The 144,179-nt window shown below is 37.7% G+C and overlaps 4 protein-coding genes across 6 annotated transcripts in view; 1 reads left to right on the top strand and 3 right to left on the bottom strand.

Annotated features, from left to right (window-relative positions):
- The window catches only part of hells (helicase, lymphoid specific), a 10,222-nt gene extending 526 nt beyond the window's left edge, over positions 1-9,696 (bottom strand). The window contains exons 1-23 of one of the 2 annotated variants that reach the window (XM_053621197.1): positions 9,256-9,695; positions 9,011-9,108; positions 8,760-8,863; positions 8,451-8,573; positions 8,022-8,069; positions 7,835-7,859; positions 7,594-7,655; positions 7,457-7,495; positions 6,966-7,190; positions 5,441-5,623; positions 4,485-4,628; positions 4,081-4,277; positions 3,886-3,982; positions 3,589-3,750; positions 3,279-3,427; positions 3,003-3,147; positions 2,807-2,890; positions 2,596-2,715; positions 2,390-2,506; positions 2,144-2,303; positions 1,489-1,585; positions 1,052-1,128; positions 1-926 (exon numbers count right to left, since the gene is read on the bottom strand). The exon at positions 1-926 is cut by the window's left edge and continues 526 nt beyond it. In XM_053621197.1, coding sequence (XP_053477172.1) covers positions 838-926; positions 1,052-1,128; positions 1,489-1,585; positions 2,144-2,303; positions 2,390-2,506; positions 2,596-2,715; positions 2,807-2,890; positions 3,003-3,147; positions 3,279-3,427; positions 3,589-3,750; positions 3,886-3,982; positions 4,081-4,277; positions 4,485-4,628; positions 5,441-5,623; positions 6,966-7,190; positions 7,457-7,495; positions 7,594-7,655; positions 7,835-7,859; positions 8,022-8,069; positions 8,451-8,573; positions 8,760-8,863; positions 9,011-9,108; positions 9,256-9,263 — 2,553 coding nt within the window. In that variant the 5' untranslated portion in view covers positions 9,264-9,695 and the 3' untranslated portion in view covers positions 1-837. Of the gene's footprint in view, positions 927-1,051; positions 1,129-1,488; positions 1,586-2,143; positions 2,304-2,389; positions 2,507-2,595; positions 2,716-2,806; positions 2,891-3,002; positions 3,148-3,278; positions 3,428-3,588; positions 3,751-3,885; positions 3,983-4,080; positions 4,278-4,484; positions 4,629-5,440; positions 5,624-6,965; positions 7,191-7,456; positions 7,496-7,593; positions 7,656-7,834; positions 7,860-8,021; positions 8,070-8,450; positions 8,574-8,759; positions 8,864-9,010; positions 9,109-9,255 lie in introns of those variants that run through there. The other variant, XM_053621198.1, reaches the window with a different exon arrangement.
- Positions 9,697-17,970: 8,274 nt separating this feature from the next.
- On the top strand, positions 17,971-40,347 carry si:ch211-250c4.3 (uncharacterized protein LOC100535981 homolog). The gene is made up of 8 exons (XM_053621196.1): positions 17,971-18,696; positions 24,141-24,934; positions 32,342-32,503; positions 35,331-35,499; positions 36,279-36,406; positions 37,111-37,229; positions 38,784-38,887; positions 39,100-40,347. Exons 1-7 carry the CDS (start codon positions 18,615-18,617, stop codon positions 38,875-38,877), a joined length of 1,548 nt encoding a protein of 515 aa, XP_053477171.1. The 5' UTR covers positions 17,971-18,614; the 3' UTR covers positions 38,878-38,887; positions 39,100-40,347.
- A 9,841-nt stretch (positions 40,348-50,188) lies between these two features.
- LOC128605587 (cGMP-dependent protein kinase 2) lies at positions 50,189-67,156 on the bottom strand. Of its 2 annotated transcripts, XM_053621195.1 has the most exons (19): positions 67,110-67,156; positions 65,792-66,321; positions 64,570-64,736; positions 64,334-64,447; positions 62,886-62,991; positions 62,625-62,688; positions 62,454-62,531; positions 62,217-62,311; positions 61,778-61,846; positions 61,582-61,680; positions 60,800-60,950; positions 59,997-60,133; positions 54,184-54,273; positions 53,869-54,010; positions 53,544-53,707; positions 52,245-52,367; positions 51,430-51,492; positions 50,430-50,496; positions 50,189-50,295 (listed from the first exon to the last, which is right to left on the bottom strand). In XM_053621195.1, the coding sequence occupies exons 2-19, from the start codon at positions 66,271-66,273 to the stop codon at positions 50,200-50,202; spliced, it is 2,307 nt and encodes a 768-aa protein (XP_053477170.1). In that variant the 5' UTR covers positions 66,274-66,321; positions 67,110-67,156; the 3' UTR covers positions 50,189-50,199. The 2 variants fall into 2 exon arrangements, with proteins under 2 accessions (XP_053477170.1, XP_053477169.1); XM_053621194.1 differs by lacking the exon at positions 67,110-67,156 and having other exon boundaries at positions 65,792-66,359.
- Positions 67,157-69,344: 2,188 nt separating this feature from the next.
- On the bottom strand, positions 69,345-119,174 carry col13a1 (collagen, type XIII, alpha 1). The gene is made up of 35 exons (XM_053621193.1): positions 119,149-119,174; positions 115,568-115,618; positions 113,556-113,591; positions 112,350-112,376; positions 111,752-111,778; positions 110,128-110,154; positions 109,977-110,003; positions 109,862-109,888; positions 108,451-108,492; positions 105,884-105,976; positions 105,693-105,734; positions 105,539-105,556; positions 104,690-104,716; positions 104,287-104,331; positions 102,504-102,530; positions 95,991-96,068; positions 95,877-95,903; positions 95,764-95,799; positions 95,617-95,673; positions 95,496-95,519; positions 95,351-95,395; positions 95,161-95,205; positions 94,915-95,049; positions 94,426-94,497; positions 94,243-94,287; positions 93,979-94,029; positions 92,285-92,311; positions 92,090-92,176; positions 88,078-88,113; positions 86,695-86,748; positions 86,494-86,547; positions 86,271-86,306; positions 81,123-81,209; positions 75,070-75,108; positions 69,345-74,235 (listed from the first exon to the last, which is right to left on the bottom strand). The coding sequence occupies exons 1-35, from the start codon at positions 119,167-119,169 to the stop codon at positions 74,233-74,235; spliced, it is 1,575 nt and encodes a 524-aa protein (XP_053477168.1). The 5' UTR covers positions 119,170-119,174; the 3' UTR covers positions 69,345-74,232.
- Positions 119,175-144,179: the final 25,005 nt, after the last annotated feature.

The following is a 144,179-nucleotide window of genomic DNA, read 5'->3' as shown; positions in this document are numbered from 1 at the left end:
TTCCACCCAAGCAGCATAAACCCTTCTCTCTGTGTGCGTGTATGTCTGTAGACTCATCCAGTACAAGAGAATTTTTTTTTGCCAAAAGTTATGTACATGCTGTTTCCCCTGAGATACATGGATCTCAGGAACCATCATATAATGCACTGTTTGCACTGACAGGGGCATGTCTTCTTTTCTGAATGATTTTCTTCTTGTTCTGGAATCTGCAGACAGTTCAGTTGCCATACTCAAACATGCATGACTTTACATATCCTCAATCAGTAAAAGGTTTGTCTTACAATCTCCAATGAACCAGCAAATCTTTAACCAAAAGACTTTGCTGTACAAAACTATTTATTATATTTTGTAGACATGAAAAAAATAAATCAAAGCAGAACATCACGGTCCATGTTAAGGTGTACTTGAAACACGTTCAAAGTGCTTCTGAGTTAACAACACTATGGAAATATTGAAATGGATACACAGACCGGTAGATGACAATGGTTCACAATAACTGGCTTTCACATAAACAACGGCAACATCCCAGAAGAATTTAAGGTGCATTAATACAAATTTCCATTGAAATTTTCCAAAATTTTAGCAAATTACACTGCATTCTATAAAGATGAGCATCATACTAGCAGTGCTTAATCTAAATCTGGGTAAAACCACCAGTCTTCTGAGGTTGCAGACAGTCGTTCAAAATGACAATTATATGACAGCTTGTTAGAGCAGCAATATAACATCAGAAAAAATTTAGAAGGAGTAATAACTGTAGAAAAAGACTATACAGTTTGTATAAACAGCAGATTGAGACCACAGTTTGCTTGAATAGTGCAATCCACTTTGTCACATTTATGACAGACAAATCTCTGCATCCTCTTCTTTAGTCTCAACCACCCTGAACACTCCATCCTCTTGTTGAACACTCTTTTTGGCTCGATCTGAAACGTTCACATAAAATAGTTGATTAATACAAGAATACCTAATCCCATACATGTCTAAATCACACAAAAATATGTAAACAGGAACACAATAAACAAGACACTTTAAGTGTCATAAAACTTACCCAACAGGTCACTGCGGTCAAGCAAAATCTCCAGGTCTTTGTCACTGATGACCTTGCCTTTAGTGCTCTTCACTGCCCTGCAACATGAGATATTGCTCATTAGACACACAATCACTTCAAATATCCATATTTGTTTTGGCAACACTGCCACTTTGTGCTAGATTTAATGACATTAAGAATTAATTATGAATTGTTCAAACATCAACAAAATCACTGGTGACTTTTGTATTCCAGTGAAAAGACAATTTTATTTTTATAGCCAATATTCTGTGAAGATAATGGGTAGGTTTTATTAGTCCATATTCATTATTTTGGGTTTAAAAACATATTGGCCCTCTGCTCCCATGTAACAGATAATATTCAAAAATAAAGAAACTGAACACAAACAGCAAACTTTCAGATGTTTAAAGTATCCTACGTGAGCCCGAATGCAGTACCTGTCATAATCGCTGGACTTCAGCAGGTCAATCAGTTCATTCATATCCAGACAGCTTTTGGACTGCTTTAGATCAGCTTTTCCCCCTTTAAACTTCTCTGGGGGGGGAAAAAATTGACAAACTCAAATAGGGCCATCCTAAAATAAGACTAATACTGGAATCTTCAAAATCAACCACAGCAACCTTTTTATCTTATTCAACTGATCTAATTTTACTGCGTAGATGGGAAGATGCCCATCAGTAGGAGAAAACTGCATTGAGGTAAAAGGGGGCCTTAAAATAACCAATTAAAGATTTTTTTGGCAAGTACCTAGGGCATTTTGCTGGTATCTGCTTGGATGAATATTATCATGGCTATATTACCAAGGCAGTACACTGTGCAGTGAATGAAAGCTATGAATCTCAAATGAAACAAACTATTTATTCCAGTGGACAAATACTAACAATCTGAGACACGATATTACATGAATCACAAATGTTGCTAATAAACATGGTCATGTATTTTTTTAAATTAAAAGAACGGCTGAAATGCTAAATTACAATTCCTTGCCCAGCCAACTTCAACAAATCTTTTTAATTGTATATGGACATAAATGTCCTATTAACAAGGTCCGTCAAAGAAACAATTTGTGCCATCCTCTGTTAAATAACATACTTTTATGAATCACCATCTTCTCTAGTTTCCTCTTAGCAGATGCCCTTTCCAGGATCTTCTCATCAATAGTGTTTACTGTGATGAGACGGTACACCACCACAGGCTTGGTTTGTCCAATACGGTGACACCGATCCTGAGCCTGCAAGTCTGCCTGAGGGTTCTTCAGTTAAAATGAAAATATTTAAACATTTCAACTGTCTTCTGCTGATATCTCACGGTCATTTTACATATGTACAAAACACATACCCAGTCACTGTCAAATATGATGACTGTATCTGCAGCTGTAAGGTTGATCCCAAGTCCACCAGCTCGTGTGCTCAAAAGGAAGAGGAATACCTCTGGATCTGAGGAGAACTTCTTCATCTGCAGAGTAGAGAACACCTGGCTAATACACTTGTAGCAAGAGAATTGTATATAGTGGCAAATAACTGAATGAAATACATGTTGCATACATTCTCTTCTCGGTCGGCATATCTCATGCTCCCATCTAGTCGGCTGTACTCATATCCCCGGAGGTAACAGTAGTCCATCAGGATGTCCAAAATGGAGGTCATCTGGCTGAAAATTAGGACCTATGCAAACCATCAGAAGCACACAAGTAAGTACATCTCAAATTGTAAGATGGTACTTAAAAAAAAAAATACAAATGACAGACTACTTTACCTTATGTCCTCTTTTTTTCAATTCGGGGAGCATTCGGTCAAGAATTAAGAACTTCCCTGATGTCTCCACCAGCTGCTCATCAATCTGTAGGAAAAAAAAAACGGTTACATAAATTAAGAGTACTTATGTTCTCCAAGCTAATCAGATATGATAGTTTTATTAATACAGGAGTTATCCATTTTAAAATATTAATTACTTTAAACTCCTCGGTTCCAGGGACAAGAGGATATTCGATGAGATATGGATGATTGCAGCATCGCTTCAAAAGCATTAGTATGTTCTGTAGCTTCAGGTTGATCTGGGCATCAACAGGCATTTGAATGTCTACCAGAGGAGCAAAACTGTGGAAAGAATTTTTTTTTTATTATTATTTAACTTGAATGTTAAATTAATGTTTGATCTGAAAATTTTATTTTTACTTAAAAAAACACCAAACATTTTTATTAAAAAATAAATAAAACAAGACACTGACTCCTTCTGACTTTCCATCTCCTTCTGAACTTTTTCGATGTATTTTTCTAGGTCATTTGGAGATTCATTGCTTTCAGAATAATCCACCACCTTCCGAGACTTGCGTTTAGGGCGCCCAGTGGATGGCCGCTGTACTGCTGTAGTCTCCCCCTTGGTTTAAAAATGATCAAATTATTAAAAATGAATTAATGCAAGAATTGAGTGCAAAGCATAAAAGAACTGATTTATGTACATACACTGAAAAAGTATCTGTATTTGTCACACTATCCGAAGTGTCCCAAATACAACACAAATAATAAACCACTCCTTACCTTATCCTGACCCAGCACCTTTGCAATGGTTTTGTCAACAATAGCCCTGTAAAAGGTATCCTGCTTGGCTGTCATTGGAGCATATACCACAATCTCTTTCTTTGGCGGAACCTCCAAAGTCACATCTGACTTCAGTCGTCTCAGGAGAAAGGGTGTGAGAATCTGTGCAACATATCAAGATCAACCAATGCACAAAGAACACAAATTGCACAGGGTTTATAGTGCAATGTCTATGGGTATCACAGCAAATGAGTAACTTTTGAAAAGATTGTACAACAGTTTCTGCTTTGTTCTCACCTGGTGAAGCATATTAAGGATGTTTTGTTCTCGTTCATTAGTTACAAGAGTCTCAACATCTGAGGTGATGGTGCTGATGTCAAACCATGACTCAAAACTAAAGAGTTACACAAAACAAACAAAAAAACTATTACTACAAAGCTGATCCAAACAGACTACAGGAAATTCATAATATTAATTCACATTTATGAATACCTCTTTAAGTCATCAAAGACGTCAGGGAGAAGGAAGTTAAGCAGAGACCATAGCTCAGAAAGATTATTCTGCAAAGGAGTTCCTGTCAGCAACAGTTTGTTGTCAGTTGGAAGCATTTTCAGCTCTTGCACTAAACGACAGTTCAAGTTCTTTATCCTGTGACCCTCATCCACAATCAGGTATTTCCAGTGGAAACGCTAGAGAGAGAATTGGAAGAGGCCAGATTTAATTGCTTAAAATAAATAAATAAAAACAAAACAAAACATTTGCTCAAGCTTTTAAAGTCATTAACAGTCTAAACTGCACTACAACTATTTTCAGAAAAACAGTATTTGTATTTCAATTGCCCAGTCCTATTTACTGTACATCATAGCATTCACTGGTGTGCAAGAATCAGTTCTAACCTGAAGATACTTCCTGTCAATCATGGCAATTTCAAATGAAGTCACAACAACAGGGCACATATGCAGGGAACCCTGAGGCTTGCGGATTTTCTTGACGAGGTCCATTCTTTCTTTCTGTGAGCCATGGTAAAGCATTATAGACATCTAAGGAAAAGAGACAAGGGATCAAGGTAATATATAAAGAGTGCGCTATATTTACAGGAAACCTGGATTTAACCTGTAGAACATAACCAAAATTTTAAACGTAAGCATTGCTTGAATGTTCTTCTCCACAGAGTTCTTGTGCTTACCAAAGCTGGGTGGGATTAATCCAAATAATTAGTTTGTCACAATAATTATTAAACACCATATTAAATTATACTACCATCAGTACTGTAACAAACTTATTGTTGTAAAGCATGTGTTGAGCTTGGGATTCGGAGTATAACCATAAACTCTACAGCTGTCTTGATTTCAGGCATTACAATGTAGTTGTGCTGTGTATTTGTCCTTATTGCATCTTGTATACAACTAGCCAATTTTAGCCAGCCAGTTCAACAGCAAGAATCTAGATTATGAGTTGATGACAGTGCCTAGTCAGTTTTGGGGTATGCTTTTTTCTCCACTGTTTTTTTTTTTGCCAGCCAATACTGGACAGCAATTTCTCTATTCGTGCTTAGTTAGATGGCTTTATGCACACTGACTCAATAGATCATGCTGAAGCTGTGCTAGCAGGTTTTACTGCATTAACAATTAATATCATTTAGTCAGTGTTGTGTAATGTAAAGTCATGACTACATTTTTCTGGTGGCAATTTTGTACTGATGACCACTCCCACGAGTTAAAATCCAGAATTCCCGATAGCTTTGGCAATTTGTTAAATTTTCTCATCAAAGTTGCAAACCCTTATCATTGTGAATCAGATTTTTAAAACGCAAATACGGTCCCCAGGTTAAACCCCATTTCAGTAGCCTCACCTCTGGAGTGAAGCGCCTAAACTCACTAATCCAGTTAGGCAGAGTGGACAGAGGAGCTACAACCAAGAATGGTCCCAGGACTTTCTTCTCGATCATCATTGCAATATGAGCAATGCACTGTATGGTCTTTCCCAGTCCCATCTCATCAGCCAGGATACCATTTATTCCATTCTCCCACAGCATCTACACAACAAATGAAACAAGAGCATGTGAGAACGTATTAGAGGAAATTTCTCCACACATCATCTCAATTTCTCATGGCCTGTGCAGAATGTTGCATTTTAACTAGGAATTTGCCTTCTGCCTAATTTTAATATTTGAATACATACAAGAATTAATGAATGGATATTTGGTTAACTATTATGAGAGGAAAAAGGGAAAAATGTCTTATATAGGTAAATGGTCTTACATAAGAATATTTTTTCCATTGCAATTAAACCTTCTACCTGCTGATGGCAGTGTACCTCCTTGGGTTTGACAGATGTAATAAACAGAAATATTAAATGCATAGCTAATGTTAACTGAATGCAAATGCAATATTTCAGCCTGTCGTTCCACTATAGCAGCATGCACCCTGACATAGGTTAAAATTCATGAAAGTGAATTTGTAGTAGCAGTAACAAATTTATTCTTTAGGATTAAGCCCTTGAGATGCTTCATCTCGTTTTCAAGGGGGTCCTAATACACAAAAGTTAAATAACGTAAGAAAAAAAAACAATCATATTCAAAACAACACACCCCACTACAAAATTAACAAAATATGAATGTTTGCCTAGCATTAATAAATATAAACAGATATCGTCTAACGGAAGTACAACAGGTTTCAAAACAAAAACAAACCATTTTTAAACATTAAAAAAAAAAAAAAAGTCAAAGATCGTACATTTAAAAGGTAGATTATTCCAATTTGCAGGAGTCTTATACCTAAATGCATTCTTCCCAAAAATTGGTGGCAGTTTTTAGCAGCTTTAATCTCATTGGATTAGTGAATCATCATTGTCGGTGCATGTTGTATAATAATCTGACGGGCGGTACAGGTATCTGCAGGTTATATTTACTAAAACATGCAAGAGCAGCACCTGGTGCAAAATGAACAGTGGAGCAGTAGATACTTGCCACACATGCAGTGTCCCTTGTGCCACAAAATCTGCAAACCCATGGTAGGTAATTTGTGTCCACTGTAGTTTAATCTTTTAAATTATGTTGTACAGAATGTTGTTGGAAATGTATTCTCGGTTATGTCCTGCAAGCTTCATATGAGACACTGTCCTCATGACTGTTAAGGCTGGCTGCTCTCAAGTCCGGACCTCTTACACACCACAACAATACTGCTATCTGCTAAAAATTATTACCAGACAAAGCTTTTTCATATTTTCTAACTGACTTCATGTGAATTTTATGCACAACAGTATTTAAATATCTGTGCACAGCCCTAATTTGACAAATCCCTACAAGTAACTGTATTACTTGCATTACAGTTGGCATTTTGTTTTGATAATTTCTCTGTATGCTGTTGCTAGCTTACCCTTAGCCATTCAATGCCCTCCACCTGGTACCACCTCATCACACCACCAGTGAAGAGTTTGGGTTGCTGCGCAGGCACAGGCTGCCCGTTCACTTTCCTTTCTGGGTCCAGCAGCTCCTTGGCATTTTCCCGCACAACTTCAGACAGTCGCCCTTTTATATCCGAGTTAGAGTCACTTAGTTTTTCTATATCCTCTGCCTCGAGTTTCTTTTGGCTTTGAGCCTCCTTCAGAATACAGAGAAGGAACACTCAAAATAAAAATCCTGAGGTAAACAGATTTCAAATGTGTATATTATATATATATATATATATATATATATATATATATATATATATATATATATATATATATATATATTTATTTTATATAAAGTATATTAAGAAGAAATTCTTAAAAATACTCTAGGTTTGAGAAATCTTGTCTAAGACGTTACATGGTTTTGTATTAGAGTCCCCCCCGCCCCCCTCCATAAAAAGCTATTACAAATTACCTCATCCACTTTTCGTTTTTTGGCTTTTGACAAAATTTCCTGTAAAATATAAATTTTTCAAAGAAACATTTCAGCTAATGGTCACACCAAGTTCTTTATAAGAGAACATACAGAATAAATCACAAAAACGTGCTTACCTCTTTGGATATAACATCAGCAATTTTATAATCTTCCTCCCTTTCTCTCTTCTTCCTCCCAACTTAAGACAAGAAGAGATTAAACATTACAAGTATGCCTTGTTAGATTTCCATTTCATCTACTTAAAGTGTTCAGGTTAGTGCACATGTCCTAAAATGCAAATATATGAAATTTCATAGTTGAAATAAAGTAAGCCATAGATTTACACGAGTCATATGTTCCATTAATATACAACAATACCTTTTTCTGTCTTCTTGCCATTGGCCTGTGGAATTGTGGGACAATTTTGTATAAGTTGGGAATCCGTACTACGTGCATTTACAAATACTAGTGAACAATTATATTTAAAAGCCTGGAACAGGACAATATAATATTATCACATCTATACTTTACATTTCCAAAACAATGGATTTTAGCACCCACTGACCTTCTGCATCACTGCTTTCTTTTCCAGTCTCTCCTTCCTTATTTTTTCCTGTATTGATAAATATTTGTATAAATTTTTTACTATAAATGTTTCCAAATCGAAAAAAGATGGCTTGACATTCTGAACATTTACCACTTGCCAGAAAATCCCCCGAAAACAACAATAAATTAAAAAATAATAATTAGATGTTTTAAGTGTGTGGAGCTGGATTGAACTTCAAATTTGAAAAAACTTCTTTGGACAATTTGAATAATTAAAGCCATCCTTTAGCTTTACACACTGCATGCCTGCATTCTTATAAACCTATGTGCATGTTTCTTAGTATTAACTTTAATCCATAAGAATGTCTTGCAGTTTTGCAGACAAACCAGGAAGCAGAAAGTATTTTATTTCTTGCAACTTTCCCCAAAGGGCGATATGAAACCCCACCTCTTGCTGCTGCTGCTCCATTTTCGTAAGCAGAAATTTGGAGTATATGTTGCTTTTCTCCAAAAGGTGCTGTAGCCTCTTAAAACGCATTTCTTGAGTGTCTTTTTCCCATGACTGTCTCGCCTGCAAACCACACACATACACAGAGACTGAATAAAGAGATACAAAGCAATACTGAATATATTCAAACAATTACACGTTTAAACTTAACGTTTAATAAAGCCCCTGACAGTACAGTTAAGTATATTACATATTAATACAACACAATTAATAATTATATGTATAATTAAGTACACCTTCAGTAGGTACCTTTTCAATCATCTCTCTCTCCTTTCTTTCCCCTTCTTCCTTTAAATTCCTTTCCATCTCTGCCATTTCCTTTGTTATAACAACCTCCTCAAGTGGACCTTGAACTGCAAGTAGAGACGTGCATTAACCCCAATCTACAGTCGTGACCTCGTTTAAACAGAACCGGGCTCTACACACTGTATGATCGGAGATCAATGCAGTAGTAATATGTATCCCTCAAGACCTGAGCAAGCTAAGGTTCAGACTCATACCTGCAGAAGAAACCTCCATTGCAGCGCCTTCTGGCTCCTCACATTCATTGTGCTTGGGACAAAGGGGAGACACACTACGTGCCTCATCTTTAACGCTCCTAACAGCAAATAAACAACAGTTAAAGACTTTTTAGCTTTCCCACAACCTTCAGAAAATGTTAAATGTCGAACTTTATCCGAGAGAAAGTACGGTGTTGTGATGAATGAGGTGTGTATTACATATAAAAGCTAGCAGTGATACTTACACACTCATTTCAGCTGCTGTGTCCGGACTCAAGGAAATCAGCTCTGGTCGTGTCAGCTGTGTCGATACGCAAAACACACGGCTCTTTAGTTTTTGTTTGTTTGTTTACTTTTTCTCTATATTGCACAAAGTTGTATAACCTCCTGAAAAAAATAAACTTTTGTTCCTAGGTTATTGCTAACCTTAAGTTAACATCAAGAAACAAGCAACAAAAAAGTGGAATACACTCCCCAAACTAAAATAAATCCTAAGTTGAATAAAACCAAATGTTTTCTCTTTTTTTGCTCGTTAAAGAAACAGATCAATTTAGATAACTATCAGCAGCAGCACGTGAACACAAGCTCAGACCGAGACAGCGTGCGCTTGTGTAACCCAAGACATTGGCGACCGAGAGGTTTCGCGCCAATGTGGACGCAACCAATGTGGCCTTCAAATGGGGGTGGTTGTGGAGTACGGATTATGATGAGAGTTGTCCTTTCCATATACACTTATTCCAGATAACACTCTTTGAAATATAAATTACCACTTTTATCATTATTTTTATGAAGAACACACGCATGGTTTGAAAAAGGATTGTATTAAAGGTCCTGCGTTTTACAGAATTACCTCTGTGTTTGATATGTGTGCGACATTCTTACGTGACATTTCCCGCGAAAGATTTTGGCTTGAGTACAGAGAGTAAAGGATGGGCGGTACCAAGTGATTTTTTTTTTTTTTTTTTTTACCGCTCTAACAGCAAGTCATACCAAGACTAATGTCGCGATACCGATACTTCTTGTACATATAAAACGGTTTAAAAAAAAAAAAAAAAGGTGCCAAAGTTTCAAAGTGAAAATATTCAAACCTGGATATTAAAGCATTTGAGACTATGCTTGCACTTGCATTCACACTCTGACTTCTGCATGCATGCCTGACTCATTAATAATCTTACATCCTGTAATAGTTTAATGGTAGGGTCACACTTGATTTAAAATTAAATAAGCAAACAAACAAAAAACAAACAAAAGAATAAATAAACACAACTTTTGCCTAGCACCTCAGGGATTGTGGGTTCGAATCCTGCCTCCACCCTGTGTGCAGGGTGTTTGCATGTTCTCTCTGTGCTTTGGGGGTTTCCTCTGAGTACACCGGCTTCCTCCCCAATCCAAGAATAGTAGGCTGATTGGCATTTCCAAAATTGTCCATAGTTTTTGAATATGTGTGTGATTGTGGCCTGCCATGGGTTGGCACTTGGTCCAGGGTGTCCCTTGTGCACAAGTTCCCTGGGTTAGGCTCCAGGCTCCCACGTGATCCTATGTAGGATAAGCCGGATGGATAGCTGGATGGATGGATGGATGGATAAACACAATGATATTCTAATACCAGTATCAATTTGAAAAGGAAAACCTTCAGGACTGAAAGCATGTATATTTCAGCATTGATCTGCTAATTCCTAAACAGACGGATGGTAAAGCTGTTTTGCCCCAGCCAGGTTCAAGGGTAACAAACAAACATAACAAACAAACAAACAAACAAACAAACAAAAGGTTGAAGTTAAGATGGGGGGAATTCAGTTATTTTGGGGCCAGGGACGATACGGAAAACAATCGATTTTGTAACTAATAGCATTTGAAAACGCAATCGCATAAATTGATGGGGCCCTTGGACTTTAGTACCTAGTGCAAAGAGTTAACAAATACTCATGATTATAGTTTATAATCATTTTTGTTTCTCTTTGTTTTGACAACTGGGCTAAGGGGGGTTACGGTCTGCGTAGTCCAAACTCTCAGCCGATGAATTACAAGCATTCTCGATAAATCTCAATGCAATTCTGAAGATAACGTGACAATCAGCTGCGATAACTCTCGTTGACCACTAAGTGTCGACATTTTCTCTTTTAAAATATATATTACACATGCAGGCCCCAGATCAGCTTGAGTATGAACAATAAAATAAACAATAATTACTTTTTTTTGCTTCTAATGTCCACCCTGATTCTAGAAAAGTTTGGCATTTCTGAAACCACAAAGGAAAGCTAAAACCAGTACAATTTTAAACAATTCTAGCATTTACATTTAACATTTAAATACATTTTGATATGAACCTGGCTCACAGTTTTAACTTCTTCCCCTTGAGAGAGGTAATGCTATGAAAGACTCACTTGCAACAACTAACATGAAGAAATTGAATGACATTCACCTACATTAAATATTGACACTGTGATTGCTATCCACAAGAGGTCAGCAGAAAGCTAGATATCTTGACAAAAATTAAGCTTAGGTTTAATTGAGGAATTCTCAAGTGTAGTCCTGAGTACATATACAGTACACTACATGGCATGGCCAAAAGTATGTGGGACTTCCCCAAACAGTTGCTTGGGGAAAAGTTGAAAGCACACAATTGTATAGAATGTCTTTGTGTGTGTAGCATTGCAATTTCACTTCACTGAAACTAAGGGGCTCAAACCTGTTCCAGCATGACAATGCCTTGTACAGAAAGCGAGTTCCATGAAGACCATGAAGAACTCAAGTGTCCTGCACAGACCACTGAATATCTTTGGGATGAACTGGAATGCCGACTACATGCCAAGCCTCCTTGCCCGACATCACTGCCTGACCTCACTAATGCTCTTGTGGCTGAATGGGTACAAATCCCGACAGCCATGTTCCAAAATCTAGTGGAAAGCCTTCCAGAAGAATGGTGGTTATTATAACAGCAAAGTGGGGGCTAAATTTGGAATGGGATGTTCAAAAAGCACATATGGGTGTGATGGTCTGGTGTCAGCAAACTTTTGCCCATATAATGTATGTCCTCTGACACAAATCATCCCCTGAATATAAAGACATTTTTTTTTGCTGGTTTCAGACGTGTGCCTGTCTGAGAGCCAATGATTAAAAAGATTGATCAACTAACTTCTAAGGATGCAAATATTAATTGTGCACTATATTCTTATTATATACACAGTATATCCTTGACTATGAAGCAATTGGACATTTGAGGGTAGTATAATCTCAAACCGTATTCTAAAGTTTTGGTTTTAAAGCAAATGTCAAATAACTTACATCACTGAATGTGCAAAATGTTTACCCTAAATGTATTTTATTAATTAATTAATTTTTGTTCCATCACATACCCATAGTTCTAGTGCATTATCTTGTTGATCTTTCCTGGTTAACACATTACCTGCACTAAAATTGTGATCTGTGCCAGCAAACTCATTCATATAGGCAATCAACTGCCTCTGTAATAATGTACATAATTCTCCCACTCTCAAGCATTGTATTCAACTATGTGATGAATGAATACTGCAGCCCTCAAAACACAAGATTCTAAACTATCATCCTGGCATTTATTTTGGTATGAAGACTGTAGGGCTGGCATGGCAGAGTCTGACCCAAGGCCAACAGTAGTGAGAAAAAGTTGCCTCTGAAATCTTTCACACCTGATAAGACTCCTTACACACTGCCCTGAAGCAATGTATCCTCTGCCTGTACATGTATGTGAGCTGTGTGATATTTCTATTCAGCAGGTCTCCATACTTTTCTACTCCTACAGGCCCACTCACCTCAAGGCACCGTCTCAAATTGCCCTGATTCAATAATAAAAAACTCCACAAAAAACCCGCAATAATCAAACATCTTAACAGTTAGTGTAGTGGGTGGGCAGTGTATGGTTACTTAAATTATAATATCTTAAGTTAATTAAATATGGTGTTTGTTGAGCCATTCTATCTTCAGTGTATGTGCAGGTTATCTGGGAGGTTATCAATTAGGGCTGCCTGGCTGTAAACATATGGAAATAACCCATTAGCCCATTTCCTCCATTGCAGCTCTCTGTCTGTTATTTCAGTATAAAGGAGAACGCAAGCTGTGAACACAAGCCTCCTCTCATTGGTTTTCTTCTTTAATTTATGTACATTTTGGAATGTGGCAGAGGTAGTATTGAACTCCTCTCAAACTTTTAGTTGTCTTTTTAAAATGACATGTTTATTCACAATTAATGTTTCAGTCATATCTTTCCTTATCATATATTGTTGCTCCTGAAATAGACTGGGGATAAAGCTGACTCACAATGTTCTTTGTCCTTATTTTGTTGCAAGAACTTTGTCCTTATTGTTATACATGCAGTGGCTATAATTAAGGCAAGAGGTCTCAGGAAAAGTCTTAAACTTTTCTTGAGATCGTTTAAAAATCCCTGAATAATCCTCACAGTTAGAATAAATGTAGTTTCACACATTGCAGCAATCCATGAATTAATTCTATTACTTTTGCAATTACAACTGTTTAGGTAATTGGTAGGTTTTAAATAAAAATTGTATGTAACATAAACGACATTCAACAAATGAGCACAGAGTTTTTTTTAATTTAGATGAATTTGTTTAGTATCTGTCGGGCTTAGCAGCTGCATGACAAGTCAAAAGTTTAGGAATACCCAGTGATTTTGTGACATAATATGACACACTGTCAGATTTATTAAAAGATCTCAGCTGGCTTAATGATAACACCAGACATAATCTAATAACTGGTGCTGCTGTGTATTTTGCCAGCAGTGAGGGTGATATGTCATGAAAGCCCCTCCACCCCACCAAAGCCTGACCGAGTTCCTGTAAGATTCGTGCAAACACAAAGCACAACAGCTATAATCATGTGAGATTTGCAAGGAGATATTGATAGCTCACAGTTTCTTACAGGAAAAAGTTCTAACTGCCCTTAATTTGATTGTTCCTAGTTTAGTCAACATCCTCTTCCCTTTCATGTTCAAATCATAATTGAGTGAAAATGCCTCTAAGGAAATTAGACTCCTTTAAACAAGAGAGACACATGCTCATACACCCACAAACAAACAAACAAACAAACAAACAAAAAACATTTTAAATAGGGAAGAAAACCCAAAAACAAATTCCCAAAGGAAAAATTTAACCTTTTTTTAGTGTATGTGGAGGAACATGCTATATCATTGGTACTGGCATGAGTCAGTTCTTATTTGATGTTTGTTATTCCATTGAATCTCTGTTATATTTTCCAGAGTGTGAGGAAATGAGATGTGGATGCGTTTTTATGGAAATATTGTTTGGAGGGTTACAGGAAACCAGTCTCTGCAGCTGTGATGTATGTGAGTTCACATGTGTGAGTTATCCATTATTACCAGAGCTCTGACCTATTCAAGGAACATGTGAATTAGTGAGATAATTGCAGTAATAAATGAACTTTCAGTATAATCATAATTATTATTTGATCACACAGTCATGCAAACACACACACAGGCATGCACACACGCACGCACACACACGCACACACACACACAAAGATATTAAATTATAATACAATAAAATTGCACGTCTCTGAGTCAGACATAATCCAGGTCTGACCTACATGATTTTAATAGTTTGTCAGCAGAAGCATGTGTGTGTGTGTGTGTGTGTGTGTGTGTGTGTGTGTGTGTGTGTGTGTGTGTGTGTGTCCTGGCAATGCACTTCTCATTTTTTTTTTTTTTTTTACATTTCTGGGTTTTTTAAAACAACAACAACATAAAGCCACACCTCCTGTTCAACATATAATCACAGGCTGTTTGCTTGTACATTATACATGTGGAAGCAAGTCGAATAGCTGACAATGCATCTTTCTCTGTAATTGCTATTCTATCTCACCCCTCCTAGCCAGCAGGGAATAACCCCTTGTGTGTGCGCATGCATACTCCAAGAAGATCACATACCGATGTATGACGCAGTATCTGCTAAGCAGCTTGTGACTGATGTTAGAACTACAGGTGTCCTGTGAATAGCCCGTGTTTTTCCATTCTTTGTTGCTGCTGTTTGTATTTTTTTACATTGGACATTGTACTTCAGGAAGTTGAATGCTTTTATCATAAAGCCCCTGTGGCCATACAGACCATCCACATGGTGTTTTTAAAACAACACATCTTGGTCCTGCCTTCATGCCTGCCTGCCTGCATTGCATTGCCCTGAGCGGTGGTGGTGGTGGGGTGTCACACAATATCTACCTAATAGGAGGGGCCCTAGAAAATGGCTCCAAGCACATACCTAAAGTGCATGGGTTGGACCATCACTGAAATAGTAGTGCTGTAGAAAATTGTGTAGGCCCCACAGTTAAAAGTGTATTTGTATTCATTCTTATTTTCTTGTTCTAAAGAAGGATGGTGGTTTCCTGTCCAATTTTCAATTTCACTTGGAGGGAACTTTGTACCCCAAAGATCCTCCCATTTCAGTTGTTATGAAAGGGAGATTATGACTATTGTGACTATGCAGTCACAGAACATGTTCATAGACATGTGATGCTTATTTGATCACAGCACTTTATATAAATAAAAAATTATATTAGTAAAAAAAATTATTGTGTTGTCTGTGTGTTTTATTATACTATATTACCTCCCCAAAAGAGTTTGTTAGACTAATAGTACTCTTAGTTTGTGACCTACTGAACAGTATCAGGATGTATTTATTGATAGAGACTTTAAAGCTTTTCTGTAAGTTTCTCTGGTTAAGGGTGTTTGCCAAATGCCAAAATTGTAAATGTAAATGTAAATGCTATTGCCATTGCACAGAACTTTCCTAAAGTTTGCCTTCCAAGGTCAGTAATTCCATATATACAGCTGGCCTTGTCTCTTTAGATGGCCACTGGCATCAGGATACTGCCATATCTGGACAAGTAGCTCCTGTGTGCTGTCACTAAAAAGCAAGCCATCCAAAACTCATCAATTGTCCTCTCTCACACTGTGGCACCTGAGCTCATGGTGTACTACAAAACACCAAAGCAAAGCACAGAATTCAGTGGCATAAAGCTGGACCTACTAAGACTGCTAGCAGCCCCAGCATGTGGCAAATATAATCATGCTTGCCAGGCTGTCTACAGTATCAGCTTCTGTTGAGAATGCTTGGACTGATGAGAGCAGCCACATTCCCTTAGGCTTGCTAGAACTGCAGTCATTCCAGAGATGGGTTGTCAGCCTGCAATTGAACCCCAAACACTGCAGACTGAATGGTGTCCTTGCCTCAATAGATGGAGGTCAGTCATTAACCCTCTGGCAATGCTGGTGTTTCTACACTCTCAGAAAGGATGTGTTAATATCTTACACACTTTATGTGTTAGTACGATTTCAACACATGTTGTGTTAAATGGCCTTTCTTCATTAATATGACTACACCTGCTTTTAAGGGATCTTTTGCTTATTTGACCGGGGAGAGGAATAGAATCATACGCCTATAATTCTTCTGATTAACTTTTGTGAACATTGACTCTGTTTGTCATCTTCATTATCATGTTCTTATGCAAGGCATCCTTTTGTAAAAACACACACAAAAAACCCCAAAAACAAACAAACAAAAAAACACTCAAAGGGCCAAATGTTTTCAGTTATATAAGTAACTGAAATGCTCAGTGTCAAACATGTGGAAATAGAGGTACTTAGAGTCTAAGACCAACAAGACTCTGCAAAAAATCATTCTGGAGGATTACTTGTAAAAAGAGATTTGGACAATAACGTGTTTGCACATTATGTCTTTGTGGGGTTCTCAAAAACAAACAGGTCAAATTGGTCAAACTGCAGGTGTCTGTAGCTGCTAATAACCTTAAAAAAATATGGTTGTGATTTCCCAAAATATTAACATCAGTAAAGTGGAAAATTGGAACATTTTTTTTTTTTTAATCTAAAATTACGTTGAGCAGTGAACTGCTCTTATAGAAAACTTCACATGAACGTCACGTGAATAATCACGTGTTTTTTCTTTGACATGTCACATGTTATTCCTCACATTTTTCACATGTGGAATTTTCTGCATGTTATTTTCTTTACACATGATTCATAATTTTTCATATGTATAGCATGTAATTTTATTTTCACTTAATTCATGTATTTTCCCATTTTATTTTAGTTGTACTTTTGTTATGCATTTATTTTTAAATGTTACATGTGTTCAGGGCATAACATGGTGAATAATAATCACATGCGAAATGTATGTGATTTTTCCATAAAGGTTAGCAGTTTTTCTACTTTGGTTTTAAGGGATACATTACGGGAGGCTTTGGCTTTTTCAGATCTGTTTATGATAAGCAGGGCTTTCTCACAGATGCCTCGGGGTATTCAGGGCTGCTTCTCCCTGTCTGTCGCCCCCACTGATGTCCTCACCTGTTGCTTACAAAAACAACAGAGAGTGCCAATAACGCTTCAGATGTCCATGTCAGTGCCAGAATAAACAACAAAAACTCATCTGCCCTAAGAGAAATTTGACAAATGTAGACTGTATGTATACAGATGATTTTAAAAACATTACTACTAACATCACTACTAACCACATGTATTTCCTGTAGAACAGTGCCTCACTGAAAACTAAAAGAATGTCCCAACAGATAACTTACTATTCCTCCCACTTATAAGTGAGGGGGAGATTCAGAAAGTGTGGTGTTACAGCTCAGTTGACCCTTGTAGGTGTGGCTATTTATTTTATTTTACAAAGAATCTATTATAGGGACTGCAGTTGTATCAGTTATGTAATTGCCTGGAAGGACAAAACAAAGAACCATTAATGTTCCTCATAAGGTTGTATGACCACAACGATGTTGCACATTTGACTGAGAATAACTTAAAAAAATTCTTAATGTTGAAAGGTTTGCATTTGTAAAAAGCACACTCGACCTTATGAACAGACAGGAATAGACAGGAATAGGCTTGCCTAAAGACTGCCGGTCTAATGATGCTGTCTATAGACAGGGAGGGAATCCAGTCAAACGTAACTATAAAGGACACTAAGGTAACAGAAAATATGTTGTTCTTTCATATCAGTGAATCTTATCAGAGTTATACCTTCGTAGTATATCCTGGTCAGTATATCTGACAGTGGGCTGGTGAAACAAACCTTCCTTTTCTAATTTTCACTGAAAATAAACTAAAGATGTCCTATCCACTGGCACATTTCAAAGTACCCCTCCCTATCTCCCTTCTGGGTTCTCCTACACGTTCCTTCTCCCTCCCCTTGGTGCTCAGGCTCCCCTCCTCCCAGCTGCTGAGTGGTCGTGCTGCTGGAGGCCGGCGTTCACATTCTGCTCACTGAAGTGCAGAAGAGACTCTTCTCACAATATCACACACTCTCATAAAGGCAAAGACACAGAGGCTTTTACACACTCGCATCCAGATAGGCATTTTGGCAACATTGTCCAAAAAAAGGCTTTCACGGTGCAATGGATATTGGTGGGCTATTTAACCCTTAATGTTATTGAACACTTAAATCAAGGAAATGGAACATCAGCACCGACAAATTCAAAATATGATCTAAATACAAGATATGATCTAAACATCTAAATACATCAGAAAGGAGGGTTTCCTTACTCCCCTCAGTGAAGACTGTTGGAACAACTGTATTGGACCTCCATGATGAGCTTGAAAAGAAGAAAATCGAGCATGGCGTTTAGCTGGCATAAGTCATTTACCATCCTCACACCTTGGAGGAAAGGTAAGACTCTAACTACCTGCTTTGCCATCCTGTTTATGTGAGATCATGTTACCTCTAATTGTCAGATATGAACAACCAATGGATTAAGGGCTACAGGCAGTAATTTTTATGGCTAAGGTGTCAGATTTTATTTTGATAATTTTTTTTCCCAACTGTGTGTACAATTTCAGTTATATCTAACAAATGAGGGTTTTATTTTAATTTCCATGATATTAGGAATTTATATTTATTAATTAATACATGAATATATAATTGGTTATTAATATATTAAGAATTGCAAGACATTCTTCAGGCATCTATGTGATACTAATTATTCACATTTTGTGTCTACACAATGAAATTTTAAACTTACAGTAAATAAAAATCAAAAAGAAGTCAACATTCATACCTTATTCCTTATAGTCTGTTTTGTTATGGCTTTACAGTAACCAATAAAACATGGCATACTGGAATGCGATTTTTCACATAAAGTAATCACTTGGCTTTAATTAGCAAGATCTAATTTAGCAGGCTTTTTCTTTTTTGCCATCTGTTACAAGTGTAGATCTAATGAACATGTTTATGTGTGGCATAAAATGGAGTGCTTGCCACTATAATTTGTTAAAGACTAATAAATGTAGAATGCTTGTGGGTTAATTTAGAGTTCATGAAATGCTTTAATTATTCTTGCAATTGGAAAATGCAGAATAGCTGGATGCCATTTTTATGGCATTTTAAAACATGTGACAAATATAAAGCTGAAAGCTTTACCTCAGTTTAATCCACGAAAGTTTAAACTTAAGGGTCTGCTGTGTTGTTATTCTTTATTCTAAGATGTTTGCATATTTCTCATCATCAAGAGAAATCTTGTGCATTGTATTTGTGCTATAAATTCCCTATGCACTAGCAGGTCATTAGTAATTGATGTACATCGTTATCACAAGTACATTAATAGTTGGGTGAACATTATTATAATTGTGGTTCTAAAATAATTATATGTAAAATAATTCTTTTGCACAAGAATTTTAATCCTAGGAAAAACAAGATTACAAACGTGACATCACATGGGAATGTTTGTGAGATGACCGACACTGCCATGACCTTTTTTGTTTCACTAAATATCTGACTCATATCAAACCAAGGTTATATATGTAAGTGACTCACTAAACCAGGTGTTGACAGCAGACTAAATTATCGCCCACAATTTTAAGGCATTTTAAAGTATTTGCTAATGGTTTCTAACAGTTTTGAATCTTGTTAGTACTGATCCATTAAGCCAGTATTTCTGGGCAGTGAGAGATTTAAGTTGTGCTTAAGACACATCTGTGGATGTATGTGCATCTGAAGAAATCTATACTGGAGTTATGGCTTCTGCACATTCTTTTCTTATCGTAACAAGGTCAGATAATGAAAGACTGGGCCTTTCCAGCTCACAATGATAATGTGTCTGGAAGAGCTTCTCAGGATTCCCATCCCAGCCAGAGAATGGAGGGGAAATACTCCATTATCGCACTGAGAGACAGACAGGCAAGAAGTGCTGAGCTTATAGAAAGAGAGTGGGGGAGGTGGGAAGGTGTGCAGTTGCATTTCGCACCTCATGAAACGTGACATCTGGTCTTTGTCGTCCAAAGCAAAGTTACACAAGGCCAAGGAAAAGCAGCAATTCCGTCAGCCTGTTTATCAATGACCTAGAAAGTCTGAGCTGAGAATGACTTTTAGCCTGAGGCAACAAGTTTAATTGAAATTGGCTGAATAAACTGATCATTTTTAAAGGAAATTAAAATTATTTGATTCTGTGGCTGATCAAGGAATATAATTTTGTGAGGGATTATAGTGGTAGATTTCATCTTGTTCTTATTTTATCTAATCATGATTTCTCACTTACTTACAGAGAAAATATTTTATTGTTCAATAATTCAACCATACCCATTAATCAGTAGTAAACAGAAAGTAAAATTAAAATCATATATAAAAATAAAAACGTTAATGCTTTCAGAAAATAACTCAGAAGTACAAGATTGGACATGTTGGCTTAAAGCAATTGCACCTTGTGGTCATTGTGTCTGACCACCCATAGTGCTAGCCAGCTTCTGACATTCTCTTAAGCTCTTTTAACCATAAAAATAGCAGACCTGTCTTGGCCTGCCTCTGACCTCTCCAAACAGGGGCTCAGCATGTAAGCCATGGGACAGCCTAGCCCAAGGCTTAGAGAAATTTTTACTCACATGAAAATATCAGGCTTAGACAATAAGCTTACTATAACACACCTAGATGTATTCAAGATGTAACTTATAATTGCAGTTGGTGTATATTAACCAAGATCAATATGATGTTTTTTTCTTAGACGAAAACAGTTTAAGTATGTTGGGTCTCTGTTCAGAACTGTCTCTTATCAGTGGTCACCCCAGAGACAGGTAAATCTGTCTTGGGCACAGACTTTTACTTAAGACTACATATCTAGGCTTTTATCACACTCATCACTGAAGCACTCAACACTAAAGAGTCCTAAGTCATCAGACCATGTGACTTTTTGCTGGTTGAGAAAACAAACTCTTTCCAACTATCTTTTTTTTTCTGAGATGTCCTGCCTGACATTAAACAACCCAAGGCACTGAGTCTCTGACATGACATCATTAAAATATATTAGAGACTTTGTACAAATAATGAGTGATGAAACACATGCTTGGGGTTACAACTCAGTAATAAAGAGCTTTACATTGTTTGATTCAGGATGTGACATCTGTTTCAATACAACAAGAAAACAGAAGGCAATGCTGAAGAGTCAGACAGAAAGTTTTGTACTTTGTTGCAAGAAGATTAGTCAGAGTGTAAGACTCTTCAGGTACTCATCATCCCTCTGTAATTTCATGCCTCTACAACTAAAAAGCTGTAATTTCAGAAGTGCAAAAACACTAAATATAAGTGAGTCAGATTAGCCAGGGTAAGTATGTCCATAACATTACCTCGACTAAAGGATTCCTCCAGTTCTTAAATGGCTAAGCAATAATTCTTGAATTTTTGGACAAGAGAATGAGCATGACCATTTTTAATAATTGGCAACATATGTTTTGAATTGTGAAGTCTCACAAAATGTCCACAAGGAAAAGCTATTAAACATTGTTTAAAGATATCTAGTGTCCTTCTGTTTCTTATCAGTAGCTCCGCATTCCTAATCATCGCTGAAGTTGAAAAATCAAAGCAAAAGTCTTCATAACTCCATATCTCTTGAGTGAGCCCTGACTTTTTTTTTATCAGCTTAAAAATGTGAGGTATTTTCCAGTAGTACGGAGGGGAAAAATTGAGTACCCTAAAGCCAAACAACCACTCCAGGTGGGACATGACTAAAATAATGCTTTACAATTGGAAAATAGCTGGGCAAGAAAACAAGGTCAAAGCTGTATATCAAAAGCAAAATGTTTAGGTGTGTAGAGGATGGACGCACAGTTTCCATGGAGTTCATGGATTCAGGTGCTTTTGAAATAATTTACTTGAAAAAAAAAATAGCTCCTGGGCGATAAGAGACCAGAAAAATGTGCATCACATTCTCTTCCAACAATGGTATTAACCTGCTTTTTATTATTTATTTTTACTTGTTTGTATTTTTAATGCATTCATACTCTGGTGCACGTAGGACCTCGGCATTAGTCACATTCCAGCCTGCCAGGGTCTGGATGAGGGCCTGTTTGATCTCTCTATACCAGCAGCCAGTTCTTGGGGATGTTAATTGAAAACCAAGGGGGATTGAGATGCAGATTGCTTTCTCCTACAGAGTGGCACAAAAAATGCCCCGCCATCAGCAGTTCTTTTTTCTTGCTGGCATTCACTGCTGCATGAGGACCTGGATAAGCAAACTTTTCTGATTGACCATTTAAATCAAATTAGCCAATTTTGTTCTGGGCCTTTGCCACCAAGAATCCAATTAATGCATGTTTGAATATTTGTTCTGCTTGTATAGTGAGATTATCAACTTAACACATTGCACTGGGAGAGATAGCAACTTCAATGTATTCCCTGCTATACCAGGCATTGGAATATGTAGTACAGTATATACTATATTTAGTGTTTTTCATTGAGAGCCAGTTTATACATCCTGTGGCTAAAGCCACCATGCCAAAAACATTTTTTGAGAACACCACTTAAGAGACAACTATGGTATAAAGTGCACTTTATTGTTCTTCCAGGGTTATCTAATACTAATTAATGTATGCTGTGTAAAAAACAAAACAAAAAAACAACTAATGTTGAATTACAGCTTCAAATTAATGGAACATTGCTAAAAAAAAACAAACAAGTCAGATACACATACCATCCAGATTTATGCTATGGTGCATGTATTGATAGCCTGAGGGGTCCTGTCAGGAGAGTTCATGAGAAAAAGCTGGCAAAACACAGCCATTGTTTTGGATTGGGGAAAAAACCTGGACCATGGACCAAGTTTTTATGACCTCGAATAACTGAAATGGTATCATTGTTTGTGCAGAGCCGCTATCCAATCTGAAAACATCTACCCATCTGAATTGAAAAACACATTTTCTCAGGGATGTTATATGACTGATTATTTTCTAACTGAAAAACTGAAAACTAAATATATTTGACTAAGAGTTCAATAAATAATTTAAATGTAACGACAAATAAAAACACATTATACTTTTTGTCTTTTGAGAGGTTAAACCTACAGCCATTGCTTAAAGGATCAGAGGCAGCGGTCTAATTACAGTTTCCAGATAGATAATTTCTGAGTCTGCTGTTAAAATGCTTAGTTGTTTGGGGAAGGGAGCTTATTATTTAGCAGGCCCTAGAACCCAGGTGACATGTCTTTAAAATTCTGAAAAGGAATACTTGACAGACACCTGAAAGTATCAGATTGCTGAAGGTTAGAAATAGGAGAAGTCACATATGACTGAACCCTGTAATGTCAAGATCCAACCCACAAGATCAAACAGCTCAGTTCAGTGCAGGAGACAGACATAACTATTGGCTCACTGCATCCTGAGGCTTTTTTTTTTTTTTGGATCTCTGATGCTAAAGAATGCTTTATAGTATAAAAGATAAGCTTTCAGCACTGTGCACATATTTTTGAATACATGCCCTCATACATTATATAATTTGAATGTTGAGCGTAAGTCTGTAGTGACATATCAAGAGTCTTCCTAAAGGAGAAAAAAGAATTTTTCAAATACCTATTCTGCTCTTGCCACTAAGTGCCTACTTATCTTGAAAAAACAAACCCTTTGTATTTGCACAAATGACAAATACAACCCCATTCCAATGTTCTGGATATGTGATTTAGAAGTTTCTACCGTTTGTTTAATAATTTACTCAAAAGCTGGGGGGTCACAAATTCCTCTTTTTACTTCCTTCCTTAACTATGCAAAACTGGAACATGGCCCTCTGTTTTTATTGTATTAGTACCTAACATGATATATTGAGTGAAATGAGTAAAAACATTTTCCCCCTTTTTGCAGGCAAAGGGGACATGGCTTTAGAAAGTGAGGTTGTGCTGACGAAGATGAAGCTCTTCAAAAACTTCCATGAGAAACTGTTAAATACGGAGGACTCTGTGTCAAACATGTCCATGTTTGAGCAGGATATCCCTACACCACTCCAGGCTGAAGAAGCAATCTCTGTCAACAGTGCAGCACCTGAACTAAACATGGTGGAGTCAAAGAAAGACTATTTATCTGCAATTTTTTCCAGTTCCCAGTTGCCAGGTTTGTACAAATTTGAATCGGAAGACTCTGGGGTAGAGATGCCTAGTGGTGCGAACTCACCATCTACTCCAACGGGCTCAGAGCAGAGCTTTGTTGTTCACAGTAGAGAGTCTTCATGTGACTCTAGCAATCCGAACTCTCACATACAAGCCAGCAGTCGTCTCCTCTCACTGGAACAGAGTACAGAATCCTTACAGACTGAACCAGCATCATGTACATATGCCCAAGAAACCAATCTCACAGTACTGCAAGACAGACCAGAGGATGAGATGGATAATGTTCAACTGGAGGTTGTAAGAGATTCAGAAAGCTTAGAGAATGGAACCTTGGTGAAAGCCTCAGAAAGCTATGAGGATGGCTCTTTATGTGCAGAGACAATCGATACAATAATGGAGGGCGATGCTGCTGAGGACACAGGATCAATTATCCATGCCAGTGACACATATGATGGGAACATGGAAGTGGATTTGCAACAGCAGCCATTAAGGAAAAGTACAACGAGTGACAGTCTGGATGAATACATGGAGGAGTGCTGCAGGCTTAGTGAGGTAACTATAACAGTTTACCAAATTTGGTTGGTATTTCCTCAAAGACTTGGGATTGTGTCCAGTTTTATGTAAACATGTCACCACTGTCTATGCAGCGTCACAGTGACAAGATGTTAAAATGAACATTGCTTTCAGAAGCAAAATACAACAACTAGGCAGTAAAAGTAATTCTTTTTCACAAACATTCAGAGCTGTTGCATTTTTTCACACCTTTAGAGGTACTGTAATATGCTAGCGTCATTATACTGATACATGGCTCATTATTCTTATTCTAATTTAATAGTCAGTAATAAGCACCTTTCAGCAATTTCATCTGTTGATTACATATTTGGTCTGGGGTTTCAGGGTGGGAATCAAGTCACATATAAATATGTAAATAGCAAATTCATACTTGGCTTGTGAAAGTGTGTATAAGTGAAGAAATGTATAAAGCAATATGTAAGAACAAATATAAAGCAAATATGTAAGAATCAGGTACTTGTAATCACTGTCAAGCCTTTCAAGATATAAAGCTTGATTTTAAGAGTTCTATAACACATTTATAAAGGCTATAGAAGCACAGTGTTCTCATTCACGTAGATGTCTGGTATCAAACTCCACCTATTCTGCACCTGGCAGCTGTGGTACAACCTGTTTGATGTGTTGAACATGTCTTCCTTTCATGTTTAAGTAAACTATTTTCAAGTAGCCACTGCCTCAGACACAAGAGGTTTAACCAATGGACTTCACTAACAACTATAAAAGTAGTAGTTAAGTAGGTTGCTCTTTCTTTGTTCTGATTGGTTGACTTAAATAGACTACACCCACCTGAAGTAAATGCAATGTACACAGCTCTCAAATACCCCTGATATATGACCCCCAGAACTAAGCAACTATTAAACATGTGAGAGTCTTATTGATCTTTAGTACTGTCAACTAGTTCGAAATCACTAAAATGTAGACATAATTAAGTGGACAGAATTAGTACCATTATGTTAATGTGGTAACAGAATTATCAAATACCTTAGCAAAGTCCTAGCTAGCTAGCATATTACCAAAAATGCAATATTTGCACAGATAAAAGTGCCTTCTTTCCAGCTGGCAAAACACAGGCTGAGTTGATTAGACCATCTTTGCCAGCTGGAAAGGTGCTGGTAGAAAGGGAACTGTTTTTGAATTACCTCTATTAACACTAACACTATAACACTATTGTTAAGAAAATAACACAAGAAAATCCCAAACATTTATTGATCCCTTTATTCAAGTAATGAGAACACTAGAAAATAACTTACAAGCTGCCAAAGATGGCCCACCAGCTTGATCAGCAATATATATGTGTTTTAGCAGCTGGTAGCTGGTCAGAAAGTATTTTTCAGTAGTGTTATCATTATGAATACATAAAACATTAGAATGAAATAGGGGATTGGAATTTGCTCTCTTGTCAAAAGTAGGAATTGAGCAAATAATTTTGGCAAAACCTGCACTGCATGGTTGACTGAAATGTGTTGTTCCAAACGTCAAGCGTCACAGACTGAAATCTTCAGGGACGTCAGAACAAATAAACAATGAATGTCTGCCACTCCTTACTAAAAAACCGAATGTTTGGTTGTTTTCTCCCCAATGTCTGCTGCTCCAAATTACTCTGTGACAGACGGCAGTAATAGTATTTCAGTTCGACTGAGCAAGACAAGCTGCTATAAACTGAGTAGGTGGCCATATGTAGATCTTGGATAAGATCACAAAAAATAGTGTAATGAAAACTCACCAAAGCTCATTTAATTCCCAAATAGCCATTTTTCTTTCTTTCTTTTTCTTTCTTTTTATTTTTATTTTTATTTTTTTTAAAGATAAAGGCCACTCTATCTCTCCCAATAAATAGGCTCGCTGGAAATAAATAGCTGGAAACAAGGGTTATGGGTCATTTGGGTCAATGAGCCACATGTAGCCTCTTTAATACCATAAAGTGATTAATGAAAGATATGTAATTAAAAATTTGATCCGATCACATTTTCACCTTTCTGATGATATTACAGCAGTTTTCACTATGGTTTAGTAATTCTTTGGAATAGGTCTTGGGAATCTAAGCACATAGTGTTCTCCAGCATAGCCATGGCATGGGGTATGTTGTGTTCTGCTTCTGTACAGTACAGTACTGCTGTCATGGATTGTGTGTGTGGTGTAGTTTTCTCTTCTTTTTATGGAGCCGCACATCACCCAGCACCTTTTCATCTATGCTGAGTGACTGTGCAGATGTCTGAGATGAATGAAACCAGCATGGTCAAACGTTCCTGCTGTCTGGGCCCTGTTCTTCCCTAGTCTACCTGGATGCATCAAGCAGGTGTCAAAAAGCTCAAATTACTCAAATATGTACCCAGCTGAAGCCCTTTTTGGTAGTTTGTTAATCTTTTAGGGGTTGGTGAGTTGTACTTTTTAAACAGTGTTTCTAGAGTTTAGGAGCACAGTGACGACAGGTAGACTGGGCAGTCAACTCTAGCTTCATCTTTACCTGTCAGCACACCTAATAAACTAATTCCTCTGCCCACTAAACGGAGCTCTTGGCCTGAGGAAAGGGATATTGGAACAGGGCTTTAAGATTTTTTCCCATCCGCTTCAAACACAGCAACTTCAAAGGGTTGCTCTCTACCTTTCTGTTAATCTGATTTGTTTCCTCCTTATGAGAGTAGAACATGGCTGTAGCTTTTAATAAGGAAAAGGAGATATGTTGCATGTATTTCTATCCAACCTGGCAACATCAAAGCACTGGATCCTTTAAGGCAACAGGATTTATAAAAGGGATTTGTTTTCCAAGCCAACCTTATGTATGTGGCTCTGTCTATGTGAGGATCCATGTGACATTCAAAGCATTTCTAATCTTGTCATAGCACACACAAAAATTGTATATAGTACGTATTGTACGAGGGGAGAGATTTTTATTATTACCATGCTGTTCCCACCCATATTTTGGAGAACATGGAATAAGCACATTTCTCATCCTCTAGCATATAAATGCATTAACAGAAGCACACCTCCATAACAACTTGAGAAAGGTTTTCATCTAATGTTGGATGAGGTATGGAGAGCTAAACTGTGTATATAACATCCTATGTTTTACTGTTAGATGTCATCAGCAATGGTTTGTGACCATAGATTTTGATGTGACAGGACAACTAATAATAACATAGCCTCAAATAAAATGATGTCTAGAGACTATCACAATTCATTTATGCTATAGGCTACTATCTAGTGAAAACTTACCGTAAACCTGTTCAAGGTCATTCAAAATTGACAACATATCCAGCATACACTCTAGCAGTTCATTTTGAGTGGTTTTAGACATACCTTTGTTCATTAACCAGGATTCTCAGATTTCAGCAAAATTTTCAACATAACTCATCTTATAAACAAAAAAAAAAAGAGGTGAAAGAAACTTTGGTTTTGTATATCATAGACACACTGTCCAAACTTATACTTGCCTTTGTTTATGGTAATGTATTAGATTTAATTCTCATTATTTGCTATAAAACATGATCTTTTGGCTGAGGATTATTTTTAAACTAGCCCATTGTGGTAGTAAAAACCACAAACTTTGCAACCCTGTCATTAACAGCCGTGTAGCTGAAAATGTTCATAGAGCGAGGATGGAGCAGGATGATTCTTGAACCAATCGACATCTTTTAGCTCTTGTGGCAGTTCCCATTTTTGACCATTATGTCCCAATTTTGACCATAACAGCCAGGAAATCAATGGAGCATTGGCTTATACTATATCTGTCAAATAGAAAATAAATAAATAAACAAATAAATAAATAATCATTGGTGAGTAGTAATGTCAGTGGAAGGTAAATTTTAGTATGGAGTTGTGAATGAGGACTTTATGAAGATTAATATTTGGTGAACAGCTGCTTGTCTCTATGGATGAGCTGCCACTGCATGCCACAATATTATCCGCTTATTCATGTTGCACAAAACTGAAATACTACAGAATCTACAGGAGTTGAAAAAGTTGATTTATAACCGTCAGTGGACCAATGTACACAATTGTATAAACACTAGGTTTTGTAGATCCTCCCTCAGTCATTTATTTGTCTAAAGCCTGTATCCAGAGGGGAAACATACTCTTAGTGGATGTTATCAGTTCCAATATTGGAAGGCCACAATCCAGCAGAGTTTGTGATTTCCTTGTTCAAAGACCATAATTCAACTCTGCAGTTGATTACCAGGCTTAGTAAATACTGGACTCCAGCACTCCAGGACTGGAACTGATGACCCCTGATATAAAGGATTGTAACTTGCCATAAATAAAGCTAGAATGAGATGACAGATTGTTGAATGACTGAATATCATTTTGAAGGTGGATTCTGGATGTATCAGCATGATTTTCTATTTATTTAGAGAAGCAGTTTTGGAAAAGGTTCATACTGATGTGTACATACACTGAATGATACACATTGTGCTGCTTGTGCAGCTCTCCAGATCAGTCTAAATGTTTGTCTCACATCATAAATACTTGAACACAGTTATGTAATCAGTAAAAACTAGTCAGCATGTACAAAAATAATTGTTTACATAAGAAAAAACATTGCTTGTTTATCTCAATACATAACTTTCAAAGCTTGTTAAATCTGACAGTTGTTTTGACTTTTGTTTGTTCTGGTTTCTACTTAAAAAGACACACCTTTTTCCATATCTCTCACCCCACCCCACATCTGGCTGGTCATTCCACTCTGATAGAGTCATGATTAGGAAAGTGTGCACGAGTGGTGTGCTGTAAAATCTCTGAGGAAAATACGTTTTTGGGTTTTTTGATTTTTTTTTTTTACCAGGGTTCTTGAATAGTTTTCATATTTATTCAGACTTTTTAACACTAATTATAAAAAATTATGCTGCATTAGTATAAACCAAGCACTAAAACACTACTGTTATTACTTAGATAGATTGGAACTCAGAAAATTACAACCTCCTGACTTTGAGAAGTTATTGGTACTAAGCACAATATAATAACAAAACCCCTGAGTTTGTTCAGGTTCCATTTGTGTAATACATTGCTTTATTATTTGAAGGGGGAGGAAGTAAAGGGTGTGGGGCTTTCCAGAGCACTTCCTCTTTCCCATTACCCAGGACACTTTGGACCCTGAGAAGGATAAGACCTGGGAAACCTCATCCTTAAAGGTCACTGAATAAAGTAAAAACTTAATGACTGGCTTTTCATTGTTCTCGTTACTCAGCGTGTGAGAATGTTCATATCACCTGTAGGTTTTTTGGATTGAATAATATCAGTGCAGCATAGCTAATGTCTCACCTTTTCGACAGAGAGGTGGTCTGATACACAGACAAGTATTCTTAAACCCAGTATCTATGAATAAATGAATGAATCAATCAGACAATAAATAAATAATTTGACAGTCACACTTTTCTACTTGTTCTGATACTTAATTTTGAATTGCAAACACTCACTTACTCACTTTTAGCAACTGCATTTACCCTGGTCAGTGTTACGGTGGATCTGGAGCCTGTCCTGGGAAAACTGGGTGTCAGTCTATCACAGGGCACCAAGCACACACACACACACACACACAGACACACACACACACACACACACACACACACACACAAACACACACACAAAAAAACACACACACACACACACACACACACACACACACATATATTCTCACACTCATTCACACCTAAGGGAAATGTCACCTAGCTGGGCATATTTTGGGACGTGGGAGGAAACCGCAGAACCCAGAGGACGTCCACATGAACACAGGGAGAACATGAACAGAAATTCTGCACAGACAGTAACCTGAGCTCAGGATTGTATGAGGAACCCTTGAGTTGCAATGTGTGCAAACATTGAATATTATTTAAATTTACAGTTATGTATGCGTTAAAATTTATAACAAGAATGTTGACATACTGTATATAATAATAATGTGATATATAAAGGCAATGCTCATAAATGACTATAGCTCATGGTCATAAATGTGTAACCGTGACCTCTTAAGAATCTTACACATCGTCAAAGGAAATGAGTGATGTCAGCTCCTTGCATTTTTGCTCCCTGTTATGATTTTGTCTTCTATTGTTTAGCTGCTTTGCTTCCACTGATGGTGGGCTTGGGGATGTTAGTGGCACGGAAAAGCTTTTTAGAGAGAGAAAAAAGCCCTGGACCTGAGCTCATATCCTGCTTTTGTTGGGACACTTTGTGGAATGTGGATGATTGTATAAATATTTGTTCAAAATTTCCTTTTCATATTTCGTAAAACATGAACGTTTGCAGCTTTTATGCAAACTGTGAATCAACAAACAAACAATGGCAATCATTGCTTTGTACCTCAAACAAATGTGGTCTTCTTGCCCACAATCAACCCAATGACTAAGACCTGAGAAGGAGAAGCATAATATCTGCAGAATCGTGACATTTTCTTGAAAATCGTGGTTGTGGTGCAGTTCGTCACTCCCCAATTGTGGTCCAAAGTTTCTGTTCAATTAGACCCTTAAGCCTAGTTCTGAAGTGCAATTACTAGTGCTGTTGAGTATTGAAGAAAAATGAATACAGGAATTAGATTTTACACTTTATGGAACCCTGAAGCTAGCTATGCAGTACAATATGCAAATGCGACTAATCTTTAATGTTTTTGTGAAGAATGTAATCCAAATTAAAAAGGTGATTTGCATAGGCCTCCCTGCTGAGGACATTTAAAGATGCTTTTCATGATCTTAAATGGGATTTAAAGTTTAAAGTGGCTTGAAGTGGCTTAAAGTTTAAATGAGGCAGTGGTAGCTCAGTGGTTAAGACATTGCACTACTGATCGGAAGGTCACAAGTTCAAATTAAAGTTCTGCCAAGCTGCCAATGCTGGGCCCTTGAGCAAGGCTCTTAACGCTCAACTGCTCATTTGTATAAAAGTGACAAATACAAGTGAATCTGGATAAACATGTCTGCCAAATTTCATAAAATGCAGCTTTGATATCTATACAAATTGACTACTATGTCCAGGGTTAATATGTAACACTGGGTTAATATGTAAGTTAGAGAGAAAACAATGGTGTAACCCCCTTATACATTGATGTGAAGAAGTGAATGTGCACATGGCATTAATAGTGCTAGTGCTAATTCCAAACACCTGCTTCAAATGTGCTTCTAAAGCTGTTAAGCCCAAATAAAATTCCATTGTGAACATAAAAATACCTTTGTAAAATGCTGGATGGGAATTATCTCATGCACTGGTATTTACATTCTCACCAACATGTCACTTCCTACTTGGTTCTTCATGCTTTTTTAAACTGCAACTTAAATTTCTTATGGGTTATGCCATCCAGTCAACACAGTTCTAGTGTTCATGCATTATGTTGCAGGTCTTTTCTCATCAATGCTAATGTGATCAATTCTAAACATAGAAATTGTTTTTCATTCTGTGTGTCAGGTGAATCAGGCTCAGTCCAACCCACTAGGTTCAGGACTGGGCTACCTGGAACACATCTGCCAGCTCATTGAGAAAATCGGACAGCTTCAGGAGCACAACCTCAAATTGCAGAAACAGATCTGTATACTGCAGAAGGACGGCAAGATGAAGAAAACTAAAGTGGTAGGTCCAATATTCTCATTATACCTCCAATGTCTTTTTTAGCCATGTTTGACACATTTGGCCATAGTGGACAAAAATCCTTCATGCTTTTGATCATTAAAAAGTTGCAAAAAACAGTCCTAAACAGGTGTCACTGAAATTACAATAGTGATTAGGTTTTGTCTTAGTAAACCTAGAAAACAAATGAAATAGTAAATCTGAACTAAAACTAATACTCTGATATTGTTCGGTCTATTCTTAACTAGGGATTTAAAAATATTGCTTTAGGTTAACTAAAATATTCTGTTTTTATTTTAATTTTCTAATTTTTAATCTGTTTAGGTGTAAACTCCAGGTGACTTAAGGTTTTATGTACAGTATCTACATCCTTAAGTGAGAGATTGTTTGAACATGCTGCCTCGGTATAAATCCAGCAGGTCTAAACAGGCCTTAGAAGCGGATTGTTGGTCAGATAAAAGTACGTTTAATAAAAAAGAACATTTGGGTTTAAGCCTTATACACATATGGTGCACATATTTCAGGACATCCCCGTCTCATGTCTCATGCTGATGCTATCTAATAATTTAATACAGCATGTTTGCTATAATAGTTCAGTTAGTCCTTCCACTAGTCCTTCAAAAATTACTAATTAAATAAATTATTAATTGTACATATTGATACTGCATATAAGATATAGTGTATCTTTAAAGTTTTGAGCTAAGCCTTCGATTTTTCACTTCTTACCAGGAGACGTTGGATTGTTATCTTCTCATAGTCACATCTTTAAAGGAATATTTGATTTAATATGTCCAATTTTTATGTTACTTTACAAATTTCTGGGATAATAATAAAGACCATGCTGTATTACATTCTTCTATGTGAACTACAATCTTCTCTATTGTATTTTTATTCTGCACATCTGAAATGACCACAATAGAATAGTGACTGAGCATGTGAAATGTGCTTCACCAGTCCAGTGTTACAAACTACCTTGTGGACATTAAAATGGCCACTACTTCCTTAGTAGAAGTGTATTTATGGAATGTATTCTGCTTCCTTGAGCATCCTTCACCCACCTTTGTCCTACTTTAGACATCTGCCCTATGACTAAAAACCCATGCCAGCACATTGTGTAGATGTCTGCCTGGCCTTTAAAGACTTTGGCCACTGTGAGAGCTGTTTTGTTCATGGTTTTTCTAGAAAGCCTGTCCCAAACTGACTGTGTCAGGTTGGGTGCTGGGTCCGGAAAAGCTTTTTGCAACACAGTGAGTGAGCTCAGCAGGGAGCCGCACTTCAAAGTCATCAAAGAAAGAGAGCGAGGCGAAACGGAGGGATTGGCATAGGCAGCCATTCTGAATTCAGACCAAGAATCTTCTCATTTTCAAGTTCCAGAGTTTCATTAGCACATTCTGGCAATGGTCTTATTGAAATGTTTATGTATTTTTAAAATGTTTTTACTCCCCTGCTATGTACATTTCTTCCATCATGGAAGGCTATGTTGCAACAGTACTGTCTTTTCATGGAAATCTGATATCTTGTACATGTTCTGTAGCTCAAATAAATGCTTCATTTTGGCCCCTTTTGTGACAGTTGTATGAAACTTTAGTAAACATGGGTAGAAGGTAATCACCAATGGTATCATATTCTTAAACACAACAATGCTTTCAATGGTGGGCAAAAGATGTGGACCACACTGCTTGTTCATTCTCTCTGAAACAACAATTCCCCCCTGTTATGAGTGTGTGATGGATGAAAAGGAAAAGGGGCCACAACACGCCATCACACATATCAAAAGACAGGGGAACTCTGCTGAAACGTGCCCCAGTCTCTGTAATAATGGACCCAGCTGACATGCCAGTCTCCTCCCTGCTGTTTCCAGCCACCCTCCTCTGCACCCTCAAGACAGCCTTTCATTTGTAGTCATTATAATCCTTCACAACCCAGACAATAAGCAGTTACCACCTACGTGGTCTCGTCTCTCTTACTATTTCACTATATATTACCTATGACCAATCTCGAAAACAGAGAGAGTCTGTGAAAGCAGGACTTGACACTGATTTAACTTTACTATATACTGTATGTTGATAATATACCGCAGTGGACATGTCACTTTCCTACTCTGCATTTCATGAGAATGCAGGAAAGTGTGTTTAAATGCCTTTGATCCCTGAGACATGAAGTTCTCATTTATACAAATACAGATGGCGGGCCTCCATTTCTTGATTCAAATATGAAGGCAATGACCTTTTCATGGGTATTACAGACATGAAATTCTACAAATCATGAATGCAGCTGCCTATCTGCCTTATTTTGTGTGTGTGTGTGTGTGTGTGTGTGTGTGTGTGTGTGTGTGTGATTCTTATTGCACCATTGATGAGATGTTGTAATATAATGCTCAACCCCAAATAATTATATTTTGAGCTATTGAGCATTTATACTAAACTAAAGTAGAAATATGACCAACTCATGTTTGAGTACCTATGACAAAGTTTTCCTACGTTGTTACTACACACTACAGCAGACAACACAAGTGCGTGATGGCTTACATCATTCTTCACTCACATAAATATGAAACAGATGGTGAACATACTTGGCTCAGCAGCCAAGTATGTTCTGTTGAGGGGCTTTTCTTGACCCATGGGTGTGAACAATAACAAGCTGAATTATCCTTATGTGGACTCTGACCCTTGTAGTTCAGTATCATATAATAATTGTTTAAGAATCTTATCATTACATTAGAAACTGAGAACTCAGTCTTAAGACTGCTAAAACGGTTCATAAATAAATTGAATCTCCTAATTTCCACAAAATTTGGTCATCTACAGCAACCGATTCCTGTTTGTTTCAGGATTTCTTCCTACAGCATTGTCACTGTGGCGCGTCCAGCTTGGCTTTTCCGGAGCTGAAGAGACATTCACGCAGTGACTACACCAGCCTAACAGCATCCAGTGGCACACTGTCTGACCTCACCACCATTCCTGAGGGCACACATATCCCCCTCAGGCCAGCCTTCAGCGGTCAGTACAGCACCAAAGTCCGATAGTTGGATTGTTAACAAAAATCGAAAATTAATTTAGGATACTGTTGGGAAATACAGACCAGCAATTCCAATAATGCCAGGATTCTTTGGAGTACGTGTTTTCATTCTCATGAGCATCCATATTTGTTAAACATTTCCTGGAACCAGGCTGATTAGCACTTGTGAGACAATAACATGTGTAAAGTGTTAAGAAAGTACTGAACACATAATTTATATGTAAATGAATGTTTCTATATCTTCACTTTAAGGTGATAACTGAGTAAGATGTTTCTTACTTCACACAAACCACAGGGGACTCCAGGTGCATATTCCTCTCAAGTTCACCTTGGGTGTGTCAAAGTTTGAAAGTAATACTGCCCAGAACAACACTAGAGTCATTCCCAAATGTTTTTTCTTGCTTATTTTCTAAGCATCAGACATTCCCTGAGGTGTGGGGGTGGGGGAATGTTAGATTATTACTTATTTCTTCACTGAAAGGGTCATTTCTGGCATTTGGGTTATAAAAAGAATCTCTATAACTGTATTTTAACTCTATAACAGGGATTTTGGAATTCTGTACTCCATCCCTGAGTAGGAAATCAGAGTGTGTGCATGTATGGTTGTGTGCATGTGCCAAACCAAATCCAGAGATCCCAATGGAGCGCCGATTCTCTTGACCATCTGTCATAACAGTTCTTTCCTCTTTGCGATAACTGTATCTGACTGTGTAACTGTACCCTGTAATAAGGATCCATATCTGGTTTGATATCTGGACAGATTGTGAAGGAGGCTGCCAGCAGATCTTGCCTGTGTGGAGAAAAGGGTTTACCAGGAGGAGCTATACAGAGGGGGAGGCCAGATACCTGAGTGACAGCTCAGAGGTTCTCTCTGCTCCCCATAGACGGGTGAGTCATGATTACAGATAAACTTTAATAGACTCCTCTCTGACTCACACTAATGATTTGTCACCATGTGCACTCATGCATAGTACACATAAGGGAGGGTGTTACCAGTGTGACTCATGCTGTCATATTATACTATTAACTAACACAAAGCAGAAGCATATACTCCCAATGTACATGTAAAGCTTACAGTGACTCCATGTCTAAATATGTAGATTTTGGAGAAGTTAAATCAATGTTAGCAGTACATAAAGATTTGGGCCAAGACACGTCATGTGACATCATCACGATGTGCAGTCAGACAAAGCCCTCTTCGGTTCATGTGTGTTGAACATGTGTACAGCTAAAAGGTCTCATTTACCAACAAACATCACTGCGAAAGACAGTGCAAAACAATTTTGTGCAATTGAAATTTAGCCAATTCAAGTAGTTTTCTGTAAAAAAAACACACACACAAAAAAACACAAAACACTCAGTAATTTGAATTGCATTTTTTTTTAAAAAAGCCGCAGCAAAATCAAGCATTTTTGGCTGCAACAATCACAAAATATCTCCGTGAAATCCTGTACAGACTCTTTAATACACATTACAGGAAGAGGCAAAGTTCTGTAAATGGGAGTCTTCAGCAAATTTTAAAATAATTTTACATTGCCATGAGCCATGTTTGTAAGCTAATATCTAATTTTTTTTTCATTTGCTGTGTGCAGCCAGAGAACTATGCATGGGGCAGGGTGAAGGAGTTGGTGAAGAAGAGCAAGCTGAGGAACCAAAGCAAACTAGGTCTGTCGTCCAGCTCCTTCAAGAGGTCATGTCCACAGTTATACCGGTATGTGGCGCCCAAAACATCTGCAGGCATATTCACTTCATATTTAGTATAACCAGATGTTATTAATGTAACAAAACAAATTGATCATGATCATTTTATCTTAACCACTCAATCTAGGTTTAATTTGTCCATAGAAACTCAGAAAGATTCCATCTAATAGGACAAAGTGAGTTTCAGGGGCTTGTTGATAATATGGAATATGTACATCTTTGAAAGGAAATTAGGATATAGATTAGGTGAAAATCATACACAGCTTTCACTACACCTTTATTATGGTGCAGAATGACCATCAGCCGTCAACTCCTGTTATAATATAGTATAATTTTACTTTTACTTCCCCACGTTGAGCTTCTACGACAAACACTTCAATAGTGTGACCTGAAGTTAATGTGAGGGTCAGGGTTATTTCATATTAACACAAATAATATTATTAAAGAAAAAACTCACAGTGGAAATTCCTTGACGATCTGTTTACTTAAAAAAATATAGAAAGACAATTAAAAATAATAATTAAAAATAAAGACATCAAATAAAATAAAACTAAATAAATTAGTACAATTAAACAGTGAAAAAAAACTTTATACTTTTTATTGTGAGCAGCAATGTGTATGCTTTATACCACAGGATACAAGTCTGGCTTCTATAGTGTTTAAAACAAAACTTGAAAATGAAACTAACTGATTTCCAGAGAAATGGAAAATGATACGGCAATTAAGACATGAAAAACAAAAGTTGCTGAGAGTCTTGCATAATAATAATGAATTCTCTGTAAACCTTCTCTGCTTCCTAATCTATACACTATACACTAATTCCTTTCTCATACCTTGGCACTGTGCTCGTCTAGTAATTGGTGACTAGTACTGGCTTCTGTACTTGAATACGGAGTTATTCACCAGGTCATGTCATGTCCCTCAGTCATTTCATACTTTGGGTGCTAATTATACCTAGTGATACATTCTTGCTTAGCAGATTTTCTCATAAAGTTTTCTCCTTTTTCATCTTTAGTGAAGGATTATGTTTTTAAATTTGAAGTTAATTGTCTAGGTGTTAGACCCTATGTAGGAACAGTGGCCTGACTTTGTTTAAGGGTCTGTTAGCAAAAGGAATCTGGTGGGAGTCATACAGCTCATTGAAAGAACAACTATTTCTCTGCCCCCTCAACCTCATGCGCAAGTGAGCTGCAGTCCTCCTCACACGTGCTTTGGCACTGGTTCAGATGAATAGTTAGGGGCTGCAGTGTCAGGTTCAAGGTATGCTTGGAGGAGTACAAGCATTGCACTCCATAGATGAGATATAGATGTGCCAGTTGCACATTCATCCCAAGAAAGAGTTTAATTTCCTGTGGGAAATAGTTAAGGGGATAGCTTAACTATGTACATGTTTAGTCATAAATATACAGATGAGAAATGTAGAAAGTATTAAAATACCTGTGCTTGAGCAAATAGTGTGTAACTATGTAGAATTTAAATTACCAGTCATAATTCCTGTGCATACAGACTTAAAACTTAAAACATATTTAATAATGTTAATAATCTTAATCTGTTTTGTTTACAGGCCTGAATTGGGGCAAATTGAACTATACAGAAGAGACAGGAACTCTATGATTGTCCTCGGGCATCAAAAATTGGACTATCATTGGCCCCACTAGCATTGATCAGGTCAGTCAAACAAACTCGCAATAGTATAAAGTATTGGTTTATAATCTTTACTACCACTTTAAGTTGTTAAACATAAAGGTTCAGTGAACTGTTGTGCAAGCATTGGGCATTAGCCATGCCACATTGCAGTGCTATCTTTTAATAATATTGCTTAACTAGAGCTGATAGGCCCTCATGTATTCAGAGATTTGCCCTCTGTTACTGTTTTCCAGCTGGACACTGAACAGATGCCGTATGATGAGAAAACATTTCCCTGAAGAGGAGGACACGCTGAAGTTGTACAGAACCACAGAACCTAGGCAAAGGAAGACAAGGAAAGGGAGGACAAGATGATGTTGATGAGAAAGTGATATGTGATTGATGATGGAAGGGTACAGATAGAAAATTGAGGTGACCCTCGTAGCTCATACCCACAACATTTAACAGAAAATTCTTTATGTTGATATGAGTGCACAGTGGACCTACAAATACGACGGGTTCCTTTTCACTTTGTATATTAGATGCTATATATCAATGTTTAAAAAAAAAGTGTTGGCCATTTGTATAGTGTATAGAATGCCATGCACAAGAGGTGTTACCAGAAAGTAGCATAACAAATAAGACATTTTTCTCAGAACAGCGTAATGGTCAATATATTCACATAAATAATAATAATAAAAAAAAACAGGAATATTTGAATGTTTACTTCAACAATATACTATGTTAAAAAAAAAAAACTTTACTATTGGCTGCTTTTACTTGGGCCATTTCAATCAGTCTAAGTCTGTTCTGAACATTTCTGTAATATATCTAAAAGATTCCCCAAGAGTAACAAGAAGCAAAACATATGAGATACTGTTAAGCAGTCTATATTTAGAAGAAAATTGCCTTAAAAATTGCCTGTGGTCCACCTGACTGCCAGGTGTTACACACTGTTCATGATAATATAGCTACAGATAATACATATAAGTATTACATCATAACCAGTCTGGCAGTAACTGTGTCCAAAAACGTAACTGCTATGTTATGTAAATATATTACATTTACAGGACAGCATGCAGTGAGCAAGACAAACTGGCTAAAGTGTTTCTATTCCCAGTGCAAAGCCAAGTCAGTACACAACAGTAGCATCATAGCCTACAATGTCAAACACAGAGTTAACAAAGGAAGAAATGTAAGTATTATTTGAATATGTCTTGCAGTGTGTATTTTGGTTGGGTGAAAAAGCATTAAACACTAGATGGTTTACTGTATATTGTATACTTACAATATCGTATTTACAAGTTTACATACTGAATTTGTCAGATGGCTTCTATGGAAAAAAAAAGTATGACTCTTGATGTATTGAAAAGAATTTTGTTGAGAGCTCTCCTTATACTGTATATTGTACTATACCAAAATGGATGGAATATTTCAGTATGCATATTGCATTCCTATTACAAATTATTTTTAATAAATAAAATTGTGATATTTCTAAACAAGTAGTAGTCCTATTTATGTTTCACAAATATCATTCATTCCTTTGTCTAAGATTCAGTTTGAATTTAAAATGAATTCGATGGGATTCTGCAGGACACATGTCATCCATTCCATTTCTACCTCCTCGTTACTGTTACTTTTCCTTACAAAACAAGGGGAAATTTAAACAACCACTGAGTTATACCAAAATATATCAGTTGTCCTTTTTGTCAAGGATGCTTAAATTATATCAATTAAATGCATTGATATTTGATCCTATAATAATGTGATATTTATGCTTGTTTGAATTGTATCAAATTGTATGATATATGTTCAGCAAAAAAAAACATCCCTTTTTCTCAGGAGACTGTATTTTAAAGATAATTTTGTAAAATCCAAATAAGCTTTATAGATCTTTATTGGAAAGGGTTTAAACAAAGTTTTTCATGCTTGTTCAATGAACCATAAACAGTTATTGCACATGCACATGTGGAACAGTCCTTAAGACACTAACAGATTACATGCAGTAGGCAATTAAGGTCACAGTTACAATAACTTAGGACACTAAAGAGACCTTTCTACTGACTCCAGAAAAACATCAGAAGGAAGATGCCTAGGGTTCCTGCTCACCTGCGTGAACATGCCATAGGCCTGCTGCAGGGAGGCACGAGGACTGCAATAAACTGCAATGTCTGTAATGTAAGACGCCTAAGACAGTGCTACAGGGGGACAGGAAGGACAGCTGATTGTCCTTGTAGTGGAAAATGACATGTAATCATGTGTCCCCCAAGATGTGATCGAGAACTTGCAAATGCCTTGGTGGAAGAGTGGAGTAACATCTCAAAGCAAGAACTGACAAATCTGGTGCAGTCAATGAGGATGAGCTGTACTTAAAGCAGCTGGTGAACACACCAGATACTGACTGTTACATTTGATAAAGACCCCGACTTTGATCAGGGACTCATTATTCCATTTCTGTACATCAAAGGTCTGCTAATCTTGTATAGTTTATGTCTCATTTGTTCAATATATTTATGTTAATACAAATATTTATACATGTTAAGAAATTTGCTGGAAATAAAAGCAGGTGAATGTGAGACGATGTTTCTTTTTTTTTTGCTGAGTATACTGTATATTCAATTGTATATTCCTTTTTTTATTATAGTTTTAAAAGTTTAGGCTAGGTGGTCTCTTGAATGTACAACACATCTTAATTCATACACTTGTCTGTCATGCAACAATGTTTTATTAAACTTAAACATAAACTAAAACAAGTACTATTTATGTTTCACAAATATCGTTCATTTACTCAGCTTCAGGAACTGCTTCAGCTTGCTCAGGGCTGAAGTGGATCTGGAGCTTTTTCTTGGCAGCACAACAGCATATTTATGTGAGGTGAGAAGAAACATGCGCTTCACAGAAACGCCACACAGGCAATAACCCAAGTTCATTACTCCCAAAGAATATGAATATTTCATCCAATGGACAAAGTCCTCATAAATATTTTTTACCAATGCATTGATCAACATTTACATGCATTCACATGTGCACAACCTGAGCAAACAGAAGCAATGTGGTCTTGTATCAGTATTGCATTATATTTCACAGATGTTTTCCTCCAAACAACACTGTAACATACTACATATTTTGTACATCCCTTTCTTGCACATTCTTGCTTGAATATTACTTACTTCTTATTTCTTATTATTTCTTATTCTTATTCTTATTCTTATTCTTATTTTTTTTATTAAGTTATTTTAATGCACAGTCTAAAGAGGAGTAGGCCAGGTTTTCATTTCACTGCAAGTTATATACTGTATATAACTGTATATAACAAGTTATATAATGTATGTGACAAATAAAAATCTTGAATCTGTAATTGCCATGCTAATCTCTGCCAGTCAAAGTACATGGGCTCTGCAGCTTAGCAAGAGAGTCATACCAGTTTCTTTGCAGACTGAAGATGTGTCTAATAAAGGCTAATACCCGACTCTGGTGATAAAGAGCAGTATTAGCTTTCAAATGCCTGATCTGAATGGCTGATGAAGCAGCAAGAGCCTGGAGTTTGATTAAACCCAGTATTGGATTACTCAGCACAGGGTAACCAGGATTCATTCTTTATTTAAAATAATCTTAACATACAGTATGCTAGCCACTAGGTCTGACCTATGTGTGTGCATGAACCTTGATTACAGCATTCAAATATTTGGCAGTGGTGTATTTCAAAATCCTAATACAATACACCCATTTCTCATTGTTATTTGTGTTTTACTGTGATGGGTTGGCACTCCGTCCAGGGTGTCCCCTGCATTGTGCCCCGAGTCCCCTGGGATAGGCTCCAGGGTCGCCACTACCCTGTGTAGGATAAGCGGTAAAGAAAATGGATGGACGGATTTGTGCTTTATACAGATAGTTTTGTTTGTTTATTCTTCAAATTTTATAAATAATCTTTACATGTCTCTGAAGTGGTAATCACTTAGTTTCAGAGATTAATGTGATTTAATAGATTGATATGAAGTGCACCTTAACATGCACTAAAATGGTTTGTATTGGGAAGCAGTATGCATAGTTCAGGGTGAGGAGTGGATCCTCATGGGTTTTCTCACGGTGTTGTATTCTCTAGCAAGTTTGTTAAGTGGAAATATTTCCAAGTGGCTTCAATCATTTACTTTTGAAAATAATGTGGAAAAAAAGTTTTTAAAAAAGAAGGCAGATAATAATTTCATGCTTGGCTAAAGTAGAAATCTACACAGTGGAACAGGTGTCCATCTCAAGACTCTCCATCTTTTGGATGAGGTTAAGATCCTAGCTTATATAACTAATAGTATGTTATTTAGCTGGAATAAATGGGAATAATTTAGGCTTAATATGTCACATGTTTAATATATTCTGTAATTTGTAAATGACCTAATTGGATGCAGGAAAGTCTTTAAAAGCAAACGCTTACGGCATCCTCTAAGTGAAAATAGGCTATTATGCATGCCAAAGTGATGGATATCATGTTGGAAAACAAAGAGAGGAAATGGTTGTGGGTCTGCACAATTTTGAGAAGCAAAATAATCTGTCTACGTTAGGAGAAAAGCAATGAGAGATTTAGCCAACATCCACGTTTGTTAATGTATTTGTCTCGATGTGATATGATATTTAAACAATAAAACAATGAAATATTATTGAAGATAGTTGCTTCAAAATGGAAAGGGCATATTTTAGGTCGAATCACTTCCACAGTAATCATATAGGTGTGTGTGAAAAAGGCCTGGTCTGACAAGCATTGTTCTCAATGAATGGCAATAGCTTCAACACACATTTGTGCTTAATACTATATAGCAAATACAGGCCTTGGAATAACTGGTTAAAAATAATTAAGCAATATCACATGAGCAAGACTGCTGCTGTAGTGAATATCAACACTATAATCTATGATTTGGCTGCAGGTAATCACAGCTTTTACACAAAAGTTCTTTTAATAAGAAATTAATATCATATCTTATCAATATGACAGTAAGTGTAACAGTTTCAGTGTAACAAACTATTGCTGGAATTGGAATTTTGTGTAGAGAACACAGACAAGAGGCATGATACAAACTGAAATGTACCAAAGCTGTTATAATAAATAGCAGCACTCTTGGAATGGTGCTTGACCAGTCAAATTAGTGAACTGTAACTGACTGTTGTATAATATATATTAACTCATGTATTGAATATACCAAAAATGAAAAGTCAATAACATGAGGTCTATGAGGTTCAGAAAAATTATGAGTACATTACCATAAGTATAAATTAAGTACAGGGTGTCCCAAGAGTCTCCATACATAGGGGAAATTAGTTTATATTCTAATTTATAACAGTTTTCTATTTTATTTTAAATTATACATATTTTATATTTTATATATATATATATATATATATATTTATATATATATATATATATATATATATATATATATATATATATATATATAAAATTATTATTATTATTATTAAAAAAGATAGCCTTTAATAATGCCTTTGACAAAAGAAGAACATATTGAAATCATTCTCATGGCTGGATGGGGAAGCTGTCGCAAGATTGCGACGGACTTTAACAGGAAACATGGCAAGCATATCACACACACCATGAGCTAAAAAGCCAAGAACTTTTTAGTCAAAAGAGAATATTGAAAGTTCCAAATTAATTGTTATAAATTGCAACAGTTTCATTAAATGGATAAACACACTAACTAATCTACCAATAAACAAAAACATTTCTGAAGCAGAATGCCACTTCATTTTCACTCAGTGAAATTTCAGGATGATGTCATCTGCAAGATATCTATTCCAAGTTTTAAACTTGGAACAGATATCTTGCAGATGACATCATCCTGAAATTCTGTGCCATTGTTACTTTTGCTTCGTGACTAAAGTCACCCCTTGACATTACTGACATCACTTGGCAAGGAGTGGTAATGTGTATGCTACATAATACCTGGTAGTATAGTTTTATTCCTTACAGCCATATAATAAAGCAAAAACAAATGGCTGACCATCATACATGCTCGTTTTTTGTCTTAATAATTATATTTTTCACTATCTTTAAGAGGAAAATCAATAACTAGTATAATCTTGTGATCAGTACCATAGGTACCAAGATATTTCCTCCACACAGTCAAAGGAGAGGTTTATTGAGCATGGATGAATAATCTATCTGTTTTTTTCATGCCCAATGAAATACAGGAAGTGCCCAGTGTTGGGTTTAGGTTTGCTTTCCACATTCCACCAGCTTCAACACAATGGACTCATAAAATATGTCATAAAAGCATGGCTTCTGTGTCTATAGATACCACATGTACAGAAGAAACAGTTCAGTGGAATGTTCTACAGATTGATGATTTACACCAAGGGCTACTTATGCTTTAGGAAAATATAAGCTTATCCTTTTCCTCAGGCTCTTCTGACCCTGGCAAGAAACCTAGACTATTGTAGAATCACACACAGTACATTTATATGATTATAACCAGGCTAAAACTGTCATTTGAATGATGTCAGTACATAATCTCTGAGCCATAAATAAACATGTGTGCATAAAACAGTGTTTCTGTGCATAAACTATAAAAACAGTAAGATTACTACAGCAAGAGCTGTCTTGATTGGATGACTAAACAGAAATAGGCAATGTTTTGATTAATACTTTACTGATAGGCATAGCTGTGGGGAGGTAACCCAATTAATATGTAGCTTCAGCACTGGCTTACCCCTGCCTCTTGGCACTCTTCAGATATTGCTGGCCCGTTGGATGGGTTTTCCAGCGATGTCATAAGACCATCAGACCAAAGCCCACACTTTTCTAAAACACACACACAGATACAAACACACACAAATGCAGATCCTGGCTGAGCTCCAGTTATAGACTGCTTTGGCATTTCAGAGAGGGAGAACACAAGGCCTTCTCTCCTCCTCCACAAGAATTCAGAGAAAAACTATGCCTGCTGACTGATAGCTAACCATGAGCACAACTCTCCAAATGCCGCATTCATTCTGTTTATTAAAGACTTCAAGGAAATGAATAGAACTCAAAAGGAGAAAACCCCAGGAATGTGAATAATTCCTCTTGATAACTACAGTATGGGTGTTTAATGAGGTAATGCACTGTTGTCACCTTTCTGGCTAAAGTCAGTATAGAGAACAGAGAGAACCCAGAATCTGGGGTGTATGAAGAGCAACCACGTAGTGTTTGAGTTTGAAAAATCACAAAAAGAATGTATTATAATGAGTCTTTATTGGTCACATATATATTATAGCACAGTGAAATTCTTTTCTTCGCATACTCCATTGAAAATGATACAAATGAAATGATACATTGAATTGATAACTAAGTCCTGTCTTGGACAGAGTCATATAAGCCTCATGTGAAATGTCTGACGCACAGCTTTGAGTTTCATGCTGACAAGCTCATTGTTTTCATTTTCAGAGAGAAATGGTCTGAGGAAAAGGTACGCCACTGACAGGCCCGGTCAATCCATTAGGCGTCATAAGCAGCCTAGGGCGTCACCATATTTGGGGTGCCACCAAATCCGATTAACAGTACCGAACCACATTTAACGTTCCTCATGTCTTTTATTACCTCAAATTGGTTTGTTGGCGCCCCCTAGTGCCGATGTATATAAGAGGCAGTGTGTGCAAGGCTGTATAGAGTGGTGCAGGGATGATGTCATTTTGTACCGGAACCGGAAGTTAGCATCACAGTGGTTCCCTGAACAAAAACCAAGTCGGTTTTTCCCATAGACTTTTGGATTATTACAAAAAATAAGCTCTGTGATCAACAAATGTTTACAATACTAAGATGTTTTGTCCATCAAGATAATTTTCACAAATTAACACAACTTTTATGAAGTTTGAAGCCTAAATGGGGGACCATTTTCTAACTACAATAGAAACTGGACAAAAACTATTAAAATATTAAAATATTTATTTTTATATTTATTATATTATAAATATTTATTTTAACCAAAATCCTCTTTAAAAAAAACCCTTGACTTGGGGATGATGGAACCGGAAGGGCTAAAATGCTAACCCATTTCCGGGTTTTGGCATTACAAAATGACATCATCCCTACGCCACTCCTTTACGTGCAACACGACACTCATCACCGGTGTTTTTTATTTTTTTTTATTTTTTATTTTCAAAAATAAAATGAAAAAGTAGGCTATCATACTTATCAGTCATCATGTCATTGAGGATGAATCTTGCCTAGGGCAACCAATGGGCTAGGACGGGCACTGCCCACTGATCAGTGTTACAATACCTTCCCTTTTACTTAATGAGAATAAGTTAAATCACAAGATTCCTAATATAGTCCTCCAGGGCCCTAGACTGTCCAGATTTTTTTTTGTTGCAGTATTTCTATATCCGCCACACAGATAATTAAATTACAACAGTCTGAAAATTAGCTTTTGAAAGCCCTTAATAATCGTGTGTTCACTGTAATATCAATAATAATAATAATATAAATAATAATAATAATATCAATAATAATGATAATAATAATAATAATAATAATAATAATAATAATAATAATAATACACATGGACTAGTTTTGGATCTACGTTAGCAAACTTTGGTCTAGAAAAGAAGAGTATTTCTGCTTACATGCAAATCTCTTACTTTCAGTAAAAAGTCTTTTAAGAGACAAAAAAAATTAATATTTTGATCTTATCTAAAACAGGCATAATTACATTGATGACTAACAAATTGCTGAAAATGAGGTGCAACTGTGTAGAAAAAGCAAGATTACAGGATTTCTGGTAATAAAGCTTGCACTATAAATATACACCATCCTGACGACTTGAAGAAAAAAATAAGCAGTTAGTTCTGTGTCTCCCTCTAGTGGCTGCTTCTTCAAGCCAAATGACTGAAACAAAGTAATCATTTCAAATACATGGTGCAACGTTCTGTTCTCAGGACCCTTCGTAAAGGATATTCTTGCATCATTTGACCTGTACATAATTCATCATACAAGCTAGAGCTGAAAGAGGTTTTGCACAGAGTTGTGTGTGGGACTGTTTATATATATATATATATATATATATATATATATATATATATATATATATATATATATATATATATAATTATTATTATTATTATTATTATTTTTTAAAAATATCACTAAATCCAATCCCACCCACTCCTGCAGTCATTTTTGAGGACAGAGAGTACGACATCCTTCCCACCCAGAGAGCACAGCCAATTTGTGATCTCCCGACAATAGGGTGAATGTTTTTCTGTTGTGCCCCTCGTACCGCAAACTATTTATCAATAGGCCTATATCAAAAGTGCACTAAAGAGGAATCTTAAATAAAGCAACCCTGATAAGGATAATGCATTTATGAATATGATCAATCTTTATTCATTAATGTGATCTTTCTTTGTACCAAACTGCCTGCTTTGTTGAGTTCTGCAAAATTACAGCTCCGAAGAACACCTGTAGTTGTGTCAGGCTTTGCTTACCTCTGACCATATGAAATATGCCTCCTTCCCTGCCCTGGAGACTTCCAGATTTCCAACATTTTCCTGTTCATGCCTTCCCTCATCAAAGACTGCTTAACAGTAGAGTCCAGCATGAATATAATATTACAAAAATGCAATGTAATATGCTCTAGAGCAGGGGTGTCCAGTATTATCTGCAAAGGGTCAGTGTAGGTGCAGGTTTGCCACACCTGATTCCACCTGTTTAATCAGGTGAGCTTGGCTTTCAAAAGATGCAAATGTGGCTTCTGCTTGGTTGGAATGAAAACCTGCACCCACACCAGCCCTTTCCGGATAACATTGGATAGCATATAGCTGCTCTACAGCTATATGATAAAAAAAAAAAAAAGTAGGTACGCTTTATCAGTGCCAAACACTTTTTTTTTTTTTTTCAGTCTGTCAGCAGGTATGACTGGACAGCACAGCGTGTGTAATGGCACAGTAGAGCTCTGCAGATAGTAGTCAATTCCACTTAGTACCAGTTATCAGAGTGCCTGCGAAACTGCTCTGTATATGGACACCTCCAAGCCAAAAATACACACAAAAGTTGAGATACAATTCACAGAACAATTTAGCAATACGAAATTAGCCATGTAGACTTCAGCTAATTTTTCTCCAAGTGTACTGAAGTCCTCGCTGCTGGTTTCAGGCTCTGCACTGATTGTTATTTCATCAACAGAGGGCATCATTGCTGCATTACACAGATTTCATGAATGGTTATACTTTGTTTCAAAAAATGTTACAGAAATAGATAATAATAATAAATAGACAATAAAACAATAATTAAGTCTCTGGAAAATGAATGATATATTATTGTAGAGGCACATATTGTACTTCACCTTGTGGAAGACATCTTTAGAGTTATTCTCTTGGTATATGTACAAAATAATTGACAACCATTACAGTGTAAAAAGAAGGCAATAGAATTTTTATTGTCTTTTAAACAATCAAAGTTTCCATGGCTGTGCATTTATAGGTAAGTCATACAAGGAAAGACATTATATTCATAAAGAATATTATTATAACAATAATCATTTTTAATATTAATTTTCTCCTGGGTATTATATTGTCCATACAAAACTTTTATTAACTATCCTTTTCTTTAGACTCTTTAGACTAGAGCTCAATATTCAAATAATCACTTCTCCAGTACAACACATAATATAAAATAAATTCCAGGAAAGAAATTAATGAAGCTGATTTTACCATAAATATAATACTATAAATCCAAGACTAACAAGAGACACTGATATGAGGATTACTGAAAGGAAGATAATACAATTACGAGTAAACTACTGCCTCACACTGATAAGAAGCACTTCTCAGGAAGATTTGGTTTCCAAGTAAAAAAGTCATTAATAAAATGCTATATGGGGGAAAAAAAGAAAGAAAAAATGTTTCAGTTAGTATTTTAAATAAGCAGAAAACCTTGGTTAAAATGCTTTTGGCACAAAATTTTTTGTTAGTGATTAAAGTAATTAGATCACTTTTTTTTTTTTTTTACTTTCATTGCCATTAAGGACTGTTAAAGCAGTGGTTTGGTTCCATCATTTGTGCGCTTGGTGTTAGTAGTCATCATGCATCTGGTCTTGAACTTGTTGCTGATACTGTCTGGTATTGTTGCCTGGTTGTATTTCATAGCAGGAGCAGCTCCTACTCATCTGTCACAGTATTTATCAGTTTGTTTTGTGTTTTAGAGTCTATACAGGGACATAATGAACAGTGTTTAGTTGTTAAAATGTGTATTAATACACACATTTTGTTCATTTTGTAATTTTGATAAATTCATACAGAATATTCTTCAGCGTGGCTCCTCTTGTGTGGTTTCACTAAGCCAGGCTTAGTCATGTTAAAAATAAAACAGCAAACTTTCAGAAGTCCTTATCCCATCCAGAAAGTTCATCAGGAGGTTCCTCCAGCTCGGGCGGAAACATGTCGAAATGACTGTGATCCAGTGGCCCCTTTAGCTAGGATCAATACAACAGTATTACAATACATAGACTTAACATAAAAATTAGTAAACAACATAAACATAGACAGCTTTGGCAAAATGTAATTTTAAACAAAAAGCATTTAAGCACTGAAGAACAGTATGCGTCACCTCTCTCTTAAGTGGAGATGTCAGCTTCCGTCGTCGCAGTCCCTCCCAGTTGAAGCCCTGAAACCACCTGAGAAACAAGGGGCCATGACATGCACACTGTGTTTTAGTGAACACACCACACAGTTAACAGTAACAGCTAATTTGTGATTTTTAGTAAAGCATGAGTATCACATGATCTTCTTTTGAGATCACTCAAAAGAAGTTTTGGTGAATTGTTCCATAGTTCCAAGCCCATGGAAGTACATGATCTATTCAATAAGGCTCTCAAATAGTATTCAATAGCAACTGCTATATACAGTACACACAACTGACTTCACATATCTAAGTATACATTCCCTGCTAGACTTGCATGGATTATTGACCATTTCTAAAGAATGTATTAACATATACATTTAAAATTTTATTTTATTATACATTTATCTTTTTACTCAATATCACCTTACTTCATGCGACATGCTGAAATAAAAGATGCTACAAGAAATTTACATTTAGAAGCAGTTGTCTATGCCTGTACACACTAAACCATGTCCACCTATGGTTTACCCGCAGGGCTTAAGCTGAGCACCTATATTTCCGGCACTAACACCATGATGGTTGCTAACGCATCAGCAACGTACGTCAGCATCACCGTTCTCTCTGTAGCTCCACCGTTCTGCTGAAGATGGCAACAGCTGTGTGTCTCTTTCTGGCCTCTAATTGTTCCCTCTGTGAATGTGCTCTTGGTCTGCTTTTGACAATTCTGCCAGAGAGGGGCTAATTGGAAAAGGCTTCCATTTGCGATTCATTGTGCTAGGACAATATATATTGATAAAGAGACTGCCTAGGATCTAAGAGAGATGTTAACATGTTTTATGATATTTTGGCCAGATTAAAGTGAGAACAGTGGGATAAATGTTGGCCGGTTTGGTGGCAGAGGGTGGAATACACCAAAGAGTGTGATAATATTTGCTATAATCTCAATTCAATGAGCCAGTTTTTTTCTAGTCAAAACATAACCTACTTGTGTTTCTTGATGTCATTGATGCCATTTTTCTTATTGCCAAGTCGTTCTGCAGGATTGAGCCTAAACATAACAGAGACAGAAAGGAAGATCGCAGTGGTTCAGCGAAAACACATAAATACTTAATATACTGTATGTGGGTTTAGCTCTAGTAAGATTATGTGAGATATTTCTGTCAGATTATATTTAGTTACAAAACTGAGTAGAGTTTGTACTGTCATGTTGAGTTTGGTCATTAATAATTAAATAAAATATATATTATATTTTAATTTGCAACATGCATTATATGTAGCTTATATTATAGAGTATGTACGTGGTGATCTGAACAAATATATATGAAAGGATGTACAGTTAGCACAGTTTTTAATTTTCAGTGCAATCTCTGAAACAGATAGTATTTTCTGTTTACAAAAAAATTATCAAGCCACGTTTATCCGGTAATTATTTAAATTTATCATGCACTGTATCTAATGCTCAGTGTGATTATATCCAGCCTGATGTTTCCGTCGGTCATCCATGATTATGGACTATGGAGACAATTTCTTTATTTTTTTCTCTCACTAACTGCCCTGATTGGCTACTGATGCACTAATCAACAGCCAGAGAAAAATGGCACATCCTTCTCACACAGAGAACAGGGCCAATTATTCTCTCTTGAAAGCACAGCCACAGACTATGGCATTATTTGGATTTCAGCTCATAGTCTATAATCTCCCTGTATAACTCAGCAGCCTTTCTCATTGAAATGATTTGTGATTCAAACATTTGTCTACTGGAGATAATGACATATGACAAGTAGATATATAAGGATTTACCTGCAGAGCCTCCTGACCAAGTCCTCTGGGCGCTTGCTTATCCTCTTGGGAAAGTCCACCTTCTCTATTCCATGCAGAACCATTGTGTAAATCTTAATAGGATCAGATCCTACGAAAGGAGGGCTGGAGGGACAGGTGGAGAAGTCACATGTCATTAAGTCGTGTGTAAACAAGACTCCTGCAGGCTTAAGCACAATTTGCTGATTTGCTAATTGGGATAGGTGTAAAAAAGTATTTTGCTCAGTTTCAACTTTCATGCTTATAAATGAAGGCATATGGGCTAATTTGGGTGGAACAGTACAAAAGGGGGTGTGACATGTGAAATCCCTCACCACTGTGTTTAGACTAATTGTGGGCTAAAATTGTGCTTGAATTATGAATCACAAATGCAATTTTAAAATGGTATTTGCCTGTCTTCAAGCAAATCCAGGGGCCATTTCAGCATACATTTGCTATTTTTACTCAATAAATACTACTGACTGATATTTTTTTCTATACCATAACTAAGAGCATTTTTTTTCTGAATAAGAGCAAACAACTAACTGGTGGTTTCAAAATTTGAATCAGACAGTTTCATGAACATTACAGAATTAACAGCATCAATAAAATGGCTAACAAATTGAACTGAATACCAGACTCACCAAATGTATTGCCATCATAAAAATTAATGAGAAATTAGAAATAAACGCTCATGCCTGAAAACCCCCAAAAGTGCATTTGTTAAGTTAGCCAGTTGGGTAATTTTAGTACACTTTATTAAAGCTTATTCTGTCATTCTGCCTACACTTGTCATTGACCTTGCAATTATTAGCTCTTTATCTTCTTAGCAGAAGCTAACATAATGTAAATAAAAGTTGGTATATTCTATGCATTGAAGAAACAAAAGATAAGAGCCTATTAATATGTGTATATCACCACATACATATACAACCTGCAAATATAAGTAAGTATTATGCAGTATTGCTACATTTCACATTCTCACTACACAGTGTTCACTTTTATGTGGATACAGGCATAATGAGGCATTGTCACGTGAAGCTTTGATAATCAGCTACACTGTTACAGCTCCTTCAATTATACAGCCCTATTTGCTCATGTTCATGGTAAATCTCTTTTAGGCATCATGGCTGTGAAGCATGTTCTGAAAGGCACTGAATGACCATGAAACCTTAATTTGCTCATCAATTACAGCCCATTAACAGAAAACATAAAATATGAATCCACAGTGCATGACTAGAAATCTAGATTATGAATGTGAGAATGAGTAAGAATGACATTATTTTGCCCTGCAATGCTTACCTGCCAGTGAGGAGTTCAAAAATGAGGATCCCTAAGGACCAGCAGTCGGCTCCAAAGTCATGGCCTTTATTCATGATGACCTCAGGGGCCACATACTCTGGAGTTCCACAGAATGTCCAGGTTTTCTTTCCCAAACCAATTCTCTTCGCAAAGCCAAAATCAGTCTGGAAACATACAAGCAGATAAAGAGAAACACTGAACATGCTATATGACAATACCCTTTATAAGATATTAGCAGTGGTAAGTTTGTAATATTTTGCACCTGAAGGCAATAATTGAACAAAATGAATATTCTAGATAAAGTAAGAATGTATGGTAATATGACCATTTTGATATATCCCTCTGTATCCAGAAGTAGATTCTCTGGCTTCAGGTCTCGGTAAACAACACCCATTCCATGCAGGTATTCAAAGGCCTCCAGTACACAACCAATACAGAATCGTGCAGTGGCCTCCTCAAAGAAACCCCTAAATCACATTAAAGATGGAAAAATCCTAATTAATGAACCCAAATTTCATTACTGTTGCAGAAAAGCAATGTTTATCTGAATCATTACCGTCAGTAATGAAGTTACTATATTTCTGATAAAGAATATTAGACATAATGAGTTTAGTGGAGTGTAAAAATAACCTACACTCACATGTCCCTGAGAATGCTCCATAACTCTCCACCAAGACAGACCTCGAGCAGCATGTACACATATTTATTATCCCGAAATGTCTGAAACAATCTGAAAAACAAAACATTTTCCAGTCAACAGATATACAGTGCCCTCCACTAATATTGGCACCCTTGGTAAATATGAGCAAAGAAGGTTGTGAAAAATTGTCTTTATTGTTCACCTTTTTGATATTTTGTTCAGAAATTTCACAAAAATACTCTGCTCTCATGGATATCAAACAATTGCAAACAAAACACATGTTTAACAAAAAAAATATCTTTGTTAAATATAGGTGTGCAATGATTATTGGCACCCCTATGAATTCATATGAGAAAAATATATTTGAAGTATATTCCCATTTATATTTGACATTTTTTAAGTACACCTGGGTGACCAGGAACAGGAAATTGTTCAACCATGACTTTCCGTTTCACAGGGGTATAAATATGAAGTAACACATAGGCCAAATTCCCTTAGTCATTCATAACAATGGGTAAGACCAAGTAATATAGCTATGGTGTGCAGCAAAAAGTTGTTGGCTTCACAAAATGGGAAGTGGCTATAAGAATATAGCAAAAGCAGTGAAAATGCTCATTTCCACCATCAGCACAATAATTAAGAAGTTCCAGTCAACTGGAAATGTTATGAATCAACCTGGAATTGGACGTGTGTCTATACTGTCTCAACGCACTGTGAAGAGGACGGTTCAAGTGGCCAAAACATCTCCAAGTATCACAGCTGGAGAATTGCAGAAGTTAGTTGTGTCTTGGGGTCAGAACGTCTCCAAAACTACAATCCGAAGTCACCTACATCACCATAAGTTGTTTGGAAGGGTTTAAAAAAAAAAGCCTCTACTTGCATCCAAAAGCAAACTGAAGCATCTTCAGTTTGCCAGACACCACTGGAACTTCAAATGGTATCGGGTTCTAATTGTCAGATGAAACCAAAATAGAGCTTTTTGGCACAGAGAGGTAGCCAATGTTTTAATGTTCAAGTAACTCATGTTTCAATGTTTTGATCTGTTTTTCTGCCAGATGACCTGGACATTTGGAGCATTTGACCTGGAGATTACTTCGCCTTCCTATGGAAGCAGCAGGTAATCCGCTGTGGCATCAAGCCATTGAAGGCCACGGTAGAATGATTAGTGACCAGAACCAGCAGCTAGCCAACCTGACTGCGCAGGTGACTTGGTTAGTTCAAACCACGCCAGTCGCTGCACCGACGCCTGCGCAGTTTCCTCCAATACTGGCGCCGGAGAAATAATGCTGGGGATCCGGCACGCTGTCGGGGTTTTCTCCTCCAGTGCTCCCTGTTTTTCTTGAGCTACCCAGGGATGCCGGAGAGTTGGAGAATTACCCACTTCATGGAGCTGTTGACCGGGAGAGCTTTACTCTGGGCCACGGCTGAATGGGAGCAGTGAAGCAGCACCATCACCTCCCTGGAACAGCTGAAGGATCGCTTTCGGATGGTCTTTGATCACTCTCCGGATAACAAGGAGACAGGGGAGGAACTGCTAACCCTAAAGCAAGGTGCATGCTGCGTTGTGGATTATGCCTTAGAGTCTTGCGCTGTCGTGGCCAGGAGTGGATGGAACAAGCCAGCTCTTAAGACTATGTTTCGCCAGGGATTGAACCCGGATATTATGACAGAGCTGGCCTGTCGCGACGACCAACTCACCCTCGATTCACTCATTAACCTGGCTATCTGCCTAGATCGCCTGCTACAGAGCCGCCGCCTAGTACACAGCGAGGCTGCTGTTGCCGTGCAAAGTCTCCCCACTGAACCCATGTAGCTGGGGCGTGCACGGCTCAACACGGAGGAGAGAGAGAGAGAGACGGCGTTGCGAGTTTCGTTGCTTCTACTGCGGTGAGGAGAGGCACCTCATCAGACAATGTCCTGTCAAGCAGCGTCGCGACCTAGGAGATAACGGAATGGCTAAACCACATCAGCCAGGGGTGAGTTCGGGTCCTTCAACCCAGATTGCATTTCAACCTGCATTTGTCTTACCTGTTGTAGTAGAATACTCAGGGTTGTCTTGTACCTTAGAAGCGCTGATTGAATCAGGAGTGGCGGGGAATTTCATTGACCGTACAGCAGTACAACATCCCCATTCGCCCACTCATTCAACCCTGTAAGATCCAGGCCATCGATGGAGCCCCTATTGGGAAAGGGTTCATCTCTCATTATACAGTACCACTCATCCTCCATACCGGCGCGCTCCATTAGGAGAGCATAGCTTTACGTCACAGTGTCCGCCAGACATCCAGTGATTCTAGGCCTCCCCTGGCTGGAACAACATAACCCAGGTATTTCATGGACTAACAAAGAGATAACGCACTGGTCCACCCACTGCATAACACGTTGCCTATAGACACCAGTGATCGCCCTAGCGGCCACCTCCATCGAAAGCCCGGATAAAACCGCTACAGTCCACATTCCACCCGAATACCAGGACCTCAGTGAGGCATTTAGCAAGGAAGGGGCTAGTGGATTACCACCTCATCGGCCCTACGACTGTGCCATAGATCTGCTTCCAGGAACTACGCCACCCCGAGGAAGGGTGTATCCATTGTCACAGACTGAGCAGAGAGCTATGAAGGAATACATTCAGGAGGCACTGCAGCAGGGTTACCATGGACCAAGGTAAAGTGCAAGTAGTGGTAGAATGGCCCACTCCAGTAACCGTGAAGAAGCTACAGAGATTCCTGGGTTTTGAAAACTTCTACAGGCGGTTCATCAGAGACTTCAGCTCCATCACACACCCGCTGATGTCTCTGCTGAGAGGAAAGCCCAAACGCCTGCCCTGGAATCCAGCTGCCCAAGCAGCACTAGAGCAACTCAAAAAGGCCTTCACAACCGCCCCTGTCATCAAACACCCAGACCCGTCCAAGCCGTTCGTGGTGGAGGTCAACGCATCCGAGACTGGCGTAGGAGCTGTCCTCTCACAACCGGCCACTACCGGCCAGCAAGCTCAAGCCCCTACCCATACTGGAACGCCCCTGGTCCCATATCACCATTGATTTTGTCACAGACCTACCAGAATCCCAGGGTAACACGACCATTCTGGTGATGGTGGACCGATTTTCGAAATCTGTAAGGCTCATTCCACTACACGCCCTTCCCACCACCTTCACGACAGCCGAGGTACTCTTTCAGCACGTGTTCAGGTACTTCGGCATCCCGGAGGAAGTAGTCAGTGATCGGGGACCTCAATTCACGTCCAGGGTATGGTCCAGTTTCATGGGGAAGATGGGGATCACAGTCAACCTCATATCTGGCTACCATCCACAAGCCAATGGCCAAGTGGAACGAGTGAACCAGGAGATAGGTCGGTTCCTTAGAACATTCTGTGCCTCAAGCCCCGAGGACTGGAGCAGATTCCTCCCCTGGGCCGAATACGCACAGAATTCACTGCGTCACTCAGCCACAGGATTCATACCATTCCAATCTATGCTAGGATACTAGCCTCCACTGTTCCCCTGGAATGCAAACCCCACAGAATCACCAGCAGTTGACCAGTGGTCCCAGCGGAATGAACAGGTTTGGGCCAGCACACACCAGCACCTGGTTCAGACGGCACACACCTTCAAGCGCAAGGCTGACCGTCAGCACAGTGAGCACCCACAGTACCAGCCCGGCGATAGGGTCTGGTTGTCCACCAAGGACTTAAGACAGCCACATGGCTGCAAGAAACTTACCCCAAGGTACACAGGGCCATTTAAGGTCGTCAAACAGATCAATGAGGTCACTTACCATCGGGAACTACCTCGACACAGCCGCATAGCTCCCTCCTTCCACGTGTCATGACTCAAGCCCTTCATAACAGGACCTCTAGCCATGGATGTGCCCTTCGAAACCCTTCCTGTCCCACTGGAGATCGATGGGCAACCCACATACCTCATCAAGAGTATCCGAAACTCGCGGCGCAGGAGGGGTAAGCTGGAGTATTTAATCGAGTGGGAGGACTACGGGCCAGAAGAACAGTGCTGGGTGCCGGCACAAGACATCCTGGACCCGCAGCTATGTAAAGACTTCCACGCATCACACCCTGAACTTCCAGGACCACGACACCAGGGGAGACCCAGAAAGGACTCTGCTCCTGGAGTGAGCCCTTCGGGGGGGACTCTGTCATATCTCAGCCCAGCCACGACTCAGTTTCCCAGGACGCACCGCTAACTACAAACATAGCCGCTGAGGACTACACTTCCCACACACGCATGCGCTCGCCTTCCCCGGAGTTCTAATCACACACACCCTCATCCCATTACAAACACACTCACACCACAGCATAAGAGAGACTTTGGAAGCGAAGAGACTTTGCGAAGTAATGTTCAGTTGAATTGTTTCTCTGCCATTCTCTAAGCCTTTTTCTCGTGTGTTTACAAAGTTACTTTTGACCAGTGTTTCCGTCCCCGATCTCAATTTCTGCCTAGCCTCGTTTTGTTTGTTTGCCTGATCGCCTGACCTTCGCCTGTTTATCGACCACAAACTTTGTCTTTCCCCTTTGGATTATTCTGCCTGGATTCTGTAACCCGCGACAGCTTCCGTCTCCACCCACGGTACGTGACAACATTTTGTTAGGACACATGACATCATGGACTCTATCAAATATCAACAGATATTAAATGAAAACCTGACTGCCTGTGCCAGAAAGCTTAAAATGGTCTGTGGTTGGATCTTCCATCAGGACAATGATCCAAAACATACATCAAAATCAACAAAAAAATGGTCTACTGACAACAAAATCAAGGCCCTGCCATGGCTATCCAAGTCCCCTGACTTGAAACCCATAGAAAACCTGTGAGGTGAACTAAAGAGGAGAGTCCACCAGCATGGACTTTGACATTTGAAGGATCTGGAGAAATTCTATATGGAGGAATGGTCTCAGATCCCTTGCCATGTATTCTCCATCCTCATCAGGCATTATAGAAGAAGACTCCGAGCTGTTCTCTTGGCAAAGGGAGGTAACACAAAGTATTGACTAAAAGGGTGCCAATAATTGTTACACACCTATATTTAATGAAGATATATTTTTGGGATAAATCTGTGTTTTGTTTGCAACTGTTTAATATCCATGACAGCAGAGTATTTTTGTGATTTTGTTTTTAACAAAAGATCAAAAGGTTAAAAAATAAAGACATTTTTTATATAGCCTTCTTTGCTCATATTTACCAAGGGTGCCAATATTAGTGGAGGGAACTGTATTTGTATCTTCACATTCACAGGCTGAAAGGATCTAAACACATAGTATCATCTAATGTTGTTGCACACAGTAAACTGACCACTTTTGTCTAGAAAGGCCAGAAAGATGGTCGCAAATATCAAGCTAGAGCACACTCTTTTACAAGAGTAAATGACATTCTTCAAGTTGTTCCTTAGTAACTTCCCAAAGCCTCTGCCACCCATATTTGCCCCCCTAACACTTGAATGTACACTGGGGCCACTTTATCCTGAGATAACAATACATAGCGTGTTGTATGAGGCCAGTGATATTTTGTAACCTTCTAGAGGTGTTCCCTATGCAAATCAATGTCATCGCCTAACTGTGAGGAATCAACATTCAGAGTATTTATTCTGTTATGCAACACTATTACTGACTTAATTAATCTAGTCCTGACAGTTATTCAAGCTACAGATAACATAGAATCTATTATTACAGCCATTTAAGAAACAGTTGGGTGTTTGTTTGTTTTTTTTTTGCTTAAGATGATTATAATAAAATGTAACTGATGTAAATGTAAACAACTGATCGGTTTTCACAAGCTTTAATTCTGTATGGTTATAAAACTGACCTGACTATAAAGTTGCAGTTGGTCATTTGCAAAATGTTCTTCTCAGAGTAGATATGGTCCTGCTGTTTAGTGTCAACAATGTGCTTCTTCTTAATGCACTTCAAAGCAAAAGCAGTATCTTCATCTTTGAGCTTGACCTGTGCAATCAAAACATAAATTTAACTTTAACCCTTTACTGCATGAATTACATTTACATTTAAAAAAATGCTTTTATGGATTTTTATTACTTGAATTAGTTCAGTGTGCAATGGTGGAAAGAATCATATAGTAAAAAATAACACAAAATGTATGAGGTTCCAATTCCAATTACTATATTTGCCACATGGTAACAATTACATTTTACCATTTAACAGAATACTCAAAATATATATACTTGTTTAAATGACAAAAAATACATGTTAACTTAGCTCAGATAGTGTTAAAAATTTTGCCTAAATTTTGAAAAATTAACCAAATTTTGAAAGCCCTCTGACTATGACCTTCATCCTGCCATGTGAACGCATAAAAGGAAGTGCAAACAGCACTTCATGGTCATGTGATGGCATTTTGTTATATCAATGCTAAAAGACCCCTTTTCAGTTACGTTGGAAAATAGTAGTTTTGTATTATTGCCTATCAAAAAATTGGAGAAAAATGAATTGTTGCCATATGGTAACACCATGCAGTAAAGGATTGAGGGAGTTTTTACTCTTTCAAAGATAGCATGCACGTTGAAAATCTGACTGGTGAATCAGTGTGGTTTAGGGACATAATCAAGTTTTGGTGTTTTTCTCTTTGATGTTAAGTGGTAGTCATGCTCTCACCAGCTCTACTCTGCCAAAGCCTCCCATGCCTAGTGTGGCCACAATTTGCAGCTCGTGTAAGAAAGAGCTATTGGACAGTCGTGTGGCTTTCTCCCGCAGATTGCGCAGCTCAGCTGCCTCTGTGCCTCGCTCACGCAGAGAAGATTGGCTTCTGCAGTGCCACAACACACACACACACACACAAGTAATAATAGCCACACACAAGCTAAGAGTATAGGTTCATGCTAAGCATGAGTGACATAAAATAATTAAAGCTGATTAGCAACAATAATTTGACACCTGATGGTCAACTCTTCAAGCAAAATGTGTTACTGGCATCCAAAGTTTTTCAAGATCAGTCAATCCAATCAAATGCTGCTGGCATGCTAGCACCATTCACCCCCCCGGACCCCCCCCTTGGAATAGTTTTCCAAAGAACAGTAGGAATGTGGCAGTCGTGTTTTCAAATCCAGATTTAAAATGTTTGTGTTTAAATTGGCCTATTCATAGGTTTTGGATCATTTTACCTTGATACATACTGTATATTTTTCATTATTTGTAGTAATTCTCTTAGATTTATAGTTCTTTTGAATAATACAACTGTTTCATTATAGTGCTTTAGACTAAATATGACTATATAGTATATATGTTGTGTCTCTGAGTGCATCAGAGTAATCAAACTATATTGCTATATAATAAACCAAACATCACATGCAATTCTTTTTCTTCTTCTTCTTCTGCTTATCGTCTTAATTCTCCATACAACAAGTGTGTATCCGAGCGCATGTAGATATGGTGCTTACGCTGCATTTCTCCTCTCATCACTTATAGACAGCTGCTCCACGTATTCATGCAGATATGCCTGCAGCTCCTCATAAGTGCCCACCATCTGATTAAAGTTACTGTAAAAAGCCATTGGAAAACATTATGAAACTATGTCAAATCAGATATTTATGTAGAGGCCGGAGTGTGTGCCTGTGTGTTAACAAAATCACTTACTCTCTATCCACCACCAAACACTGGGTGTCATTCTCCTTTGCAATGATGTTAGCTGAGCGAACATCCTCACTGAATGATAAAAATGGAGAGAGAATTCTGTACGTATGAAACTCATTTGACAATAATACAACTTTGGAGAGCACTTTAGAGCTCTCTGAGTTGCCATATGAAGCAGTGAGTCTTTGCTCTTAGACAAAGGCACAGTGTGAGAAAATGATTTCTCAGATGACTAGGATTCTGCCACCCACATCCTCTCATAGATCAACACTCAGATAGCCCTCTCAGCATAAAACACTCAACCAAGGAACACAGGAAACAAAATAAAGTATAACCCAAGCAATTCAAATTAAATTAGCATACTCTCAGAGGATGAGGTTGTATTAAGTCTATGTATAATTAAACCAATGATGAATATAAGAGAATAAGGAAATAGCCAAACCTTATGAGAGCTTTTTCTCCGAAGTAATCTCCTACTCCAAGGGTCTTAATCTCCTGTGGTTCAGGAAAACCCTCTGTGCTCTGGGTTACTGAAACCTGTACCAACAATATGTAGAGGTCTATTATATATACATATAATACATGCACATAAATATATAAACATTTTACAGCAGTGAATATTTTTGAGGCATGCTACATACAAAATAGATTTTTTTCCCCTGTTTATACAGAATCTTACCTCTCCTTTAGCTATAATGAAGAAAGTGTTCCCTTCCTCACCCTCACGAATAATGTACTCGCCTTTGTCAAAATAATCCTACAATTGAGATAAACCACTCTGAACATCCCAATCCAAGTACTTAAACGAGATGGTGAAAGACAAAATGATAAAAGAGTCTTGAACACCTACAATTTCTAAACAGTCAACAATTTTGGCAAGTTTCTCCTCTGGCAAGTCCTTTAATAAAGACACACTGAAGAAAAAAGATTTGTTAATGCTTAACAAATATCATTACGTGTAAATCATTCTCTCTAACCATGTGCATATAAGTAAGTACTACATCCACACAGAGACCTAAAGGTGTGTGTGTGTGTGTGTGTATATGTGTGTGTTGGTCTAACAATAATCAACATGCACAGGGGACTATATATTTGTGTCATGTAGTTGCACCTGCGCAGGAAGCTGAAGTACTCTGCGTGTCTGGCCTGAGTGGATTTCATCATGATGCTCTGAAACATCTGCCGGTCCAGAGCCCAGATGTGGGACCGTGTCACAGCTAGTAAAATAGAACAAACACAGAAAATGAACACCACATATTTGCCTTTGGAAAATTACACAAATCAATGTGGACCATACACATACACGTGCAGTGGCCACTGGTTTGGGTCTCTAACTTTGTATACACGTACATACACTACATTATGCTGGATTTTCTGAAATTAAACAATCATGGTTCCTTTGGCATATGATTAGTTGACACTAAATGAACACACTCTTAGTTAAGCTACTAGAAATCTCTCCACTAATTGGTCATGATCCCTTGATACCAGCAGCCAAACAAAACATTTCACACCAAACAGCTTGGCTTGTAAGTGGGAATATTTGGAACCTATTGATTAAGCAGCTGAGAGCAAGTGATTACATAAACATTAACCATAAGTAAACAAATATCAGATATACCCATAGTAAAACTACACTATGGGCATGCACCACAAAAAATGGCATCTTGGCAAGTGAAAATATCTTGAATATAGTCAGATTTATCTATTTCCTGTTATAAGATTACAATCAACCAAAAATAAGATTATAAAAACCTATAGACATTTTTTTACTCATTTCAAACTTGATATATTCATTTGCTAAGATATTTTCTGCAGTAAAATTGTAAAGAGTAATCATCTTTACTTTATTAGCTTTTTTGTTTACATTTGTTCAGTGATATATTCCTTGGTAACTTTTACCTTGGTGAATATGGATTCTGACTCTGACAATATTCTAATATTAATTTACTCAAATAATAAGTCTGCTAGTGGCTTATCTAAAATCCTTTATTCACGTGGCAAAAAGCACAAACCCAGTAAAGAAAAGTCTAGTTTCACAGGTATTATAAGTGCAAACAGAACACCTCTATCATCATATACAGTACTGTGCAAAAATCGTAGGCACATGCAAAGAAATGCTAAAAGAATAATTAAATTAAACATTTCTACATTAAAGGGGGCACAGCGGCTTAGTGGTTAGCACGTTTGCCTCACACCTCCAAGATTGGGGGTTCAATTCCCAATTCCTGGTGTAATGTTTGTGAACAAAGTGAATTATTTACTCTATCATCATTTTTCCCAACAAAATGCCTTTGGAGAAGAAAGTAGATTTACTAAACACACACTCTCCAATTAAGTAAAAAATTACACAAAAGGAGAGACTACAGAACTGACGTTTTGTGTGGTTTTTTTTGTTTGTTTGAATAAAAGGGTCATTGTTAAGTTATCAGTGAGACCTCATGATATAATGTGTTGCTTACCCCTAATTGTTGCATTATCAAGATAGTAATAGATTAGCTTTTAGCCCTCTCATCCTAATATCATGACCAGCCGTCACTGCCTAAACCACACATTCACCTTTAACAGTGGCAGTCCTCTTGCAGTTGTAGAGGATGGCCAACTCTCCAAAAGCTGTTCCAGGCCGCATCTGCCCCAGGAGTTTCCCATTTTGCATCACCTCCAAAAAGCCTTCTGTGTACCCACCCAACACCATGGAGTAAAGAACAGGATTATTATAACCTGTTAAAAATATTTCTGAAATCGCTCACAATAAAAGAAAAAAGCTGCTTGATGACAAAAAGGCCAAAGCTAACCTGCAAGCACATAGAGGTAGTTCCCAGGCTCTCCTTCTTGGATCACCAGCTGATTGGCAGTAAAGATTTTCTCATACATGCAGTCCACCATCTCTCGTGTGTGTTGAGGCTCTAACTTCTTCAGAAAGTCGTTGTTCATGATGGCCTCATTAATCAGTCTCTTGGTACTGCAGAAAAGAGAACATGTACAGTAGAATACATATTGGGATTAAGAGAATTCTGAATACCAGATTAGATATGACAACAATATTTAATTGCAAATTCATAGTGATAAGGTAGTACAATACTTTTAGCAATGAGCATCTTTAGGAGATTTTTTTATCTTTTTTTTGTGCTAAAAATGTTAATCTTGCATAGATTACATCAACTGCTATGAATAATAGACCACAAATTGCTTACCATTCTGTAATGCTGGGTGGTTGGGCAATTAGTAAAAATGTTTAGAATTATTTGTGATTGATTGATTGGTTGATTCTTTATTACTGTGGCCAACCAAAAGACACCATGCTCGCCACTCCTGCTGGTAGTGGTATGGAAAACAGCATATTTGTCTTGGCTATTTGCTGTTGTATGATTTGTCAACAAAATACAATCACAAGAAAATCTCAATCTCATGATATTGCCCTTGGGGTACTTTACATTCAACAAACTTTACTTTCAAGTTTGTTCAATCAAAACCCTGTAACACACATGATCATTTATACTCGTATAGAAAGTTCAATTTTCAGTTTTATGAGAGTCTGTTCTGCTGTACTGTCTGAAAAAAGAAGAATGTGCGCTTCAAATAAGTATCCACTATAAAGTTAAACTTCACAGTATCATACAATGAACGTTCTGCATGTTTACACTGAACTGTTTTTTTCTCTTTCTTCATCGGGGCTTCTCTCATTACCACATCTGAAAGAACAAGGTCTCTCCATTTGCCTAAAATGGAACTTCTGAATGAATTAGAAGCGAGATTCGTACGGCCTGATTAATAAAAACAGTAATGATCCTGCCCATTGCATACAGATGGCCCGCCCATTGTGTTCTTCAGCCTCTCCATTCCCCTTATAGTGTGTTATGGTAATCTATGCTTTTGTGCTTAATCTGAGAGCAAGACACTACAAAGCTTTCTGCTGTTTCCCTCTTCAAGCAAGTCACCATCTTGTATAGTGGCTTGATTAAGAAATTATTAAATATGGCTTGTGTGTGGTATAACAAAGCTTTACAATGAACTCACCATGAGTCTTTACGGATGCGTGTTCTTTCTGTAGATGCATGATTGACCCTGTGGCCACTGTAGAATTTCCCAGACGTAGGCTCAGCAGAAACCCCCTCCTTGGCTTTGAGTCGGCGGTGAACCTCTACAGCCACCCTATGGAAACGTGTTGAGCCCTGATTAATGACGCTGAGCAGCCTGTGACTGTGCCTCGCTGGTGGAGAGCGGCCCAGGCTGTTGTAGCCGATGGCATCCTGAAGCTTGTCAATCTGAGACACTTTGGCCTGGAGCTCCCTCTGTAGAGCCTGCAACTGAAGCTCCTGGGCTCTTAGCTCATGGTCTCGGCGGGTAAGCTCCTCCTCGAGCCAGGCTATCCTCAGCCTCAACTGCTCCGATGACTCCCACACCGGTGACTCTTTAATACCCGAGGCCAAGCATGTCTCCTCTAGCCGAGGGGCTTTGATTGAACCATTCCCCATGGCCACAGAGTCACTTCGCACCATAGAGAGAGCTTCAAATGACAGAGCAGCTCAATGTGTGGCTAGAGACCTCTGTCCAGTCAGATAGATAGATACATTATCTTTCAAAGGATCAGCTTTCACATAGACCTATATAAAAATATATACATATACACCACTTAACCGACTGTCTTGTCAGATGTTGTGTTATTTATCTATGTTCTTTATATTGTTCACACGTGAATTCAATTTGCACAGTCTCTGTCTGTCATCATGTTTTTCCTGATGTTGATCCTGTAGGTCTATATACTGTAGATAGTGTGTACAGCTGTGGGGTTATGGGATTTTGTTTCTAGCTAATGGTCCTAGAGGCACAATATTTTACTTCTCCATTCTGAATGGAGAAGCCTACTGCATATGTGTATACAAATATGAAATACAATACAATGACAATAAAATGAAAACTGATCTAAGAAGAATCATTATTATTGGATACTTTTTCAACAATTAATATTGCACATCAATGCACTCCATTGTTTTATAACAGAACTGATAAGGGACGAGATAGTGTTATACAGCTATTTATTCAAACATGCACAAACTCTAGTGGTTAAAAATACTTAGTGCTGAATCCTATTAAACACATTAAACCCCTAGCACGGAAATGAAATGAATATTATGAAGATTTTATTAGAAAAGAAACAATATATTTTGAAATTGTAACATTGGTAAGAATAAATAAATAAATAAATAAATAAATAAATAAATAAATAAATAAATAAATAAAAGTCGAGACGCTATTCGCTTATATAGATGTTCAAACTCTGCTTCCACAGAAATACAACCCGTTGACATGTATTTGAGAAAGACAAGTTTCTTACCTTGTGCGCTTGTATTGACTAATTTTCTGTTGAAATATTCGCGGGATGTGTGTCACCGTGGCATGAAGCTGGAGATGAACTATGCTGTCGCCACTCTCTGAGCGCCTGGGAACCTGACGGAAGCTGCACAGTCACAGAGAGCGGCGCTGCAGCGCGACATCTAGCGGCCAAAATGCGCCATGCGAGTTTTCATTAATGCTGCTGCTGTTGTTCCAACTGTAAGCGCAAGAGGCCAGAAATTGGGACAGTCACCCACTGTCTCTCAGGTGACATGTTGCTACAGTATATGTTGTGCACTGTGCCCTCTTTTCCGAAGAAGCGCGGTAATTTTGCTGGAGGTCGGGATTAGTGTTTAAATTTTTTTTTTTTTAATTTGCATGTATTTTACTCTGAATCTCATGTACTCTCTGGGCATCCAGTTGATTCTTTTCCTCCCCTGTTATCGATATTGAACATTGAGCCTGTGTCCTTTCAGGAGCTCTATTTGCTTTGTATCTCTGCTTCAACCCTGGTGAAAAAAAACAACAACAAAAAAAACAATATAAACAATCATAGAGATTCTAATGGTTTCCACTACAAATACCATTACAAACCATCAGCTAACCATTAAAACCATTACCATTACATCTGGTGGGTAGTATTATATCCACCAGATATAGCATGCCACCAATAGATGGCAACAAATTACCAGTAGAGACCCACAAAGACCATTACAGCCAATAAGATTAAAACCAATATAATTCCCATTATAACCATTACAAATTCGATGAGGGTTTCCATTGGGTTTTTTTTTTTTTCCTTCACTCTGGCATATTTGATTCAACTTGAATGGGCTGATTTGTCACATATACATTACATCACAGTGAAATTGTTTTCCGCATATCTCAGCTTGTTAGGAAGCGGTTCAGCCATGATACCACACCCCTAGAGCAGATATGGTTAAGGGTCTTGCTCAAGGGCCCAACAATGGCAGCTCAGCAGTTCTGGGGCTTGAACCCCTGGCCTTCTAGTCAGTAAACCAGAGCCTTAACTGCTGAGCCAGTGCAACACTGATTGGAGTTTATATTGGGGTGGAAACCAGTTCTGGCCACTGTGTTCTGTGTTAGTGCTGGTTACAAGCTTAGTGAATCTCAGAACCAGATAACAAGAGCACTCTTTTTAGGGTTCAGCTCTTGGGTCTCTAATCTTAAAGTGCAACATTTAGGGCTTGTTTCTGTATGTTTATGAACAGCTGGAAATGACCTAGTTTTGGGTGTTCCTTGTTATTTCCATCGACTGTGTGGACCCAAGAATTGGTACATACTATATATGAATGCATCATAAAAGTTTCTCTGCAACTGCAAGCCATATGCTAGCACTTAATCAAGCTTCACAAGAGCCACTAAACTTGCTGGGTGATCCTGATTGGTTTTGTTTTGTTAATGATGAAGAGTTCTGTTCAAGGCAGCCTGTGAACTCCAATAATCATAGTTTTATGATGATGCTGATTAGGTATGTCCATAGCAGCATATCGCTCCACATGTAATTTTAATGGACATTGATGATGGTGATGATAATAAATTTTGTCCCAACAGCTTGATCCTACACATGCTGGATAGTGACTATGATAATGCTTGCCTCTATAAAATCTTTGCACTTAGATGCATATAAGTGTAGATAAAATAATTTATCCATTCATGTTCATTAAATGCTTTGCCATGTTCAGGGTCACTGTGGATCTGGAGCTTATCTTGGAAACACTAGTCATGAGGTGGGAATGCACACTGAATAGGACACCAAGCTGTGTAGGATGTCAGTTCACATTCATCATCCATGGGCTCTCAACCAATCATGTTGCTGGGTTTAACAATTACAAACAAATAGCTGTTGCATTCATATATAGTGGATCCTTCAGTAGTGATTGAAACAACTTTAGAAGTTTCCACTATTCTCCAGCCTAGCTATGATGACCCTGAAGTTCTCTCTGTCTTCAGGAAGTGTATGCTTCTTCTTTCAAAGAACTACAACCTATATGCAACCAATAGCTGCAAACTGCTAATGCTCCAGACAACAAGAATCTTCATGCAATAGTTTATAAAGTGAACCAAAAAAATTATCTCAAATTGGAACAAAATGAATGCCTGCTAATGGCAGATTGCAAACACAATCTTAGGTCTGAAAATTTAGAACTGAAAATTATCCGAAATTTGATTAGAGAATAACAAAGTAACAATCAACATCAAGCACACATTTTTCCTCAACCTTTTATTGAGTGACATTGTCATTATTGTGCTACAGATGGTAAATGATTGCTCTGAAAAACAGGTTAGTTACATGTTTAAAAAAATCATATAAATAAATATTTAGGTCTTAGGTGTTAAAATGGCATACAATGGATCTGTTGTAATAACAATAATAAATCATTACATCTCATTTGTTTCAAGAAAAAATAATAAAGGAAAAAGAAACCAGAAAGAAAACAGATTGCTCTATATTTGCTAGACTACTGAGATTGTAGCTGAATACAATGTAATGCATAAAAACAATATTAATCATGCAAGTGAATATTCTTGTTATCATGTAACCTTAAAATTGCATCACTATGTAGAAATGCCCTTGTATCCATTTTTGGAGTTATTTGAACTGGGCTAACCAAGAAAACAATGAGAATTTCAATAAACTACTTCCCAGTGTGCATGCTGCATGCATTCTGTAAAACCAACCAAACAAATGAATCTGTAGTGTCATAAACTGACTATAGAACACAACCAGTCACAGAAGTCTGCTGTACTAACACAGCAAGGCTAAAGGTAAGATCCATAGATCAGAAATCAGAATACTGGCAACCAAGTCTGCAGCTTAAGAGCTGTTGTAACAGAAAAAGTCTACTGTACTCCTCGTACAGTTACAGTCATGCAGGCTGAGATCAGCTAGGAAATCAGATTTTTTTTTATACAAAAGCAATCCTTTATACTATATACAAATATAGAAAACACAGAATGAAACGGCCAATATAAACACAGTGTTACCTTACACACTCTTTTGTACATAACATCAGACATCGTATTTTATAAAGAATATCACTGGCACTTTTTCAATGATTTTGTAAATGTCATTGCTGAATACATGAAGAATTGATGCTGAATACATTGACTACACTGAATCTTTGCCTGTTTTCAATGCTGGTTTTTCTAACTTGGGTGCAATAATAAATATAGACTAAAAGGTTTGAAGTACACCTAAAACTAATACAGACATTAACCTGATTTGATTTTACTGTATTTTAACATGGCATTGACTTAAAAATAATAATAATAATAATACTTTTTTTTTTACCTACATAGCATACATATAAAAAAAAATCTAGGAAAACATAATTGACTAGACACTACCAGTTTTAATATGTTTACATCAGAGCTACAATATACTAATTAGTAATCTATTGTACATATTATAGTAAGAGTACACTGTACAAAGTTCAGGATACCACGGAGACACAGTACAAGTCATGTCATTAGGGAAATGTTTAAAAGATAAATGACATAGTACAAACATTGCAAATGCTGTCTGAGACAAAGTAAATTATAACACACTGCTTTCAATGTGCAAAATCAACAGTCAAAATGCCTCAGTATGATATGGGCATAAAATAAAACACTTCATATGCTTCAGTGGAGTTGGATGGCTTCAACTATAAGTAGTTAAATAGTAAATGTTAAACAGATGGTTTCATTAAATATTCACAAATGATAATGAAAAATGAATTTGTTCACTCTTGGTAGGAATATTTCTGAAGCAAGTTAGGTCACAAGTAGGTATTTGTGAAACTAATACTGTTTGAGTATTTTATACTATTATTAAGTTATAGTTCTACTTACATGCTTACTTTGCCAAAGATAATCATCACGCCTCATGAACCACAGCATTTGGACATTCACAACTCAATCAGCCCTAAAAGTCTTAATGATGTTGATTGGAGTCAGTGTATTTTATCTTCAAATTTATTCTGAAACCAATTATCCTAAATAACAGGTCACAAATTTTATTTGAAAAAAAGAAAGAAAAGGATTATTTTGCTTTTGTGTTGCAAACAGCACATACCAATATTAACAGAACATTTAGCAGATGAAAATGTAGAAGATACAAATAAGTATAGTTGATAACAGGCTCTAAATGTGGATGAAGGCTGATAACAGCAGTCAACACAGTATGACATCAGGAATGCTTCTGTGCATTAAGCTATCCACATAAACAGGAGCGTTAATAAAACATCTCATCAACTGTAAGCTTCTACACATGAAACCAGGTCACATTGTTGGTGAGAAATAAAACATTTTGGTAACGTTTGTGTGATATCATGTACTGAGCAATAGTGTTACTATGTGTATGGCATACATGTGCCTTTCAGTTTCATACACAAACGGGATTCTCTAAATGGGACTTTGGCCTAAATAAAGTACATTAAAAAGAAAAAAAAAAAACCCTATATAACACCTATGATGGAGTACTCAGTAAAAAGTGACCATCTTTATGTGACCATTTTGCCAAAAGAGCAGTTTCTTGATTTAAAAAATAAAGGTGTTTCATAGACAGGTCAGATATTGTTCAAGAATCACTCAATAAAGTTTAGCTGCCTAGCATACAAGCACACTTTGTATTTAGAAAAGCTTTTTCTCACACAACTGTGGGTGTTTGATCTATCATCTTCAATGAAAGAATATCAAACTCCAAACCTTTCTAACAGCAACAAAATGACAATTACACGAAAACATCTATAAATGTGAATAGCAAATTATAAACATATCTTAAACAGCTGCAAGTCTTTCTTGCCGGGTTGTGATATCTGGATCTCTGTCTGCTTTACTATGAAGCAGCTTGTAAATATAAATACATTTTTAAACACGTGATATGAATTGAGCTGACTGTGAGTGAAGCTGCTGTAAGTGAAGGCACATACAGCATGGTTCTGTACACTTCCTGTCACTCTCAGGCTGACAAAAGGCAGTGAAAGAAGAAAATCAGGAATCATTAAAGGATTTTTTTTTTGCTTGTTAGTCTGGAAACACATGACCACCGAGATGACATGTTCAGTGAGCTGCGCTGAATTCTCAAATCACAGTTACTCGTGTCAAAGAAAAAAAAGAAGAAAAAGAAACAACAAAAATGCTCATTTTTCACATAGTGAACATGACAAAAAGAAAGAAATGTGTATAGAATTTGGAGCAATGATACACTGTTTTCTTTATGGCTGTTTCTCCAGCGAAGCCCTCAGCAAAAAAATGTCAAGATGAAAATTGCTCATGTAGTCCTATCAAAGAGAAGGGCGCTCACCTACGCCACCCTGTGGAGCCTCCCAGGAAAGCTACGTGTGCTTTAACGCTCATGAACATCCATGAAACAGCCACGGCAGGTCTGAACTCAAAGATCTCCTCTTCAAGTTTCTTCATATAGCTTAGAATAAAACCTCACCGCAAAGAGGTGGGTCTCAATTTGTTGTTACTTCTTAGCCAGCTGGAAAGGATTCTGACCCTTTCAATAAAATAAAGACAAGTCAAAGACAGTGCTGATGTTTCAGATGTTTGCAGATATTATTCTTGCCTAAGTATACAATGCTTAAAAGGATGAAATCACACTTTTCACTCACCAGGTGCAAGTTAGAACAACACAATCACACGTTATAGGACACAAGGCACCATTTTTCTACTTGCTGGTAAAATCAATATGCACATTTAGTCAAAGCTAGACAGCAAAAATGAATTCAGTAACTCTGAGCAAGACTTTTGTTTTCAGAAAATAAGACTGGCTTAAAGCAATAAAGGTTTAACTATGATTTATTTGCATTTGATGTTCATCTAGAAAGCTTTTTTTTTTTTTTTTTTTTTTTTTTTTTAGACATTATCCTCGATATTTCTTTCACCCCTATGGCTAGGAGCATGGCAGCACAATCTGAGGTATTACAGCCTGATGACTGGTTTACTGAAGCTGATTGTTATTAAAGCTTTAGTTAATCTCTAAAACATGCTTTTCATGGTAAGCAGCAGTAATCAAACACAAAAATCAAATGAGTCACCCCTTTAACACACACATGACAATGGAACAAAACATATGAACAAACATTAGCTTGAGCCTCTCCTCATATGACTGGATGCTGATTAAAGTGTAAAGGTTGTATATTGTTTGGCTTTGCCTCCATCCTGATTTCAGCTTGTCAGATGAGGTACAATAAGGCAGAGAAGCATAATAGCAAAATGCAGCAGCTTGCTTGTCAATGAGCAGCAATATACATATGGTTAAAATTCTAAAAAGTCTTCATAGGTATTAGTCAGGTGAATAACATGGCTTTGGTACTACTCTAACACATGGCATGGGCTTACAAAGAAAAAAAATAGTTACTTAAAATAAGAACTGAACCGTAACTGATATGTATGGCCTGTCAAAGCAAAAATAATTATAAGGCACCCTGCATAGAGAGAAATAATCTCGAAAAGCTGCTCTGTTAATTTGTCAACTTTAGACTTTTTTTTTTGTAGAACACCCTCTCAAAAAGATTAAAACGTTTACTGACCATACATGCTAATAATATATGTACTGAAAGATACTAACTGACTTATTGAAAAATCACACTGCAAAAAGTTTGGTTATATGTCCTAAGCACATTGTTTTAAATTATCCCTTTTAGTAAACATTACAGATTACAGCGGTGGTCAGTGCTATACAACATTTGGTGTCCATTTAAATCTCAGAAATGTGGGGTTTCCACACGAAAGGCCACTTCAAAAATCCAACTCCACTGATTAGCACAGCATGGTCTCTTACAGCTCATCAAAACACCATTATACAATAAGTTAATAGGCACATATCAGTTAACATAATGCACAAATATCATGCATATGCTGCCTCAGTATATTTCCTCCTTAATCAAAACGTTTTACATAATGCATAGGTACAGTATAAAATCCATTACATCAAAAATGATTGCCAGTAATAAAAAATAAACAATAATAAAAATAAATCTGTACAAAAGTCCTGCCAGTATTTTTTTTTAGGATTTTCTCTAACTTTTTTCCCCCCAACATATAACAAAGCAAACAGTACAAAAATAAATATTCTATGTACAATCAAACACAACAATCCGGAATTAATGTCACTGCAAAACAAGAAACACAAAAAGCACACAAAAGTTATTTCATGCATGGAGCACACAGAGGTACTTATTTCAGTAATATATCATTATCATTTTACATGAAACCACTGAAATAAGTAATTTTAAACAATCTACAAATACATATATATAAATGCATTACATGTATGGATCATCAATCACGTTTCAATAATCAATTTACCAAAACATTCCAATTTTAATAGTATGCCTCCAGTTTAAGTATTGTAGTTTATTATAGCACTGGTTCTCAAAGTTTTTTTTTGTTTGTTTGTTTGTTTTTTACAGCCAGGGACCCCTTTAACTGTAAAATAAATTACACAGACTCTTTCAACACAGATTCAGATTCAAGTTCAGATTTTCTGAACTTTTCTAATATTAGACTCATTATTCAAATGCACACAATTATGTTCAAGTTACATTTTGGAGGCAAAGATTGTTTGATTGGAGCCAAACAGACTATTTTATTTCTAACTTGTCATTATTTAGAGTCCTTTTTTAAATTATTAATATTGATTCATTAATATTGTTCTATTCATTTCAAGTAGCCAGTTAAACATACTTCTATAAGAGCTTAATAATAAATATAATAGTATGCGTACAGGTACATTGTGTTCTCCACCTCTGTAACTAAATGAACAAATATCAAACCCCATTGGCTAAGACTGACTCCCCCCTTGGGTGTACTAGTACCCCACTTTGAGAACCACTGCATTACAGCACTGGATGTATTAGTAGGGAGGTACAAAAACAGCACAGAGCTAATTCCTGCATCATGACAAATCCACTGCAAAACAAGAGATTACATTTAAAATTACTTACTTTATTCCAACATCCTGGTACAGGTAGACCATCATCACCCTGAGAAACACAGAGGCAAAAATAAATAAATAAATAAAAATCTAAGAACATAAAACCTGAAGAAACATTTGCCAGTTTATTAGGTACAGCTACAGTGATGCTTGAAAGTTTGTGAACACTTTAGAATTTTCTATAATATTGCATTAATATGACCTAAAACATAATAAGATTTTCACACAAGTCCTAAAAGTAGACAAAGAGAACCCAATTAAACAAATAAAACAAAAATATTATACTTGGTCATTTATTTATTGCAGAAAATGATCAAATATTACATATCTGTGAGTGGCAATAGTATGTGAACCTTTGCGTTCAGTATCTGGTGTGACCCCCTTGTGCAGCAATAACTACAACTAAACATTTTCGGTAACTGTTGATCAGTCCTGCACATCAGTTTGGAGGAATTTTAGCCAATTCCTCAGTACAGAACTGCTTCAGCTCTGGTATGTTGGTAGGTTTCCTCACATGAACTGCTTGTTTCAGGACTTTCCACAACATTTAATCACTGTTAAAGGTAAAAACATTACCTTTGTTCTTCTTTAACCATTTTTGGTAGAATGACTTGTGTGTTTAGGGTCATTGTCTTGCTGCATGACCCACTTTCTCTTGAGATTCAGTTCATGGATAGATGTCCTGACATTTTCCTTTAGAATTTGCTGGTATAATTCAGAATTGTTCCATCAATGATGGCATGTCGTCCTGGTCCAGATGCAGCAAAACAGGCCCAAACCATGATACTACCACCACCATGTTTGATAGATGGGATAAGGTTCTTATGCTGGAATGCAGTGTTTTCCTTTCTCCAAACATATCACTTCTCATTTAAACCAAAAATTCTATTTTGGTCTCATTTATCCAAAAAACCTTTTTCCAACAGCCTCCTGGCTTTTCCATGTGAGCTTTAGCAAACTGCAGAGGCAGCAATGCTCTTTTTGGAGCGTGGTGGCTTTCTCCTTGCAACCCTGCCATGCACACCATTGTTGTTCAGTGTTCTCCTGATGAAGAACTCATGAACATTAGCCAATATGAGAAAGGCCTTTAGTTGCTTAGATGTTACCCTGGCTCCTTTATGACCTTGCAGACTATTACACGACTTGCTCTTGGAGTGATCTTTGCTGGTTTAAAACTCCTGGGGAAGGTAATAATGGTCGTGAATTTCCTCCATTTGTACACAATCTGTCTGACTATGGATTGGTAGACCCCAAACTATTTAGAGATGGTTTTGTAACCTTTTCCAGCCTGATGAGCATCAACAACTCTTTTTCTGAAGTCCTCAGAAATCTCCTTTGTTCATGCCATGAAACACTTCCACAAACATGTGTTGTGGAGATCAGACATTGATAGATCCCTGTTCTTTAAATAAAACAGGGTGCTCATCATCCCACTGATTGAAAACACCTTTAAATTAACTGCTAATCCTAGAGTTTCACATACTTTTGCCACTCACAGATATGTAATATTGGATAATTTTCCTCAATAAATATAAGTGATCAAGTATAATATTTTTGTCTCATTTGTGGGAAGTGGGATCTCTTGGTCTACTTTTAGGACTTTTAAATGGTTCACAAACTGCAACACTGTATGCTGCAGCTACACCCTTTTGTCATTGTATCAGCTTCACTTTCCATATTGGACACAAACTCCAGTGATAGAGGTTATCTTCCCCCCCCCCCTTCATTTTCTTCCACATTTGGTCTTGCAGATTCCCACCCACTAGCTAACACTCCCCTATCACATAAATACCAACCAGGGAGGGTGTAAAAAGCACATGCATCCTCTGACACACATGAAACCAATCTTCATGCTCATACATCATCGCAGGGCTCTAAGCATAACAAAGTCTAAGGAACGTGCTTTATTCTGCCTTATTCTGCCTTTATTCTGCCTTATTCTGCATATATAAGCTCACAGACATTGTGCTAGTGTTGTACTGATTGACATGAGACATCCAGACAGCATGGCCAAATTTGCTCTCTTGGGATGGCTATGGTGTAATCATGATTCAAACTCGTGATCTCCTGATGATAAGGCGAACACTTGGGAGCCAAGTGTCTACCTGTAGCCACTGTACCTCCATCAATGGTAAGAAACTACCAGAAAGAAACTGTACACATATAGTTTGGAGCTCAGTATAGCAATAATAGTGATATGGTAGTAGGTATTGTGTTGGTATAAGTCTATTAGGTACAGGGGCATTGAGGGATATTTAAAACAATTATATATCATTTACTGGAAACGTTACTCAATGAATACTCTGTTGGTCCACCTTGAAGGTGTAACATCACAGATGATAGCTCGTTTTTATATGGACACAATCACCTGTGCTATTAACACACACAACATACTGTATCTGTGTTACTGCTGTACTGAGAATGAGCTACCTCCCATATTATATCTACTCATTGATGTTCCCTTTCCATTGACGTAAGGGGTAGAGGTAGACTAACAAACTGTGCATAGCACAAATGGGCTACAGTAACTAAGTAACTGTCCACCTACAAAATGCACCTAATTAGTAAATTAATCTGATAGGGTATTGGGACAATGAGTGTAGTTACTGAGTGCACAAGCAACAGTAGAAACAACCACTTGCCATTGCACTGCCATTCTGCAGGATATTTTACATAAACTATTCCCACAATCTTTTACAGTTTTTATTTACAGTTGTTTATACCACAGCACTGTTGAATTCTCAACTGATTAGTCAGAAGGTGTTGATTAATTTTCTATAACAGCACAGCAAGGGCAGTAGTGCTGGTTGCAATTCAGATTACAGGCTTATATTACTGTACCTATTTTATTACATTTGTTTATACTGTATAGTAACTCATACTTAACAAAGAAAAACATATCATCACTGACATGGCGAAGCTTTTTGCAAGGAGATGACTGTTTATAAAGAAAGTGAGAACAAGACATAACTTGTTTCATGAACATTTTGTATCCATTAAAATTAAGGACTATAATTTTTGGCAAATTGCTGAGGTATAAAACCCTTTGGGATGGACTGTTACAGGAAAATAATGACCCCACACCGCTGTTGATGATTTTCCTATAACAGCATGTCTTGTCATGTTTTATTCTTTACTTAAAGTGATATTTTAATCATGATCAAATGAAGTGTTTTTATTTATTTTTTTAATTAAAAAAAAAATTAATTTCCAACAGTGTATGCTTTTGTTACGCTCATTTCCCTGTTGTATATTTTTAAGGATAATGTCTAAGGGGTGCCAGGCTAAACAGCTTTTCTGATGAACCACGTAAATGTTAGTGTGTGAAGAACTGTTACACATAGGTATAATAGAACTGAATGTATATTAGTCCAAAATATATCATCCATGCAGTCATATGTAAGTTGAAAAAGTTATGTAAGAAGAGTGATTTTTAATTATTTATTAATTAGTAAACATTCTTTATCACACGTTCCATATTTCACTATACTTGGAACTTATTAGGATTAATATTAGGTGCAACAAATGATTTATTAAACCATGGGTGTTAACTTTTTACTTTATGGAATAAATTCTAAAAAGGATTTAGACATGCAAAATACAGATTTCCTACCAGCACACTACGATGGAACAGAGGATCTTGATCCCAGACCTGAGGACCCACTGCCCTTCATCATTTGACCAACTGCTACCAACTGTTACCAACTGCTGACACTCTCAATCCAGCTGATCAACGAATTATCAAGCCTTTGATAGACTGTATCGGGTATATACACCGATCAGCCATAACATTAAAACCAGTGACAAGTGACTTGAATGACACTGATTATCTCATTACAATGACACCTCTCAAGGTGTGGGATAAATTAGGCAACAATTGAGCATAATCTAAGATAATAATCTAAGCTGGCAAAGCTTGACTTGACTTGACTTGAACAGTCAGTTCTTGAAGTTGATGCAATGAAAGCAGGAAAAATGGGCTAGCTTAAGGATGTGAGCAACTTTGACAAGGGCCAAATTTTGATGGCTAGACAACTGGGTCAGAGCATCTCCAAAACAGCGGGTCTTGTGGGGTGTTCCCGGTAAGCAGTGGTTAGTACCTACCAAAAGTGGTCCAAGTACAGACAACCAGTGAACTGGCGACAAGGTCATGGGTGCCCAAGGCTCACTGATGCATGTGGGGAGTGAAGGCTAGTCCATCTGGTCCGATCCCACAGAAATGCTACTGTAGCACAAATTGTTGAAAAAGTTAATGCTGGCTATGATAGAAAGAACACATAGTGCATTGCAGCTTGCTGTGTATGGGGCTGTGTAGCCACAGACCGGTCAGAGTGCCCATGCTGACTCCTGTCCACTGCAGAAAGTGCCTACAACGGGGATGTGAGAACTTAACCATGGATCAGTGAAAGAAAGTGGCCTGGTCTGATGAATCACTTTTACATCATGTGGATGGCTGAGTGCATGTGGTTCACTTACCAGGGGAAGAGATGGACCAGGATGCACTACGGGAAGAAGGCAAGCTGGCGGAGACTCTGACACGGATCATCTACCTAAACATTGTTGCAAGTACACACCTTCATGGAAACAGTATTCCATAATAGTAGTGGTCTCTTTCAACAGGATAATAGGCCCTGCCAAAATTGTTCAGGAATTCCAATTTAACATCTGTGGGATGTGCTGGACAAAAAAGTCAGATCCATGGAGCCCCCACTTTGCAATTTCCATCCATCCATTCCATCCATTTTCCATACCGTTTATCCTGCACAGGGTGGTGGGCAGCCTGGAACCTATCCCAGGGAACTCAGGGAACAAGGCGGGGGACACCCTAGATGGGGTGCCAACCCATCACAGGGCACAGTCACACACACATTCACAGACAATTTGGAAATGCCAATTAGCCTGCAACGCATGTGTTTGGACTGGGGGAGAAAAAAAAGTACCTGTAAGAAACCTTCAAAGCACAGGGAGAAAATGAAAACTTGGCATATACAGGGCAGAGTTGGGATTTGAACCCCCAACCCCAGAAGTGCGACGCAAGTGTGCAAACTACTAAGCCACCACACCTCACAACTTAGAGGACTGAAAGGACTTACAGGAACTGCTGCTAATGTCTTGGTGCCAGATACCACAGCACACCTTCAGAAGTCTTGTGGAGTCCATGCCTTGACAGATCAGAGCTGTTTTGATAGCACAAGGGAGACTTACACAATATTAATCAGGTGGTTTTAATGTTATGGCTGATCAGTGTACTTGAATACAAATTACTGTGGAAGACAGTGGGTACCCAGGAGTGGAGCTGTAAATCCCTTCACTTTCACAATGGTATTTCACTGTGCTAGTGTGTGTTAGATGCTCTTAAACTTAAAGCTGAGTATCAGTTGAAATATACAAGGAAGCTATAGAGGGGTTATATAGAACATGGAAGTAAGCATGCAAGAGCAAAGAAGAACAAATATAGGGACAGAGAGAGAGAGAGAGAGAGAGAGAGAGAGAGAGAGAGAGAGAGAGAGAGCGCACCATACCACGGGGCACGGGGCATCCAAACCATCTAGGCCTGGCAAGCCTGGTTCACCTTTCTCTCCCTTAAAGCCTCGGAAACCCTGTTCATGAAATTAACCACATCAACATTCTGATATACTTTTTAGCCTCTAGGTCAGGCCAATCTGAATCATGCAAACCGGTCCTGAAACTCTCAGCTCTCTTGAGCTAATGAATTCCACTCAGCATATTCAGCAGCATCTCCCCTTCCTGTCAGTCCTGAAAATGGAAAAAAGCCCAGAGAAGGTTCTGGTCCCTGCTCAAGGACTTCATTCACTGATCCTACATTCCATTTAAGTGTATGGCATTGAAGCATACAACACTAATCACATACCTTCCTTAAATAAAATATGAATTTGCCAATATTGAAATCCATGATTTGAAGCAAAACCACTTTGGGTATTTGTTAATAAGTTAATATCACATCAAGACATAAGGTAATGCCTATGGCTCATGGGACTCTGTTTAGCCCAACTGCCATTGGCACCTTTAGCCTTGATGTGGCACACTGAACGATGAACATACCAATGGACAAGGGGCATCTAATCCTGGGGCTCCTTGGTCTCCCTTATCCCCTTTGGCCCCCCTGTTGCCTCTCTTGCCCCTCTCCCCCTGCAAACAACAGTGCATTTAAAAAGACAGATTTTAGTTCTGCCTTTGAATGGAAGCAGAAATTATAAAAGAAATTAATCACCATCACCATGAATCATTTCAAACATGTTTAGATGTTTTAAGAACATAAGAGTAGATGAGGGTTTTTTTAAAAAAAAAACTTAATTTAGATAAAGCATAATAAGAAAGGGATTTAGGTGTAAGTGGAGGAGTTAGGGACAAGGGATATCAGCCAAAGCTACTGGTGTGCAAAACCTTCTTTTAGTAGCTTAATAATACACTTAACCACCACCGGGTACAGAATTGACTTTTGTATATAAGTATAAGGACTGCAGTACTATTAAGCAGGGATGCACCGAAATTTCAGGCGCCGAAAATTTTCGGCCGAAAATAGCATTTTCGGTTTTGGGTTGAAAGTAAAAAAAGCCGAAAATATATGCCACCACACCCTACCCCACCCCTCAGTGCTCGGCGCTCAGATTTTACTCTCGATCTAGCCAACGGTTATCGTTGCATTACAACATTATCCACGAATTTAAAAACATTACTTTGATGCGGAGAAAAAGCAACGTACACGGGAAATGATACAGGCAGAGTTGGAGGTGATGAATGCATCTGCTGAAGGATTGACATGCAGCACAGAGGAAAGTGTGCCAGAGAAACAGGTGCGTAAAAGTGATGAGGCGCAAACTTCCTCACTTTCTGACATGTTTGACGAGAGTCTACAGGAAAGTGCCCTGAACTACAGCAGTGCCACAAGCGCAGCTACGATTTCCACTGCTTGCGTGGACTGCAAGGTATTTATATGCGGAAGAATTTATAATACTGCGGAGGTATTTATATGCACCAAACACCAGCACAGAGAGTGAGAGACCATTCAGAGCAGCACCTCATGTTCTTGATGAGAAGAGGAACCGTCTCTCCTGTGAGAAAGCTGAGTAACTTTTGTTCTTGAAGAGAAACCTGCCACTTTTGCTTAAATAGAAAGCAGTCCAATTTGCTATTTGTATAGCAATTACATTAAAATTCTTGTAGCCCTGCAAAACTTTGCTCTTGAATAGAGGCTACATTTGTTGCTTACAGTTTGAGGTTGGTTTTAGTTCTATTGCTGCTGTTTTGCACAATAATCTTTTGTTAATGTGGAAATATGTTTTCATACAGTAAACAGAATAGCGGCCTAGTTCATTACTTGACTGCTGATTTGCATATCATAATAGGTTTCTAGAACGTTATTTGGATAATTGGATAGAAAAACTCTGTTAAATTTGATTGTTACAGAACTGAATGAAGAATAATATATTTAATATTGTTTTTGTTTTGGTGTGTTAATTTCAATAAAAGTGTGATCATTTTATTGGTTTTTAGTTTTTCAATTCAGATTCATTTAATTTATGAAATGAATCAAAAAGTGTAATATTAATACAATTATACAAAAAAACTATTTTAACCATTTTCAGGTTTCGGTTTTTCCGGCCAATTGCATCCTGAATTTTCGGTTCCGGCCCAGAAATTTCCGTTTGGTGCATCGCTGCTATTAAATCTCAGTATCAAGAAGACTCTGCATTCCAAGTGAAGCGCCTGGGTTTTTTCTCTTCTAGTTTGTAACTTGATAAATCAGGATGTTTAATGGCCTACAGTAAACTGGCCTCAAAGATTGTCAGAAACTCTGAACTGAGAAATGAAACCCATGATCTTCTGACCCTATGAACTTGTGACTGACCTTTACATGAATAAACTACTAGTAATTCATGAGCAGTTTAAATTAGTCTCATGGCCAAAATGTTGACTACTAAAGTCCATCAACTCATGGTTTATTGTCATTTGTTACACAATGAACAGCTTTGTCCACTAGGTGGAGAGCAGCACTACTGAACAACACATTACTCAGTTCATAATCTGAACAAGTTGCTACATTAGTGATCCAAATGCTCAACTGTTCATATTACTGTATGTAATTTATATGATTTGACATGTCCAGTGTTTTCAGACATGATTATGCAACCTCAGTAATTAGAGTGTGCTACATAGAGATGAGATGTGAAGGCTCATAATAATCTGTAGGTTCTGAAAATGTCTTCTTTAATGGAGGCCATTTCCAGAAATACAGAAATACATTTAGACCAAATTTAGCCTGTGTATATTCTAAACAGATGGGTGACAAATTAAAGAAAAAACATAGGCCGTCTTAGTGAGGTGTTGCGCCACCATGAACCACCAGGAACAGCTTCAGTGCACCTAGGCATAGAGTCTACAGAATTGGAATGGGGGGATGAACACCATTCTTCCAAAACATATTTCATAAACTGATGTTTTGATGGTAGTGTTGCAGAGCACTGTCTAACAAATCACCCACGTGTTCAACTGGGGTTTAGGCCTGGTGACTGTGAAGACCAAAGCATATGATTTACATCATTTTCATACTCATCAAACCATCCAGTAAATCCTCGTGCCCTGTGGGTGGAGGCATTGTCATCCTGGAAGAGAGCACTCACATCAGGATATAAATGTTTTATCATAAGATTAAGGTGTTTAGTCAGAATCACTTTGTACTGATTTGCAGGGATATTTCCTTCTAAGAGGACAAGCGGTCCTGAACCATGACAGCAACATGCCCCAACAGCATAACCGAGCCATCGTTTTCCGCTTTAATTTGTCACCTTAACATGATAATTATAATTTAAATAAATAAATAACTTAAGGAAAAACTCCATTCCATTCAACTATCTTCTGTAAAACAAGTATTGAATAAAGGGTTTGTTTGAAACTTAAAAGTAGGTCTGCACACCAAAGTCTAAGGCTTTTGAGAGTTTCTAGGAATTTTCGATTTCATGGCTTAGGAACTGCATCTGACCAGAGTGCACAGTTCTCATGCTGAACACAGCTATATGGTTATATAGAAATATAGCAGGTGAACTTCAAAACAGAAGGTATGTCCATTTCTAGTAAGCCTCATAATGATATAACTATAGGGTGTCTGAAAAGTCAGGAACCAACAAACAGTAAACCTAGATATACTGAATTTTGTAGTTATTATTTACAACATACTGTATGGTCTACATGGCCACCATAATGCTCTAAGCATTTTCTCAGCCATTGTATCTCGTCTTTGCAGATTTTGGTCAACATATTCGCTTAACATTAGTTCCTGACATCTCTGACCCCTGTACATTAGCCTGAACACTGTAGCAAGGTGCCATGAGTTATTAAAAAACAGTTTCCTTTTAGGCTATTTGCTCTGATTTTTGAAATTCTTTTGACTTTTTTTCTGATTATGTTCAAAGATGCATTTATCTAATTTATCAAATACACCTACTACTTTATTAGAGGCAAAATATTCCCTAGGGTTTAGACCTTTTGTTAAATGTGTAGATTCTTACTTGTTCTTTCCATTTAGAGCACGTCCTTTCAGTATTTTAAAAAGCTCTTTTTATTTGTAAAGGCCTTGCAATGTCTCTCAAATAATTACCTATCATTAGTTGTAGGCCTGGATGAGATAAAGGAAGAGATGTTTGAGAACTGTGTACACTATCTGAGGCAGACGACAGTAAAGGCTAGCTGGCAGGGAGGTAAGTGGAAGAAGGCAGGAGGAGTAAGGAGGAGTAACCAGACTAGAACATTAGAGGAGCAGGAGGAGGCCAGGGAGGGAGAGAGGGACAGAGAGGACAGCAAAAAGAGCCACGGATCACAGGCCAAGGTGCAGGGGAGGAAAAGGGGAGAGGAAGACCTGTAGAAAAAGAGAGGAAGACATAGGAGGAAAACGGTAAAACAGTACTGAGTCCTGTAGGTCGTCCTCAGCACCTTCAACTATACTGACCATTTATAAAACTCTAAAAGAACAAGCAATTTTTTTGTAAGACAAATAAATTATTTCGAAAGCTAGACTAAATTTAGCTAATTTGGTGTCACTGACCCTATTCTTATCTGTGAAATCTACCTACATCTATTTCTGAATATTTCTAGAGGAGATGCTGGGAGGAACAGTGACATTCTTTCAAAGTGAGAGGTTTTCAGGCAATGACAAATTAGTGTTAATGGGAAGGCGATGCACATATATTGTGACAAGAATGAGGGATAGAAATGTGTATGAACTAAAAACAGACATACTCTTCTGACCACAGGAAAAATGCTTCATTTTGCAGGACCTTTTTACATGTAAGCTATTATGTTACGCTTAAAGGGCTGTGCTCCTTAAGGTGAGAATATTTATGTCTAAATGACTATTTAGTACCAGTCACCCTGCTTTTTAAAATACAAATGATGTCCTAAATGTTATCTACTGTATATGTTCATAGAAAAGAGCAAAGTTCAGGTTTCCAAATGTCATAGAGAAACTTGTAGGTCATTAAATAAAGTTACGTTTAGTAATAGACATCATTGAGGCTGTATGCTGTTACTTACAGAAACAGCAACAAGCAACTGAGACAAGTAAAGTCTGCATAAGAACTATGCTAGGTTCTCCTAGATGCTTGAAAAAAACATAGCAGCAAGTTTTCTTATGAAACTGTGTAATAGTGAACTGATGCAGTTTTAAAAGCAAAGTGTGGTCATGGCAATTACTGATTTAGGCTTAGTTTATTACAGCTTACTGCCCTTTATCAACTTTTTTTTTACAAGCATAAATGTTTCTTTTCATTCTTTTTGTTTTTTTTTCTTTGCACAGTCCTGTATGTAAAAAGAACCTGCAAAATAAAATAAAACAACTAACAAAAGAAAAGCCCATTTTCAAAACACAATATTCATATATGACTTGTAGTAACAGAAAATACACAGCTTGATTTATAAACATTATTATCACAAACACATATTGGATGTTTTTGAACTATGCATTGTTCTGCTCATTTTAACAGTAGCTGTACTACAAAAAAAAAGAGAATAAAATATATATGCAAATTTTAATCCTTGTAACTACAAACTGCGCTCTCAGTACATCCTACACTGGATTTAACAGATTTGACTGGAACAGACTGGATTTTGGGCTTTACACAAAACCTCCCTATTAAAAAACTGTATTTTTATAAAAACCTCAATATCTAATTCAGATGCAACAGCATCAAAACTTACCCGGTTTCCTTTTAATCCTGGTGGTCCTACTAAGCCCTAATAAAGTGAGGGAAAAGATATGAATGAATAGAAAATGTAGTGCACATATTTATTTATGTCTACAATATATTTCACAGGAAAAATGCAGACTATTTTCTGCATAATTTAAAATCTATAACTACAGCTGATCTTGGTGGCTTAATGCCATAATCAAAAAATGAGAGTCAGGATGCAATGTACTTACAGGGATACCTTGAGGCCCTGTTGGTCCTGCTACTCCCATTTCTCCTTTCTCACCCTACACAAGTAATATGAGATAAATAACATGCCAACAAATTGTAAATGATATTATTATTTCTTATGTACTGGATGTAATACAGATACAGAAATGGCTTTCTAACAATTCTATCAAATATTTATCATCAAAGATGAAAATGTATCTCACCCGCTCTCCTTTTGGTCCTGCTGGTCCAGGTATACCAGGTGGTCCTATAAGACCCTTTGAAGGAAAATACAAACGTTTACATGATTCAGCCTTTAACAGAAGGCAGGGTTTGGAGTGCCATAGTCATGAAGGAAGAGAAAGTACCAGTAGCTCAACAAGCGTTTCAGAGTTGACAATGTGCTTTTCTCCACTCCCATTTTTTCCTCAATCTCCTCAGTGCTGACTATGTCTATGTTCTAAGTAAAGGAGATTTATTAATAGTGCTTTGACATAGTGGTGGAATTACAGTGAGATTCTAACTTTAAAAGTTCACGTCATGGTTGAACTTGTAATTACCAGCTTGGAAATTTTCTATTATTGACCACATAATAAATAAAATCTTTCTGTGAGAAAGCTGTTAAGAAGCTTTATGTGTTTCTGTCAAAATAAATAATTTACAAGTCCAACGATATAAACAGCTGAGAATAGAATCTCCAAGCCATCATTTCATAATTACCATAACTCCAACATGACATGAGGGCACTATAATTCTAATTCTAAAAGTACTTCTCCATTGAACAGTGCAGTTCACCACGTCATGGCTATCTGTAGCCTATGGTGGGATTACAATAAGGTAGGGTTACAGGTAATTTGCCAAGCCGAGCCATGCTGTACTGTCCATTGGAGTACTATAAGACTCAAGAGTCTAAAGATTATTAATCTGGAAAATAAGGATAAATTCATCTTCAACTCTGATTTTTTGACCTGGACAGAATTTAACAGAAGGGAAGTTAGACTTTTTGCTTTCCTGCAGTATCCTCAGCCATGTGCAGGGTATGCCATACTGTAATCATACAACATGCAACCGCATCCAAGCATGCTCTCCAGGTATATCTCAAGGTCAAAGTTACTTTTGTTTTAAAGAATAAAGTCTTGGAAATGAGATTATCAGAGATCGGCCATCTTTAAATAATGAATATAGCAGGCTGGAAGGGCAGGATGGAAAGGCAAGAAACTATTTATCTTCATATGGAGCTGTCTGTGTTATACTCATGTATCCAAACACTCAACTCAATGCTGACAAGTAATAAACTGTGTGGCTTTTTCTGTGTTCTGGAAGAAGCAAGATGTTACAAGCAAACAGGCTTATGAACAATGTAATCTCAAAATGCCCATCCCCATGCCAATCCAGCCTCACCAAGTGTTTAAACAAAGACCTTAACCAATAGGCAAGATGGAAAACATGAAAGACAAAAACAAGCAGAGAAGGAGAGTCAAGCAGACAGACATATAAATACTCAGACACATAGCCAGTTGCAGGCAGGCTGTAGAAGCAGAAAGACAGAGGAAGAAAAAGGGAGATGAGAGGAGACGGGTGAGGGGAACGGGTCTTGTGCCACTCACCACTGGACCAGGCTTGCCGTCTAAACCATGAGCCCCCTGGACAGTGTGTAAACAGTTAGAGAGTGGAGGGGAGAGATAGAGATGGTGGGTGGGGGGTGAGGGGAGTGTGGGGTGAGTAAAGCAGTGATTCGTGTGGCATAAAAATAGCTTTGATGGAGGAGTGACAGTGTGGCTGATGATGTGAGAAGTAGACAGTAACTCCTTTTACCTTTCCACATCAATGTAAGTCACCTTCTCTGGGTAGCTGTAACCTGACCAAGTGCTTTGATGTATTATTTGAGAACATTTTCAAATGATTACAAAAGGGTTGGTGTGATTATGATACAGTGGCAAGAAAAAGTATGTGAACCTTTTGGAATTTCATGGTTTTCTGAATAAATTGGTCATAAAATGTGATCTGAGCTTCATCTAAGTCAAGGGTATTGACAAAAATAATGTGTCTAAAATAATAACACAAAAAAATTTCTGATCCCTCATGTCTTTATTGAGAACAACCAAAAAACCCTCATAGTGCTTGTGGAAAAACTATGTGAACCCTTGAGTTAATGACCTCAAAAAAGCTAATTGGAGTGCGTTAAGTAAATGAGTTTGGAGGTGTGGACTATACTTTGACTGATAAAAACCCCTCAAACTTTTGGAGTTTGCTCTGCACAAGAAGCACACGCTTATGTGAGCCATGCCTCGCCAAAAAGAGCTTTCAGAGGATCTACGATCAAGAATTGTTGATTTACATAAAGCTGGCAAGGGTTACAAAGTGATTTCAAAGACTTTAGAAATTCACCAGTCTACAGTTAGGCAAACATTCTACAAATGGAGACACTTTGGGACTGTTGCTACTCTACGAAGAAGTAGGCGCTCAGTCAAAATGACACCAAGAGCACAACGAAGACTCATCAATGAGGTAAAGAAACAACCCCGAATGACAGCCAAAAATTTGAAGGCATCATTGGAACTGGCTAACATCTCTGTTCATGAGTCTACAATACGTAAAACATTGAACAAGCAGGGTATCTACGGCAGGACACCACGAAGGAAGCCACTGCTTACTAAAAAGAATATTGCTGCACGCCTGAAGTTTGCAAAAGAGCACATTGACACTCCACAGCGGTATTGGCAAAATGTTTTGTGGACTGATGAAACTAAGATTGAACTATTTGGAAAAAACCACACAGCACCACATCTGGCGTAGAAAGGGCAAGGCATATCACCATGAAAACATCATCCCAACCGTAAAGTATGGTGGAAGAAACATCATGATTTGGGCCTGCTTTGCTGCATCAGGGCCTGCCCAGCTTGCAATCATTGAGGGGAAGATGAAATCACAAGTATATCAGGCAAGTCTTCAGGATAATGTGAGAATGTCTGTATGTCAGCTGAAACTGTGTAGAGGTTGGGTGATGCAACAGGACAACGACCCAAAACACCAGAGCAAGTCCATGTCACGAGTTCCCCTTTAAGCAGCGCGCTGTGGAGCATGTGAGCGCACGTGCACAAGCAGGTGCGCGAGCACCTGCTTTTCCCTTGTGGACAATCGTGACATTTTGACACGTGCATTTGTTTATGTTTCTGTTATGTCTCCGCCCCGTTCTGTCATTGGTTGTTGTTTCATGTGTGTCTGAATCACCCTCAGCCGTCAGCCATTACGAGGCTGATTATGTTTGTATATATACCGTGCGCCTCCCAGCACAGGGCACGGAATATTGAGTTATAGTATCTTAGTTTAGAGTCCTTACAGTAGATAACCATAGTCATAGTTCATGTCATGGTTCATGTTTAGGTTAGTTAGTTTAGTTCACGCTGGTTTCTCCGCTACCAGTCCAGCGCTATAGTTCATGTTTCTTGTTTTGTTTCTCGACCCTGTATTTCCGTGACCGCGACCTTGATTCCTGCCTTTATGCCTGTTTGCCGATCGCCTGAACTTTGCATGTTACTGGATTACGTTTGTGGATCACGTTTTGGAAATTTCTGCCTGTCTCTCTCTTAAATAAAACTGTTCATACTGCGATTGCATCCTACCTTATCTCCGTTACGTCACGATACGTGACAGTCCACAACAAAATGGCTTCAGAAAAACAAAATCCACCCTTTGGAGTGGCCAAGTCAGAGCCCAGACCTCATCCCAATACAGTTGCTATGGAATGACTTGAAGAGAGCCATACACATGAGATGTCCAAAGAATATGACAGAGCTAAAGCAGTTCTGCCAGGAAGAATGGGCTAAAATTCCTCCTGAACGATGTGCAGGTCTGATCCACAGCTACAGGAAACACCTGGTTGAGACTATTGCTGAAGAGGTGGGGTCAACCAGTTATTAATTGTAAGGGTTCACTTACTTTTTCCACTGCCATTTTGAATGTTGAATGAGTGTGTTCAATAAAGACATGAGGGATCAGAATTTATTTTGTGTTATTATTTTAGACACATTATATTTGTCAATACCCTTGACTTAGATGAAGATCAGATCACATTTTATGACAAACTTATTCAGAAAACCATGAAATTCCAAAAGGTTCACATACTTTTTCTTGCCACTGTATATGATTAATTTCATTACTGTGACTGGTGGTAAAAGTAGTTGAAGTTCAGCAATATGCAGATCTATGCATTGTCCCTGTCATAAGAAAACCTCACTTTATAAGATAAGAAAATCCATCTGTGCTAAGGTAAATTGTACACTGTAAAAGGTCTGCTTTCCAAAAAACAGTACCAAAGTTCAAACTATTTTTGGAGACAGCTGTTTAACAAACTAAATTTTAGTGGACATACAAGGCTTTCAAACAATATCATGGAGCATTATCAGGTTAGGAATTTGACCATAGTTGGAGTTATGCCAGTTATGTTAGCTAATACATAGGGCTGGCATAAAACCTAAACACCTAAAAAAAAAAATTCAACATGCACATTATCAGAAAATATATCTCTATTACCTAAATCAGTTTTTAATAAAACTAAGTAAAAAAAACCAAAAACAATAATAATGATAATTTAAATAATATCGAGTGATTAAAAGGTTTTCTTATGACAGCAACAGTACCCTAAAAATAGTGTGCATTTATGTGAACTGTTTTCTTTCAAAATGTCAGCAGCTTTTCTGAGATGAAACTTTGGTTAAGTAAAAAAGGAGTTATTGTGCTACTGATTGGGTGACTAGAACAAGTTTCTGATTGATTAACACCATAAAGAGACACCAAAAGTGAAGAAAAGTCCCCCTGAAGGTCACAGTGGACAACACTGATTACATGCCTTTTAACATATCAAAGAATATAATAAATTATGTAAGGAATAAAAAAAACACACCCTGTTATTAATACAGAATAAATAATTGTGAAGGGTTTTTGCATTCCATTATACTGGTGAATGCATTTAAATACTGGGCATATTTCCCTGATCATTTCTCTGTTGTCAATTTTCCTGATAAGAATAGTATTAAGGTAAATCTATAAATATGATTACGGTATTTCTTTTAGTAAGGTTTAGTTCATGTATCTATTACCTTAACTCACAACACTTACTCAAAATACATTATCCAGCTATATTAGTTACACATTAATAAAGTAACGTAATTTATTCCACAATATGAACATATATATAACATCAAGAAAAAGATAATACTACTAGTGACAGTAGTACTGAATTTGGGCTGTCAAATTTTGTATATATTTTAGGATAATTATATTTGACAGTCTGGTCTGTCTGCTAACTATCTATCTGTTCCATGCACTTTCTACACACAAGGACATTCACTGCTTCATGCAACGTGACACCATTGCACTCAATAAGCCATCAGCCAGTGAAGCCCAGTCTTAACACCACAGAAAGCAGGAGCGCATTAGTCATATCATATCATATTTTTAAACACAGCCCTAGCACACAGGATGTCCTATGTTCCTAAAAGCAACAGCTGAAAGAAAATGTTATCATTATTTTTATACTTGCACATAAATTAGTAAGACATTTAGCCTGAGTGCTAAATAAACACTTGATATACAAGAATAGTACAGAAGTATACTTACTGGTAATCCAAGATGACCCCTGTCTCCTTTATCTCCTTTCTGTCCAGGTGATCCTTTATCTCCTCTCACACCCAGACCTGGCTCCCCCTGACAGAGAACAACACAGAATTAATTTACTTACTTTGGCCAATGAGCTGTATAATAAAAAGAGAAACTGCTAAAATGTGAGACATTACAGTAAAGAGTCATCCTCACCTTTGGCCCTGACAATCCTGGAGATCCCTGAAAAAATTCAAACAATGCATGTTTGAATTGTGTATTTAATTACAATTAAATAATATAAAGCACATAATAATAAATGTTACATGTAAATGGTCATGAAACACTAAAAGACATTTTCTGAGATTTTAACAGAGGTGTTCGTGTCGCATGTCATAAAAGACAATGTTAGCATCTGTTAATTTTAAATGTAGGAGAAAACTGGTTAATTTTAAGCTTCGTCTTCCGGGTTTAAAATCTACATCGTGTCGACATCACAGTTAGTAACATGGCAATGTACTATAGTACCCTGTGTCTGTGTCTCATAATTATTCATGAGACTGCGTGTTCTTATCCTATGAGAAGACGTTGTCTCTTTATTATTCATGACAGCATGTGGTGCGTTTCCAACCCTTCACAGGAGGTATGTCTAATTTTTAACCATTATAGTTTTATTTGCCTTTTGCGCTACATGGACTGCAATGTTATGATTCTCACGGAAATATGGCCCAATGGCTGCACTCCAAACCGCGCAATGGAGCTAGAGGGATGCAACTTTTTCAGAGCCGAAAGAACAGCAGTGGACACTGGTAACGGCAGAGGAGGAGGTGTTGGCATTTATGTAAATAAAGGTTGGTGTACAGACACGGTCGTTACTGAGACATGTTGTTCTGCTGATGTTGAATACCTCATTATTATGTGTAGACCCTTCTATCTACCGCGTGAGTTTACATGCACCATAATCACTGCTGTGTATGTCTCCCCTGGATGCTAATGCTAAACTAGACATGAAAGAACTTGGGGCTAGCATTAGCAAGCTACAAACAGAACATCCAGACGGTGCCTTTATTATTGCTGGTGATTTCAATCACGCCAACCTAAGGATTGCACTTCCAGATTTTTCCAAAATGTCTCCTGTCTCACAAGAGATGACAATACTTTGGATCATGTCTACACTAATGTGACTAAAGCTTATAAAGCCATCACCCTCCCCCACCTTGGTCAATCTGATCACCTATCCCTGCTGCTACTCACGAATTATACCCTCATCGTGAAACGTGTTAAAACATCTTTTATAGTGTATATATATGTACACTTTTATAGTGTATATATGTGTACATTTGTACATATACAATTATATGAAATTACGATTAATCTAATATATATAATATATGTAATAGTGCATTCAGTTACTTTTAAAGGGAAAAAACAGACGGTAGTCAATGCATTTCATTGGACTTTAACTTTGCCAGCAATATATTTAGTGAGAGTCGGCATAGGCCACTGACAGATGACAGTTTCTCGCCCAATCTTCCTTCCCTGCCTTGCCACACCCACTCCCCTCCCTTCATCTCACAACCATCCACAACCATTTAATTAGCATTTTTCAAAAAGATTGTGAGGTAGACTTGAGCTGAAAAACGGGGGTTTTGTAGGGTGCATAAATGTGATAAAAAGGCTAACAGATTTTAACAACATCTGTTTAACAACATACTTCTGTGTGTGTCATGCATTTTCTTTGCACTCAGGTTAAATGTTTAAAGTGTTTTGGATGTGTGAAATGTTCCGACAATGACTGACTTGCGGTGAGTCCGCCAATGTGTTGCCTAACATGGCAATGCAATAATGGAATTATAATGCAATAAAAATTATCTTGCAGTGTCATTGTAAGTGGCATATAGCATCCTCACCATTGGCCCCACTGGCCCTGCAGGTCCTGGAGGTCCTGGTGGGCCATACATCTAAGAAAAACAAAGAACAAATAGTAATATTACCCAGTTTGGTCCAATTATGAACCACCAAAGAGAGATCGAATAGGAAGTGAATGGTAAACACAATTCTTTTATATGTGTGCTGTTCAAACATCAATGTTGCTGCCAAATTGTACTCCCTGTTTATCACACTCTCCAGCTTTAGGTTTTTGATGATTCCTCAAAACAAACAGGAAGATTTACCTGGTCTCCATTTTCCCCCTTTTCTCCAGCTTCACCTTTCTGACCCTGAAGAAGAGGATAAAACATTTATCATCTATATTATTCATATTTTCCTTACATAATGGAAGAGCATCTGAAACAATCTGATGTCATCTGATGCCTATGCATCATTAACATCAATCCAATGGGGGCACCATTGCGTACCATTGATCCTGGTAATCCAATAGGACCAGTAGGCCCTGCAGCCCCTTTTTCACCAGTAGGGCCATCTAAACCCTACAGAATGGGAAGGAATGATGAAATAAAGGTTAAGTACTACCAGGATGGAAAATTTTGATGGAATCAATTGACATTGTTCAATTATCTTCTGGATGCAAATTTGAAATATGAACATTCAAGTTCATGGCACCCCAAATGAATCACAAATTCACAACTTGAATCTTTGAGTAATTAATGATGGATGCAATGCTGCCCACACACTTATTATTATCTATTACTGTGACGGCACACAGGGGTACAACTATTCAACTTACGTCTTGTGCATAGCTTAACTGCCACAATGGCGTTGCAGACATTATAGACCTAAGATCATCTTCACAGAATTCATCTTCATCTTCACAGATGAAAATGAACTTTCTAAAAGTGACAGTTTAGGAGTTCGAATATGGTAAGTCAGGTTCTTTGAACACTCACAGGTGACCCAGAGGGACCCATGTCTCCTTTATCCCCTTTAGGTCCAGGGAAGCCCATAACTCCTCCCTCTCCTCGTGGCCCTTCAGGTCCAGGTGGGCCAATGGGTCCAGGCTCTCCTGCTTTTCCCCGAGGACCCTGAGACATATGATTGTTCAACATCAGTAATCTACTTTGATGAATTACATTGACCAGCAAACCAACAATCGCTGCCTATTTGTAATTTTTATTGTAAAAATACTGTTTTACCTTTTCCCCATCAAGACCAGGAAGGCCAGGCAGTCCAACTTCACCCTGAATGCAAAAGTAGTCCCAAGGAAATACACATAGAATGTTAATAAACATTCAAAAATATCTTTACTCACTGAATTGTCAGTAAAAGGCATGACAATTGAATACTGAAAACTATTAAAATGTGAAAATTTGAATGATCCACTACCTTGGTACCAGGTAACCCAGGAGGCCCAGGTAGACCAGGTGGGCCCTGCAGTAACATATGTATAATTATTTGAATAAACATTAATTATTTAGTTTGATTAACTCGTACACTATTTTCTAAATACATCTTCTTTTACATCACTCACCATTAGGTGCACATTACGAATATCCTGAAAAACAAACAGTTTATTTAAACATACTGCATGTCTAAAATTTCTCTTTAACAGATGAATAATTTTCATAGATAGAATCAGACAGATAACATACATTCTCGTTGTTGTTGATTAACATTTTTCCTGGTTCTCCTGTTGCACCTGGAGGACCCTGATATGCAAAAAGAACAAATATACAGCAAAACTGTACATACTAAATTCAATTAATTGGAATTTATAAATGGTTTGAGTTTTAACTCACTCTTGGTCCAGGTTGGCCCTCAGGTCCTGTTTCACCCTACAGACAAAATGGTTACTATACAATATCAGTGTAACACTATACTGGTTTTTATTAGTAGTGGAGACATTACTAACCTTAATGCCTTGATCACCTTTTTGACCCTGTAATATAATACACCACACTGGTTAACAGATGATAACTGTGATTGGTCACTGACAAGTTGAATAGCCATGCTTAAAATGCACTACCTTGGATCCAGGCAGTCCTGGCACTCCTGGTTCTCCTTTCACGCCAACTCCTGATGAGCTCAGCTCCCCCTTTTCACCCTGCCAAGAGATAAAAACACAAGAGCTGATTAGCCCAGTTTCAGTTACAGTCATACCAATTAACAATATTACTTATAGCATGGTGTAGTCACTGACACCAAAGCCATGAGATATCATAATGCTATTCACTAAGTATTACTGTATTACATTCAATAATTTGCAAATACACACCAAATTTATCACTATACTTTTCAGGCTTTACTGTCAGGCCAGCGCATTATGCACAATTAGTAATAATACTCCAACAACCAAGCATGTGCACTAATAAACTATTTAATTTATTTGTTCATTAATTCAATTTCAGCAAGCTTTATGAATCCCAGAAACCCTGGGAGTGAGCTGGGAATAAACTCTTGATGGGATACCAGTTTATTGCATTAAACACCTTTAAACACTGTTTTATATATTAAAAACAGTAATGTATGTATATATATATATATATATATATATATATATATATATATATATATATATATATATATATATATATTTTTTACTTCAAAAGGAACTCATACATTACAGAACTAGCCATTCAAATTATAATGAATTCACAGGGCAAATTCAGGTCAGTGTTTCACACATGGAGTGTTCTCATGCCCAGACATATAAGAATGACACAAATTCATGACAGTAATGAACACCATATGGAAAAATTTCTCTCAGTCAGTGACACTAAATTCTCAATTTTCAAACAATGAAACAAGGACCCAGAGTAGCATAGGGTGCACACAACATGACAATAATTGTGAATGAACCTCATGCTCTTTTCATGTCCATTATAGGCTTACCTTATAGCCTCGCTTCCCAGGAATACCGGGAATACCTGTCTGACCCTTTAGACAGTGATAGAAAACACACCATTTGTCTTGAATATCACTAAGACATTAAGACTAGTTTTATTGTCACTGTCTATATTTCTCAGACCTTTACCTTTAGTCCAGGAGCCCCTGGAAAACCAAGTTCTCCCTGAAGTGAAAGGCCAGCACAATCAAAGACAGAAAAAAAGGAGACAGTAATAGTAAGGAAAGAGAAAAATATCCTAATATCTAAAACTCAACAAACTCATGCCAAAGTTCACAGCATGCCATATTTCATAAACAAACATTATTAAAATGTTTGGTTATTTTAAAAAGCCTTTATTATTATCTTTTTTTCATACATAGTGTCAACACAAATTAGCATAAACTAATTCAAACATCACAGACATTAACTGTAAACTTGGTGTCCCTTAGACACATTAGTCCTATCACAATTACTGGACAACAAGCTGTGGTGTCAATATTTAGAACATCTGGTCAGGCTTTGTGTGTTCCAGGCATCCAAAGCTGATCACTGGCAGAGCCACAATGAGCTGACCTACATTGCTTTGTTATTCATAGTAAAGAACACATGATAGGTGTTTATTTCACGTCTGACTCAAACTAATGAGCAAAAAACAAGGTAGTGATATACAGACGCAGCTGAGACTGTATACAGGGACTCACAGTTAGTCACTGCCACTCTTGCATATGCCCTCTCATTCCTCAAGACCACCAAGGCACAAACAATGAAAATGGGTCTCATATACATTTCCCTCCAAAAGAACTTCAACAGCAAGGCCAATTCTTTTGTTTTTGCTATACACCGAAGACATTTGGGTTTGATATAAAAAAAAGATATATAAGCTGAGAAATCAGAATTTCAGCATTCATTTCCTGATATTCAATTTAAGATCTGTTAAACAACTTCAAGGTGTGTTAAAGAACCACCCAGACCACCCAGTTTATAGGTGAGCAAAATACTGGGACAGATCTTCTTAAAGTAAATTAAATTAAATAACACTTAATATTTGGTCGCATATCCCTTGCTTGCGATAGCTGTATCAAGCAGACACCCCACTGACACAACCAAACTGTTGCATTCTTCTTTAATGATGCTTTTCCGGGGTTGTACCGCAGCTTGACCCTGATTGATATTCCCTCTTATCTACAAAATGGTAATGGTAAATGGTCTGCACTTATATAGCGCTTTTTTAACCTTAAAGCGCTTTATACTGTGTCTCATTCACCCATTCACACACCAATGGTAGCACAGCTGCCATACAAGGCGCTAACTTGCCATTGGGAGCAACTTGGGGTTCAGTGTCTTGTCCAAGGACACTTTGGCATGTGGAGTCAGGAGTTGAACTGCCAACCCTATGATTAGTGGACAACCCACTCTACCACCTGAGCCACAGCCGCCCATGGCTTGACAAGACAAAAGAATTGGCCTTGCTGTTCCAATACTTTCCGAGGTGACTGTACATACAACACACTCATGAGTAGATACAGTCTCTTGTGAAGAAAGCAGTCTCCTGTCAATAGTTATTGCAGTATATTTGTGAAGTGGCTAGATTATTGTTATTTGTACGAACACTCAGAAAATGTTGAACATTTCCGCTATGGAAATCTTCTTCAGACTGCATGCTGGGTGAGTACTGCAAGACAGGCTTTACAGTTTGGCTCTTGAACAACATTTCCAGCTTTAACATAGAAATGCATTTAAATACCCATGGCAAGTGAACAGTAGTAGTAACCATAAAGCAGAACTCATTAATATACTGGATGACTAAAGGCACATTCAATGTGCACTACCTTCAATCCTTGTTTTCCAGGCATTCCAGGCATCCCTCTCTCACCCTGGAAAAGTGGCATCAGTTTTCCATCTTTTCAAAGGCTCATAACACATCTAAAATACCATGCGACTAAAACAGATCTTTAGATGGCATGCTAGGCACATTGTAGAAGTGCAACCTAAATGGCAGTTCTGTTATTGGGTTGTGCATTTGCAAAAAAATGTTCTAGGAATTCAAAAGCTTCCACAGAAAGCATATCTGTCAACTGCAGAAGGGCAGACACCAGGCACCATGTGCAGAGTTAAGAAGACAGTGGGTCTGAGTAGATGGTAAAATCATCTCCTCTTTGACCACACACACACTGCTCTCTTGAATTATGTGAGACCCTAACAGGTGCAGTGGTCAGAATCTTGGGTCATGCATTGTCAAGCAATATGCGGTATGAGAGTGTGCTAATTATCCCAGGAACTCAAGGGGGGCATGCTCAGCTGCCTGTCATGACTACCGTCCAGTCCTGGCCCAGCCAGACTAATCTCATGGGTTCAGAATGAGTGAAGTGGAAGAGAACATACACTTTTTGCAGACAGTGTGTGGTATATACTGTATATATATATATATATATATATATATATATATATACCCACAGCTCTGGTCTAGTAAGGTAAAAGACTGTGGCTTTGTGACGCAGGGCAACAGAAAGAAGCTGTAATGCCTGCAGCCTTCAATATTTACAGTGAGGGAGGTGGTCTCGGGATTGCCAGTCTCTTTGATCCTCTCCTTTTATGCTCAACTCACACCATTCTTGACATCTTCTCCATCCCTCATTATTTCTTCATCTCCACTGTGCTATTTTGGATAGTGGATCAGTTCAGTATGCAGAGTGTGGACAGAAGCAGTCCACAGATGATTTATCAGACTGTCATTCTCTGCAGTGAAATGATGTGGGTGAGGTCTTTGGAATACAGTGGAACTGTGGGAGTATGTATGCATCACCAGTCTACCCTTACACAAGAAAGCTACTCTCCACATTCAGTACACAGCCTAAATGCCAAAATAGATTGCTAATTGTATGGCACCTTAAATGCTTCTGTGGTTTGTCTTTGAAAAAATACCTAAATAGAAGCTTACAACAAAGACTTTCCATTTCAGAAAAAAAAATTTAAGTTGAGCCAATTCAGAAATATCAAACCATTAATGCTTCAAATAACCCTTAAGGAACTTTTTTTCTATTAGTGTATTTAAATAAGGTTCTTGATTCATAATTCTACAGGGTATCTGAAAAATCAGGAACCGCTGAGAATATTTTGAGCAAAACATGCAGAAAGGTGATAAAGTGGTTGGGAAAATTCAAGAGCATAAGGGTGAACATGTAGAACATATGTTCTATGTTCATATCAAAATTAAGTATATGTAGTTTTACTCTCATCATTTCTTCACTTTTCAGACACCCATAGGTAAGTATACCAAGAGAGATAGTAAAAAAACAGGGAAATGTGAGCATCCAAGATCAATCCATATTCTTTAACCAAAACAGAAGGATCTCATGGAAACAACTGGTTTTCTAATTGGTGTATATTTTCTCATAGAGCTCAGAAAAGGGACAATGAGGGGAAGGAAACTCATTTTTTCTCTCAGTTGCTACTCATGGCAATTCATCGTCATCTCATACTCCTTTCCATTTTTGTGTGATATCACTGAAGTCTCAAACTTTCTTTACTCAAGGCCACCTGCTGTCAGAAACCGTTTAACAGTTTTCGTGCACATGTGGGGGAGTGTATAGTGAAGTGGGTCTGCTCTCTTTCATCTCATTAAATATAGACTAAAAGGATTCAGACTGTCCTGCTCTCAGCTGTGAATGACTGTAATTCAGAGGTTGTGGTCATCACCTCACAATCTCCTGCAGATAGTCTAGCCTGCAGAACAACTGGAGTGGTGACACTATGTAATTTATGATGTAGTAACTGGATTGCATTTCCTTCACAAGATTCTGACACATGACAGTAACCAGTGCAGATTACAGTCATGGCAACATGTCTAGCAAGCTAAAAGAGGACAGTGTATTTTTGTGTTGAGAATGTGATTGAAGACAGAAGGACTCTATGGACTAAACATCAGATCACTGGGGAGCAGATACGTCTTCAGGAGCTCCTCTTCTGTGAAAAGGCCTTTGTTCTGTTCCATTTGGCAAAGCCTCTCAGTGACATTACTGAGTAAATGTGGTGACCTCTAGCAAGCAACATGTAAACATTTTTAGATGCATCACTGTAGCATGTGCCATTTTGACACTATTTTGCAAGATGGTTATGGTTCAGTTTTAGATTTATAATAATAATGAAGATAATAATTATCTCCACAATATGGATATTCATGCTATTAGAGTCATGGTTCAAACCATGCAATACTGAGAGCCACACGAAGGTGAATTCACTCAGAGAGGATACCTTCTCTCCTTTCTCTCCTGCAAGACCCATCTTCCCCCCCTCTCCCTACACATCACGCAGATGGAAACATCTTTAGCAGAATAGTGGACACACATAAATGGGCACACACACACACACACACACACACACACACACACACACACATACACACACACATACACACAAATACAAGCAGAAAAGTAGCATATGACAAATAAAGAATTTTGATTTTACATCTTGTGGCAGACACTGGAGAAGAAATCATGTGCTATAAACCAGGGGGGAAAAAATCTAAGAAGAGACTAGTGCTTAATCTAACCATCAGATCCCCAATGGGTGGTCATGTAAGGCTGAGACAGAACAGAAAGCATTGTGTGTATGCGTGTGTGTAAAGAGAAGGGACATGAAGGAAAATAAAAATTAAAATTCCATTAAACCCCATGAACTAGATAGAAGCTCCATGTACCATGTACTTCACTGGCACTGATATTAGGCATTTGGTCTCAGACTGTCCCCCACATGCTGATAAGAGCCCAGGCATTATTTAAGATATCACACCCAGTCTCTGACTCTGCTGCTGGCAACCTACACTGATACATTCTTTTGGAGGTACTGTAGCACTGTTGGCTCGAGAAGACAATACTCACCACAGCTAGTTAGACAGACAGAATACTCTCTGGCCTCTACTGGCTATTTGTACATGAGCAGGTGTAAACAGACTGAAAATACTTCCCTTGAGAAAGAGCCAAATGGCACGGTGTAATCACAACTGCAAATGTACTAACCTGCTTACTGTGTCGATATTAAAGTAAGCCAACTAATTGTCCAAACATGCTGTATTGCTTGTGCTTACTTATATTCACTGTATACTGTTTTTACTTGCAATAAAGAGCAAACATATTTTTCTAAATCAACATTCAGTATTGAAACTGAATACAAATACATTGTTCAGAATGAACAGATAATGCTTTCCAAATGTATACAAATAGGTACAGATACCAATAGGAGGTGCACTATTTTTTTTTTTAGACAGCTTTCCAGAAAAGTTCACAGAACATCTGGTTAAGACTAAATGTGTGCATCAGGACTGGGATCCATATGCAACAAAAACAGTCACACGCGTGTGAGCTTTTCAATTTTATTTCTGTGGGTACAAGCGAATGGACTGATATGAAGCTTGCATGGTAAATAAAGATCACATTCATTAACATGCATTTATAGCATCCTTTGCCTGGCAAGGGCCACTGTTACTAATTTGTTTATTCTTTGGGAAAAGAACTAAAAAAGAACTACATTTGTTAAAAAAAATATATTGTGGGCAGATACAAACTAAAATAATAGAGAATAATGTCAGTCAATATGTGAAAAATTCACATATTTAATAAAGAGGTGATTTCAAATACAGAAACACAGTTGTCTTACCTTCTGTCCTTGATCCCCTTTGGATCCCTAAGGTAACAGAGAAGAAACAGCAGAAATACATTAGCCATGCATCATGACATACATTGCTGGGATTTTTTTTATTTAAAAGGCAATTGACATGACCTGAGGTACTTGCTTGTCAAGACCTTTCTTGACTGAGGAATTTTGTGTCAGCTTGGAGAAGCTACATTTAGTCTACCTTCATAATGATGCATCTCTAGAGGTGTATGTCAGTTGAGACAAAGACCAAACTGTGTTAGCAGCTAAGGTCTTACATTAGCTACCTGGGGGCATGGTCTATGTTCAAATTGATGACGTACACTCTGAAAATGCACTCAGTGGTTACATTCAACCTGGGTTGAAAAACATTTCTTAACAATGTGTTTTTCCCGAAATCTGCTGTGTCCCATATGAGATGATTACTCATAATCTGGCTCAAGATCTTATTTGGATGGGGTATATGGGGAAATATCCATGTCTGTGGAAGAAACAGGTTGTTTCACAGTTCAAAATAGCGGTTGCACAATAGGAAGCATATAGGCTATATCATGGTAAAGTTCATTTCTATTCAAATAATAAAACCACTGGCCGATTGTGCTAGGGTGAGCAGTCCTCACAAAAGTGTCAATCATACACTGGTCAGATCTGACTCAGGAAAGTGCTGCATATATGTACGAGAAAAGAGAATGAAATACAGAAAAACATATGAGCTAGAAAGGAAATGTGAATAGGGTTGTTATGGTTTAGTCACATAAAAGTATGACTAAATTCAAGAGAAAGGACTAGGCATATTGGAGTGTGGGAAAGTCCTTTAGGCTTTGAAAATAGAGTGAAATCAATATGATGAAGTAGGAAGATAGAGGCTGGCTCACTGTGAATATAGCTCTCTTCCTCTGTGTGTATATTTGTGCATATGTGTTTACTTAGGGTACTTTCACACATTAGTCCATTAACAGAGTCCCAGTCAGAGTGAAGTTGATGCTTTTAACTTGTTTGGTATCTGGTTTGGTTTCACACTGCACATAACTAAAAACAAACCAAAAAGCAAAAGAAATGTTGGCTGAGGTGCACATAAGGCTGAAAACGTACTCATCATATGCTTTCAATCACCAGAAATATGGCAGTGGAACAAAGTAAACAAACTTCCAAGTGTGTATACAATACAGAAAAATCCCTCGACCATGGAGAACACAGAGCCGGCACTACATAAATGATTTGATAAGTATATAAATAACTAGCTTTAAATGTTGTGTGTATTATATCCAGCTTTTCTTTTCTTTTCTTTTTCTTTTCATTTTCTTTTTGTTTCAGCATTACAGTTATCCAGAACACATGGCATTTCTGCAGAATTTCAGCTCTGGCCTTTGGCTCATTTTGCACCTCACAGATCAGCAGTTGACTTACACAAAAGAAATTCTCCCCATAACCCATAAATAATGCTCATATTTTGTTCACGTCCTACAATTCACGGTCAAATCATTTTCCCACTGCAATCAAACTGTGCTAGAATTCACTTGGAACAGGACTGAGAGTTCTTCACTCAAACAAGTTCAGACTGGTTGTTTTGGCGCATCCCGAAGTGTGATTGCTGTGTTCTCACCTGCTCAAACAAACCACACAGAAGGAAAATGCACCAGGGTTCCATTCACATGGACCAAACACTGCATATGTGAAAGCACCCTTAGAAAGACTTCATTACTAACAACAGAATCTTGCACAAAGATGTTAATATGTGGACGGAATGAGCTGTTCTGTAAGACGATCAAAGATGAACGAAGCTTACCTTGGGGCCTTCAGGTCCAGTTAATCCTGTCTCACCATGATCACCCTGGACAGAGAAGAGACAGTAGTCTTAGTGGTAGAACATGCTTACTTATACTCTACTATCTCTTCAGTACATTTTAATAGCTGTGATGATGCAAGTTCATCTCTAGTGTGGAACTCTTCAGATCAAATGGATAACAGATGATTTGGACATTCATTACTATGTTCTGCTGCATTGCATTCAAGATTCATTCATACATTCATGTCTCTTCATCTTAGAAGTGTCTACACTTAAAAGATTTGTCATACGATTTTCATACAATTGGTTTCTATATTCATGAAAACAAAATCAGTTTTGTTTTCATCAGATCATAAATTAATAATCAGAAAATAAATTAATCCATGCCACTTGTGAAACTTACCTTTTGTCCTGGTACACCTGGTTCTCCCTATAAGTAAAAAAGTGAGAGAATTCAATATAGTCATTACAATCCATTGCCGTTCATCTCTTTGCCTGACTGAATACAAAATAACATTAGATTGCATAATAAATGCTCCTATTGAGTTATTTTGCTTGATTTAAAGAGTTTTTGTTGATTTTCAAACGATATTAAGTCGTATTATTTATGATTCGGACCATTTGCAGGGAGTTATTCCTTTATAGTGGCTTGGATATTCACAAGACATGTCTGGCTCCTGCTGATATACACTAGTGTGTTGCTTTTATATAGAGCTCGGGTGTGCTACTTTATGGGCCCTGCATGTTTCAACTTACAACCGTTCAAATTCTCCAATCTAAACAATCCATGGCAATTAATGCATCTGGGGAAATGGAAAATTATCCAACAGCAACACAGACTGGTGAAATGCAGCGTATCCCTTCTGTACTGGTAGCACAAGCATGGACTCTCCCTGTGGCTGAACCTTGCCTGAACCATAGACCTGTTTATAACACCCAGAAAAATGCTGTTGACACAGCTGGACTAAAACTCAAAAAGGTTAAAACTAGGACTCTGCACCAGTAATACTGCACAAGTGGCTATATGTAATTAATTACTAGGTTTGTAAAGTGATTATTAATCAATCTGAATGAGAAACCTTCCTTAGCTGTGTACTGTGTGAGGTCTGACAGATCAAAATATTCACATTTACCAAAGGCAAGAAGTCATTACACGTGTATCTTTAGGCACTTCAGGAGTTCACCACAGTGTTTTGTCCTATTACAATAATGTTTCAGCATTAACTAATATATTTTCTTTATATAAGCTTACCTTCAATCCTGTCAACATCTGCAAATAAAAAAAACAAAAACATTACTAATTAATAAAATACTAAATAAAATGATACAAAATAGTTTAAAATATTTATGCTGTAAAAATTGGTGTCTATAAGAGAAAGTGTTAATTATGCTTTTACTGTACATACCCTCAGGTCTTTTCCTGGTTTTCCAGGTTCTCCAGGTTTTCCCTTTATCATAAAACATAGTTGAATACATCAATGAGACAAGAAATGACTAATAAAATGGTTACATGTATTTACCATAAAGCCAGACATTACCTACAGTAAAAACCTACAAGATTAACCCTAACATTAGGAAGAACATTAGTGATTCTTACCGGTGGCCCATTAGCACCAGTCAGTCCTGGATTACCAGGAGGCCCTGGAGGACCAGGAGGGCCCGGTGGTCCCTGTGCTCCAGGCTCACCCTGCTGAGAGACACATTACAATCTAAGATGGAGAAGCCAATACATATTCTTGTGTACAACACATTCAACATCAGCGTTAGGATCCTTTCACTTTCAATTCCAGTCTAAATGTTAGAGATTTGGAAAACTGGAACTGGAAACTGAATTTACCTGATGAATTACAGAGACTGAATTGGAAAGGCGGCAAACCCTTATGGCTGAGTTGAAGATGAAATTAAAGCATGTTATGGCTTTCAACAAATGGAATTGGGGTCATTTAATTGATTATTCTAGCGGTGGTAATTAAACTTCACTGAGAGAGAACCATGTTTGGAAAACAATTGCAGCCATTGAGTTTTGGCTGTACATGTATGAGAACCATGCCAATGTGGCTTAGGTTCACCTAAAAAGCTTCAGCGCCCTGACCACTGACCAGGAAACCTCTCAATCATACTGTTTTCTCAGGACCCTGTTAACAGTGAGAACCTCAATCTAAGGCATGTTCTGCTAAAAATTTCTTTGGTGTAAAAAAAAAAAAAAAACAGACAGAAGGAGAACTAAATCATAACAAAATCAGGGGTGGATATGGAAATAGAAACTAGCACCAGGCTAGGAAAAAGTCATTATTAAGAAAGAATGTTTTATCTGGCTCGGTTGTTCAATAATTAGATATATATGAGTTCTGGCCACCTAAATTAGACATTAAATATACAAATTAACATTAGAAAAAGAGAAAAATTCTCTTAAAGATTCTTTTTTATAATCTCTTTTAAATTTCCTCTGTGCAGTTGCGGAATTCGGGTAACTCTGTATAACACATCCTAAAATTTAGGAGCCATCTTTTCTTCATTAATTCTTTGACAGGACTTTGGGTAGACATGATTTATTATTCCAGAAGCAGGTTCACTTAATGAATTCATTCCACTATCCCTATCCAGACCAGGCAGCACTCAGCACAGCATGTCCTCCAAGTAGAGCCATTTCCACTTTTTCCCTTAGTCAGTATCCCTCAACAGTAGGTACTATTGTCTCCAAACATGGTACACTATTTTGGCACACTCACACACATATAACTGTAGGAACAATATTGAGGATGGATGCCAGCCGAGGTCGTTCTGTGCCAGGGCTATGTGTATAAGTAGGCCATTACAGTTTGAATGCACAGAGAGGCTTTGAGAGCAGGAAGCAGTACTGGCATGCTCTTATGGACAGTCCTCACTTTCCTGGCAAATAAGCTCTATATCCCATTCTTTTGTTACTTTTAGCCTGACATTATGAAAATTGCAGAATGGAATGTCTGCTTTAGAACTGCAATTTTTGTACTTTATAGGTTTATATAAATGCCAATCAGTTACAATCTTTTCTTTAGTGAATCTGATGCAAATGGATCTTGAGATAACATAATTTGTCTCAATCAGTAGCTTTAAACCCTCTTGACCACTGTGGTTTTAAACCTTTAATCACTGAAAGCACAGGAAAAAACTCTTTCATTTTTGAGCTTTCCAAGATAACTTCCTGTCACTGTGCTAATAATTGCCCATTTCCTTGTCTACAATTACCATAGAGATATCTGGGTGAGGACAGAAAATTTGTCATTTCTTGGAAAGCTTGCTTTGGCACTGGGCTGAACATTCAAATGTAAACGCCCATTGCTTTGAGAAATGGTGTTTCTGTATTTAAGTATGCCAATAAATGCCAAATCGTGACTACAAATGTCAAACTGAGAAAACATTGTAAAATCTCAGATAAATCAGACCTATTTGACTGCAGTTGGAATAGCTCAATAAAAGTGTGGAACAGTTCCGTTGCTGTTCTCACATTTCCAGCACTTAAAGTGAAGGCAAGCAAACACAGTGGTGTCATGGAGGGTTGCTAATGGAACTGGGGATGGGTTTGGCTGGCAGTTGGTGGACAGCAGCTGGCATCCTTGGCAGGGGGTAAGAAGGGTGGCAGAGAGAGATGTACCTTGAGGCGCTTTAGAATTAGAGGGCTTATTGAGGGCATGTTGCGCACGGTGATGGGCAACATCTGCTCAGGTCACAAAGCACAGGTGGGCCGCAGTGCAAAAAGTCACGAGGGCAACAAGTTGACCAGCAGGCCAAAGGAAGGAAACGGTGTCAACGAGATGCAGAGGGGAAAAGGAAAAGAAACAGAGAAATAAATGCAAAAGAGTGTATAACAGGGAAACAGCAAGGCAGGGAGAGTTCAAAGAAAGAGCTCAAGGTGGAAAGGAGAGAAAGAGTGAAAAAGGCATGAGAACTGACAAACAGGACCCAGCAGTCTGAGTTACAGTGGTGAGATAAATATTTTAAATAGGATGCCAAATCATGTGCTGCATCCAAGACCAAAGGGCAGATAATTCAATAGTGTAGATAAGGAGGTGTTTAATTTGAACTGGATTTAGATATCTCAATCCACTGTGGTTTGGTTCCTGTGTCCTGCATCAGTGCTGTGTAGACTTCAGTCTTGCCACAAAGAGAGTTTAGCAACAGACTTACTGTGGCCTGTCCTCCAGCACATGGGTGGACAATACGCCGTTTCTGTTGAGATTACCAGCATTATGAAGTATAGATTGAAAAGTCATTAACCAAATTCCCACTAATCTATAGTAGTCTGCTTATACCCCTTGAATTCCCAGGACCTGTTGGCAAGTACAGACTTGTATTCCTCACTCTCGCAACTTACCCATTAAAAAGATAAAAAGCTTGTACTTGAAGCACTGAAGCTATTTGAAACTTTCCTTTGTTTTGCAATGATTTTATGCATTTAATGTCCCAACACTTGGATATTTAGATTTTAAGATAAAAAATGCATTTAAAGACTAGTCAAACAGTAATAAAAAACACAAAAAAGAAAGTAAGAGTAAACACTGTGCATAAAGAACACTGATTTATTATTGCATGTAATTTGGTGACAGGCTCTTGTGTCTCTCCCCCTGTCTTAGTCAGAGGACAGGCCTTATCTGGTCTCTCTTTGCAGCATGGCTGAAACACACACACACACACACACACACTTCTGGGGATGAGGGAGGACCCGACAAACCTTTAACATCAGAGCCTGACTGGAGCGTAATGCTGCCAGAGTTTTCACTGGATGTCCCTGCTTAAAGTGGCCCACCACACACGCAGACATAAACATATATACACACACACGCACACACACAACCATATGCACATATGAACGCACATACCAAAACATAGACACACAATCACTCAGTGATTCCCATCTCTGTTTTATGAAGTAGTCCTTCCTTTCTTGAAGCGAGTGACCTCTTGGTTCCCTTCAACATAACTGTAACCACCCACTAGCACAGACCTCCCACTTAGAGGCTTGTTTTTGGTGTACTTAACAAGAGTCTTTAAACAATCTGCTGTCTCTGGAACCTGCTTGACGAAAGCCATTTCACTGTTCATTAGAGTTTCATTCCTTGGACACTGAATCTTAATATTTTTAAACTGGTAGTCAATTCACTTTGCAACAGTTTGGAACTTACATGTCATATAGTCAATCTCTAATGCTAAATTCAACAAAGCTTACCCTAAGTTTAATTCTATATAACACTGCTATACCTCAAGCTATTTCTATAAGAAATTTCACAGCAATTAGCAAGGAAATGACTGAACAACAAAAGTCTTTTCCTTGGCACTTATTATCAGAATGAGTTATCAGATATTATTCTGTAAGCTGCTTGTATAATTGTCTTATTTTCAGTAGAACGCTAGCACCCCAGAGAAAGCACTGAGACAGGTAATTACAGCACTCTGTTCATATCTTCTTTGGGTTAAAAAAAGATAAATTATTGAAGCAAAGCAAAATAACATATAAATGCTTGTGGATTCTTGAAGGTTCAAAGTATTCTTTTGCACAGCAAAGTATAAAGCAATTTTTACAAGAAACTCTTTCACTCACCCGATGTGTATAATCACCACACACCCCCTGAAAAACACACATAAACAGGACTTCTAAGAAACTGAAAAATGTATAAAGTAAGTAGTTAAGTATGCAATCAAATCTTGATTGGTACCTTTTCCCCTTTTGGACCTTGTTCACCCTAATAAAAACAATAATAACTGTGAGTGTTTAAATTAACTGTACAAAATGTTCATGAAGTATTAGAGAGTATTAGTGTAGAGTACAATAGTATAATAGTATAAACTAGTTTATAAAATACTTACAGGAAGTCCTTTGGGACCTGGTGGGCCCTGGTAACATTAATACATTAATAATTAATTATTTATTTTTTAAAAATGTATTTGCCAATACATAATACATCACGCAAATTCAACGTAAATATACACATTATATAAACACAATGTTCTTTCCAAAATAAATGAATACAATGTTGATTCTCACACCATTGCAAATGTGTTTCCTATGAATAACCTTTTAAAAAAGTGAAAAGCAGCGGAAATGGGCTCATAGTAAAAACATGAATCAATTTTTCAGCTATTCAGCCTCAGCTATTTGATGAACTAGTCCAGGCCTGGAGTGGACAGCCATGTAATTTGTTTTGGCTAGTGTGAGTGAGCTTCTGTGAACCACCAGCACCCCAGAGCCAAAGAGAGATGGTGCGCACTCTCATGAAGGAGCACCAGATCACTGCTGCCAACAGACTCGAACAAGACAAATCTCCACATAAAAAAAAAAAAATTAAATTATATATATATATATATATATATATATATATATATATATATATATATATATACATACACACACACACACACATGTGTGTGTGTGTGTGTGTGTGTGTGCATATATATATACAACTTTATTTTTATATAGATATATATATATAGTGGTTATAACACAAAGGGCCTTGAATGATGCAGCTGAAAATCTAAAACACACATTGAGATCCAAAGAGTGGAATAGCTTAAAGCTTCCAAAGTGCTATGACGTTCATCCAAAAACACTGGTGCATCTGTTTTTTTTATTGCACCCTGGAAAAATAATTAAATCAGCAGAATGTTGAAACTGAGAGGGAATTTAACAATAAAAAAAGAGAGAATCTAAATCCCAGATGAAGGTGGGTTTGTAGCCTCAGTAAGTTGTGTGTATTTTTTAAAGAGTCATTGTGCTTGTCATAAGCCCTTTGGGGGCCATTCAACCGTGGACCTGACCCCATAAAAGTGCCACCATGATGCAGGGAGACTAACTTTTATTCAAGACACCTTGTAGGAATACCCCACGTTTACAGTAGTTCATGGCTTTCTTTTTCTGGAGACTCTTCAAAAGAAAAGGTTTTTGTGACTATCACCAATAAATTCAGTTGAAATTAACTAGACTGCAGTGCACTTAACGATGGGTAATGTTTCCCTTTGTCAGAAACAACAGCATCATGAATCTATCAAGTTATACGGCCAATAAATCAGACTAAACTGTTTTCTTAGTACAGGGGTGTTACACTGCAGTCCTGAAAGGCCATTGCAAAGTTTACCATTCTGCCTCATTTAACAAAACTGATTCAACTCTTTAGCTAATTACCAAGCCCTTCATGAGATGAATTTGGTGTGCCAGAATAGGGAAAACACTAATCTCTACAGTCCTCTGACCCTCCAGAACCTGAGTGTGACCCTGCTATCCTAGACTCAACAAGCTAAATAAATATCCAGTGTCACAAGCGGTCATCAGAACAAATGGCTGCATTTTATGGACTCTGACGTATTTTTATGATAATTGCTTTTCTGTGTGATTTAAAGTCAGCTTCTTGGTGGGTTAAACCTGCACAATTTCATTATTGGAGTATATAATACATGGCTTTATGAGCACTAGAAGTTACAGTACAAGGATGCTTACCATATCCCCTTTCTGACCATTTTGCCCCTGTGAAAAAAAAAACCCATTCATTTGCCACAGAATTTTTTTTGTCTATTGTTTTCTCATTGCAGAAAGATTTTGTCACTATTATACTAATGATAGCTAATACAAATAGCCAGAATCATTGTCAGCACAGTCAATCTAGTCATGATAAAACACTGTAATTAAAATACTGTACTGACCACCTGCATTTTTGCTGCTAATTAGTATCTTACGTTTACACACTATGCACCTTTACTGTGCCTATTGTCCCATTTAGTAATTGTTGTACTGTGTTGTGCTGTTGCACACATTTGCTTATGTGCACTTTATGTAGTCTTGTGTATGTCTTTGTATTCTTATTTAGTTCTGTTTAGTCTCATGGAGCACTGTGTTGTTTATGTAGCACCATAGTCCTGGAGGAACATTGATTCGTTTCACTTTGTAATTTGTGTATGTGGTTGAAATAACAATAAAGCCACTTCAACTTGAACATGATTGTAACTAGTGTTATCAATTAGCTTTAAATAATTTGAAGAAAATATTTCCTTAATCCTTTAATGCATCAAAGAATCACACATTTTGTACAGAGACTTACAGGTTTGCCATCCAAGCCGATGGGACCCTAAAAAGAAGAGCAGAAAAAGGGAGACTTTAATAAGAAGGCTGGGAGGGAGCAAGACTTACATGGCTGTCTAGACTACTATTTTGACATCATGATGTTTATGAAGAAAAATGTATTTCCTCAAAAGGTCAGGCCAAAGGCATAAGTCAAATATAAAAACCACATATTGGAAGAACACACTGGAAGAACAGTGAAGCTATTGTATTCACTTGGACCCAATGTGTGTGTCCAGCAGATCACAACTTATGGTAATAAACATCTGAAAGGAGTTTTTATGTCTTGGTAGTTTAGTATATAAAATACTAGCATATAAAATAAAATATAATTTAGTTATTTCTTTACATTTATTTCTTTGCATTTCATGTCATGTACCAGTCGAACTTGAACTTAATAACCTGTATTAACCTATTTACAGTAACATTAGCTGAATCACACTGCAAAAACATTACATCTTAGCAAGTGAAAAGATCTCGAATATAATCAAATTTATCTAATATTTCCTATTATAAGATTACGACAAAGCAAATATAACATTATTAAACCTGCTTCTAGTCATCTTTACTCATTTCAAGCTTTAAACTTGCACATTCCATTGGTAAATAATTTTGCTTCTTTCTAATAAATCTTCTTTGTAATGATTCTTTCTTCTTTCTTCTTTCTGCTTTTTTCTAATAATAAATGGTTAAAATTAGCAAAATATCTATAATATATTATATATATAAATCTTATTATCTACAAGCATAATGATCTACCAGCTAATGTTAATAGGTGATCCTGCCCAACAAGGTGGATCACCAAATCATAAAATCATAAAATAAAGCAAGCAAGAAAATGAAACAGCCATTTAAAAATAAACAATATCAGAAGTTAAGAAAATATGGCAACATTACATAGTAATACAATATAATACTGTATGTGGGTGTTCATTTGTATTTTACTGATGCCTATTAATATATTTCATAATGTAAACCACACATGAATACTTACACACCACCACCTATTGTCACTGGACAGGAGTGCACTTTATATTACTTTAGTATCTTACTTTCTGGCAAAACCTAAAATCTTTACTATGTGAAAAGTACAGATGCTTATTTCTCCTTCTTCTTCTTTTATTTTACTTCCGAATATATTATCTACACAATTTTGTTCATTACTGATAAGGTCATAGTGACATACCGGAAAGCCAGGAAATCCTCTAGTGCCCGGCTGACCCTGAATGGAGACACACAAAGAGAAAGGCAACAGCTGAATTATTACATGTACACATCATTCCCACAGTATATAAGCAAACAAAACCACATAGAAAAACACAAATACACATACACACACACACACTCACACAGACACACACACACACACACACACACACACACACACACAAAATAATAATAAGTGATGTGAATTTGGTAGGATGAGGTCAGTGTTAAAAAAAACACTCCCTGTTGCCTATTGGGAGCCCTTTGTGTGGGATGTGGAAACAAAACGCACAATCACAAAATAGAGGATGCTGTGGAATCCTGCATTAGAGCAAACAAAACAAGACACAAATCCAATAAGTGAAAACCAACATGGTAGTCACCAAATTGAATAAGCACATGTCAATTATCATTAGTGCTACATTCCCCTGGACACAATACCAAAGTTGCTTTGCTAGAAAAATCTTTTAGTGCTCTTAAGACAGGAAGAAGTCATTAGATATCCTCAGAAAAAAAGAGGTAATAAGCAGTGAAGGAAAACTAGAAGAAATTACAAGGTGAGTGCAAGTAATGAAAGAGAATATACATCGGGCTCCCAGGTAGTTACTGGGAACATAGATGGGTCTCTCTCCCAGCAGTAATCAACTCTACAGTTGGAAAATGTGAAAATAATAGTTTGGGAGTAAAAAAAAAAAAAATACAATACACAATGTCTGGGACCATGAGCTTTTCTGTGCTGCATGCCTGATACACACCATAAATCGTTTTGTATTTCTGTTGTAATGTTATGGTGAAATACACAACGAACATACTATTACAAAAAAGTACTATCAGTACTATAAAGCAATGGTAGAAACATAAGGACAATATAAGACCTTGTCTGTGTGGCCCAGATAAGGACTCAGTCTCTTCTTTAATCTCTTCATTTATGTGTGAGAAAGCCATTGTAGCAGTGCACTCAGTCAAGTCCACCTGGCTGATTTATAATTTCCGTTGGCCTCTTCACACCTCTCTTTCAAATCAACCCCTGTGGCCCACTCAGCACAAAGCCCACACTCTCTGCTCACCTGCTAGGAGAAGTCCCCTCCTATGGCAATCCTGCTCTGACATTTCCCTGGTCATTGCCATGACCCTGTCTCTCACAGCCTGCTGTCTCCTACTAGTGCCTTATGACTAGTACTACTTGGATACACAGGGGCATGCAATCAGCAAGCTCAAAACCAGATGTCTGGTCCTGCCTAGGGTTAAGCAATCTGTTGGCCCTGCCCTAAGGTATCTCGGGTCTGTCAACCAGGAGCGCTGGGGGATGGATTGGAAAACCGCAGGACGAAGAATGGCCAGAGCGTTTCATGGGATAATCAGAAAGGAAATTGCACTTCTGAATGGGAAACATTACCCTTTTGTCTTCTGTTTGGAATGTGGAGAGAAGATGGGGTGTGGGTGCTGAGTTTGCGACAAGCCCCATTTCATCTGGAGCCCCAACAACTCATTTATAGACACAGTACTCTAGTATGCAATCTAGGGGTCTAGTGTCTGGATCATTATCTTGTAAATTAGGATGTTTTCATTTCTCTCCCTAATGAAGATGAGGTTCCAAATGACCATCATTATAGGCAACTCAAAGCCCTTCAGTGTTTAAATGAAGCTTAAGTATTTCCATACAATCTGCTTTGGGGATTCTGTTTAATTCATCTCCATTAGAGGAGCTACACTGCAGAAGTGAAATGAGCATTTCAGGAAATTTGAGTGAGGAACTTGCAGATTCCTTCCTATAATACTGCTCAAAAATATCACAGAATTTTTTATTTATCCATGCTAAACCAACTAGTGTGCCATAGCACAGAGATGGAGCTGTACATTTGCGAACAATTGAAGTGATTGTCCAAAACAGCAATAACTACTTTAAACAAACTTAGTTCTTCCTCTGCTGGCAGATTCAGAGACTAAGTGAAAGTAATGTGCGGTTTTATTGGTGCCAGTGATGACACTTACAGGAGGTCCTCGTGGGCCAATGATAGATAGACCTGGCTCCCCTGGAGCTCCCTAAGAACAGAAGGAAAGATAGAGATGATCAGAAGTAAAAGAGGAAAGAAAGAGAATGGTGCTGTGTCTAATCTACATTCTGCATAAAATGCCAAATGCAGTATACCAGAAACAGCTCTTTAAACACTCTTTGGCATCTGGTGAAAATTCCCTATCACTAGCCTGTACACAGGCGGTCTGTACAGACTTGCTAAGGAAACATGCATGTATCTTTGTGGTTTGCATGATTTTTGGTATAAAACGTACTCTCATACTTTGAGTGTTGAAAACTGGGAAGGTCAGAGTGTACTGCAGAGTAAACAGAGCAGGCCGCTGCGGACTGGTTCTATGGCACAACTAAGGTAAATTGCACAGTGTCAGCCAGTTTTTAATGGTGTACCCAGCATCCCAGTACAATACCACAAAACTTTGTGGCCAGACAAGAACGTTATCATGTTTCTAGCACTTTCCCTAATTAGCTCTCTCCAATGAAACCTTATCAGGGAGACACCTTTGATGACCCAGTCATCGGTCCAATTACAGGCAATTTTAATGCTTCTGACTAAATTCCTGTTTTATCCAGGGGGCCTATTTGCTTTCAAACTTGGGTTTTGTGTATCTGTAGGCCTTTCTGGCTACTATAGAGGGAAACTGATGAGGTCTAGCAGTGGCCAATTCAGGCCAGAGAAAAAGAAAAAGACTCCCAGGCATTTTTGTTGAAGTTGTGCTCCAAGAGAATCTTACAGAGATCTGTCCAACAGGACAAAGCTTGAAAAGTTGTTAGTAACTGGGAATGGCCAATTAACTCAGCTTTAAGTCCGTACATAATCAGTCAAAGCAGGAGTGAAACCTACCCATAAAACTGGCAAGTAAATAATACTGCAGTTTTCAGATCAACACTAATGACCAAAATGGACTTACTCGATTCCAGTTCCTTCAAGAAAGCCCTTCTGAGAAAAATTAAATGTACTAACAGAGAATCTTGACACAAGCAAGCAATTCATTATTGCTTTGCCTGCTGTTATTTCTTTAATGATTCCCTGAACTTTATATATGTTGCCACTGGAAGGATAGCTGTTGAGAGCTTAAGAACTGTATGCCTCCAGACAGTGTGTACATCTTAAGCTGTTGTTTAGATATGCAATGAAGATCTATACATCAACCAGGATCTGCTGCTCAATCAAGACTTTTTGCAGTAAGAAGCCATAGCTTAACCACAAATGTAAAAAAAAAAAAAAAAAAAAAAAAGAGAGTTTTGAATGAAGTTCTGTTGAAAACCTCCAAACTCACACATTTTAAACAACTCCACTTTCTGACATAATTTTTTCTCCATAATTCCAGAGACTAGTTTCAGTTTCAGAGCTAGTTACTAGCTTAATCATGCTATGCTGGAGCGCTAGCTGTAGATCCTGGATTATTTCCCAACCCAGAGCCCTGAGATAGCCCACATTTCTGCCCTCTTCCAGCTCCCAATACACCTGTACCAGGTACTGTGTGTTCTTGATGAACTGTTTGTGGGTTTTGGAAACTGGGTTTGAACAAAAAGGTTGATTCTGGGGTCCACTGAGTACTGCATTGTAGAAAACTGCACATATGAATCAGATTCTCTCTGACGTTTTTTTTAATTCAGACAACACATATCATTTCACGAGAATGAGAACCCCAAAAACTGCTGGCCTGTACTGACACAAAGGATTGGTTTAGCTACAGGTACATAAATGTCTAAACCTACAACAGAAACTGCTGCACAGTCAAATAACTGGGGCTAAAAAACAGTATCTAGAAGTTCATTCTGCATTCCCAGAAATAACATACATTGGCAAAATTGATATAATATAAAATATTGGCGTATACCAAAATCACAGATCTATTTTACCAACTGGGATTATGAAAGTCTTGAGTAGTTAGTCTTTCTAAACCTCTTCTATTCCAAACATAACACTATTTACAAGAGGGAGTCTTGGGTGTCTGAAACTTCAAGTTTTGGAGAGATGCTTCAGAGTGAAAAAATGCAGGTAATTCAACCATTGTGGGAAATCTCTTCAGAAATGGAGCCCCCCCAGGCCTATTCAAGATAGAGCCCAAAGCCTCCTTGATATAAATCATGATGCCTGCACACACTGTACTCTGGACGGACTAAGCCCCCAAACCACCCACAGTGAGAGAACTCTCAGTTGTGCACAGGCGGGCTGCCGTCCTGCACTTACCTTTTCCCCTGTGTTTCCCTTTAAGCCCTGGTCAGTCACAGCAGACACAGTCACATGCACAGTGTGAAGGAGAGAGACACAGAGAGGAATCAGGGTTAGAGAGGCATGGAGAGGACACAGACATGCAGCAGCCTGAGTGGGGGCACTGGAAGGTTGGGTCAGGGAGAAAGGATACTAGGATAGGAATATTTAATGTGGTTGAGGCCATGGGGGCATGGAAGCACTGGAGCAGAGTGTTGCTGTACACACTGCTAGGCTATGTAATGAATAGTAATGAAAAGTAGATGGGGGCCACTAAGTTTTTACACAGACAGTTTTTGGAGGAGGTCTGCTGGATAAGCAAATACACATTAAAAATACATTTCCTCTGAGAATCTGCAGGACTACGTTGCAGCTTAACACGACGGTGAAATATACGGTGCTTAGTTTAGTTCTGCAAAAACCTGCTATTAAAGAGAATTTGGTTTTTTTAGTCATAAACGGTCCAAATTCTTGAATACCCCAAAGGAACACAGGGGGTTCATTATAAACCAGTCTGTCTGGAGGCCACCACTGTAGCTTTATTATTCAAATAAAGCAGTAATTATATCTTACATGTTCACACAAATGTCAACTATTTACAATTATGGTAACATGAACAGAGGCTAGGTAATACAGTGGGGTTTGATTGTTTAAAAATTATAGTTTATGGCACGTCAGGTCTTTAGAGCAGGTCATATCTTTTACACATAATACAGTATGCTCTGTTGGGATGGAAATATGTCCAAATTCATAAAAACACACAAAACTTATTAAATGAAGAAGGAACTGATGTACTATCCTTCCTAAAGATCCATTTAGGATGGATACTGCTTTGATACTATAAGACACATGCATCACAATCTACTCTTCTGATTAATTAATAAAGCAAAGTCCTGTTTTAGACCCGTTTCAAACACTATAAATTATTTGAGTGGAGATGTTGGGTATTTATCAGCATACAGAGGCATATTTCCTCATCATTACTGAAAAGGATAAATTCTTTATCAGAAATTACACAGATCTTTGTGTTGTAAGCTAATTTACACAAAGATGTGGATATATCATGCCAATTTAACAAAGTCAAAAGTATAGGAATATATTGTTTTAAAAGCATGTACAGATTCTTATGTCAAACTATGCAAAATATCACATATGGTCGAACGTTTGCACAAAAAAGTAAATAGATAACATGACATGAATATGTTCACTTTATAGCTTTCCACTAGCATGCCACTGAGCATTGGTAGCTAATTATTGAAAAGGACATAGCCTGCTTGTACAAACTAACTAGTTGGGCTTAATGCACATTTTTAAATCACTCACCATTCTTCCAGGAATGCCCATTGATCCTTTGTCTCCCTAATGATCAATGCAAAGTCAAGAGTAAAGTAAGAAACAGTAATTCTGATAGAATTTTGAATCAGTAAAACTACTGTTACTAGCAACAGCATCACTTTACAAACAAATCGTAAATTATAGGCCTTTAAGATTGTTTTCCCCCAAACAAGCTCATTTAGTAAGATATACTTTATGTATAATTTAATACTACATTTGAACAAGTGAAGATTGTTTGTAAAGTCAAGCTGGCCAATATTACATCAGTGCAGTGCTCTGGATTCTCAAGCATTATCTTAGTTGTTGGTTGAATGTTGTTGATGCAGACATGCCACAGATGATCTGATCCATAATGGACAACGGCCAAGTATGCAAGGCCAGATTAAGTGCAGACACAGAAAGTTGATCAGAAAGCAAATTTCATCAGTGATTATTTAAATCTGAACAGAAGCACAATGAGGTTAATACAGTTCGGACCCTCACGTTGCATTCAATTAATTCAGTGACATGACAATTGCTAATAGACCATACTGCAGCTATTTATGACTGTTTGATGCTTAGAGTGTGTATTAGAAGTAATACAGTCTTTTTTACTAAACGTATATTCTGACTCTTATGTGGAAAACGGATATATGTACCATCTACCATCTGTATGCAAAACCAATAAATTAACAGTATTCCCCCATGTAGCTGACAATTAGGTGTATATTGTAGAGATTTCAAGGCTATATTTGCAGCTATCATCATTATTTAATCATATTAATCAATGTTACCAATCATCACCTCTATTAGTAAGAGTCACTGCAGCATTATCATATAATTAGTCTTAATTATTTACTTGTCATTTTATTTTTCCCATTTAAATATAGCATAATTATGCCTTTATAACTAATACAAAAACTTCAATATAACCATTGCCTTTGTTAAATTCACTCTATAAAGTTTTTTCTAAAGCTGTTGATGTTTTCCACTACTTTGGCTGGACAGACCACTGGGACTCCAGCTTTTCACTCAGTGTACTATACTTCTGGTGTCTTATTCTAATGTGTGATGATAAAAGAATGAAAAACCTAAAATCACAGGTCAGCAAAGCTATCAAAGCTTAGGCTAAATCATTGAATCTACACTGCCTAGTGTTCCACTTTTCAAGCATATGATCAGTCATCATAGACAAGGGCTGGGGAACTGGGGAAGCTATCAAGGGCCCAGGCAGGGTGGAAGCCAGGGGACCTGATCCTATCTGATCAGAATATGTTCATCAAAAATTTAGGTTTTGTTACAACCCTGGGTATTACGCTCTGCGAACTTCTGTTTGATCTTAATGTTTCTGATATAATATTTTCATATTGGTTGCTATTTATTTACAATTCTATGAAAATGCTACTTATAAATAATGCAATTTATTTGCCTATCTAATCTGACCTCCTGATTTAATCTTGAGAAAATTAGTAAAAGTCCTTGGAGGAAGGTTTACAGAGTCCAGATGGATCTGTCCAGGGTGCTGATTCCAAGAAACTCTATTTCAATTTTATTATGCTGCTCCATACCCCAGTCTCTTCAGACTAAATCCATGTCATATAACTGTAGCAACTGAATGCAATCAGCATTCTGACTATTACAATGCAAAAGATCTGAGAATCTGAGAAAGATTTTTTGTAGCCTGATTTCTTGAACTATCCAATGTTGTTGAAATGTTTATAAGTAACATGCAATACTATATAGAGTACTTAATAGCAAGTTTACATCAAACTCATAGATGTGAAAAATTATATTTAAATAACTAGATATGCTGATAATTACTGATTATACTGTTCTTAAATAAGGCAATAAACACCAAAGTAAATTACTTCATGACTACAACTCATAAAGAACTTAAAGTGATTCTTTAAACTGTCAAGCTAGCATCAGCATCTTCTAACTATTCACTGATCCTTATAATATTCAGTGGGATAGCTTATATAGTGAATGAAAGTTATCTTTACATATAGGAAACAGGACCAGAAATTTCGATTAAAACAACTCAGCATGATCAAAAGTTAAATAAAGTAATCATGCCGAAGTCATCACTCTGCACAAAGGCACACTTTGGTGAATTCATTTAAAGGTATGTATTCATACATGTGCCCATATATTGTATGGAAAACACTTTTCCAGACTGCGCAATCCATCTAAAATATCCGCAGGAGTCATATTCAAACTTTGTCCAAACTTGTCAAACGTCTGAATGAATGTGCTGTTTCTTCCATTTCACCCACTTTTTGGGAGATCTTTATGATTGGGTTTCACAAGCTGAGGTGTCTTGAGTAAGAGTGATTTGCTGTTGTTATAATTGACAGCAAAGAGCTTTAGGTAGCCTCCTTAAAACATGCTTTAATGAAGACCAGGTGTGTTTTAGGTCTTTGTTAGTAATACTAGTATTTCAACAGAAACTCTGAAGAGGACATTAAGGCAGAGTGCGGAAGGGCTGTGAAGATGCGAACAAACGTGCAAAGCAGAGTTTGCCAATGGTAATGCTGGACTGCCTGGGTTTACTGACTTTACATATGTTAAATACATCAATTAACTGAATTGCATTAAAAGAACTCATCCCAAAGACAGCAAGTGTATTTTCACTAAATTGGTTGTTTAACCTTGCTGTTGAAAATAGTCTCACTGTGTATCTTATTGGAAAAGCTGAACTTTGATGTATTGTATGTTTGTATTTTAGAATCTAAAACTCGTAACAGCTTCTCAATAAAATACACTAGAGAGTGGAAAAGTCCTAGACAAGGACAAAGACAGACACACAACAGGACAGTTCTGAGACAATTACCGGAAAGCCAGCTCGTCCAGGAGGACCCTGAAAAAGGGTGAGAGAGATGGGTACAAAAATAAAGAAAGAACCTGTCATCAATCAAACATCCCAACACCCAGCCAAACCATAATAAAATTCTAAATTTATCAGTCTGTTTTATATTACAGGAGATTCAAAATTAGATAAGAGTCTTAAAATTACATTGGGATTTCACTGCGGTAAGGCCTGAGTGTGCTAATGCAATGCAAGAGCACTCCACAAACAGTGAAAACATGCAAACACTCCAACATTGTAAAACTGGCATCTGAAATCTTTTTCCATAACACTGCTTTAAGTTGATATGCCCCATTTCCATTACTAAGAATAAAACTGGAAACCAAATGCTAAACTAAACACTGTGATTTTACTGTGGGGTTTTATATCAACATGAATGTATACCACTCTGAATCGATTTCAGATGCACACACATACAAAAAGCATATCACAGATTGTGTGGTCATGCAGGCAGGGGTTTTTTATTACCCTTAATTTTATATTAATTCCTGTCCTACCAGAAACCTAATTAACCAAAGTTATTTCATCTGAAAAAAGAAAGATATCCAGACTCCCACTGTTATTCTCCTTCTAAAATGTGGGCTTGTGAGATTATACCTCATTACAGCCAAAACTTGATGTTACATCACTCAAATGGAAATATTCTTTTCATGATTGAAAACCATCATGGGACATAGTGGTCATAGATTATTCAACCCTGAGAGTGTGTTTGTGTCTTCTTCTTGGCCTGCTGTTGAGAAAGGGAAGTCATTTATCAAGACTCAGTCAGAAAGGAAACTGTTAGGGAGACAAAAACATCCTTTCTACTGTCTTTTGGATCAGCTCTTTGATCTTCCCATCATCCATTCAGAAGTAACAGGTTGATTTCAGCCATAAACTGTAGAATTGACTCAGTAATTCACATTAAACATGCATTTTATAGCTTGACAAGCTATAAACCATTTATAAACTACAGAGAAGTTTTGCAGTAGCATCATGTTGATGCATCTCTAAGAGAGCATATTGCTAACCTGGTTGGGCATTACAGAAATGAGAGTGGAACTCTGTGATATAGGCTTTGACAATCACAATCCCCAGAAACAGAGGCCAGTTTATATCCAACTTTGGTCTAACATTATGTTAACACCTGCCGAGTTACCCCCTCTTAGCTCAAATGCAATGCCAGAACAGTTTTTTTTTTTCTGATTTGGGCTTAAAAACAACTGCTCAGCCACCTCACTTTAATGTAAATAAGCTGTAGATTAGGTTATATTTAGATACAACTAAAGGTACTAGTCACTTTGGAGGAATTCTATAACATTCTATAACCTCTTAAAGGTTCTGTAGTCTACAATGTGTAAAATTGTGAACCCTTAACCATCAGAGGAACCCTTGAAGAACCTTTTCTCCTGTATTTCTCCCATTTCTAAAATTTCTACTAATTTTCTGAAAGAGTATACTTAGGTACAATTAACTTTTAGTTAAATACTGATTAAGAACTGCCTGAATTGTTGTTGGTTTTTTGTAAAATAAATTAATAAATAAAATAGAATAATACAAATAAAAATCATTCAGTTGAGGTACATTAATACATTAATTAACTGACATTATTCTCAGAACATCAAATAATTAACAGAATCATCTCTTCTTTTTTTATTTTATTTATTATTTTTACAGTTGCACTGCTCTTTGCTAAGTTACCACCTGTGCCAATTGTCACCGAAATATGAAGAACATATTGTGCAATTTTCTTATGCCTCTCATATATTTGCACTTGCACCATGATCATGAAAATAAAGGCCCTTGTATAAATCTAGTAAGACATATCTCTATTCAGAGTACAGGCAAGGTTCTGATACTGCAGAGATGTAGGTCTGTTAATAACTTATTTATGGGTTATTTATGACAGATCATAATAAGTGTATACAAGCTCTGGTAAAAGGAGTGTGAGAGAGAACAGTGATGTAAGTTGGAAAGCATGTGTGTAACAAAATGCCTAAGAGAAGAAAGAAAGTTCTGAGTGAAACAATGAGAGAGAGAGAGATCAACTCGGTGTGTGTATAGGATGAAGCATTCATGTGAGTGTGTATATAGCCTGCTTTGAGGCTTAAAACACAAATGGCTCCTGGGCACGTCTCAGACTGGCCAAGAGATGTGTCTGGCAAGGTCAAAGGTCAGCTACCGGAAAAGAACCCCTCATTTGTGCTAAACGGTAGCAGCACACATGTGGCTCTCATTACTGCTACAGTGCTTCTGGGGGAATGATTAGGTTCCCCACAGGGGCTGAGGGGTTACAGTACCACCACGCTCAGTGGTAACTGTGAGCCCTTAAACATCCAGACATTCAATTCTAGTGAAATACATCAGACTGAAGTAAATCCTCCTATTTTTTAAGCACAGAATGGTGGGGATCAATTTTTCTTCAACAGATTTATACCACGCAAACCTTTAATGCAGCTGCTGGAATATGAATTGTGTAATGATAAGATTTTCTTGGTCAATCCTTTAATGAGGAAAAAGTCCTGGATAAGCTCTCTCTGACTACTGTAGCTCTAGTATGGGATTTTAGATCAACAGCATTCACATTTTACAGCATTTTACCATTTAGCATTCTTGTCACTCTTCTTGCACACTTATGTTTGTATTAAACTCCTTAGTGAAAAAAGGATACTTGACAACATATTAAAAAATTGCTTGTTTCTGAAACAAAGAGTGGCATTTTGGGCTCAAAGTAAATACAACACCCAATGGGCTGCCTTAACATATGCTATTTAAATCATCAGAGGTTTTGTAATAATGTGCATAAATTTAGGCTCACGTCTGCTTTGAACAGGATACAATTTTATTTGGACATGTGCAGACTTTAATGGTTGTGAGCTGGTGACGCTTAAAAGCTATGTTGAACTAGTCCTGCCTCACACACAGCTAAAGGCCGTGACCATGTTAGCTGAGCTGTAAAGAATGAGAAACAATTATGTATTTAAACCCATCAAAGTGTTCACTTTCAACAGGAAATGGTCAATTTCTAGACGTGGTAGAATTGGAATCACACCTGTAACTGTGTTATGCTAACTTACTTGTGTAAATGTTGGTCTAGACCCTCACTTCCCTGCTCAGTAAGATCACTCGTGCGCCATAGTAGTAGATCAGCACGAAGCCGACAACCTAAGAGCTGAAACCATCCATCACTCCAGAGGAGTGTTTGATTGTTTCCAACCACGTCTGAAAACAAACACTGCACTTGTCACATGGCCTCTGATTGCCAATTACTCACTCCTGACACTGAAAGACCTCACAGCAGCTTGTTATTTTGAGCATGTGACTTGCTGGTGATTACAAAATTAGCCATACACATATTCAGTAACCAGACTGCATCCTTACTTCTTTTGTGTTATACTCCAGTGCTGATGAATTCTTGAATCTCACGGTGTTCATTAATTTTCTATTACAGCATAGAAATCTTTGTCAGTATTTTCATCTGTAATACGAATAATCTAATAATAATAAGTTAAGTTAATAATAAGTTACAGTAATAATAAGACTAATAATAAATGGATTAAGAAAATGTGCGATATTTAACAAAGAAAAATGTATAATAATTGATGTATAATCATGGTGAAGCTTTCTGTAAGGAGATGTTTATTTAACATTTATGGAAGCAATCAGTGAGTTTGGGTGTCAGTGAGTTTTCCACCACTAGAGAGTGTCTTTAGGAAAGAGGACTTTCTCAGTAACACGACGAGAGGCTGGGGAGGGAACAACTGTTTACAGCTGTTATAATGTAAGTGATAACAGGAACTACCTTGTCTCACAGATGTTCCATATCATTAAATGTCATTATGAATGTTAAAAAGTATGGGGTTCTTCATTAATAAACTCAACACTGCAATTGTCGGCACATTGCTATGGAATAAGTGGAATAAAACACTTCGGGATGTGCTGTTATAGGAAAATAATCCACATCACTGTGGTAACACCACACACAACATCACATTCTAAAGTGTTTTATTCCTTAATTTCAGTAACTTTAGCCTAATTATTATTTAGAATGTGATTTTGCCTGCTTGTGCTATTAATAATGTGCACATGGGATTCTTTATTTTTTTCATTGTCTTTCCATTAACTGCACACTTTCCTCCATCAAGCTAAAACCTTTTGTGTTGATTCAGTGTTTTTTTTTCTTAAAAAGTCCTGAATATTTTATGCTACTCCATGGAAAGATATAAGCATTACTGTTTGCACAAGTGAGAGTTCAAACATTGTCTTGTTTCAAATGCTATTTTTTGAGTAAAGGTTCTTTTTGAGTAGTTTTACTTAATACCTTTAAAGTTTAAAGTTTACATTTCTGTATGTGTATTTGAGCTCTTCCAGTGCCTTAAGCCTGCCCTTTTATTATGTCTGTGGTCACTGTTATATCATTAATCACTGCCAGAGCTTAGAGGAGGAGCTCGACCTTCAATCTCTAAAAGCATGGAAGCAGCTGTCCCTAACCACACCTAATTTTAGTCAATACCGCCTCTCCTCTGCTCTCCTCTCCTCTTCTCATCAAGGTATCCTACACTCTCACACCAATGCTCAGCAAATTCAATATAACAATGCTTGTATTTATCAGCTTGAGTTAATGACTATGCCTATTAATGTTCAGCTTTATTTCGCACTCATAAGGTATACAGAATGTATAGACATTTCATTCTTAGCCATGCTTCCTGGCTCTCCCGGACAATGAAGATGAAATATAAGAATAAATGTGGAGGCTAAGCAGGGCCAAAATCCTGTGCTCACACGGTGTGATGCGCAGGTGACGCTCAAACTCTGGAAAATAATCCACAGACGAGAACTGTGGTTTTGTAATGGTGGTTAAAAGGTCTGAATGTGTCCTGCTGTTTTATCACACATATAAAGTCCACACGTTTTCTCTCCTTTCATCTGCTTAACCATTTACTGCCTTGTATTTTTGAGATTTATTATGCAGCAGGAAGATGTACACTTTTAGAAAAAAAGATTTATTTTTTCCTTTAAGATTTCTATACGGGTCTCCCTTTGTGGGAACCCTTACAAGGTCTACATAGAACCCTACAACAGAGTGTTTCCTTATCAGAAAGTTGCCCAAACGTTTTTTGGAAAATTATACAAAGAAACTATCAAAGAATTAAAGAAAGAATCTATGAAATGTAGTTTGCTTTTTATATCCAAATATATATAAAGGTGACAAGGTGACTTGTGACACAACATGCTAGCTCATATTCACACACACACACACACACACACACACACACACACACACGCACACACGCACACACGCACACACGCACACACGCACACACACAGCACAGCACAGCACAGCACAGCACAGCACAGAAACAGCACACAGAAACAGACACTAGACAAAGTTTGGGTCATTTTACCGCAATCCAGGCAACAAAGGCAACAGGTCTATTGTACTTACAGGAGGTCCTGCAACAGAGAGAAAAAAAAAGAGAGATTGGAGTTAGTCATATGCAATAACAAATCAATGTGGACATTAAAAAGGCTCAACGAATCAGTCTAGTTGTGGTTCAGTGTTAGTTTTTGGGAAACTGAAACCTAGTCCTGCCAAGCTAACACTGTTGGGTGAACAAGCAAGGCCCTTAATCCTCCTCTGCTCAGCTTGATTTTTTTGTCACTTTGGATAAAAGCATCTGCAAAATGAATGAGTGTAAATGTAAATGAGTTTAACAACCCTAGACACTTTACCCCTTGATGTCAGCTAGTACTATATTTGACTTGTATAAACTAATAAGTGATGACTCTGAATAGCTACACAGCATGCCTTGGCCATGCTCTCTGTCACTACAGGTGCAATCAGTGCATCTCTGATGACTCTTTTTATCCCTCTCAGTCTAAGACACTCAGAGGAAAGCTGTAGGGAAGGTAAACATCTTCTGTACTGAGTCACACTGTCGGCTCTGCACATAAATAAAGCAGTTTAATTTCAGAGCTGTGTTTATAAAGTAGTAGATCACACGCCTGATGTCAGTGCCCGTCAAGAGATCCAGCTGTTTTTTCTGGCAGTGTGTTAGTAAGTCTTAAACACTGCTGACAGCAGAGGGGGAGGTGGAGGCTCGTGTACCACAGCACACTACTGGGATATAGTTATCATGCACTGCACTTAAAGTGAAAATTCTAACTACTTTATCACAAAAGTAGTACTTTTGCAGCTGTGTGGCTTATCGCATTTAATTCTACAGTCACTACACTGCTGCTTTATTCCTTAGAACACTCAGCGTATCTGTGCACACACACACACAAAAGTACCATGGCACAGTAGACGATGGTAATATTCAGACTACTGCAGAAAACAGTATTACTAACCCCAAAATGCAGAGCATTTTAATCTAGTATCAAGGGATTAACATATCATATGTACTGCATCAGGGGCTGATAAAACATAATTTCTTTTAAATGCAATTTAGTTAGCATCAAGGCAGAGTTACGTATATACTGGTATATTCCAAATCTTGTCATAGACAAAAGTGAAAATCACGTATGACAAATAAATACTCCATGTCATATAAAATTATTCCGATGATTTCTTTAAGAACTCATTCAGCCATCAATCTGGAAAACTGAACAAGCCCAAACTAATCCATCAAACAATTTGTGAAAGGCAGCTATTTTTTCTGAAGGTAAATGATTATATCAAGCTGTTTTCCTTTAGGTGGAATGCATAAGCACAGAATAATAGATCCCTTTCCAAGCTGCTTATGTTTAAAATAGCGTGAAAATGGAAGTTGGCATATGACAGCTTTGCTTTTAAATGGCCCAAAGAAGAAAAAGGACACAGACACAGACATGAACCCCAGGCGTAATGGAGATAAATGGAATGAGAAATGTAAAGAAATTACCTGTAACTAAAAGTCAACTGACCTAAGAGACACTGATGTATGTCTCCTACATCTATGTAGGAAAACATCTCAGGCAAGTATAATGTCCTCCAGTGAAAAAGAAGAAAAATTCTGACCAGTCCTTCCTGTAATTTAGACATGCAATAACTAAAGCAGGGATAAGTAATGACACATTTACAACAGTGACAAACCTTTCCTATGGGTCTATGAATTATTCTTTCCTTTACTATTTTAAGAACCCTGTGTTTTTCTAGTAATTAGAGGACATATTTATCAAAACTGCTGCCGAAGTGGCAAGTGGTATTTTTGTAGAAAATGCCAGAATGGATCACACAAGAAATCTGTGGTCAAACAAGAATAGGCAGTGTATTGAGACCAATTAGAAGTCATTAGAGATGATAAGGTACAGTCCTATGTTGCCACACTGTTCCTGAGTCATTCCAAAGTAATAAAATATGTAGACATCATGAAAGGATAATATTCTCAAACCCTCCATAAGACTGTACACTTTACAAAGAATAGCTTATTGACTAAAAAGATTCACAACCTGATTTAGTAAAGGTTTGCATGTATAAAAACCTACAAAAGGAAGCAAAGTAACTTCTTAATAGGATTGCATGGTGAAATTAATATGACTGAAGAGCAGGTATTAAGTTGGCACAAGCCTGTTTCCACCATTATGTCACCAAAATGATGTCAGTACCTCAAAATAATGAGAAAATTTCTGTAAATTATGACAATATTTTAATGGTAAAATGGTTTCATATTTTATATATTCCATGATTGGACGTCCAGTGAACACAGGATTCAACGAGAGTGAAAAGATTTTTATGCATATGTTATGAACAGAGCGCTTTTTCAACACCTCTCACTGCCTTATACTGTGATACAATTACAGACAATGTGACAAGTTTCATTTTCATGCTTTTGGTAGTCTCTTTGAAATGTAGTTAAAGTTTTGAGTTCTGAGTTGTGAGAACAACTAGCACATTATAAACCTTCATTTGAATATTGTTTTATATTCTTTGATTGGGATCTTATTAAATTAGGGCCTTCTAATTTGGGCACAACTCCTTTCTTAAATAAACATAATTTGATTTGGGCAATGTAATTTACAGATGAGAAACGTTCTGCCACAGACCATAGGCCTATGTGGACTTACTAAATTACTCAGAAGGCATGTTCACACTTCTTAAACCAGACTGGGAATGTGTTTAATCAGACCAGGCATCAGAATTATTTACCCACTGCCTGAAGCCATATCTTCACACCCAGCGGGAGCCACAGCACAATGTGGAATGAGCAATAGAAATGTTTGTCAATCTATCAGCGGAAAAAACTTTAATGCTGTTGGACAAAAAAAAAAAAACAAGCTAAAAAGAAAATCAGCACAGACACATGATCAACCGGAAGCAAAAAGCAGAGAACCTTCTAGGAATGATTGGCAGTGGTACCAGTGGCTGGCATGAGTAGCCATTTTGGTGTAGAGTCAGGCCACTGAGGTCAGAGGAGTGGCGGCCATGAAAGGTGAAACCCTATATACAAGCATGTGGAAGTGTATACTCAGATTCCTGACACATTCTGGGCTTGCTACCACTTCCTGTTCTGCTGGGTTGCTCTGGGACATCTATAGACAACCTTCATCAAAAGGCACATCAAGCACTGGCTTTAAATACACTGCATATGAAGGTGTCTGCAGGAATCCTGTTCAAATGTGTTTCTCTGTTTACTGTGAAGTGCTGAACATTCAGTTTATTGCATATGCTTCTGTAAACATATATTAAAAGTGCAATATTAATAAAGTACAGAACAATTTAGAAGTTCTCCTCTCTCCAGTATTTTGCAACCAGTTTGCAACCACCTGTTGCCACATTTTCTCCTTATGCAAAGTGATGTACGTAGAGGCAGAGGCCATCTGAAATTGTTACACTTGAATAAAAGAACCTTCTGCCTTGAATCTGTCCATAATGGGAAAAAAAAATCCTATGCCATTTGATGCCTTACATAGGCCACATTTCCTTTCTAGACATGGCTTCACAATTTGCAGTATTTAAAAAAAATACATAAAATATGGATAAAAAAATTAAATGTCTGTATAATATGAGGAATCTACTCATTTTTCGTCGGTAACACAACATGGGCAACACTCTAGGTGGCCCAGACCAAATAGGAAACCATCTTGAGAACATCTAATTCCCACTCCAGAGATGCTGGAATTCTATACCCCAAAATACCCAAGCTCTGCTTCCCACCACTACTCCTCTTATCCTGGGCCAGTCTCTCAGATTCCCCTCTCCTCTGAAAGCCCCTGTAAAGACACCACACCAGCCAAGAACACATGTGTCATCTTTCCAACTTCTGCATTGTAAGCATAGTACAGGAATGTCACAGCAGTGGGGAAGATAGGAACCTTAATAAAACGCTTGGCCTGGGGTTCTGTTGGCATGGAGAAAGTGCTGTGATGTTTCTCTAACTTCAGATCATAGGTTTTGCAAAACATTGAACAGAACATTAAAACATTGCAAAAAGTTAAAAAGTCTTGCATTTATCTAACATTTCTCATTATGACATTATGATAAAAACAAATATAAGATTATTCTGCATATTTCTAGATATTTCTTTTCAAATTTTCAGCTTGAAATGGCCTTGATATATTGAAAGATATCTAAAAATAAGCAGAATTATCTGCCTTTAAGAACAGGCCAATTTCAATACTGCAATAAAACAAATGTCTAGTAATAGGGTGAATAATCTTATATTTCTTTTTATCAAAATCCTACACTATATGACCATAAGTTTGTGGATACCTGACCATCACACCCATATATGGGCCTTCCCAAAACTCTTGCCACGAGTTGTATTGTAAGCAGACAACTGTCTGGAGTATCTTTATATGCTGTAGCACTAAGATTTCCCTTCACTGGAATTAAAGGGCCCAAATATGTGTCATCATGACAATGCCCCTGTGCACAAAGTGCACAAATGTCCATGAAGACATGGTTTGCCAGGAACACGAGTGGCCCAATCCTTGACCTCAACCCCACTGAACACCTTTTGGATGAATTGGAATGCTGACTACTCACCAGGCCTTCTCACTTGACATCAGTGCCTGACCTCACTAATGCTCTTGTGGCTGAATGAGCAGTAATCCCCACAGCCACACTCCAAAATCTAATGGAAAGCCTTCCCAGAAGAGTGGAGACTGTTATAAGAGCAAAGGGTGGACCAACTGTGTTAATGCCTACAGTTTTGGAATAGGCACACATGGGTGTGATGGTCAGATGTCCACATATTTTTATATATACATATACTGCATAATGAGAAATATTTGATAAATGTGTCTATAATTGTCTGAGTTTTTTAACTGCAGGTTAACATTCTTAGGTTTGTTGTCAAAGCCACAGGGTTCACAAAATGGCTACAGTATGGCCAGTCTAACCTTGTGTTACCTCTTTTACTCTTGTGCTTCATTAATTTGGCGTGACATCTTCTGTAGAGTTTTAGTTTACTTATATAATAAACCTTCTTTTAGCCAAGTGAGTTTAAAAACTGTGTGAGGGTGTATTGAACACTTTAAAAAGGAACTTTCATGGTGTTTCACATCTTTTATATAGAGGCTTGTTAAATATAAATTTCCAAATAAAAATACTTTTATGTGACCCTTCTAGAAAGCTTAGGAGATGCAATGACTTGCTGGAAAAAAAGGGTACCATTCTCCATGCACCTCTTTTATCCTCATGGAGCCAATAAACTGTAAACAAAAGCCATATCAGGTTGAGATATTTTCACAAAAAAACTCAAGTAGACAGAAGCCAACAGTCCATCATCCACACTCGTCCCGTAGGCAGGTCAAGTCAGGTGACTCACCACACGAAGTCATTTTCACTTACTGTTATGCCTCCTCTGTGCTGGCATCATAAAATTAAAATGTGCAAATAGGGAACCACAGTAGCCAGCAATGCTATAAAACAACTTCTGTAATCCAAAAAATGGTTCCACTTGTCTATGCAGTTCCAATGATCATTCCATTTGTTTCTCAGAGTTATTAGTAGCACTATATTTCTCTGCATTTTTTTTTTTACCTTGTGTCAGTTGCAGCTTTTCTCAAAAGGCCAGAAGTTTGAAGTTACATGCACTTATTGCAATCTTTCAGGCTCATTTGTGGCAAGATAGAGATTGAAATATTTTCCCAAACAGCCCTTAGAGATGAAGAACTGAGCCACTAAGCCTGAGATTAAATAATTACAGCAAGGTTCTTACAGATCACCACAAAGACCCCATTGTGGTGGTGCCAGAAAAGCCACTATTAACCTGACTTTACCATCATTCTCCCAAATTGCCCCCAGGAGAAAAAAGTATACTTTAAAAATCTGACCACCTTTTCCAGTCTGGTAGGAAGAAAAGCTTCCTACTTCTATCCATTGAGATGATTCGTGTGCTGGAACAACACATAAATCTTCATTTTTTTTCTGTTAAACAATTAAATTGCAGCCACCAAGAAATTTATCCACAATTGCAGGTCTACGGTGTGTCCAGAATCCAGCAATGGGGCCTGCACAGGAACACCTATTCTTATTCTGTAATCCAATTTTCACATGACTGCATATGCTAACATCACATCACACAGTCCACATGCCCAGTGAATGGATGTTCCAGAGATTCAAAGAAACAGTGCTGGGAAAGGGAATGGTGCTGCTTCAAACTCCAGCTTGCCTTTCATTGAGTTATGATGTACTATAAAAGTGTGGGTAGACTTCACTATTGTGCACAGGGTTTAATAAGGGCTTGTTCTGACTTCACTTCCTTCGATGGACTGACTTGAACTGAAATGCAACAATTCACTCGGGTTGATACAGTAAGCTCTCCACTTTAATTGGGTCCTGCTTAGTGAATCAACAACACAAAAGAAATAGCCAGTAAGTGAGCAGATAGTTCGACTTCATTATCAGAAAAACAGCACACTTTGAAGTGACAAGAGTATCAACAGAGACACAGGGAGAAATATCTTCCCACTTTTTATCCACACACAACAAGAAAATCCTTAGTTACAGGCCCTGAGCTCAGCTAATTTATCACAAATAAAATGCAGCTTTAAAAGAGCAGGGTTGCATTAACACCTACCAGATCCTGCACATGTGTAAGATATTACACTTTAGCAGCTACTCTGCCAGGAGCTTGAAGCGAAAATGCTGCAGGTACAGAATATAAGAAACATACATAGTTTATGCATATAGAATGCAGCAGAGTGAAAGTCAAAACCTTCTCCACCAAGCTAACCTGAAGACCTTTATGGTCTCACACTGGTGTTTGCATAGCTTCAAATACCTGATGTAACTGAGATAGCTTCAAGCAACATTTATGGCTTAAAACTATCCAGTGTTAACTTGGCTATCAGCCCAAAAAGCTGGATGATTGAAAGGATTCAGAAAGAAACAGAAACAGTAAATTGAGAGGATATAGATAGTATAGTTTGTGATGCAGTATTATTCCAGTTCTTATTTCATGCTCCCTGCTCAAACAATGTGGAAACGAATATGACTTTATCCAGTAACTGAGAATGGTGAAGTTACATCAGAAGCCATCAGTTCCCATCCAAGAGGGTCAGAGTCCAGCACAATTTGGTAATTTCCCTGCATTAACATGGTTACTAATCCCAGTAAATAAGGTGTCTTGATACTCTAATGAAATGAAGAGTTTCAGGATGAAATTATTGACCTCAATCTATAACTCTTATTCACGATAAAGATAAGGCCTAGGAGCAGCCTGGGACATGAAGGAGCCATGCTTTTCCTACACACACACACACACACACACACACACACACACACACACACACACACACACACACACACACACACACACACACACACACACACACACACACACACACACACACACACACACACACACACATGACCACTGCTTGAATAACAAACACATTACTTATGAAAGACAAATGGCTGCCTAGATAAGGTTAAAACAACATCTAAACTGCAGCAGGACAGAAAGGTTTTACACTTACAAATTAGATCTGTGGTGTTTTATTGTTCTGCTACAGAAATCCTAATTGCCATGTCCATATTTGTAAGGCCATCTTTAACCCCTGTATTTATGTTGGGAGGGTGATAAAAGACATGATTAGTGCTCTTGTTTTGAAACAGATTTCGCTTGGGGTGCGGAATCCCCCTTAAAAGTAAAGAAAGCACACAATACAGTCCATCAGCAAAATAAAAAGATCACTCACATTATAAGAGACTGCTGACAAATGAAACACCAATCAGTCTTCCTTATAATCCAGCCTTGTTATAGCTTAAATGTGCTCATGACGAAATTATACAAGGGTAGGTATCAAGTGGTTTTTCCCCAAAACAGGATCAAGTCAGACAAATCTGTTACCGAGTTTTGTCAGATCAGTTAAATGAAAGACTACAGATGAAGGCACGTCTCAGAGGACCACCATGCTGAGGGCCAAGCCACCTACAATTTGCATTCAAATACTGTGGCCCAGAGCATAAAAAGGTGATATGGTGCTTAGGGAGCATATCTCTACTACTATTAGGTTACTGAGAGAAAAGGGCGGCACACTGCCATGACAAGAGTTATTAAAACAGAAGCTTGATGAGCAGACTTCAGTGGCATTGCTGAAATAAACGTTGAGCACCTTGATGCTTTTACCATGTGTGTTCCAGAGTGGGCATATGGCCAAGAGCACTCTACACATCATTGCTGGTATTAAAAGTGCCTATCAAATGAGGGCTGCCTGCTGGCTGATTGCAAAACCAGAGCTGTTGGAATAAACATTACACAGTCACTAAAGTGTTAAAAGAGCTACACATTCTCAGTCCTGCTGGGGAGCAGGAGGGTAGTCAAATGGAGAGTTACTGGGCAGAATGACCCATGCAATGCATTCATGATTGCATGTATTTCTATACTGAGTAAAAACAGAGCTCAGCCAGGGAATACACCACCAGTACAATAAAATAAATGTACAGTGAGTATGGATTACAATCTCCTGCAATGGTTTTTAGCGCTCTATCCATCTCTCCTGTGAGGGGGTACACACTCGTCATGTGATGTGACACTTGGATCAGAGCCTGAGTCAAGGTGTTCCTTCAGCTCTGAGAAGAGAAAGATGAGCCTTTGTCTACAGGAATCTCAGATGGTGCTTCTTTTGACAGTTGAAATTCTGCGACATTCAGGTGTCAGAAGGGTGTTAAAATAATGCAAGTCACTCCACCAATCTTCTCTTTCTATTAAGCCGCTTTCTTTTCTACACCCGTTCCTGTGTGCTCTACACTACTTTTATTTTCTTTCATGATTGCTCTAGTTTAGCTACATTCCGTATCAACATCACTGAACAACTGTCAAGCAGGCAGGTCCTTATTGTCTGAGAACTGACCTAACTGTTGCTTAATGGCAGTAAAGCAAAGCAATATTTTTTATGGTGAGAACTGTAGTAAATATCTGACTGAAGAATCAAAAGTGTTTTCCTTTAATCTAACATGAATCAAGAGTTCCAGTAGCATTTTTTTTATTGTTCCTAATATTTAAAATCATCTGCATTTAAATCTTCTGTTTGAAGCCACGGACCATTGCTTAGTCACCCATTACAAAAAAAGGGGTCTGCTCTCAATCAGACACTACAAGCCCCTCTAACAGGGTAGCAAAATAAACCCAGACTTGTTGAAGGATGATACATCCACATAAAAGGCAAACAGGACTAAAAAGAGAAAATCACATGAAAGTATCAAGTTTCCTTAAGATGAGACAAACAGACTTGACCTCGAACACTGAGTTCCATCCAAGAACGTTAAGGTATGAAGGACACATGCACATTCATTCATTTCCCAAACCCAAAGCCATCGAATGTTCTTCCACAGCCTCTGCTGTACAATCTGTCTGAGAAAACTCAAACCACAACAAAAATAATCAAATTCAAACCAGGTACAATCCGCCTGTAAATATTGCTGCCATGTCCAGTGAACCTGTATAGCTTAGTCTGAGAGTGTTGCTGCAGTATACCAAGAACATTTTCAATACACTTCTCAATTACAGCTCAAAACAATCCCTAGTGACACAAAGGCCAGTGTCCTAGACCTGGAGTGTCACACTGTGGTTGTGTTACACAGGCGGAGTACAAATCTGCCATTTTCAGTACAGTAAACAATCTGTCGGCCCGCTCATATTAACTACTGGAATGTCAGCCACATTTGTCATCAAATCACATGATTAAACTACAAGATAGACTAAGGTCAATGACTCAGGAATTCATCAGATCCAGATCTGGTCAGAATGTAAAATGAAAGGAAACAGCATCAAATTAATGTGTTTATGCCTGTGTGCTTTGTTTGATTCACATTACCAGATAGATGTCATCTAGAGGAAGCATTTGAGAAATGTGTTTTGGAGCTCTGTTCATTTCCTACATTCAGGAAGCTTCAATACTGATCACAACTTCCAAAAATCCTGGAACACACAAACGAGAAAAAACAGAATCCTCCCAATCCAAAATGTTCTCTGTCTTTTCACTTCTGTGTTATTTATCACTTGTTTCTTCTATTACTCTGAGTGAAGTAGGATGAGAAGTACGCCTGCGTTCTTTAATGCCGCTTTAGTTCACTATGAATTCAAGCAGAGTCCAACTTCTCTTCATCACCCTACACCACTGCATGCCAGACTAAGCCCTGGAATCCAAAAACTCTGTCTACCCTGAAGCATAAACTACACTGACCTATAGAGAGCCACTCCAGCCCCCTTACTCCAGTAAGCTCAAGGTGTAGACTTAAGTCTTAGTCAGCGAACCTCAAGATCCACCTCAAGATTCGACATGTGCATTCTGAGATGCTTTCCTGCTTACCACAATTGTACAGAGTGGTTATCTGAGTTACTGTAGCCTTTCTGTCAGCTCAGATGACCGCTCTCATCAACAAGGCATTTCCGTCCACAGAACTGATGCGCACTGGATGTTTTTCTTTAATGCACAATTCTGAGTAAACTCTAGAGACTGTTGTGTGTGGAAATCCCAGGAGATCAGCAGTTTATGAAATACTCAAACCAGCCTGTCTTGCACAAACAATCGTTCCAAGGTCAACATCACTGAGATCACATTTTTTTCACCGTTCTGATGGTTGATGTGAACATTACCTGCAGCTGCTCATCTGCATCTGCATTTTATGGACTGCGCTGATTAGATAATTGAATGAGTAGTTTTACAGGTGTTCCTAATAAAGAGCTCATTGAGTGTATATTCATACACTTTTTTTTTTACATTTACATTTTTATGGCATTTGGCAGATGACCTTATCCATAGAGACTTACATTTATCTCAGCTACACATCTGAGCAGTTGAGGGTTATTGGCCTTGCTCAAGGGCCCAACAGTGGTAGCTTGGTGGTTCTGGGGTTTGAATTCACAACCTTCCAATTGGTAGTCCACTTAAAAACAAACATGGAGCAGGCCTCTTGTTTGGCTTGCATGGTTTTGACCAGAGCATATGGCCTTTCTCTCATTCAGCAGCAGAATCCTGGAATGCTGTGCACAAGAAATAAATGTTTGCCCCCAAGGCATTTCAACATCGGAGGAAGTCAGCAAGCTCGTTCTGGAAATCAAATGACCTGCTTTGTCACTCATCCAAAAGTGTCCTTAAGCCTCTCCAAGCCTAAGTAGCAGACATCAGGCCTCCATAATCACAACCCCAATTACCTCTGCTAAATGCAAATCTTTATTACAGTCTAATTGGATGGTATTCCCGAATCAACATTTCTAATGGAAAAATGTGCTTTCATGAGATTTGACTCATGAGCTCACACTTTCTTTCATCCAAATAATAAAACTAAATGTATAGTGAGAAATAAATGTCATATAAATAATCCATATACTGATCGTAAATTCAGAATAAGATGAATTTATAAGCTCTTCAACATAGCAATAAGTGTGTGTGTGTGTGTGTGTGTGTGTCCGTCTCTGAAATCACTTTGGCTCGGCAACAATCTGCTACTCGGCTGTTGTGCTCACAACAATGTCAGCTCTAGCGCAAGTCATCCTCTGTTCTACAGCTCTGACCCTCTGATCAGCCAAGCAGAACTTGGATCCAAATACCAGCACTGCTGACTGGCTCTCCTGCAGCGTCTACCACACACACACACACACAATACATTTGAGATGCAGGATACCATCCTGATCTGATCATGCATACATCCCTCCAGCGTCACTCTGTGGTGTCCTTCCCAATCCATCCTCGAGGCCTCTCACGTCAGGAAATCCTTCTTAACACACGTCACTAAACACAAAAAAACAGGCTGAAGCTGAGGCATCAACCGTGAAGGCAAATAACCAGAGTCAAACAAAGAGAGCAATGTTTAGGCTACCGGACAAGAAGGTCATAAAGGTGGCTTGCCTGAGGTGATCTCATGCTTTAATCCCAAAATTCAGTCTGAATGGGTACAACAATATAAGGTGATGTATTCAATGAACACCAAATCAGACAGCTAATGTTGACCTTACTGTGTGACTGAGCATGTTTCTGTCTGTGTGAGTTTGTACGACATGAGTGACTTTGTATGACATATGTTTCTGCAGGGCTTTAGTAGTGATGTAGGAAAGAGCAGGTAGGTGTATTTCATGCTTCTTGGAGCCATTTCCATTTTAGTTCTGCATACATATATTGATCACAATATTTCAAGAGTCCACAAATTACCAATGATAGTGAGTTGATGCTGATAGATGGCAAATGCGGGAATCGAAATGTCTAAATGATAAAAGAAGGGCACATATAAACAGACACACACACACACGCACACACATCTGGCATGTTTTCTGTTATCAGGGTACCCTTTGATAAGCTAATAGTAAAGCTTTCCCAGGCACGTCTTACCTGCTTAATGGCTAAGCCCAAGCGCTACTCTGAAGCTACAGTAAAATATGACATCAGTTCTGGAGGTTGCCCTCCAATCTGCCTTTATATGAAAGCTAAAATGAGAGGCCGCTGTGTATCTGACAGAAGGGGATGAACAGGACAAGCATAGAACTGAAGACATCTCCGATTCCAGAAACAGATCAGAAGCGAGCATGCACAGATTTGGACAGTCAATTCGTGGAAAAGAAAGCAAGAGTCTGTTTGGGGTGTGCTCTGATGTCCTCTAGACTACACTGAAAGGAGCGCATACGTAAACATTTTCCATTCCTTAGTTGTTTTTTCCACCTCACTAGATCAGAGAAGCACAGTCTGTTAAACGAAGTGTCTTGGAGACATAAGGTTCCAATTAGGTCATCCCTATCACCACGGTGGACAGTGTGTGTTTGACGTGTCCAATCAAAGTTTTGCTCTGTGTTCGAGAACAAGGCTCCAACGCAGTCTCACACTTGTACACATACTTGTTGACACACACCGTGAACATACCTCATCCTGTCCTCCCAGAGGAGGGCCTCTCAGTGAGGGGCAAAGTATCCCCTCAGTACTGTAAATAACCTTGTTTATCTAGAGGACATCAAACGAATGCTTTGTGGTGAGATGAGCAAACCAACTGGGGCTGGGCTAATGATGAGGAGAGAGGGGAAGCTGTCCATGTTTACATCTCCAAGCCCCATTGCTTTTCTCTGTTTGATAATTCCTGTCACCTCCTTCTACAGCAATGTTCACAAATACACATAATCACACACGCTATACACAGATGCAAAAGTAATTTCCCAGAGCTTGCATCACGAAAAAGTCTCACAAGGTGACACAGAACTGTAGTTGGCCTCTGATCTCATTTAGAGGATATGCATATACAGATCAATTCAATAATATATATATATATCACTTTTAACAATGGACATAACACTGTCTTCATATTCAACACTCAACTTACATACATAATAAGCTAATCTTTAATGGTAATGTTAGGGTTTTGTGTCAAACAGTATCTTTCCTTCACATTTGTCATAAATATCCTGTTGCACAGGATGTGACATAACAAATCAATCGATTCAAACACCTGGGTTTATTTTTCATTAGCATCTTTTCTCTACTTACACTGATGATTCGCTCATAAATTATACATATACCATCTGATAGCCACAAATAGCCAATAACTTCTTCTTTGATGGATCGCATGACATCATCACATCCAACTATTACTTCTGTTATTATATTTCATTGAGTCTTGGTTGTTTCTCCTGTTGCTGCTTCACTGTGTTAATATTTGAAATAGGTCATGAATACTCCTAATAATTTCTGACAGTGGTCTAAGTCCAATAGATTGCTCCTTCCAGGGATTTTAACTATTACTTGCATTCAACCTCTTTTTGAATAGCTGCTGGTAAATTTCTGTGTAAAAAATAAACCCAAAATACAAAACAGAAGGTGCTACACCCCCAACACAACCGGAGCTCAAGTTCTGTGATAGCTATTAAATATAGAGCTACATTAAATACAGACACATTTGACAAATAGAAATGTACTATTTTACTGTATATCACTCACTTTTTCACTCGTTCTGTATTTGGTGTAAAAGCTCTATTCTGCTTAGCTGGCAAAAAAGGATCGTTTGGAGTTTTGGAGGCGAGTTTACTAGACAGGATACTATGCTGACAGCAGGTGAGACCTGTCTGCAACACTAGCCTGTGGGCCTCTGTCTGGATTCTGGTATTTGTGAATTGTTAATTGGCTATCAAAGCTCTCTGCTATTGAACATGGTATGTTACTCTGAGCTGTTTAAATTAGCAAACATTCCAATCAAAACAACTAATAAATAACTGCAGAAAAAGGATGGAAATGTAATAAAGTTTAATTTAAATGAAAAATAGAAACAGAGACAGACTGTTCCATTAGACAAGTGTACTGATAAATATATAAGCCCCTCTTTTTAATCAACCTCTGTGAAAATGATCAGCTTGTCTTGAGTAATGCCATCTTTTGTCTCTGATGATGTAACAGGACTTTCAGGTAAATGAGTTCTGGTGTGTTCATTATCAGATTCCTTCTCATGTCAAATGAACCAAACAATGAAACTGGCTCTGAGGATAAAAAGAAATCCTACGTTCAACGTGACTATTTTTCTGTCTAATCGTTTATCTTCCTGTGTTTTCTTCCACACTCTCTCCTTCTTTTTCATCAGGAAGTCAACCTGAGGTCCCCAGTTTCTTGGCATCAGTAGGACTGGAAGCTAGGTCTGGCTCCAGGGTCTCTGTTAAATGGATAGAACTCCCTGCCTCTGAGACTTCCCTCTCTAAAAGCTTTGCAAGACAAAGGTTGAAAAGCAGGACCCTATGTGGGAGTTTTTGCATTCTCTTATGAAATAAAGAATTTAAAGTACTTTAGAACACAAAAGTAAAAAAATGACAGCAATGCTTGGCATGATAATAAGTGATTCAACCTTTCCTTTAAAAAACAAAGAAAAGTGGAACCACATAAAAAGCACAAAAAAATAAAAGAGGAGCACAGGTTTTTAGATTAAGAGAACAGCAGTTGTGGGTGCTACTGCTCAATTGCTAATCTAAAATGAGCAAGCAAAACTTTTAATTTGTTGAGCAAATATTACTGGTTTGGTGATCAGCAATTCCTAATTAATTAACCTCCTCAAAAATGGCATTGACAGGAAATCTGTGACAAAATCTGCCTGCTGTCTGCCAGTGCAGGAGTTCAATACACCCATGCTATTGTGGATAGATTCTTTGACATAATCATTGATTTACTTTCTCATGCTCTCAACACTAATATGTTGATTCACTGAACATAAACAGAGTGTCTGCATTAATCAAGGTAAACTATTACAACCATTTGATTTACTGAAAATACTGAAAGGCCTGAGAGGCAGAGCTAAAAATCTGGCTAGCTAGGAGTGATCTGACTTATGAAATCATTAAATGAATCTGTTGTGAACCAGTTCACAAAATTTATGCAGCCGCTTCAGAATTGTAACCCTATTGATTTGAGAGGTCTAGGACAACTCTAACAATCTAACATTTTAATCTATGTCTGGTACATGTCTCACACGTCACGTTTCATAATATCGGTGATATTTTTGTGTTTATTACAAAAAAATATATAAATTAATAATTAAACTATACATTTAATTAAGTTTGGGTATACATATATAATGCACTGCAAACATTAAAAATAACTTTCTTTTAAGGTTTTTTGGATAGTTATAGGTAAATTTATAAGGGTTCTAGTTGGAACCCTCTATAACAGGGAAACATAGAACCTTTAAGGATTCTCCCAGAGGCACAAACCAAAGAACTTTTATTAGTTCTATATTTTTCTATATGTTTGTTCCCTATGCTGTAAGGTTTAAGTTTGTTTTTAAAATAATTTCATAATAGTCTGTAAAATTCCTTGAATTTACTGAGAAACATCTCATATGCCATCACAAACTGTTCATGTTACAGACCCCAAAATAGAAATCTGGTCAATTTTATTGCCTACTGATACCTAGGCTATAAGCCTGTTATGCCCGTAAGGCACGCTGATAAAAACATGAAAGCCCTCTAATAAAACACTGGCTTTGTATCATAAACAGAAATCATATTGACCTTTATTTATCCATATCCTCCTCATTTTAGCTTGAGGGAGGAGGTGTTGCTTCAAATAAGACAGACTTTGTACTAGAAACACACTAGAGAAAGTAGAGAAAGAAGCGGTAGATGAGGGCACTTCATGGGGGGCGCGTCCAGAGTTATGGGGAGGAAGATGATGGGAACAGTGTTGTGTTGACTAACCTGCAAACCAGCAAACCATCACAAGACAGAAAATGAAAAAAAAAGTTAATTTTACCTATGAGCAAACCTTTATAGAACAAACCCTTTTTAACCCTGACAGAAGCCTACTTCATCCTCACTACGTGATTGTAGGTCATTGCAATTCTAGAGATGAGGGGTGAGAGTTTAAGAGTCAGAGTATGCCCTGAGGATCTTATTTATCCTGTAATATAACACCCCAACATCATCACTAATGCAATGACCTCATTGGCAATAGACTTTGATGTTTGTAACACATTTGTTAACATTTCTGTCTATAAAAGGACTCCGTGATGTGCACAGAAATAGGAGCTTGATAAATTAAATAATTTTTAAAAAAATTTAACTAATAAATAAATTAAAGAAATTAGGTTGTCTAAGACTTTTACACAGGAGAAAAAAATCTAATATTGTTGAAAAAAAACCAACAAATTCAGATTAAATTAATATGTCTTAAGCATTATCCTCAGGTGATAAAATCTTTTCATGGGTCATAAATAGTATGAGCACAACAATTCACCTGAGCATTTATGTTTCATAGGAAAAGGAAACTAAACCAAAGAGGAAATAGTACAATCCAATTCACAAAA

The sequence above is a fragment of the Ictalurus furcatus genome, chromosome 3 (genome assembly GCF_023375685.1).
Source record: "Ictalurus furcatus strain D&B chromosome 3, Billie_1.0, whole genome shotgun sequence".
In the NCBI taxonomy this organism is placed as follows: domain Eukaryota; kingdom Metazoa; phylum Chordata; class Actinopteri; order Siluriformes; family Ictaluridae; genus Ictalurus; species Ictalurus furcatus.
Note: the sequence above shows the minus strand (reverse complement) of the source record. Positions and strands in the feature narration are given on the sequence as shown.

Coding starts and splice junctions, on each gene's coding strand:
- col13a1 (XM_053621193.1), bottom strand. CDS start 119,169: ATGGGCATTCCTGGAAGAATG. Junction 95,674..95,763: donor AGGGCCAACCTGGACCAAGA/GTGAGTTAAAAC, acceptor TTTGCATATCAG/GGTCCTCCAGGTGCAACAGG. Junction 81,210..86,270: donor CAGGATTAAAAGGAAACCGG/GTAAGTTTTGAT, acceptor TGTTGTTTGCAG/GGGGAGAGGGGCAAGAGAGG.
- LOC128605587 (XM_053621195.1), bottom strand. CDS start 66,273: ATGGTGCGAAGTGACTCTGTGGCCATGGGGAATGGTTCAATCAAAGCC. Junction 61,847..62,216: donor GGAGAAAAAGCTCTCATAAG/GTTTGGCTATTT, acceptor TTTATCATTCAG/TGAGGATGTTCGCTCAGCTA. Junction 61,681..61,777: donor TGTTTGGTGGTGGATAGAGA/GTAAGTGATTTT, acceptor GGCTTTTTACAG/TAACTTTAATCAGATGGTGG.
- si:ch211-250c4.3 (XM_053621196.1), top strand. CDS start 18,615: ATGATGAGCTTGAAAAGAAGAAAATCGAGCATGGCGTTTAGCTGGCAT. Junction 24,935..32,341: donor AGTGCTGCAGGCTTAGTGAG/GTAACTATAACA, acceptor TCTGTGTGTCAG/GTGAATCAGGCTCAGTCCAA. Junction 36,407..37,110: donor TCTCTGCTCCCCATAGACGG/GTGAGTCATGAT, acceptor TGCTGTGTGCAG/CCAGAGAACTATGCATGGGG.